The 143,122-nt window shown below is 49.3% G+C and overlaps 3 protein-coding genes and 1 long non-coding RNA gene across 8 annotated transcripts; 3 read left to right on the top strand and 1 right to left on the bottom strand.

Annotated features, from left to right (window-relative positions):
- Positions 1-41,833: 41,833 nt before the first annotated feature.
- Lnx2 (ligand of numb-protein X 2) lies at positions 41,834-108,414 on the bottom strand. 3 transcript variants are annotated; one of them, XM_006979633.4, is made up of 10 exons: positions 108,240-108,414; positions 71,554-72,019; positions 61,990-62,231; positions 60,998-61,197; positions 56,712-57,080; positions 55,133-55,279; positions 54,244-54,421; positions 47,166-47,397; positions 44,461-44,619; positions 41,834-43,639 (listed from the first exon to the last, which is right to left on the bottom strand). In XM_006979633.4, exons 2-10 carry the CDS (start codon positions 71,961-71,963, stop codon positions 43,504-43,506), a joined length of 2,073 nt encoding a protein of 690 aa, XP_006979695.1. In that variant the 5' UTR covers positions 71,964-72,019; positions 108,240-108,414; the 3' UTR covers positions 41,834-43,503. The 3 variants fall into 3 exon arrangements, with proteins under 3 accessions (XP_006979695.1, XP_015853761.1, XP_042124308.1); XM_015998275.3 differs by having other exon boundaries at positions 108,221-108,398; XM_042268374.2 differs by lacking the exon at positions 108,240-108,414 and adding an exon at positions 83,136-83,579.
- Positions 62,300-70,810, top strand: LOC143270378 (uncharacterized). Its single transcript, XR_013047549.1, has 3 exons — positions 62,300-65,476; positions 68,396-68,494; positions 70,297-70,810. It is a non-coding gene; the product is annotated as an uncharacterized LOC143270378 (long non-coding RNA).
- Positions 108,415-108,557: 143 nt separating the features above from the next.
- On the top strand, positions 108,558-110,870 carry LOC102925264 (RNA polymerase I and III subunit D). 3 transcript variants are annotated; one of them, XM_076560198.1, is made up of 3 exons: positions 108,558-108,719; positions 109,057-109,507; positions 110,318-110,870. In XM_076560198.1, exons 2-3 carry the CDS (start codon positions 109,482-109,484, stop codon positions 110,691-110,693), a joined length of 402 nt encoding a protein of 133 aa, XP_076416313.1. In that variant the 5' UTR covers positions 108,558-108,719; positions 109,057-109,481; the 3' UTR covers positions 110,694-110,870. The 3 variants fall into 3 exon arrangements, with proteins under 3 accessions (XP_076416313.1, XP_076416312.1, XP_006979694.1); XM_076560197.1 differs by having other exon boundaries at positions 108,972-109,507; XM_006979632.4 differs by lacking the exon at positions 108,558-108,719 and having other exon boundaries at positions 108,827-109,507.
- Positions 110,871-131,863: 20,993 nt separating this feature from the next.
- On the top strand, positions 131,864-142,116 carry Polr1d (RNA polymerase I and III subunit D). Its single transcript, XM_076560199.1, has 3 exons — positions 131,864-132,086; positions 133,614-133,688; positions 141,518-142,116. Exons 2-3 carry the CDS (start codon positions 133,672-133,674, stop codon positions 141,786-141,788), a joined length of 288 nt encoding a protein of 95 aa, XP_076416314.1. The 5' UTR covers positions 131,864-132,086; positions 133,614-133,671; the 3' UTR covers positions 141,789-142,116.
- Positions 142,117-143,122: the final 1,006 nt, after the last annotated feature.

Here is a 143,122-nt window from a genome sequence, read left to right as displayed (position 1 = left end):
TTGTTTTATGTTTTCCAAGACAGGGTTTCTCTGCATAGCCCTGTCTGTCCTGGAACTCGATCTGTAGGCCAGGCTGGCCTCGAACTCAGAGATCTGCCTGCCTCTCTGAACAAGCCTTATTGCAGCAGTTCACCCCTAACCATGGGGCCTGCACCCCACACCACACGGTGAACGTCTGCAACAAGAGCTGGTATTGACTGCGCCCTCCACCCAACACACAGCGCTGGCCCCTACACACACACACACACACACACACACACACACACACACACACACACACACCTCTGACTGAGTTTAACTGATAAGCTAGGCATGGTAAGAGATTAGTAACAAGAATAACAAAGGAGAACAATTCTAATACACTGTCATAAGTGTTGTTTATAGCTTGAAATTTGTAATTTTTTTATTTCTAGGATTTTCCATGTGGCCTTTGCAGACCACTGTTGACCACACGTGACTGAAGTAGTGGCTAAGGGGGCAGGGGGATCACTGTATGTTAAGGCCACTCCCACGGTCACCATCGCAGGCCCGCCGTGGAGACCCCGAGGAAACACTACCCTGGCAGGCCTTTCATCGCGATCCACAAAGTCCCAAACCCAGGAGGACAGGGCATGAGGCCTGTGGAGGGAGCTTTCCTCTTGGGATGGAGTTCTAAGAGCAGAGGGTTCTCAACCTGTGGATCGTGGCCCCCCTGGTGGGGGAGGGGTCAATTGACCTTTCACAAGGGTCACAGCCTTGGGAAGGTTGAGAGCCACTGTCCTGGGCCGTCACCCCTCCCACAGCTCTGTTGTGCAACTGGGTACCTGGCCACGACTAGACCCACCGGGCCATTCTTACATCAAATAACCAAAGCCTGAAACAGTGGCCAGCGCTGCTCCCGGGGAGGGGGGGAGCGCTCTGGGACACTGCTGAGCTGATGATGACAGGAAGCATCATGTCCCCGCAGTGCTCAGACCTGGCGGGGACTCACCCCGCTGACAGATTCCCATCTCAGTGGGACAAAGAGCGAGCAAGCCAGTGCTGGAAGGCAGAACTTCCCCAGGAGGTTCAAACTGGAGGCGAGACCAAATGAATAAGGCACTCGTCCCTCGAGTGGGGCAGGGAAGGCAGACAGTGTATCCATTTATTTGTCAATGGTTCCTTGGAGTGTTTTAGGATGTCCTTTTCAAATACGACCGCAGACAGACACACAGACACACAGATGGAGCAAGGCCCAGATCTTTACCCTGCTGGCCAGCACGCTCCTTGTGTGGGACTGTCTTCCTGCTTTTCCTCTGCTCCTTACGGCCGCAGCCCCTGGCAATCCCCTCCTCTCTCCACAGCCCGGCCTGGCAGTTATTCTCCTCACTCTACCTGCCTGACTCACCCTACAGGTCCAACCCAGATGGGGCCACCCAGGTCAGGAATGCGGTGTCTCTCTTGGGTACCCTTGTGTGTCCGTACAGTTAGCTCACCGTTGTTACCACACATCTGGACAGCTGTGAAGCTTCGCCGAGGGTTTGGTCTTTCCACAGTCCCAGCCTCTCAGGGAGGGCTACGGGAGCGCAGCTGCCCCACAGACAGGAGTGAGGTGAAGGATGGATGTTGGGGGTGGGTGTAGCTAGAGCTGAGCTGGTCCAGAGCCAGGCTGACTCTGTGTGAGGCCGTCAGATGCCCTAACCCCTGTCCTCCTCTGCATGAGCGAGCCATCGGTCCATCATGCAGGTACAGGGACTTACGGAGTCATCACCAGCAGACTGCTGGGCACCTAGCAGACTCCGAGAGGCCTCTGCTCTTCTCTCCTCCCACCCCAGATCTAGACAAAAATCTTGCTGTGGCTCAGAACGCATCTGCGCCCCCAGAGCACTCCAAAGAGTGCTGTCTCACAGACGAGGCCGCCGTTTCCCTTTGAGAGAGGGTGGCAGGGACTTCTGGGTCCCTGGTGCCTTCAAACGTTCAGACACTTCTTTGCATGGCACAAACACTCCCTGTCTCCACCCGCAAAACCAGTAAGTGAGTGAATCATCCTCCGAGAGAGAAGTTGAGAATAGGCCTGCTCCCACCAGAAGGAAGGCTCAGCATGATAACCAAGTCACCAGTGACCGGGGCCACTCTTTTCTCTGCAGGTGAGCTTTGAGCCAGCAACTGGCCACAACCCTGGTCTCCCAGGGGCACAGGTCTGGGCAGTCCCCCTCCCCACAGCAGAGAGGGGTAGACTCACACACTGATCATGCAATGAGAAACACTGAGGCAGAGCTCCAGGACTTCCAGGAAGACAGCAGAGCTGGGGACCCAGGGTGACGAAGGACGGGTATGTGGCCTGACATCTCCCTAGGGACTTCCTCTCTAGCTGGTTCCATCTATGCAAATCACCATCTGCATTTATCCCCTTTTCATTCTCTCTCCTGGGCCATCACGCGGCCAGCCGTCTACTTCCCAGAGCCGAACGCTCAGCAAAGAGAGGAAGAGCTGTATCCGCATCTCCTCTGTCCGCATCTCTTCTGCCCCCAACATCCACACCAAAAACACTCTGTGCTTCCAACAGAGACTAAACTGCTCTGGCATGGTGTCTCATACCTGCAATCCCCCGCCCTTAGGAGGCTGAGGCTGGAGCATCATGAGCTTGAAGCCAGCCTGGGCTACATAGTAAGACCCTGTTTCAAAGAAGAGGGACAATGATGATGATGATGATGATGATTCACAAGCTCCAGGGGTTCAGGGGCATCCTGTGCTCTGTGTATACCCACTGAACAGTGTACTGCTTTCCTGTGGGGGGCCAGAAGCTGGCAGCTCACAGGCCTTGCAGAAGGCGCGCTCACTACAGAAGACTCTTCTTCAGAATGGACAGCGCTGGAGGAGATGGGAAAGAAGCCAAGTGTAGACAGTAAGCCACCTTCATCCTGCACCCAGAGAGCAGCTCTCCGCAGCCTTGGGTTCATCGCTATTTCTGGTTCCTCACACGGACCTCTTTTTGATTAAATAGGACCCAATGGGTTGCCTCTACATACACTTTTATATCCTGCTTTTAAAGTTGACGTTACATTTTGAGCAGTTTCAGTATTTGTAATGTTCATAGGTTTTTAAACAACCCATCTGATTTTACAAGCACGGCGTGAGACGATGGTTAGGCCTCTTTCGTCAGATTCTTTCTTTACATGAATTGACAGAGCACTCGGAACTGTGGGTCCAATATGTCTCTCTCAGAATGGCCTTCCAGCCCTGCTCCAGACAGAATTGCTCAAGAAGTCTTGCTTCCCCCCTGGACACCACCTGCTGAGAGATTCAAGTCCCCAGGTGCCTGCCCTGCAGTTTCCTAGGGCGGCCACAAGGTGTCACTGTTGAAGAGTCGGCCTGAAGCCTGCAGTGACCACCCACCCAACACCTTTGACTTCGCCGTGCTTGGCGGTTCACGTTCACGGCGGTTCACGTTCACGCAGCTGCAGACACCCGACAGGGCTTGACTCCTGAGGCTTTGCAAAGATGATCCATACACTCTTTGAAGTCCGTTCCTCCACTAATTCTTAGGCCTTGGGAAATGAGTGTGTGTGTGTGTGTGTGTGTGTGTGTGTGTGTGTGTGTGTGTGTGTGTGTGTGTCCCGCTTCTTTCCAGGGACTTCTCTGCTACTGGATTTGAGTAACGTTTCTACTTCCAAATGATGTCGATCCATCAGCGCACCCTGGGCTTCATAGGCAGACCATCACCTCCACCCTGGCTGGCTGCTCCACAAGGCGGGAGTGTGGCACACTTAGCTAAATGCGCCATCCTTGATTTGAGAAAAACAGCTGCCTTCCTGCCATGTGCCAGACTGAGGAAGATCGTCCCACACCTGTCCCAAGGTTCCGTTTGAAATAGAAATTCCACCCTGATACCATGCATGACCCAATTATTGTCCCAGACTATAGGGATTTTACTTGTTTTTGTTTGTTTGTTTGTTTGTTTGTTTGTTTGAGATGGGGTCTCACTCTATAGCCCTGGCTGATCTGGAACTCACAGAGATTCATCTGCCTCTGCTTTCTGGGAGTTGGGATTAAAGTTGTGAGTCACCACACCCAGCCACTGCTGTCTTTGGAAAACTGTAATTATGATGCTGGCCTTTGGCTTCAAGCTGGCAAATTGTCATATGTTTATGTATTAGAGGAACAGAACTTACAGAATACACACACACACACACACACACACACACACACACACACACGTGTGCATACACACACAGAAAGCAAGAGAGAAGGTTTATTAGAACGGCTTACAGGCTGTGGTCCAGCTAGTTTAGCAATGGCTGTCTACCAATGGAAGGTCCAAGACTCTAGGAGCTGTGCAGCCCGTGAGGCTGGATGTCTCGGCTGGTCTTCAGCACACACTGGAATCCGGAAGGAGTCGGTTCTAAGGCCCGTGAAGGAACGGACTTGCCAGCAAGGCGACAGCAAGCAGGCAGAGAGCAAAAGCTTCCCTCTGAAGGCTTCCAGTGGAGGGTGTGGCCCAGATTAAAGGTGGATCTTCCCACCTCAAAAGACGAAAATTAAAAGTGGGTCTTCCCACTGCCGATGACTTAATTAAGAAAAAAATTCCTCACCGATGTGCCCAGCCATTTGTGTTTGAGTTAATTCCAGATGTAGTCGATTTGACAGCCAAGGACAGCCATCAGAAGGTCGCCCCTTCTCTATGACCTCCTTACGTCAGTCATAGAGAAGGCACCTGAGCCACTCTGAGGCGAGAATTGCGATTATGCAGACTTGGGGTGCGCGTGCTGCTTCACGGAGCTGTGCAGGCTTGAACTGCCCCACAAACTTACGCTCCTTCTGTACCCACTGCCACACGGCGAGACCGGAAGCCAGCTCCGAGAGAGAACTAACGCAGGTCCCCACAAAAACAGTCTAAATCCCGCCTGAAGACGGTGCCCTCAGCGAACTCGCCTCCACCTCACCGGCTCCATCTCATCATCACCGACCTGGGGTCAAAGCTTCCAGCCCGGGAATCCTGGGGAAGACAAACCACAGAAAACATGGAAGCATGTAAAGGGAACCAGACTGATGGAGACCCCTCAAGGCACCCGAGCTCCCACTGCTCAGAGCACAGGACGTAGAGGACGCTCCTAAAGCCGGTCAAAGGCTCTTCATGATTTACTACGTGCCGAGCAGACAGCCAGTTGTAAGATGATACAAAACCCGACGTGAATGGATTCCCCTATTCAAAATAAGAAGAAAACATCACGGTTATGTAGCTGAAAACAAGTCAGTGAACAAAAATTAAAAAAAAAAAAAAAAAAGGAAACCATGATAAAATAAAAGCCCAAAGTAAACTGAGCATGGCACCAACCTCCTGTAATTGTAGCACTCAGAAGTCTGAGGCAGGGGGATTGCAGTGAGTCTGGGGCCAGCACAGTGACCCTGATCTCAACCAACAAACACACAATCAGCGAGAGCACCAGAGAAAATATGTTAGTTTTCAAGCAGAGAGAAAGGGACCTTTGAATGCCATGCAGGCCTGGGGAGATGAAGGCTCAGTGGTTAGAGCACTGGCCGCTCTTGCAAAGGACCAGGGCTCGGTTCCCAGCACCCACATGGCAGCTCACAACCGTCTGTGACTCCAGTCCCAGGGGACTCAGTGCCCTCTTCTGGCCTCTGTGGGCTCGTCATACATATGATGCGCATACATGCAGGCAAAACACACATACACATAAGAATAAATAAGCCCAGACATTTAGGTAACTTCAGCTTAATCACTCAGGTAAGGGAAAGAAAAGACATAACACAGCCATAAATCTAGCACTTTTTGAAGTGTTACTTTACAGTATTTTACTGTATTTATATAATTTACAATGAGCCTGTAGTACATGTGCGTGCGTGCGAGCGTGCGTGCGTGCGTGTGTGTGTTTCTGTTTCTATTGCAGCGAATTACCCTTTGTATGAGTTGTTGAGTGTTTACTTCTTAAGGCAGGAGGCAGAAGTCCTTTTAGGCAGCACACTCAAAATGCACACACACTGAAAACATTGTATAAAATCACCTTAGGGCCTCAGTTAATTTCATACCTAAACTCAGGTTTGATCCCCAAGAGGTCTCTTGTAGTTATCAGCTTGGGCTAGGCAGACTGTGGCTGGTACAGCGGATGTCATTCCTACAAGGATGGTCACGTGTGCGTGTGCGTGTGCGTGTGCGTGTGCGTGTGTGTGTGTGTGTGTGTGTGTGTGACGGTGAGACCGTCATCTACACGGACAGCATTCGCTGTGTGCAGGGTGATGCCCGTGACCTCATTTCACCCTTGTGCGTCACTCAGGAAGAATCAGGCACGTGCATCACTTTAAAGAGGGGGGAATAAGGCAAGCTAGAGAGTCAAAGCGGCAGAGCCTGTCTCCAGGTTCCAGGTCCCGCTGCTGCGGAAGGCAAACATTCGAATCTTACACTGTGTGGAAGGGCAACACACAGCTCCCTTCTACCCGATCCAGACAACCTAGTGGGTCCATTTGTGTCGTCCCCACAACAAAGGTGTACAACCGGAGCAGCTGTGACCCTCACACCCTTCTTTTCCTGCAGTTCTGGCGGCCGGAAGCTCGTTTGCCCGGAGACTCCAGGGGAGAGTCCGTTTCCTGCCGAGGACTGAAGTGGGCTCCAGAGTTTCTGTGACTATATCCACTTCCGGGTCAGTGTTCTGCCTTGCTTTTCTGACATGTGTGAAGGTCAAGGCCTCTTGGGTCTTTTAGAATGCATTCCCATCTCCAATCCTTGCTTTATCACATCTGCGAAGTCCTGGTTGTTGGATGAGGCAACGTTTGAAGCTCCAGGAACTGGAGTATAGATGATGGGTGGGGTTTCACGATTTATCCCACTAAGATTAGCATCTTCCGAGGATCCAGTGTGGGGGGACGCAGTGCAACATGCCAAGTGAGTAATGTGCTTAGGAATATGAACCTTCGCGATGTGTAAGAGATAAGACCTGTCTTGATCCTGCCTAACCAACCAGCATCTATAGTTCTGATTTTTGTTGATGCCAGGACTTGAACCTGGGGCCTTGGGCCTAGTAGAGTAAATTAAGATTTTCTTTGAAGTGCTGAGGACTAAGGCTAGCAGGAAGGCACGGGGCGGGCTTGTACCACAGTTCTCACCCCAGTGGAAGACGCCCTCCCCATGACTTCCTCCCGCATGGCTTATGCCTTCCACGGATAGAAATTCAGCCAAGCCCTTTGATCTGTTTGAGTCCGTTTCTTCTCTGCTCATTGAAAAGGATGTGAGAGCCACCACACTGGATGATGGGAGGAGAAGAGGAGATGAAGTGTAAGGCAGAACTCACGAAAGGGGACTTGGAACTCCTCCCAAAATTGGTCTCCTAACCATCCAAGGCCAGCGTCTGAGAGACGGACAGACTGCAGAGCTGGCCGGCTGCTTCTCTCTGCTGGAAGGATCTCTTGTTGCAGTAACAGCTGTCGGTCCCTCACACGGAGGGAAAGGACTCGGAAAGTTGACTCAGTTCCTGCTTCCAAAGGTTATTCTCATACCGCCATAGCTCTTTGCAAATCACACAAAGGGCAAATCGGGGCAGATTTTACTGCAATAGGAAAAAAAAGGCACAAAAACCCACCACCAACCCCTGGGCCTGCAGTTTCAGCAATTAGCTCAATGTGCTAATGAGAGTCTTCAGGGAGAACGGCATTAATTAATGGGTGAATTTCACTTTAATAAATGTATAGGCAATTTTCTAAATGCAGATGGCAGAGTCCGCCCTGATGGCTGTACCTAGAGCCACTCAATACGGTAAGTGTTGGCGGAAAGTGGTTAATTTGAAAAACGCCTCATGATACTGATTAGAAAAGAAATAATGCCCGTTTTCCCTGCTCTGTGCTGTTCTCCACAGGCGGAGAACTCTAACCTCTCCGCTTCCACAGCAGCCTGAGCAGTCTGTCCTTCCCAGTGTCCTGACATGAGAGGAACCCTCCTTCAGGACTGGGGGACAGCTCCTTTATCGTAGCTTCCTGTCTCAGTTTTCCACCCCAAGCCAAACCCTGACGCCTGCATATTCCGTCTCTCTGGAACAAGCAGAAACAGCTGCCACACGCCCCACAAGCTCAGGCGCATCGGCAAGGGGACGTGTGACACCCACAGTCATCGTTACTGTGGGATACAGTTAGCTGAACCTTGGTGACAGCTATTTAAGCACACCGGTGATGACCAGGAGCTAAGGGACAAAGGGAGTCTCTCCTGCGTCAGCTTTTCATTTCTAGTCCATAGGCAAGTGAGCAGAGGGTAAGCCAGCAGATGGGCAGTGTGAGCGCGCGCGCGCGTTCCCAGGCCTTCCCACATTCCCCCTTGAGATGCATGAAGTGCCGCAGACTCCCATGGTAGGTCGTAATTGTAACAGAATTCAGCTACTCTGGATCATAGCCTTTAAAAATTACAGTAAGTCACAATTTGTCGCAACCATTAGTTTGATAATAAAATCCCAATTTGTCAGATAAGCTGGACCCCAAACAACAGGAGAATCCCAAGTAAATAGAAATGGCTTGGCCTATGACTTGACATTCTTCCATCAGGAATGGGGACAGTTCCAAGGAAGAGATGAGGACAAGATGGCCCGTATGCACCGACTCCTGCTTCGCTGGGTGTCTGCTCCGTGTGCTGCTCACCAGCACGCTCACTGTAAATGTGTGTTGGTGTTCGGAGGAACTGAGGGATTACAAACAGACCCGCCCCCCTCTTCTGTGGGTGGCCTCTCTGGAGGGGGGAACCCATCTGCCATCTTACCTATAATGATTAGAATCAATGCTAGTCAGATGTCGCTTACGATAAATAGATTTGGGACCCAACACAAAACTCCAGTGTATCCCTTTTACGATTTGGAGTGAAATTTGGGATTATTAGGTGTTCTTGGTCCCAGTGAGAAAAGCCAGGCCTAGAGGGGTTCGGGAACTTGTTCCAAGTCAGGTGGGTGCCGCAGACTGCTGCCCAGACCCAGCTCCTAACCTGCATGGGGAAGCACCCGGTCAGTGTGAAGCATAGTGCTCGTCTGCTGGCTTTTGGCCTTGGTGTCCCCCTGGTACACTCACTTGTGATTCCCTGGCATCACTGCTTCTGGCCTGGGTGAATTCTGCTGACTTGGCCTGTTTTCTGTTGCTATGGCAAAATGCCATTGCATGACTTATCAAGGAAAATGAGATTGAATGACTTATAAAGGAACGGGCTTTGCTCACAATGCTGGAGATTGGGAAGCCCGACAGTCTGGTGTTAGTATGGTCTTAATATCTCTGAAAAGTGGAAGGGCAAATGAATGCCCACAGAAGACAGAGAACACAAGGTCCAGCCTTGATCTAGAACAATACAGAGTAAAAACCACGCCCCTCAAAGAGCAAGGACCACTTGCCACAACCCACATCTCCCACATTCCACTTGAGTTTTGATGGGGCCAAACCACAATTAAACCATACTACTGGTCTTTGGAGTTACAGATGTTTGTGATGTACAGATCCACGTGGATGCTGGTACCGAACCCAGCTCCCTCTGCAAGGGCAGCCAGTGCTCCTAACCTCTGAGCCATCTCTCCAGCCCCAAACCACACATTGTTTGTTTATTTATTTATTTATTTATTTATTTATTTATTTATTTATTTATTTATTTATTTATTTAATGTATGAGTGCTCTATCTGCATGTATGCCTTTATGCCAGAAGAGGGCATCAGACCCCACTAGAGATGGTTGTGAGCTACTGTGTGGTTGCTGGGAATTGAGCTCAGAACCTCTGGAAGAGCAGTCAGTGTTCTTACCCTTGGAGCCATCTTTCCAGCCCCAAACCATACATTATTTACTATAAATGAACTAAGGGAGAAATACGTGCTTCACCTCATTCCATGAAGTTGGTTGGGTGTCATTGCGGTTGAGAAAGTCTCCCTTAAAGCTTCATGCATCAAAGGCTAGGACCCAACCCCTGTGATTCGGGGCTGGGGATGGAACTTTTAATAGTAGACTGAGGTCTGGGTAAGTTAGTTAGGTAGTTGTCTGTATGCCCATGAAGTGGTTATAACCACTCTCCTGTGTGCAGTGCTTGAGGAGGCCAGAAGAGGGCGCTGAATCCCCTGGAACCGAAGTTACAGATGGTTGTGAGACACCATGTTGGTGCTGGGAACCAAACCTGAGTCCTCTGCAAGAGCAACAAGTGCTCTTAATCACCCAGCCTTCTCTCCAGCCCTTCTCTCTTCTCTTTATTTCCTGGCTATGAGGTGAATGGGTTTTCTCCTCTGGGTGAAAAATTCAAATTCCTTCCTTACAATACTCAGGTCTTTGCTACAGTAACAGAAACCCGACTCTGTTTCTGTCACAAACAGGAGCCGGGCAACCTCAAAAGTATAGATTTAGAAAATTACTATTAATTTAGAAGTGGCCTTTGAAGGGCCAGGGCCATTGCTGTCCACCCTGCTTCCAGCTGGAGCCAGTTCAGAGGCTCCGACAGGAGCCAAGTGTGCTCCCTTGAACACTTTTTGGGGACAGTAAGCCCCACAGATAACTGGTCTCAAGTGTGGCGAGGTCTATTCTGGAAAGTTCTGCTGGCCACAGGAGCACTGGGAGATCAATTGTGGACCCATCCTCAAGGCAACACTCAAAAATCCCAGGCAAGGGGCTGGAGAGAGGGCTAGGATTAAGGGAGCTGAGCTGGCTGCTCTTGCAGAGGACCCAGGTTCAATTCCTGGCACCTGCATGGCAACTCACAACCGTCTGTAACTCCAATTCCAGGGGAGCTGACTCCTCTTCTGACTTATGCACACATGGTGCACATATATATACATGCAGGCAAAACAGTCTTACATATAAAATAAATATTTAAAAAAAAAACACCAGGGGAAGGTTCCCAAACCCTGTCAATGGGTCTAGGTGAGGCCCACCAGGGGCTTTTACCTTGTCAACAATTCATCAATTTTTAAAAAGTTATTTATTTATCTATTTATATTTTATATATTTATGTGTGCTCTGTCTGCATGTTCATCTGCAGGCCAGAAGAGGGCACCAGATCTCATTACAGAGGGTTGAGAGCCACCATGTGGTTGCTGGGAATTGAACTCAGGACCTCTGGGAGAGCAGCCAGTGCTCCAGACCAGCGATTCATTCCTTTACTGTGCACAGTTTTCACTGATCACTCTCTTGTGCCAGGAACTCATGCTGTGGAGAAAATAATGAGGAGAGTCGATATTTTCCGTGTCCCTGTGGAGTTCTTCCTGTCTCCGTGGAGACTGCAGCCCGGTGTCAGAGAGCAGATTTCCATTACTGTAACAAGATAGCTGTGATAATCAACTTATAAAGAGGAAAGTTTGGGGGCCGGAGAGATGGCTCGGCAACCGGTCACGAGGACTGGAGTTTGGACCCTGGCACCCACATTAGGTGACTCACAACCCGGTATAACTCCCGCTCCAGGCGATCCAAAGCCCTCTCCTGGTCTCTACAGGCACCTGCACACAGAGGTGCACATACTTCACACGGACACATCCATGCAGTCACACACACACACACACACACACACACACACACCACACACACACGCGCGCGCGCAAATCTAAAAATAATCGCTTTTAAGAGGAAAGTCTTATTTTAGCCTGCTGAGGACCTCCATCCCCACGGTGAATGTCTTAATCATCTAGTCACAGTATCACTCTTGCCCTGTGCACCAGCACACCAGTGCTTCGTCACAGTGGGTCGTGGGTGCTCACAGGGCAGGGCAGGGTAGCTAAAGGAAGGACCGGAATCCAGCTAAAGTTGAAGTGACTTAGCTGCTGTCTTGTCCTGTCAATCAGCAATGATGTGGGTGTGGCAGATAACCGACAAAGCCCAAGTCTAGCCCTTCAGTTCCAGCACAGTGTCTATCTTACAGGACTCTACAGGTCTCCAGGGAAAGGTCACCACACACAGCGCTGGGCCATGCAAGGTGTTACTAGTTCTTGGCTAGAAGGTATTTATTAAAGATAAGGTTGACTCGCAAGAATCTAAGCCCCACAGAGGGCCTGGGTAGAAATGGGGGAGCAACATTCAGAGGTGAGGCCCCCATAGGTATGGAGGTAATGCAGGTCAGTGGCTTGCAACCACCAGAGTTGTGACCCCTGACCTGTGACCTTGATCTTTGGCCTCTGACCCTTGGGGAGACTCGAAGTCTGTCTTGCCCTTCTCAAGATTGCAGGGGAAGAGGGTCACAGAGAGATCAATCCGTGCTGGAAGCTACAGCCCATTCTGACATCAGAAGGGTCTCCTAAAATGCCCCTGTCACTCACCTTTAGGAGAAGCTCAGTGGAGGTCGCCATCACCCCGCAATTTGGAGGCAGGAGAAGGCCAGATGTTTTCCTCAGCTTTCATTTTCTCTGAAAACATAAGACGTGAGGACACCGCCCGTGTGCGTGTCTGCGGGAGGGTTTAAGTTCATGGTTTAGGTTTTAAAACTGCAATTTGAGCCCATTAGAGAGAGCCTGGGCACCAGCGCGCACGGGGAAACAGTACATTAGCCTATTTCCTTCCTGTAAAGATCTGTAAAAGCCTGCGTGATTTTTGCAGAACGAGGTTGTCACAGTCAGTAATCGGCAAGCGCAGCACTAGAAGCCTTGAAATCAACCAGAGAGGGTCAAAGAGGCCCTGGGAGTGGAAATATCTTAACATTCGTAATGACCAGATGGGGCTAACACTCACTCCCATTTCATGGATGGGGAAGCTGAGGCTCAGGGATTTATAAAACATGGCCAAGGTGAAGGGCAGGAGGTGATGGAGCCAGGATTCTGCAAACTTGAACTTGCTGGTGGAAGCGCCTCAGGGAGGAGGTGCCTCCCCGGAGCACAGCACAGAGCCCGTCAGGGCCCTGAATGCTGACGCATCTCTGTATCCATCAGCCCTGCCGGGCACGGCATGGTTACCGACTGGTTTAAGCTTCATTTTCTCTGGCAAGGAAACCTGCCTCACAGGGAAAGCGTGAAACAGAAAATACGCCTGCCATCTGGTCTCACAAAAAGGGGCAGAGAGTCTCAGCACAGCACAAGGCTAGGCAACCACAGGCTTGCCGGATGGCCGGGAGGTCCAGTGAGGCCTCTGACGCTGCAGGATGCACAATGTTCCTTGGACTGTTCCTTTGGGTCACATGGCTTCCTTGTAGGGACGCTGATACAATAACGTGGCCACCCCTCGGGGGAGCTGAGAACACATCATGTGGAGTGCTTTGAACCTGGAGTCTGGTGATGATGAACGCCATCATTCAGCGGGTGCCCATAATTACTGCGCTGTCTAACTTGCTCAGAAACAATGTCTTTGAAGACCACTAGTAATAAGTAAATTTACTAACTGGATAACACCGTCTGAATGGGCACGTGGCCAGGATACTTGGATGTGGGACGGACCCTGCATTCCAAGTCCCTGAGCACCCAAGCATCCCAGTGTACGGAGGAAGCAGAAGCAGTGTGTCTCCCTTAGGGATCTTAGCTGGAGCAGAGTGGCTGAGACCCCAAAGTCTCAGGATCCCTTGGCAAATAGCTCGTTCTCAGAAGCCCCTCCCCCCTGCTTCCCTTGTCTACTCCGTGGCCCCTGGCTATTGCCAGTTACTCTTCACGTCACTGCTATCAGAAAGCCAGCACCCTAAACCAGTATGGGGCTCCCCCAGAAAACTAAAAATAGAACCATCATATGGCCCAGATAGGCTGCTCTTGGGTACATACCTGAAGAAATCCAAGCCTGCGTATCAGAGACACCTGAGTCTCCGTCCATGTTTATTCACAGCAGCCAAGGTAAGGAACCAGCCCAGGAATCCATCAAGAGGTCACCGTAGAAAGAAAATGTGACATACATACACAGTGGTGTTTTTTTCTGGTCATAAAGAATGAGATGATGTCATTTGCAGGAAAATGGATGAAACTGGGGATCAGCGTGTTAAGCAAATTAGACTAGACAGAAAAACATGTGTTCTCTTATATGTAAAATATAGATCAAGTACAATAAAGACACTCCCTTGTTAGCTTCAGCTGTCAACTGGACTGGTCAGAGCCCAGGGTTATCTGAGGACGTCCAGTTGGAAGACTTCCTCAGTCAGGTTGCCCTGTGGGCATAACCATGGGGCATTTCCTTTTCTTCTCTCTCTCTCCTCTCTTTCTTTTCTTTGTTTGTTTGTTTTGAGACAGACACTGGAACTTGCATTATAGACCAGACTGGCCTCAAACTCACAGAGATCCACCTGCCTCTGCCTCCCGAGTGCTGGGATTGAAGGCGTGTGCCACAATGCCCAGCTGGTCTTTTCTTAATTGCTAATTAATTTAGGAGGGCCCGGTCCACTGCGGGCAGTACCATCCCTAGGCTAGTGTGCCTGAGCTATGTAAGAAAGCAGGCTGGGGAAGCCCATAAGCAGCCTTCCTCCATGGCCTCGGTTTCAGTCCCTGACGTCCCTCCATGATGGACTGCGACTTGTAAGTCACATCTATCCTTTACTCCCCAAGTTGTTTTCGGCCAGGGTCACAGAAAGCCAAGTAGGACAGGCATGAAGGTAGAATTGGGATGACTTGGGGAGAAGAAAGAGGTCAGCTGGGGGTCAAGGGCAAGAGCATCGGGAGCTGGAGTATTATTAAAGAACATGATGTTCATATGTAAAAATGTTACAAAGCGACCCATCGTTTTACGTAAGTATGTGCTCGTAGGAGAGGAGAAGGAAGGAGAAAGCCCATCGCCCCGACCTGCCCCGGGGCCGGAACAGAGGAAGGGAAGTAAACAGCCTGCCTCACCTTCAAAGTAGGTGCGGCTGTAGTCCTGTAGTCGCGGTAGAGCTAGTGGACCAGGGGCGGGGCCTTTAAGGCAGGGAGTGGGAGGTGATGGGCTGGGAAAGACTGACACTGTGATGTAAACTTAAGGGAATACTGATAACCATCTACCCACTTCTTCTGGCCCACAGTGGCGGCAGGGGCATGCTTTTCTTAGAAGAAACCTGGTTTTGCGATTCCAGTTGTGAATGGGTCTATCCATGAAGTGAGTTAGCAGGTATTTTAGCCAGGCACAGGCACACACACACACACACACACACACACACACACACACACACACACACACACACACACACACCTGTGTGGAGGAGTCAGGTGAACGAGTCCAGCCCCCTACAACCTGGTCCTTGGTTTTGGGCTCCTCGGCCATCTGCAGACAGAGCTGATCTCTAAGGTCCCCTGGGCTGGTGTATTTTTCAAGCCCTGGCAGACATCGCATGATAAAGTAAGTAGCTGCCACTCCAAGGTCCCACGTGATGTGGCTTTCCAAGATGTCTGCTAGGCACGCTGTGCCCTGGTGTACTGGCTCCCATTTGCTTTGTTTTCTTCCTCTTAGTGGTAGTCCCTTTGTGCTGACTCCTTTGCACAGAGATCTTTGGGTTCTTATCTGTGTGCCAGGCTTCCTGTCTCCTCAGATCCACAGGCTTTTTAAAGCAGGGCACACCACCAGCACCGTTGGTTCAGCTGCCCGAGAGCAAGCGGGGGAAGAGATGGGCTGGAAAGGGCCGCTGCTCACATACCCTGGGCTGGCAGCTGCACACCTCCCCCCGTGAGGGGTCTCGTGAGTCCCACCCCATATATCAGTATGGCACCTGCAGTCCCAGGGTGCACTATGACGTGACACACATTGGCAACTCACGATTGTGCCTAAGGACTGTGATGCTGTGACCGTCTTTGCTCAGCCAGCCTCTCATCGGGTGGCCAGGGACAATTCCTTCCCACTGATCTCTGGGAACAGGCCCTGGGTGCTCTCACAGTAATTTGTCCCTAAGGCAGTGATCAGAGACCATGGTGACACAGCCCTGCTGCAGCCCTGGGCTCTTCCTAGCAAAACTTCAAGTGACTCAGCGTCATCCCGACTGGTAGGACAGCCAGGTCCAGCTCTCAAAAGGAATTCTTGGCACCTCTGGGTGGCTCTGTTCCAGCCCACAGTGCTGCTGCTGGGTCATCCATCCAGGGGTGACAGCTTCCCGGGAGGAGGGTAGAGCAAGGGACCTCACGGTGGAGTTTGTGAGCATCAGTGGAGTTCGGGGAAATCTATGCAGAGCCCTTCACCTGTCCGATGGATTATCCTGTTTGTATCTTCTTTAAATTAGGATGATCCACGCCATTGTCCCTCTGCTCTGTTTACTCCCAGCTCCCTTTAGGAAGGAAAAGGCTGGAAACTGCATCCTAATGGCCCAATTAGTTCTAATGCCGCGTGGTGTTGACTGTTTAGTTACCACCATATTGTGTACAGAACTAATTGTGGGGAAAGCAAATGAATGGTCAGGAAACAAACAGGCTACTAGAATATAATTACTTGGAGTGTCTGTCTTTAGTACCTGTGCGGTGGGTTTCATTATACTCAACAGCCCCTAAGTTGCTCCAGATAGTGGTATTTGTCATTTTCATAGAAACTTGATAATGACATTAATTTATCTTAATGGCCTGTTCTATTGTTATAAATAGTAAAATTAGCTTAAATTGTCTTGCTTTTGCTGGTTTTGGATGGCTGTAGAGGGCCCGCAGCAGCCGACGAGTAGATAATTTGGTGTGCTTGACAGATTTCCAATAATCTGCTATGTGGGAACACGAGTAATGTTAGTGCCATTAATGTTCATTTTCCTCTAAATTCATTACTGCCCTTTTCGCTTTTATCTCTTTTAATGTCTGGGCCATTTTTCTATATTTCAAGTGGAGCCACAGAGCTATTCATGCCCAGCCGGCTATTAACATTCTGCACATAGCGAGCATCCTGGGGAAAAACAAGTCTTTCTCGGGTGAGGAGCCTGCCGCTTCCATCCACCGGGAAAGCGGGCCGCATGCGGGCTCGAGGTATCAGGGCCTGGGTGTAATTAAGTCAAATGTAATTTTAAAGAAATTTAAATGTTTTCATTTGCGGCAAAGGCAAAACACTCTCGGGAGAGCCTAGGAAGATGCAGGCCTGGGCTGAGGGCTGCTTCTTCCCTCCCCACAGACTCCGGTCCCCGCGTCCACGGCATTTTGTCAGTTATTTAATGTTCTCTGCAGATTCGGCTCTAATTGGTCACTAAAGGTATTATGGTTAATTTCATTTCTGTAAGTGGACATGTTGGCATAGCATCTCAGACCAGCAAGGCTTAGTTCTCATTGAAAACAAAACAAGACAAAAGCCCTTTAGAATCCGGTGTATTCATTTTGGGCTCCAAACCTTTATTTCCTCACAGATCCCGTTGAGCCCCAAACTGGCCGCCTCGGCCTTTAACCATGCTCTAGGTGCATCTGCTCTGGATGGCGAAGCTTCCGGACAGCAAAAGGCTGGAAGAGGTGTTTGTTCGGATAATGCAATGACCCACAACCGTGAGAAAGCACTGTCTGTGGCACGCGCGCGCCAACGGCCATCGCACGTCACAGCACGGTTTTCTTGGCCGTGAGAGCAGGAGACATGGGAAGTTCTGTGCTGAAACACATGGGTGCCTCTATCTGTCCCAATCCTACCACCACCGCCACAGCCACCACCGCCACCGCCGCCGCCGCCGCCGCCGCCGCCGCCGCCACCGCCGCTGCCACTGCCACTCACCGCCACCGCCACCGCCGCCACCACCACCCACTGTCACCACCGCCACCACCACCACCGCCACCACCCACCGTCACCACCGCCACCGCCACCGCCACCGCCACCCACCGCCACCGCCACTCACCGCCACTGCCACCCACCGCCACCCACTGCCACCGCCGCCACCGCCACCACCCACCGCCACCACCACCCACCGCCACCACCACCCACTGACACCACCACCCACTGACACCACACACTGCCACTACCCACTGCCACCACCCACCGCCACCACCACAAGTTAAAATACCCACAGGGTGGGTGGGTTGAGACACCGCATATTTAGTTTTTAAAAATAAGGCTTGCATAGTTCAATCCACATCCTTTAAAAATATGAACTCAGAAAGAAAGACGGAGCTGGGCATGGTATGTGCCTAGAATTTCAGCACTAGAGACATTGAGGCAGGGGGGTTTTAAGCTCAGGACCACCTGGGCTAAGAAATCGAGACCATGTGAGGGAAGAGAGAGTCTTTCAGGAAAATAATGCCTGGTTCTGACAGTGAGAAAGTCTCCTTCCCGACTCTGCCAGACTTCCCCGTGGGCTCTGTTGTGTGGATCTTTGACTCCAGGAAGAAGTATCCAGTCATCCAATGTCTTTTTCAAAAAGTAGGACCTTCCACTCTGGCCCGACAAAAAGTCTCTGTTGACAACTTTCACAGTGAAATGACCAAACAGCATTTTAAGAACTTTTCCTTTTCATAAGACAAAATTATTTTCCCCCACAGATATAAACAGATTTTAAAAGCAGAGTATTCAATAATATCACCCAAATGTACTCCCGAGTGTGTGTGTTGCTCTTCTCGGCTCGGGAGGAAAGAAGGATAATGTACTGATAATGTAATGTATCAGAGGGGCAATTCATAAAATATTTATCTTAAAGCAGAAAATGTGTCTGCCTTGTTCATTTATAAAATTATAGTTGAGGAGAATTAGGTGCCAGCCAAGTCCCTGTGTCCATGTGGCGGCTGTCACCCAGAGTGCATTAGAGTAGCCTGTGTACCTGCTGAGGAAGACAGAGCCTGTCGGGGGCACATAATGGACCACGAAAGATAAATGGAATTAGGCCGTGGAATAATTACAGTGGTACCCACCGGAGAGGCTCTAAGTAAAGGGCTCAGGGTTTCCATTAGAAACCTCCACTTCAGTGGCCGGGGCTGGAAGTTAGTGCCAGTCGGCGCTAAGGGGGGGATCTCCAGGAGGTGCCTTGGGAAGCAAGGTGGGTCATGATTCAGAGGGACTTGAGCCCACCCAAGTCCTGGGCACATAAACCCAGAACCTCCTGGGGTAGGAGTGACATCTGACTGCAGTTTGGTCCTCAGGCGTGGGGCACTCAGACATGTCTCAGGAGGTGCTGTGAATGGTGTGTCCCGGGGGCCCGCAGTGCCGTTTATGAAACAATGCTGGGCCCCCATTCAAGCATCACATCCTCAATGCCCACATGCCAGTCTTCTCTAAAAAACGTCTTCACAGACACGGCCACAACCAATTCTCTGTCCGTTCTTTAGCGTCCCTCAACTCAATCTGACTCAAAAAAAAAAAAAAAAAAAAAAAAAGAAAAAATCACTCTGTAACAGTTTTGCAGTGTCTGGTAAATGGCTCCACGGTTCCCGAGACCAGGCCTTGACTAGTCTACCTTAAGCCTTTGTGTTAGCTTCAAGATAAGCTTGGGGTTGTGGGTAGTGGGAAGGCTGAAGAGATGGCTCAGTGGTTAAGAGCACTGGCTGCTCCTGCAGAGGATCCGGGTCAGTTCCCAGCACCCACAGTAAGGCTCACAACGGCCTCAGTTCCAACGCCCTCTTCTGGCCTCTATGGGTACTGCAAGCATGTAGTGCACATCCATCATCCATCCATCCATCCATCCATCCATCCATCCATCCATCCATCCATCCTACATACATGCATACATATATGCCAGCAAAACGCTCACACACACAAAACAGAAATAAATAAATCTTGAAAGAAAGATAGATATGCTTAGTTGGACTGTGAGATGATTCAGCGTTTAAAGACACTTGCCACCAACCAAGCCGGAATAGTTCAATCCCCAGAATTAATGATATGCTCAGTCCTACTGGCTTAAAAATGATCTTTCAACCATCCTGATACCCCAACCTGCTGCCTGGACTTTGCTATCTCTTAAGAGAACTTGTTTTTCTGTGAGTGGTCAGATGTTCCGCACACCCCCCGCAGGGCAGGGATGCACCTGTTGACATGACCGGTTACCCTGCCCCCAACCTGTCTCCAGTGCCCACTGGGTCCTAAACCGTCCCCCCCCCCCCCGCTCAGTGTCCCCACGGCATCCCTGTCCACCTCACTTTTACCCATTTCTCCTCTTTCCCTGCCCTTAGAATATGCCCCCACCCCAGCTACTCTGGCTTCATGAACAGCTTCGCTCACCGCAACCAGAGCCTACACGGTGACTCCCAAGCTGACGGTGTTGGGAGGCCCAGGGGATCGATCCCAACAAGCCTCACAAGACCCTTCGAGTCTCTCATCAGACACCACCGCCCACCCCGAGGACACCTAGCTTGTTGCTAGTTCTTTAGGCTAGTGTAAACAATTTTTTTCTTTTCTTTTCTTTTTTTTTTTTTTGGTTTTTCGAGACAGGGTTTCTCTGTGTAGCTTTGCGCCTTTCCTGGAGCTCACTTGGTAACCCAGGCTGGCCTCGAACTCACAGAGATCCTCCTGGCTCTGCCTCCCGAGTGCTGGGATTAAAGGTGTGCGCCACCACCGTCCGGCTTATAAACAATTTTTAAAATAATATTTTAAATGTATTCTTTGATAACTTCATACATGTATGCAGCGTATCTCGATCATCCTATCAACCTCAAATCTTGCCTGCTACTTCCCCCAGTTCCTCAAACCCCACCTCCGGCTTTCATGACCTCCTTTTTAATAACCCACTGAGTACGGTTAGCGCTGCCATGAGTATATGGGGGTCATTCACTGGAGCGTGAGAAACGTACAGCGGCCACCCTCCTGAAGAAAAACGATGCCCCTGCCTCAGCATCCACTGGGTGCCAGTGACTCCCTGGCTGTTGAGAGCTCCCCCTATCCGCGCTGCAGTGCAGGCTGGCTTGACCTGCTGCAGGTCCTTTTAGGTGCGGTGAGCTCATGAGCGCCACAGTCCTGTCACAGCGAGGACCCTTCACTCTTTCCGGTCTCCCGGCTCTTACACTCTGTCTGCCTCTTACTCCTTAGTGTCCCTCGAGCCTCGAGGAGGTTGATACACACGTATCATTTGGGTTCCATGTTAAATGCTCACTTATTCTCAGCGCTTTGATCCATTATAAGTCTCTGCATTAACCACTTCTCCGACCAAGGCTGAGAGCAACAATAATCTGTGAGTATAAACGTAAATATTTAGTTTACTTAAAAAAAAAAGATTTATTTATTTATCATGTACACAGTGTTCTGCCTGCATGTATCCCTGCAGGCCAGAAGAGGGCACCAGATCTCATCACAGATGGTTGTGAGCCACCATGTGGTTGCTGGGAATTGAACTCAGGATCTCTGGAAGAACAGCTAGCACTCTTAACCTCTGAGCCATCTCTCCAGCCTTAAATGTAAATATTTAGAAGGCAGTTTGACAGCATGTCCATTTAGCAGACAAAACAAGTTCCCCCCCAAAACATACCAAAACAAAACAAAACAAAAAACCCCCACAGTGGTAGGTTTCCCTCCCTAGGACCTTTGACTTCCCCGGCCATGGGCTTTTTTTGATCAGGTTTACAGTACCAGGCACAGATTCCTTCCTGGGGGCAGGCCTCCAATCCAAACAGAAAGCAGTTGGTTACCCCATTAGCAATCACACCACTATGAGGTAGGCAGGCTTTGCCTGGTGAGTCAGAGCTGCAGCATGCAAAGCTCACCACTGGGTAAACCCACTGGTGTCCCCGTCCCCCACCCCCTCGCAGTCTACACGGCCCCTCCCAGCACTATGGGAACTAGTCAGAAGGGAGAAAACTTCCAGATCAGTTCCAGCTGGATTTCTTTAAGTCCTGCAGCCATAGTGTGTTTGTGCATGCATGCGCGCGCGCGTGTGTCTTTAGCAATACGGTCTGACCATCTATTACAGTGGCAGCCAAGGAGTTCAATGCTTTCATTATCTCTTACCTTGTTTCAATTTATTCCTCGTAGCAAAAAATTTTAATTTTTTAATGGCTTTTCACATACCACTTGTCAGGCTGGCAGGCTGGATGTGGCTGTACACACCCATTGTCCCAGGAGGCTGTAGCAGGAAAATCATGTCATTGATAATTTCCTACTTTTTAGAAATAGACATTTTAACGCCATTTTCTTAATTTTTTTTACTAGATCTTTAAAAATATTTGCATTTACTGGGTGGTGGTGGTGGTGGCGGCGGCGGCGGCGGCGGCGGCGGCGGCGGCGGCGGCGGCGGCACACGCCTTTAATCCCAGCACTCGGGTGGCAGAGCCAGGCAGATCTCTGTGAGTTCAAGGCCAGCCTGGTCTACAGAGCAAGTTCCAGGACAGGCACCAAAGCTACACAGAGAAACCCTGTCTTGAAAAATCAAACAAAAACAAAAACATTTGCATTTAAACAATTGGGTCAAATTCTCCTTTTTTTTTTTTTTTGTATTAAAAAAAAAGATTATTTGATGTGTATGATGTTTTGCTTGCATGGATATATGTACAGTGCCTGTAGAGGCCAGTAGTGGGTGTTGGATCCCCTGGAGCTGGAGTTACAGATGGCTGTGAGCCACCATGTGGGTGCTGGGAACCAAACCCAGATCCTTTGCTCTTAGCCATCTCTCCAGCCCAGGAGTCCCCTTCCTAGAGAATAAGTGTATCCATAGCATGAAGGTGGGGTGTGGCCTGGGGACGGTTACCTTGCCCATGTGGCTTCTGGCAAGTTTGAACAAGCCTTCTTTTTTCTCCTATATAAAACTGGAGGACAACAGAGCTTGCCTCGCAGAGCTGTTATTAGGATTAGGTCACTGCATGTGCAGAGTCAATGTTCATTAACCTCCAGCCGACACTGTCATCCAGTCTCCTGGAAGATACTCCCGGGAAGCCATGTCTTTCCCGTTTCTCACATTACTGCTACCAATAGCCATCATACACCTTAGGCATATATTGGGGATCTATGCTTCATTCCATTGGTTAAGGTTTTCTATTTAAGCCACTACCACACAACTTCACATTTTTACTTCATTTGTAGGCGTGGTTTGCCTGCAAGTGTGTCTGTACAGCGTGTGCATACAGCGTCTGCAGAGGCCACGACAGAGCATCAGATCCCCTGGAACTGAAGTTACAGACGGTTGTGAGCCCGCATGTGGGTGCTGGGAATCAAACCTGGGTCCTCTGCAAGAGCCTTGCTCTCACTGCCGAGCTCTCTCTCCAGCCCATCGCACACTGATCATTTGGGAAATTGAATCCTTAGGTCCTGTTTTTTTTTTTTTTTCTTTTCTTAACACAATGATCTGATCACACCTTAAAAAAAAGTAAATTTTAAATATACTTCCCATGGAGATTTGGATTTTTTGATGTCTCTCAATAATGACCTTTACCATTTCAAATCTTCCTACTCACCAAAAGGGAGCCCCGGCCCAACTTTGAAATACCTCACTTCTCTTATAAAAACTTTATAATTTCCAGGCCACTGGCCTTCTCAGTGCAGGCAGCAGAGGCCGACCAAGCCACTCTGCCTTCTCTGGGAGAAACAGAAAGACAAAGTGTAGTGCGGGCTGTGTGTGCAGCAGCCTGGAGCTTATGAAGATGCTCCTCAATATCATGCCTGGCGGAAGCATCGCCCTGGCTCTGGGCCACGAAAACCCATGACGAGGAAAGTTTCGCTTTCTGTAGTAGACCTCCTGGAAGGATCACCCTGGTCCACGATGCCACTGGAGACCATGCTGGTGTCTGTGGTCCACGCTGCTGCCCCGGGCCCTGAGGAAGCATGAGATTCTGTGGATATATGTGGTCTGTGCTGCTGACTGATGCCTTGGTGATGTCCTCGGGCTTTGCTGCTGTAGACCCCGGAGGCCATGTTGAGACCCGTGGTTGGTGCAGTCACTGAGGGCCATGAGTGCATCAGTGGTCCTGATACAGCCAGGGGTCTTGTTGATGTCTGTGGCCAGCAGTACCACTGAAGGCCCTGCAGATATACGTGGTCTGGGCTGCCGACTAAAGCCATGCTGATGTCTGTGGGCCATCCTGAGCTGACCCTACCCTTTGGGAGAGCTGAGTCCACCCCTGGCCAGTAACTAGTCATTGCCAGCCCCTGCACGGGGGTGCCAGCGGTGGAGTAGGTACAGGAGAGCTGGCCCTGCCCATCCCCACCTGCCATATGGCTATCCACAGCAGATGGCTTCTGGCTGGTGGAGAAAGACACATCTTTCCTTGGGGAGGCTGTTCCCTAGGAGTTTGACCGTGCTCCAGTGAGTATATAGATAACACAAATGGACTTTAATTTTTTTTATCTTTCCATTCTTTCTTGGGGAGGGTTACAGGTGAGGGGGAGCAGACAGGGGTGCGTAATGTGAGATTCCCAAATAATCAGTAAAAAAACAAAAAAAACAAAACCCCTCGATAATGTTATGTTGGTGGATCTTGAAATTAATGTACCACATTAATTTCTAAACATCTTCCTTTGAGCCCTGTGAAGAAAACTTCTTCATTTGCTGTGTCTTCTTCATAGCCCTTGTGTCTTAGGAAGTGACGGCATTCAGGTGTCTATGCTACAGTGTGGAATTTGGATACCCGCTGATTGTCTCCATAATTTTCTGTTGTGGGCTGCTGGGATGCCTCAGAGGACAAAGGTGCTTGCCTCAAGCCCAGCGACCTGCATTTGATCCCTGGGTCCCACGTGGTGAAAAGAAAGAACGGATGCTGTGCTCTGACTTCCACACATGCTGTGCCATGTGCGCCCACATGCATATATGCACACCTAAAAATAAAATCTCAAAGAGAGAGAGAGAGCGAGCAAGCCGGGTTTCCTCTGGCTCACGGCTGTGAAGTCCAGGTTCTGGTACCCAGGGCAAAGTCACTCACCTCCCATTACAGAGAGGAGACAACGTTGGGGTCTTACAGTCCTCCCTGAAGCGACATCCACGATGATCTGGAGACCCCTTACTAAGCATTCACAAAGGTTCCATCATCTCCCAGTAGCACCATGTTGGGAAGCAAGCTACAGGGCGTTTAAGGGACATCCAGACCCGAACTGGAGCAATGGGACATGTGGGATCAGCCAGTTGAGAGAGGGAGAGGAACCAGCGTGGTGCTCACAGAGGAAGGGAGATGATGACTCACTTAAAAAAAAAAAAAAGTATAGAGGACCTTCCAGAAGTACAGTAATGATGACTGCACAGCTCGGAACTGTGGCCAGCCGAACTGAACTGCACCTCTTAAATGGTCAAGGAGGTAATTTAATGTTATATATTTTTAACAGAATTAAACAGAACAGCAATTAAAAAAACCCACATAAGCTAGAGTTGGCATTCTGCAAAGAGGTCCTTAGCTGGCAGAAGTTATCAGTGCAACAAAAAGGAAGCTGTGTAGGGGAAACTGTCAGACTTGATGGGTCAAGAGATGGTTCAGGGGTTAAGAACACTGGCTGCTTTGCCAGAGGACCCAGGTTTGAGTCCCAGCACCTACATGATGGTTTATGACCATGTGTAACTCCAGTTCCAGGGGACTCTGATGCCCCCTTCTAGTCTCTCTGGGTACTGCATGCATGTGGTGCCCATACACACTTGCAGGCAAATGCTGATACACGTAAAGGGGTGGTGCATTTCATTTACACTTCTTACAAGCTAGAGCTCAGTCCAATCCGTAACCAAGAGCAACTTACTAGTTCTGTTCAGTGACGAAACGCCAGTAGTTTGAATGGGCCACCACGCATATGAATGCCATGGGAAGCAGCAGACACCCCCCACAAGGACGTCTAGCCCCCAGGTCCTCACCAGAGACAGTTCAGCACATGTCACTGGCAAGCAAGTTCCATCCAAGGAGTCTACAGACAAGTAGAATGACCCACCCACCGCGGGCACAAAGCCACACCTGGGTCTATTGTTTAACAGGGTGTGGCCACATCCCATTCCTTGGTGTCTGCTTCAACGGGACAACAGAAGGCGCACTGTCACAGGAACTGTTTTACCAGTGGGGCCGGCACAGACTGCTCACCCAGAGCCCGAGGCTAAAGAGGAAGATGACATTTTTGGAGAGACAGCCAGAATGGACTCATCCAGCTCTCCGAGGTGACCTGGGAGCTCTGGTATGCCTGGAGTTGTGCGTAACCAATAGCCCAGCAGCTGCCCCCACCCACCAACCCCCACACAGGAACTCTTGCTACATCTTGCGATGGCTTGGTGTCTGTCCCTTAGGGAATTCACACAGCATTTACCCACCGATGTAACAGTTTGCAAGGTGGGGCATTTAAGACATGACGAGGCCAGGAGACCTCGGCTCTCCTGGATGGGACTGATGCATTATTGAAATTTGTTCTTTGTCCACCCCTTTGTTTTTTGTCCATTGTACCTCCATCCTGAAGAGGACTGAGTGTCTCGGTCTGTTGGAAGACACAGCATCCAAGGAGTCACCTTGAGCTGAGAATGCTTGGCCTTGTTGCTTCCCGGATCACGGACTCCCCGGCTTGCAGAACCGTTGGCTGGTGTTTTGCTCTCTATGTTACAGCCCGTGGTATTTTATTACAGCCCAAGAGAGAAAACTGACACACTCTGTTCCCTGCAGTCCTTGGCACATGGGGACTTCTCAAAAGGTCCCATTTGGGGCTGGAGAGATGGCTCAGTGGTTAAGAGCACTGGCTGCTCTTCCAGAGGTTCTGAGTTCAATTCCCAGCAACCACATGATGGCTCACAACCATCAGTAATGAGATCTGGTGTCCTCTTCTGGTCTGCAGGTATACATGCAGACAGAATACTGTATACATATTTTTTTTTAAAAGGTCCCATTTGCAGCCAGGGAAACTGAGGCCCAGAGTGCAGAGCTGGGTATGTCCCCTTGGACCTCTTCCTCCCACTCGCCCCAGCCCCCTCCAGCACCAAGCAGCACTGACTCTCACAGTATCACTAACTCCAGTTGTCCGAGGCAGGGCGCATGTGGGAAGGGGGTAAGGAGGAATGGTACCATCTCAGGGGAGCACACAGCGGTGTTATGTGGATACGCACCTGCCACCCTAGGACAGAGCTAGTGTCTCAAGCTCAGAGGAGCGGCTTGCCTAAGCTCATAAAGTACATCAGCTTTGTACCAGCTAGAAATAAAAAGTCACTCAGGGCAAGCCAAGAACATGGCTCTGCCCCAGGCCATCAGCTGATCTCTAATCCACTGACTGTTGATTCTCAACCATGTTCTGACATCTGTGAATGTAATACTGTCCATTCCACACTTTGCAAATTAATTTTTTTTTGAGACAGGGTTTCACTGTGTCTCCCCCTCCTGGAACTTAATATGTAGGCCAGGTTGGCCTTGAACTCACAGAGCTCTGCCTGCCTCTGCCTCCTGAGTGCTGGGATTAAAAGCATGCAGCACCACACCCAGCTTTTTTTTTTCCATTTTATGTGTATGAATGTTTGCCTGTATGTATGTGTGAGTACTGTGTGTGCAGTAACCAAAAAGGCCAGAAGAGGGCGTCAGATCCCCGGGAATTGGAGTTACAGACGGTTGTGAGCCTCCATGTTGGTGCTGGCAACTGAATCCAGGTCCTCTGCAAGAATGGCCAATGTTCTTAACCCCTGAGCCATCTCTCCAGCTCCAAATGAATCTTTTTTAAGCCCAGAAAGATGGGCCTTCAGATAACTTCATGCCCTGCTCAGTCAGGCCAGGGTGTCACCTGTGCTGAGGTGTCTGCACTTCATCGCATGCCAGCCTGGATCCATCACCGCCCGTCACAGGTTCCTCCAGCCGTCACTGTCTCCTGTGAGGCATACCCCTTCCCTCTCTTGTCTTCTTCCCTTCCTTTAACTTTTTCTTTCTCTCTCTCCTTTTGAGGTGGTGCCTCACTCGTAGTTCAGGATGACAGGACACACAGAAGCCGGAAGATCACTCCTAGGACCGGAGTAACAGAGACGGTGAGCTGCTGCCATGCGGGGGCTGGGAACCCAGCGTGGGTCTTTGAGAGGGCAAGTGCTCTTCACCTCTAAGCCATCTCCCTAGGAACCACCCCCTCCAATCTTTCTATTTTTGCAAGAAAAACAGTCACTGGGATTTTGGTGTGGGTTGCGTTGACACTACAGATGCCTTTGGCAGCACCGGCCTCCTGAGAGTGTTCCGTGTCCAGTCTGTGAACACAGGCAGGCTCCTCTCATGTCCGCCCGCCTTCAATAGTCTTTGTAGTTTTCAGCGATCCGTCTTTTGCCTCCTTGGTGACTTTATTATTAAACAGCTGTCTTCATCAGGGTGCTTATTCACCAAAGTATGGTCAGTCCTTCACTAACTAGCTCCATTTCCGCTACAGAGGACCGCACACCACACACTGACATGGGGTGCGGCTTTGCATTGCATGAATTATTTTCCCATTTGAAATCCGGACTTTCACTCAGGTGGCTTTCCAACCCACGCTGTACTGAAGTATCTGATTTGTTCCATTAACTATTCACAGAGTCAACTGGGGAGACGTTGTTATTAATTTCAACGGAAAGCTATAATGCAGTTCTTTCTCTGTAATTGCAGGCCCGCGGTCTAAAGAGCTGGTGAAAGCTTTTAATCTGGGGCTTTTTTAGAGGAGAATGATCAGAATTACATTGGGCATCTTTTGAAGGTGCATAATTATCGAAACCTCAATGACAGTGGCGTTCAGAGAGCCCTATACCATGGATGCTAAGCTCACATACAGGAATCGGGCAAATTGCAGTCGTAGCTACTCACGGGTGGAGAAATGGCCGTGGAGAAGAGGGCAGCGGTGTCTACACACCGTGCTTTCCAGTCTGGTTACAGATCCGAGGCTCCTTGTGCCACACAGGACAGGGCTATGCCCATCTCTTGGGGTTCGTATGGCTGTGGGGAACAACATGACCAAAAGCCACTTGGAGAGGGAAGGGTTTATTTGCCTTAGTTGTCTCAGTCACCGTCCATCGCTGGGGGAATCAGGGAAAGAACTCCAGGCAGGAACCTGGAGGCAGGAACTGATGCAGAAGCCATGGAGGAACCCTGATTACGGACTTGCCTGCTCAGCCTGCTTTCTTCTATACCCCAAGACACCTGCCTAGGGGTGGTACCACCTACAGTGGGCTGGACGCTCCCACATCAATCATGAATCAAGACAGTGTCCTACAGACCTGCCTACGGGCCAGTCCGACGGAGGCGTTTGCGGTTGCAATCCCCTCTTCCCAGACAACTCCAGCTTATGTCAAGTTGATCAAACAAACAGGCACAAAGGACAGCCCACTCTCCCAGCGTGGGGCCATAGCAGCCTCGAGATCTCACCCCTGACTCTACAGATTAGTGGTGCAGGTAGGGTCGGCCACTCCATTTGCCCCCAGAGGGGGCTAGAATGTAGCAGTTAATGAAGATGTCTCCAGGCTAGATCCCGGCCACTGGTGACCACCTCCAAACTCCTGGCTTTTGAAGATGCCTACCTACCCACGGCAGGAGAGTGGTGTAGGGAGGGAGAACCCAAGCCGACACCCCTCCCGTCTTCTTCAGACTCTGCTCACAGGCACCAACAGTATGGGCAGGGCCACTCAGTCACTGTCATCATTCCATGAGAGACAGAGCTCCACACCTCTTCCTCCCCCAAAGGAGGAAGGAGAGTGGCAGAGGAGTCCAGGGGAGAGACAGGGTATTGACAACGGGACACCTCATGCCAGGAACAGGTCATCACCGCCATGACTGGCAGGTAGCTGGGAAACTGAGAGAAACCCTGAATGGGGAAAAAGATGTCCACTTCCACCCCAGACTGAAGGGAGAAAAAAAAAAAAAAAAACAGCATGGGACCAGCTGCTTGGCAGAAGGAAGGCCTGGACAAAGGAGACAGGCCATGGGGCGGCCATGTTGACCCCGTCCTCATTCAGTGGAGGAAGTGTGGTGAGAGCGAGTAACTGCTGTGGATGCAGAGCAGAGAAAATACTTCATTCTAAGCCAGGGAAGTCGGAAAAGTTACAGGGTGAAGCGGGTACTTGAACCGGGACAGAGGAGTGACGTGTCTGGTGATGGGTGGATGGGACAGCAGCGGCAAGTGTGGGAGAGGCGGGGGCAGACCCAGGAAGAGAGGGAGGGTGGGGGTAAAGTCCAAAGGCAGACGTGGGGCGGGGCACAGGAGATGCATGGCCACGAAACATCCTTGATGGCTATTTCTAGACGGTGAGCGCTGGCCCTCACCATCATCCAACTGGCCATGAGGAGCCAGCAGTGATGTTAGGTAAGGGGGGGGTGGGATGTGACAGTCACATGTGTCACCTGCAAGTCCACCCAGGACATCGTTGTTCATACCTACAAACCCAGCACCGAGGAGACTGAGGCAGGAGGATCATCGTGAGTTCCAGGCTAGCCTGAGCTATTTTAGGGACCCTGTTGACGGCACCAACAACAAATGGGGCCAGAGGGTGGCTATGTGTCTTGAAAGCCTGATGACTGGTATTCTGTAACTGGAAGCCAGTTGGAGGCGGATGGAGAACATAACCCTCCCCCACTTAAAAAACAAAGTGAAACAGACAAATAAAATCAGGGACAAGGACCTCCCCAATGGGCGTGCTTGGTTGGCTGTAACACCTGGGGAGGGGACAGCATCCCCAGCAGGTAACCTTTGTTGTTGTTGTTCTGTTTTGGAGACAGGGTTTCTCTGTGTGGCTTTGGTGCCTGTCCTGGATCTCCCTCGGTAGCCCAGGCTGGACTCGAACTCACAGAGACCCGCCTGGCTCTGCCTCCCGAGTGCTGGGATTAAAGGCGTGCGCCGCCACCACCACCTGGCTTTTTGTTGTTGTTTCCAGGCAGTATCTTTGGAGAGTGAGAAAAATAGAAGCTATTTGATTTTTCCTGAATAACTACCAAGCAAATTAGCCACAACCCAGCTTGAAGCTGGCGCCCTGAATGTCAGAGGCTCACCTCTGCCCTAGGGGAGATGAATGACTCGCTGCGAAGGTGACCGGTAAGCAGGGGTGGCAGGGAACTCTCCTGTCCCCCTCTGATTTCAGGATGCCGTATTGCCTGTAGCTTGTTGTGCTCCTAGGTATGTGGACTTAGGGATTTCGTTTTTTGTTTACTATTAACTAAGGTAAGCTTAGGAAGAAATGGATAGGTGACTCAAAAGGACCGCAGCAAAGAAACTGGGGATGGAGAATCTTAGGAACGCCTGGGAAGTGGGCGGGGCCGCAGTGTTTCCGGTTCCCAGGAAGCGCTCTTCCTTAAACGTGTTAGGGTCTAGGTCGGTCTTAACTCATCCAAGGTATGTTTCAGAAAAGCCACAGATCTGCCCTTTCAGGAAAACACTTCGCTGCTGTTGTTTTGAGACGGGGCTCACTACTGAGCCTTGGCTGGGGTGGGACTCTAGGTAGACCAGGCTGGCCTCAAACTCACAGAGCTCTGCCTACCTCTGCCTCCTGAGTGCTGGGATTAAAGATTTGAACCACCATACCTGGAAAACATATATTTAACAGTGAATAAGAATAAAAGTTTCCTGTTCAGAGAAAATATACAGCACGAGGACAATCTGAAAAGAGGTTATTTGGAAATTGGTTATGGTAGTTTTGTTGGTAAAAAACAATTATATTTGCAGTCACAACACTTCCACAAACTCACAATGTTGACAGAATTTTTTCCGATTATGTGAAAGTCCATCACTTCTCTTTCTAGTGTTTTGTGCATGTCTTTAACAGTCCTCAGAAGGCAGAGGCAGGGGGATCTCTGTGAGTTCAAGACCAGCCTGGTTTGCACAGTGAGTTCCAGGCCAGCCAGGATTACACAGTAAGGTTCCACCTTTAAAAGGAAAAGACTACAATGATGTCCAGACCTTATGGCTAACATTCAAGGACCGAATGGATGGTGCTGCAAAGTTTAAACAGAACTTGATCAAATCAGCAGCCGGTATAGACGTGGGTAGGGCGGCTAAGTCTGGCCAGCGCGGCACTTCTTCAGGAGGACTGGCCATCTGCCCGATCTTACCCCGTAGTGCAGGCTGGTGCCAGGCTCACCGTGTGGCTCAGACGGGGCTGAATCATCGTGCTCGACTCTTCCAAGTGAGGGGAGACCCAAGTGTGCACAGACACACAACAAACCAATATGCTAACCTTTCTGCCCAGAGGGGAAGCACTCCTAATTCCTTCTGAAAAGGCAGTGCTTGATGAGGAGTGAGGAGCCCTGCTTTGGTGGGCCACATGGCTGGGCTCCTGGCTGTCCCTGGCTGTCCCTGGCTGTCCCTGGCTGTCCCTGCTGTCCCTGGCTGTGCACCTAACAGCGGAGAAGGCTGTGCTGGGCACCCACCAGGCCTGGGGGACCACAAGGTCCATGGGATATGGCTGCGTCCTGAAACCTGGATCTGGAGCCATTGCGGAAGCTGCCGCCACCAAGGATCTGGGACTTTCGTGTGGCCGGCAGCATGGAGGACCAAACAGCAAAGCCTGTGCCTGCCGGTGGATTCTCTTGCCATATGAGAAAGGACACAGCAATGATGGGAAGAGCAGCCTGCGTCCTGGGCTTCTCCTGTACTCTGAGCTGCACGGTGGAGGCTGGTGTCTCGGCTCAGGGTCACCCAGCTTGGATGATGGGGGCTTGAGGGGGGACACGGGGCCTGGTCAAGTATCCCGGTACAGGTTTCCCTGGGGAGAGGCCACGCAGAAGCCCTGGAAATCCATGCCAAAGCAACTTGAAAACCCTGCCAATTCCAGAAAAGCTGTGGCAAAGAGACCAGCAACTCTAGAAGGTGATGCTAAAAGCAATGTTCTCCAGACCAAAAGTAAACTAGAGAAAGAGCGGAAGGCAAGGGCCAAGTGAAGATGGAGGAAAGACGGGAGGGAGACGGAGCCAGAGAGGGACGTGTGCTGGAGAGCAGGGCAGCGAGGCAGCCTGGGCAAACCCTTCTGTGATCTAGTCACCGTTTGCTTCCTGCACACACACACTGAGGTGTCGTGTGTGTGTGTGTGTGTGTGTGTGTGTGTGTGTGTGTGTGTGTGCATGTGTGTGTGCGTGCATGTGCGTGTGCGTGTGCGTGTGTGTGTGTGTGTGTGTGGTGTGTGTGTGTGTGTGTGGTGTGTGTGGTGTGTGGTGTGTGTGTGTGTGGTGTGTGTGGTGTGTGTGTGTGTGGTGTGTGTATGTGTGGTGTGTGTGTGTGTGGTGTGGTGTGTGTGTGTGTGTGGTGTGGTGTGTGTGTGTGTGTGGTGTGGTGTGTGTGTGGTGTGTGTGTGTGTGTGTGTGTGTGTGTGTGGTGTGTGTGTGCGTGAGTGTGCGTGTGCATGCGTGCGCGCGCGCACGTTGCATAGATGAGACCTCCACAGCCAGTCAGCTTGTTTTACACTGTCCCGTGGAGTCCGACCATGGACGACTGCCTGCAGACTGGAGAACGGACACTTCTGTCAAGAACACAGCATTTCTAAGAAGCCCCGATGACATTTAGTCTTGGAAGTAGGAGCTCCGCCTACAGGTCAGGTGGAGGGAGTGGTGCCCTGAGCCGTTAGTGAGAAGCAGCAGGAGCAGATTCCAGCCTGGCAAGTTCTCTCTGAGGCGGGAACTTTGCAGGGAGGAGCTGCTTGAGCTGCGGTGCCCTCTCTCGAGGGCGCCGGGCACTGTTTCAACCTTCCCTCTGCCGCCTAGACAGGGCTAACGGTGACAGGAAGATCTTGGCAGATAAGGAGGTGCAGTGGGAAGGTTGGGGCGACGGCGGACTGTGACCGACCAGCTGACTGCAGACTCTGGGGGTGCTCACGCGAAGTCAAGCAAGGCCCCCCTGGAGTGTACGTTGCTGTGAACCTGGGATTGAATCTAGTATGCAGGGGGTTCCAAGCGCTGGACGCTGCAGGGGGTGGGGGTGGGGGTTGGTGGGGGCAAGCTGACTGGGCTAACCGCCCACTCTGACTTTGGGAGACTGCAGTGAGGGGCATTGACATTCCTGCACGTGAATGGCGTTTGGCACCTGGCCAGCTCTCACTGGTGGGCCATCAAAGCCGAAGAAACCTTGGCCAAGCTGGATTTAAGCAGTTGAGAATCCTGATGTACACTTGAGAATTGCCAAGGGGAGACAGAAGGCCCCTCCAAGGAAGCTCCCATTTAGATATTAAAATGGGGGCTGGAGAGATAGCTCAGTGGTTAAGGTCACTGGCTCTCTTGGAGAGGTCAAATAAATCCTTAAAAATTAGATAATGCAATGGAAAAATTGAAAGTTAACAGCCTGGACAAAAAGAACGGACGAAGACCAGGAGTGTTGATACAGGTCGTTGTCGATCACAGGACTTGAGAAGCAGGTGAATCTCTAGCAGTTTAGGATTAGCCTGGTTTACGTATGAATCACAGGCCCAGGCTAGTGGGCACACAGGGAGACACTGAAAAGAATTCTTTAAAAAGCTAAAACAAGCTGGCTTGACACCATGAATCAAGGACGCTCCATTTGTTCCAAGCCAGAGATGGAGTAAATTAGAAAGAGCCGTGCATGGTGGCACTCTCCTGACCTCAAAGCAGAGAGGAGGCTGATGTGGGGAAATTGAGATCTTCAAGGCCAGCTTGGACTACACAGTGAGACCCTATCTCAACAACAACAACAACAACAACAAAACCAAACCACAAATCAGAACACAGACTAGGTTCAGCACAGCTTACAAACTAGGGAAGTTCTTACTGGACGTGATTTTAACTCCACAGAGCACAATAACATGACTTCCTGTGTCTGTGAGTACCACACCCAGGATTCAACCAACCACAGAGAGAATATACTACAAAGAAAAATGTCTGTTTGGAACACATACAGACTCATTTTTTGGCCGTGATTTCCTAGACAACACAGCATAGCAACTGTCCCCACAGCATCCATACTAAATTCGGCGATTCTAAGTATCATGTAGACATTCCAAATCTGGGGAGGAAGCATATAGATCTTCTGCACATGCTCTGCCACCTGCTATAAGGGATTTGTGCATCCATGGGTTTCTGTATCAGGGAGGGGGTATTGGGGACAGACCCCTGAAGATGCCAAGTGACAACTATATGTACTTTGCTCTTACTTCACTTGGGGTAGTGTGAACTAGCAGGGCTAGCCTTGTACCGTTTCTCTTGAATGGTGTTGAGGGGAGGAAAGCACTCCCCATGGGGAGGGGGCTGTAAGAAGTGGGGTTAATTACTGCCCGTTTCCAGGGTATGCAGTGTGGGCAGGATGGGGATAAAGGCAGCAGGAAGGGACTTCTTGCTGCCCGTCTCGTTACTTGCTAGTTTTGTGCAGGTGAGTCACATGACCACATTTTCCATGTTCCTTGTGCATCAGATGAAAACCAGCTCCAGACATACCTTGCCAGGCTGCTCTGAGATCAGGTGAAGCATCTGTACAGAATGCCACATGTGTGGGCATCTTCAGAGCACTGGATGTGGTGAGCCCAAACGATGGCTTTTGTGTTAGCTACTGACCAGTTGCTCATTCTTTTTTTTTTTTTTTATTATTATTATTATTATTATTATTATTTTATAACACCATTCAGTTCAACATAATAGCCACAGAATCCCCTGTTCTCCCCCTCTCGCCCACCCCTCCCCCCAGCCCACCCAGTTGCTCATTCTTATTTTGAGGCGGAGTCCCACCATGTAGCCTTGGCTGATCTGAAACTTGCTATTTAGACCAGGCTGGTCTTGAACTCTGAGATCTGTTTGCCTTTGCCTCCCTCCCAAGTGCTGGAATTAGTCATACTCCAGGACACCTAGCTGTACTTCTAGAACGCAGTAGAAACTGCACATTTGTCTGGGGATTATGTCCGTGCGAGCAAACCGGAACCAAGGGCAGCCCTGTGTTTTCCTGGCAACTCATCCTGCCGGTCTGACTCCAGGGCTCTGTGCAGGTGACAGCCTTTTTCTCACTCCCAACACTTCTCTCCACGCTGCCATTGCAGTTTGTCACAGGGAAACTACAAACCTGTCCAGACCTGTCTCGTTCCTCAGTTTTCATTCTTTGCCAGAGAATTTGAAGGCAGGTTCCACACATCGCATGACTTTTCCCACAAATGCTTTACCCAATTCTAAAAGAGTGGCCTAAGCATTCTCTCTTTAACATTTGGTCTCCCTGAGCGGCCCTGCTGCAAATGGAAACCAGAGTCGGTCCTCACCCCAACGTTTGAGTTCCCGGTACTGCTAAAGTGGGCATCAGGAGACTGTGTGTGTGTGTGTGTGTGTGTGTGTGTGTGTGTGTGTGTGTGTGTGTGTGTGTGTTCCAACACCCAGACCTTAGACAGCTCTCAATGCTGGAGGTGCAGACCACAGAGACTTGGAGAGGTCAGGATGCGGTGTGCTCCTGGTGTCTTAGATGGCTGGCAGGCTGAAGCAGGAAGGCTTCAAGCTTGAAGTCTGCCTTGGTGTAGCCGGCACTTGACTACATTTAGGCTTAGCAGGGTTGGACAGGCTGGAGTCAGATCGAGGAATCAGAACAAGCTGCCCCTGGAAGACTGAGACAGTGTAGGCAGGAGTCTGGCCATGGGAAAGTCCAGGGCAGGGTGTGGGGAGAATGTGAATCCCTTGCGTTTCATTAAGGCACATGGGGGAATCCTGATGATCCTGATGAGTCCCGTTTAGGAACACATACACACAATATTGGGAGTGAACAAAACAGCCAGAGGGATTCTGAAAGCAGCTCTAAGTCGGGTGTGGTGGCTCAGACCTATAATCCCAGTTAATCCCAGTTTAGAGGTTCATAATCCCTAAAGTGGGAGGACTGTTCTGAGTTACAGTCCAGGTTACAGTGGGACTTGATATCAAAAAAATAAAAACAGGCCAGGTGTGGTGGGCACACCTTTAATCCCAGCACTCTAGAGACAGGCAGGCAGATCTCTGTGAGTTCAAGACCAGCCTGGTCAACATAGTGAATTTTGGCTCAGCCAGGGCTGTCTCGAGAAATAAAACTCCTATTTTTTTCCTTTTTTCCTTCCTTCCCTCCAGATCAGACAGCTCAGTGACTCTCCCTGGAAACTGATGGATTTAAAGGTCCTAGGTCAGTGCCTGGTACACAGTAGATGCTAAGAAATTACTGAGGAGCTGGAGAGATGATGACTCACACATTCCTGTTGTAAAGGATCCAGGTTCAGTTTCCAGCACCCATGCCAGGCAACTCACAATCATCTCCAGCTCCAGGGGATCTGACGCCTGTGGCCTCCAAGGGCACCTGTACTCATATGCACATATCCACACACAGACATGTACACCTAATTAAAAAATAATTTTTTTTCTTGGTTTTTCGAGACAGGGTTTCTCTGTGTAGCTTTGCGCCTTTCCTGGAACTCACTCTGTAGACCAGGCTGGCCTCAAACTCACAGAGATCCGCCTGCCTCTGCCTCTCGAGTGCTGGGATTAAAGGCGTGCGCCACCACTGCCTGGCTTTTTTTTGTTTTTTAACAAACGAAAATAATAAGTTAAGAAAGATAAATGCTTTGTGTCTTGTTCTTGTCTAAACCAGAGGGTGGTCTCCCCACAGCTTCTACATGCTAACCACAAAGAGAGAGAGGGGCAGATTATCACTATAAAGCAATTGCTTACAACTAGATAGGTCCACCAGACGAAAATCCTGGAATGAAGGGCCAGGTCCCTGTCATGAAACACTTGGAAGTTATATTGATTCTTAAAGCTCTGTGACTCTAGAGGGGATTGGATGCCACACCCTTCGGGATGACTTACCCAGTTTTCCTGACTTATGTCCACAGGGTCAGCAGGGCTGCAGTAAGCATGCCCACGGGCCTCGGGTGTCTACTTACCTCAATGGACGCCACACAGTCAGCCCAGGATACCAAACTCTCAGACCCAAGGTCCGAAGTCCCTCAGGCCTGACTGGAGGCAGAGGGGCGTGCGTCTAATATTGCTACTCCGTCATTTCCCGGGGCAGCAGCTCACAGCAAAAATGCATTTTCATGGTCTTGGACCATAATTCTTTATTTTGTTGTTTTTTGAGACAGGGTTTCTCTTTGTAGCCCTGGCTGTCCTGGAACGAACTCTGTAGACCAGGCTGGCCAGATCCGCCTGCCTCCTGAGTGCTGGGATTACAGGCGTGCACCACTACTGCCCAGCCCATAATAAAATTTTGATAAAATAAAAATTTTTAATTTTAGCCAGGCATAGAAGCATAAGCTTGCAAGCTCAGGTAGTCATGAGTCTGAGGCAGGAGGATGACAAGTTTAAGGTCAGCTTGGGCAACTTCTTGAGATCCTGTCCTGAAATGAAGACTGACCTTCCTCCAAGGGTCAGGGGTCATGAGGGGTGAGTGAACATGGAAGAGCTGGCGGGTGGGGTGAACTGCTGTGGAATGTGTTCTTCTGGATACAGTGTGCCAGCTACATCCATGAACCCACCGTGGTGGGGGCTGTCTGCACAAGATGGGACCCCCTAAGACTCCACCATGAGTAGGGGGGGAGGGCCACGCCTCCCCGAGGAGTGACAGTTAATGTTGCTGGGGCAGGAGTGGGCAGCCAGACTGCTCAGTGGTGCGGCCCTGGGTAAGGTGCCCCTGCCCAAGTAAGTGACTCATGACATCAATCCTAATTAATCACAACGGGGCACACTCCTCTCCTCCTAAAACCACCACAGGAGGATTTGCTGGGAAGTTTAGTGGGAGGGGGGAGAGAGACAAGAAGGAATAATGGGGGTTAATATAATCAAAATCAAAGTACACTGGGGTATATATATGGTGTATGTGTGTGTATGTGTGTATGCAATTGTTAAAGAAGTAATTAAAAAGTTTATTAATCAATAAAGGCTAAACATGGGGTTGGCAGTGTAGTTCAGTGGTAGGGCACTTGCCTAGCATGTGTGAGGCCCTCAGTTCAATCTCCAACAGTGCAAGGAAAAAAAAAAAAGGAAAGAAAAGAAAAACTATTAAACTCTATTAACAGGCACCATCTCCATCCTCCCAGTCTGGAAGTTGGAAACTGTTACCTCTACATCCGGAGCTGAAGCAATGGATGCTTCTAACTTTGGCACTCTTGGTCAGCCTTTGGGTAGCCCAAGAAAGTGGGCTGTGGTTGGATTCACTGACTTAAATAGGAAGCTCTTGAAGAAACAGAGTCCTGACTCAAGTCTGCAAGAGAGCCCGTGGGGGGGGGGGCTACAGAGATGGCTCAGAGGTTGAGAGCACTGGCTGCTCTTCCAGAGGTCCTGAGTTCAGTTCCCAGCAACCACATGGTGGCTCACAACCATCTGTAATGAGATCTGGTGCCCTCTTCTGGTGTGTAGGCAGAATACTGTATACATAATAAATAAATAAATCTTAAAAAAAAAAAAAAAAAAAAAAAAAAAAAAGAGAGCCCGTGGGAAACCTGGAGTCCCTTCCAGCGGGAGGGAGTCCCGCTCTGCCAACGCCACGTGGTGTCGGGTCTCCTGGCGTAGGTCTTTCTTGTCTGTGACCGACAGTTCAGCTTCTCTTAGGCACTTCGCAGCTCTTTCGCAGCTCTTAGGCTTAGATGCGTAACTTTACTTCTAAAGAGCGTCTCTGTTGCCATGGAAATTAATTGGTAGTATAGTCAAATGAAACAGATTTACGCTATAAAGTGTCAAAAGGGCTTTTAGATAAGAACCCCCAAGGGCTAAAACCATTCTCTCTGCAGGCAGAGAAGAGAGACCCAAGAGACAAGTTCAGTTATTGAATTCCTAAACTGACCACACCCTGGTGCAGTCTGTGTGGCTCCATCACCAAATGTGAGCAAATGGAAGAAAAGCTGAATTATAAAACCACTCCTTGTGAAGAAGTCACGACCTCTACGCCAGGCACACAGCAGATAAGTTGCTGAATGACATAAGGGGTTGACCACCTCGCTGCACACTTGAGGAACGTCACCATGCACTGGAAATACTCCACCTTTCATTTGTATGAGGCAGGGTTTCTCTGTGTAGTCCTGGCTGTCCTGGAACTTGCTACGTAGACGAGGCGGGCATCGAACTCATAGAGATCCACCCACCTCTGGCCACCTCTCATTTTCTAATATGTCTCTTTAAGACACGTACTGGCTGGAGACATGGCTCCCTGGTTAAGCGCATTTGTTGTTCTTGCAGAGGACTGGAGTTGAATTCCCAACACCCACATTGGGCAGCTCCCAACCACCTGGAACTCCAGCATCAGGGGGTCAGATGCCCTCTTCTGGCCCCTTTGGGTACCAGCACAATGTACATCTACACACACACAGAGACACAAATACAAACATACATAAAAACAGAAAAAAAAAAACTCTTAAAAACAAAAAGACACTCGTTGCTTCAGCTTGAGCTTTTCAAACCACAACCTAGCCCAATCTGAACGGGACGTTACTCAACTGTGACGTGGGCACAGGGTTTGGGGGAGGGAGAAACATCCCTGGAAGCTGAAACCCACGCGTGTAAAGTTCAGGCCGAATTCTAACCACCCATTTATCTGGCTAAAGCTTCAGACATCTGAGGAACTGTACTGTAGCCTGCTGTAAAGTACAAAGAACTAGAAATCAAATTCTGAAGTCCCAGAATTAGAAAAAAAAAAGATGAACAGCTGGGGCAGAGGGAGGATTTGGCCGTTTGAAAACCGAGTCACATTGCACAGGACTCAAGGAAAATTAAACCCTCTAAATCAACTGCTGTGGCCTGGGTAACTGTCCCCAGAGGCCCACGTGTCCTCCGACACTTGGTGCCTGGCATCTGGTGCCACCGGGAGGGAACAGGACCTTGGAGGAGTGGGGCGTGGGCGGGATGTTTTGTCAGTGGGGAGCATGCCCTGGACGGTGGGACTTTGGTCCCTGCCCTTTTCCTGTTCCCGTCCTGATGTCAGGTGAACAGCATCACACACCACATACTTCCTGCCAATATATGCCGCCTCAACCCAGGCTGTCTGAGGCTCTGGGCCCAAATCAGCCACTCCTCTGCTGGGGTGTTGGCTCTGGAATCTCGTTTTAGAGCAGTAAAAGGAAGCTGACTATCGCGGGCTGACTGCCCCCTTTCTCTGGGTGTCGACCGACATCTGAAAGCTGGTGCAGGTCCTCCCCGCCACACCGCCTGTTCCTGCTGGAGGAGAAGAAACAGCTTCAGGCCCCCTCTCCGCTCAGAAGCCGTGGCTGTGTCCTTCAGGCTGGGCCACAGTCCGCTCCACTGCACCCTTAGGGAGGTGCTGTGGGGACTCGCACTCAGGACTGCCATGGTTTGCAAACAGTCTCCTCCGACTGGGACTGAACAGCAGAACTGCGGCAGCTGAGCCAGAGAGGGGACAAGCAGGAACTGCCACAGTGCTGCTGAGGTGGCCAGGAGGGAAGCGAACGCAGGAGCCAAGCCAGGAGCCAGGCTGCGTCCTGGCCAGCTGAGCTAGCCTTCTTACATAGCCCAGGCCTGTCCGTCCAGGGACGGCACCGGAGGCCCGGGCTACTGTGTGCTCTTCCACTAATCAATGGATCCACTGTGCTGGGGCCTGTCAATCAATCAGGAAAACGCTCCACAGACACAGCCGGAGGCCACTGGAAACCCAGGCAGTTCCTCAGTTGAGGCTTCGTCTTCCCAGGGAACTCTCTAGTTTGTGCCAAGCTGATTGTTGAAGCTCATCAGGACAGTAAGCTAGAGTGGCGTGCTCGGAGTCAACCAGAAGCACTTAGATGGAAGGACAAACCCCACAGTCAAAGGACCCCGTGAGGACAACGCCTGCAGGTGTGGGTAGAAAGGATCCGGTCACATGTTGTTATGTCAGGGTTATGAGGAGGAGGAGCTTGATGATCATCGCATTTCAAAATGAGAGTAGGCAGTGGCGCACACCTTTAATCCCAACAACGCTTGAGGCCAGCCTGGGCTACCAAGTGAGTTCCAGGAAAGGCGCAAAGCTACACAGAGAAACCCTGTCTCGAAAAACCAAAAAAAAAAAAAAAAAAAAAAAACCAGTACAACCCAGTGCATCCAAGAGGTTGTCATTTCAGCATGCTGCATGGCCACGCTACAGGGATTCAACAGCCACACTCTGGACAGACAGGGCCAGAGGGGCTGTGCTGAGAAATGTGCAAGCCAGTGGGGCTCTAAGGGGTGTGCTCTGCCTGCAGGGGGTGCCCTCCCCCCCCCTCCCCCCAGGCAGTGAGGTTGGCAGCCGTGGACAAGAACACGGCGCTCGGATGAACGCCTGCGCTGCCCTGAAAAGGATGGCGTGCATTTCCACCCAGAATGACCACCACACTATTAAACGAATCTGAACAATTCTGGAATAATGTAAACTGAAGGCACAGAACAAACCAAAACATTCAACTGAAAGTATTTAAATGAAAAGGTGCAAATATTTCAACAGTAACAGACCAGGGACAAATTTCCATTATAGAGACCCTGACGGAAAGCCACGGTTTTCTTCTCTAAGATTTTCATGAGAAAAACAATATTTAAAAGCACTTTTTTTTTTTTTTTTGCAAAAATATTCACCAGACCACCAGGTTGGACATACTTTTATATATAACAAAGTGGCAGTTATGACATTGTTGGATGGCCACTCCCCAGAGAAATGACAGGTTTTACAAAGTCTTTAAAAAGTAGCAAGGTTGATTACAAAACTTGGGGAGCAGGAAGCATTTTTTCCCGTCAATTGCACTACAGCATCCAACTGCTCCCCAGGCGATTGTCCCACAGCAGTGCTCCCCGGGGCACCCCTCCCCGGTGGGCTGGCTGCACGGTGACCGCGGGCAGCTAAGAGGTGAACGAGGCAGTAGGAACTACTGGCGCCTCACCACAAAGAGCTTTTTAAACTATAAACTTCAGTGGACTCATCAGCGATGTGGACAGAAGGCCAGCGACGTACTGTGAAGGAAGTGTGCTCACTCCAGCACCATGCCGCAGTCCGTATTCTGATTATCAATGCCATTTATAAAGACATTTTCCTCTTATTTACTTTCTCATTATGCCTTCTAAGGGATGACTGTACTGAATAAAGGAAAACATAGTTTTCAAAACATTAAAAAAAAGAAAAGAAAAAGTAAGTTTAGTGACCAACAGCTAAAGATATTAACACCTAAAATCTACTATTTCAGATTAAAAAAAAAAAAACAAAAACAAACAGAGTTTTTTGGTCTCTTGGGGGAAACTAAGGACTTCTAAAACACACTGGAACAAAATCAAAGGCTCCCCTTCAACTTAGCTGTGATGTGTGTGTGTGTATCGAACACAGTAATGGTTTTTAATCACCTAGTTCAACTGCATAAATCACAAAACATCTCCAGACAAGATTGCTGATAAATATAAACTCTAGATATGACTTTTAGAAGAACATCTTCAAATTTTTCCTACCTAACAAAGCATTCCTTTGGAAAAGAATCTTCGTGCTCCTGGGCCATTCCAGCCAGCACAGCTTTGCCAGCCTGGGACAGTCACCTCCCAGGCCGCAATGTCCCTGAACAGCATTATTTTTGATTCTCTATTATTCTAACCACAGTACATTATTTAAAAAGAAATCTCGCTAGTGGTATTAGATTCATGTCTTCATTTAAGTACTGAAGATGGAAGTAGAAACAACCCAGAAGGTCACCTTATAAATGGTATAAAAAGTTTTGAAATGTTGGCACCAGTGGAGAATGAGTAAACCTGAAACGGAGTCACTCATAGCCGGGCTGACAGGACAGGGTGCTGCCAATGCTGCACTGGGCTGCCAGGGATGCAGGAAGTGCAGGTGTAAATCGTTTTATGACCGAGCTTCTGCAGGCGGGGAAGCCGCTTCCAGCCCGCTGGGTGACAGTCTTGACAGGCTCCTGGCACTGCCACGGAGGGAGGGCGGCCCCCGAGGAGTGCATCTGGAACACAGCTCCCGGCGGGACACAGAGGTGACTTTAGTGCTTCGGCCCCGTGTCTGTAGACGCGCAGAAGCGCCACGCCAGGGGGCTTCCTTCAGGAGGCTGCCGAGGAAGCAGGACTGGGAAGCGGCGTCCAGCTCTATACGAGGCTGCCGGGCCAGCAGATGACTGTCAGGGTGACCTTGTTCCTTTGTTCCTTCAACATGGGCACCAGAGCAGAGTGGCTCATGCCCACAGTCGACAGCCCATTGACGGCCACGATCATGTCTCCACATCTGCACAAAACACAAACAGGAGCGGGGGTCACTGTCTCAACGGCGTCACAGACACAGTCCCAGTGGGTTAGCATCAAAATCACAGTTCTGCCCTGGTTAGCGTCACCAGCCACGGGGATTACCAACTCTGGAGTCACGTCTAAACCTGCACTCTCTCCTTTACCAATCCAGACTAACCCGAGCCAACCTTCCCATACCTGCTGGGGACTACAGGACATGGAGAATAACTTATTTGGGGAGGCCATCTCTCTATAAAGTGCCAAATCCAGGCCGGGGAGAGGGCTCACAGCACGAGCACTCATGTGCACACAGCCCCAGCTCCCCCCACATTAAGATAAACACCCGGCTCTCAGTGTTGCATCTGATACCCTAGGTTAGGTAGGGTACCGCCCAGCCTCTGTCGAGAGCTCACTACATGGGCACTGCCATGGCTGCCCATTCACGGATCTCACGGGAACACAAAGTCAGCAGACATGAACCTCAGGGAAAATAAAGCGGCCTCCTCCCACGGCAGGACGAGACCTGCACAAGCTCTGCGGGAAGCGCTCGGGGGCCACTGCCGCCCTCCAGCACACTCGAATGGTGACCTGGGCTCACACCTGGTGTAGATAAATGCTCTGTGGCCCGTGTGTACAGCTTCCATACAGAACCACGTCGTAGCTCTGGGGGGGGAAGGAGCCACGGACGGTGAGAACACACACGAGCGTGGCTGTGGTGAAGTCACTCTATTTACCACACACACGGCAGGTATGAGCGCTGCACCTGAGCTGGACCGTGCCAGGATGAGAAGCACAACCACATCGTTAACGACCAAGACTCACTTCAGTCTCCCATCGTAGTAAGCAGGGGTTCCTAAGACGATGGTTTTAATGAAGAAGGGCTGATTGGTGTGGTTCTCTTCATAGCCGCCCACAATACTGAAGCCCCAGCTTCCCAAGTAGCTTCTTCGGAGGACTATGTCGTGGCAGCTGTGAAGGGCACTGTCAAAAACACAGAGAGAACTGACTCGCAGGCTTCTCCCTCTGCTCCTCTTCGTCACAGCACGTGAGGAAGTTCACGTCTCTTTGACCACATGGTGAGCGTTTCTTGTTTGCGTGCGCGTGCACCAGGGGTCACGCCCAGAGCCCCGCACGTGCTGGGCGCCTGCCCCGCCCTGCCTGCGCTATTATCTGACCTCATTCTCTGCACGATGCGCAGACAGGCTCACCTTCTCCAGCTGTTGTTGCGTCTCCCTTGCCACGGGAAGACGTGAGCACACAGACACGCTGATGGCAGCCGGCTGCCAACGGCACCGTCAACGGCTCCCTGGTTCTAGCACTGACCGCACTACTGCACTGAGCACAAAGAGGCACAAAAGAGGGGGAAGGGAAGGACAGGAAGAGATGTGGACACAGCTACACACACACACACACACACCACCAACACACTGACACACACAAATCCTTTCTTGCTCTGCCTAGTGTACCATAAAATGCTACAAACAAAAGTTAGACGAGGCGGCCCCTCCACACTCAGGCTGGCACAAAGACAATTTAAGGAAGCACCAGGACCACGGGATTTTTCAGGAGGCTGCTGCTCTGACTGCTCCATCACCTGAGGCAGGGCCCCGAGCCTGCATAATTTGGGCAAGCAGCTCCCAGCCTCTCTTCTTCTTTTTTGAGACAGGGTCCTACTATGTAGCCTTGGCTGGGTTCAAACTGACAGAGACCTACCTGCCTCTGCCTCCCAAGGGATGGGAGTAAAGGCGTGCGCCACCACGCCCAGCTCCCATCCTCTCTGGTCAAGCGCTCTAGAACAGAGGTTCTCAACCTGTGGGTCATGACCCTGTTGTGCCAAATGACGCTTTCACAGGGATCACCCAAGACCATTGGAAAATATAGATATTTACATTGTGATTCATAACAGTAGAAAAATTACAGCGATGGACTAGCAATGAAAATAATGTTATGTTTGGGGGTCACCACAATGTGAGGAACTAATAAAGGGTCGCAGCCTTAGGGAGGTTGAGAACCGCTGCTCAGCCTGCCATGGTGGTGCACACCTTTAATCTCTGTGAGTTCAAGGCCAGCCTGGTCTACAGAGTGAGTTCCAGGACAGCCAGGGCTATAGAGAAACCCTGTCTCAAAACCTGCTCCCCTGCCCCCCAAAAAAGATTCACTGCTCTAGAATGACTCTGATGACGCAGTTTAGACTGCAGCTCTGTAACAGTTTGACACCAACCATTTACATCTGTTTTTCAAAAAGGATTTACTTTTATTCTATGTGTATGGGTGTTTGCCTACATGTATGCATGTGCACCACATGTGTACAGTGCCAGGGGAGACCAGAAGAGGGTGTTGGATTCTCTGAAACTGGAGTTACAGATGGTTGTGAGCTGCCATGTGGGTGCCGGGAACTGGACCAGGGTCCTCTGCAAGAGCAGCAAGCGCTCTAACCACTGGGCTATCTCTGCAGCCCTGATCTCCAGTTTCTATGCATCGATAAACACGTATGACATCATCTTTGCTACCATCACTCCACAAGGTCCTGCTATGTCTATGAGACGTGAGTTCTAGGCCTTATAAGTAAAATAAAAAACAAAACAAAATGCATGGGAACAAGCCAGCAAACCGGGCTGTCAACAACTGAAACCCAATACCCATGGCGTTCTTGCTGTTCGTCATGTGACAGATCTGACGAAGTATACAGTGAGCGCAAATGCTCTGCACTGTACGCTACCCACACGAGTCGGATGACTCAGAAACTGGTGCATTTTCCTGGTTTATTTTTATTTAAGAACCAGCCGTCTCATTCTTGGCTAATAGTCAAACATGTTTTGTGATGCTTTTTATAGATAATGAGGATCTACACTATTTTAGATACAAATCACCATAGTTACACACACTCCCTCTATCTCAACACCAAACATCAACCGTCTGGAGAAGGCCAGCACCCTGGGGTGTCGCCGGAGGGTCCAATGTCTCCAGGACCCCGCCAGCCAGCCACAGAGCGTCTATCTCACTGGTCACACCTCCTGTGTTCAACACAGGCTGAGTTCTGCCTTCTTACAAAAGGATCATCCGTGCTTGGCTAGCTTGGGCTACAGAGTGAGATGCTTGCTGCCTCAAGAACCCCAAATTCTGCCTTTTCAAGGTAAGGCGGCTCCGTGGTAAGCGCCTGCCGTGCAAGCATGAGGATCTGAGTCTGGGTCCCCAGGACCCCAGAAAACAACAGCCAGGAGTGGTGTGGAGGGTGTGCCCGTCATCCCAGCAGGGGTACAAATGCATACTCTGTCCCCTTCAAAAAACAAGGCAAAACGAACCCTCCTCAATGGGAACCGCCAAAAGTGTCTTCTTTTTCACAAGTAGATACAAACCTTTTTAGCTTAGTTGTTATTAAATTTACCTAAAACTTGTTGTAATAATTTGATGCACTTTTACCTAATTAAAGCCCTGCCTCCCCACTGGGTGAGTTAACTGTGTAACATACTGATAAAGGTTAAGAAAATATGATCACTCTGTAAGATAACAAAAGACGCTCTTGGTACCTTGGCAGCCCGAGCCACATGATCCAGGACGGGGACCAGCTGGCATCGTACTCATTCTCACTGAAAGCACCTGGCTGCTCCTCTGAGGTCTGGGCGGTCTCCTCCACAATCTGGACTTCCAGGGCTTTGAGGACGACAGCCGGAGACGCAGCACTGGCTTTCAGCATGGCCACAGCCTCGCTATGACTTAGATTGGTCAGGTCAATGCCGTTGATATTCAGCAACACATCACCTGTGCCGTTGGGGAAGCCAGAAGAATGACATGAGCTCTGGTTTGCCAACCAATCAACGGGTCATTTTCAGGAACTCAGATGGGATGAAAGCTGTGGAATAATCCTTTGTACACTGTAGAGATCTGTCACTCAAATTGGTTTAATAAAACACTGATTGGCTAGTAGCCAGGCAGGAATTATAAGTGGGACAACCAAACTAGGAGACTGATGGGAAAAAGGGTGGAGTCAGAGAGACTCCAGTCACCCACCGAGCAAGCAGGATATGTAGAAAATAAGGTAACAAGCAATGAGTCATGTGGCAAAGCATAAAGAGAAATATGGGTCAATTTAAATGTAAGAGTTAGCTAGTAACAAGCCTGAGCTATTGGCCGAGCATTTGTAAATAATATTAAGTCTCTGTGTGATAATTTAGAAGCAGCTGCCAGGAAGGGGAGTGAATGGTCAGGACAGGAAAACTTCTGACTATATATGGCAGCTCAACATGGGGCAGGAATGTCCACATAAGACCTAAAAAAGCTTAAAAAAGGATTCTAAACAAACAAAAATAGAGTCAAGCACTGCTTCTTGGTAATTGTCTTTTATCTGTTAGGTTCTGTTTGCTGGCGGTGAGTAGAGTCATGGCTCCTTTAAGAGATGGCTTCCTGGGTCAGTACTAGCAGCAAAAACAGGGTGGCTCTTTTCAGAGGCCCTGCTGCCAAACACTAAAACATTGTTTACGAGCAGCGGATGGCATGCTACTTGGTGGCGGCATGGACCCAAAAACTTTCCAGAGTTGGGCCAGAAAACATGGGTCTCAGAGCTGGTGGTAAATGTACCTCAGCCATGAAGCTAGCCTTTCAGGGAACCAAGGGGGAGGAGCCAGCCACCAGCACACCATGATCTAAATTACACAGCAGTTTAAATTTTGCCCATGCAGACAAAAAAGGATTATAGACATGCAGTAAAGACAGATTCAGATGGAAGAAACCTCTAAACGGGTTACAGTGTGTTTAAAAATGTACGAAGGCTTGGGAGAGAAAAGAAAAAGAGGACAGACAGTCATAAAAAAGAAAAGTATAGTTTTAAAATAATAAAACAAAGTCCTTAAAAAGGGAGTAAAGTAATATAAAATAAAAAAAGCCACATAAAAATGGAAAATACACAGAGAAACTGAATCCTGTATGTTATTGTGTTGTCATTGAATTTTTTAGCTGCTAAGAAACACTGGCTTATGAAACTGCTAGATTAAAACAATATGTGTGTGTGTGTGTGTGTGTGTGTGTGTGTGTGTGTGTGTGTGTGTGGTTTTTTTGAGACAGTTTCTCTGTGTAACATTCCTGGCTGTCCTGGAACTTACTTTGTAGACCAGGCTGGCCTGGAACTCACTAAGATCCACCTGCCTCTGCCTCCTGAGTGCTGGGAGTAAAGGCCTGTACCACCACTGTCCGGACAACCTATATGTTTTCAAATCATCTTGATTTCAAAATTTAAGTCAAAAGAGATGTTGCTTTGGGAGAGATTATGCTTTTGTTTCCATGGGAAATGAGAGGCTATGGAGTCATTCTGGATTAAGGAAAATCAGGTTTGATTGAGGAAGATCCCCTGAAATCCTGGCTACAGACATAAAAAAAATCCACGAAAACTACAAAACAGGTAACATATATTTGATCTGCTCTAACACATAACAAAAAATAATCTTGCTGGGTGGTGGTGGTGGTGGTGGTGGTGGTGGTGGTGGCGGCGGCGGCGGCGGCACATGCCTTTAATCCCAGCACTCGGGAGGCAGAGCCAGGTGGATCTCTGTGAGTTCGAGGCCAGACTGGGCTACCAAATGAGTTCCAGGAAAGGTGCAAAGCTACACAGAGAAACCCTGTCTTAAAAAACAAAAACAGAAACCAACCAAACAAAAAATAATCTTTGGCTGACTTGTGTACAATGCACAGTCTATATTTGTATTAATACAGATATGTATGGTATCTTTAAAAGTTTGTGTATTTTCAGGGCAAGGAATCCTGGATAACCCAGGTGATCTAAATCCAACACAGCTTTAAGGCTGCTGACTGAGATGATTCAGCCTCATAGACTACTCCAGCCAGGACTTGACCATTATCCTGAATTTTCTTAACCCCATAGATTGGTTACCAGTGCCCCCAATCATCAGGAAGTAGTCAGGATAACTACATCCACATTTCCAAAAAATGGATTATAGATGCTTATCTTTGTTTAGGGGGGTTGGTTGCAAATTATTATTGGTCATAGAAAAACAAAACAAAACAAAACAAACCCCCCTACTAATCAAAGTACTGAGATTCAAAGATCTCTTTCTAAAGGAAAATAGGGGGATAGGATATAGAAATGATTAGATAAAAGAGTAGATTACTGAATCTACTTTAATTCTGTTATACTGTATGTATATTTCTAATCTTGTTTAGGGTATTATGTTTATTCAGCTCATTTAAAAATATAATACATAATTAAGAAATACAAATAAGCCGGGCGGTGGTGGCGCACGCCTTTAATCCCAGCACTCGGGAGGCAGAGGCAGGCGGATCTCTGTGAGTTCGAGGCCAGCCTGGGCTACCAAGTGAGCTCCAGGAAAGGCGCAAAGCTACGCAGAGAAACCCTGTCTTGAAAACCCAAAAAAAAAAAAAAAAAAAAAGAAATACAAATAAAAAAACATATTTCATCTATAATAGCAAACTTAGTCATATTAGGTTTTCAAGGTCATGCAGATATATAGTTCAGATAGACAAGCAATCTTCAAACACTTCAAAGACTTACAGAATGTGGCATTTAAAATGTTTTACGAACTTAGACTTTTCTCAACAGTGAGACATGTCTGCTCCTGGCAGCACCAATACTACAAACCGGATGATGGGTATTGAAGAAACTCCACATGGAGTTTGTTTTCTTTATGGCAAAAGCTAGCCATGTGGGCAAAGAAACTGCCCTTGCCTCAGTTGCTGACAGTTACTGTCCAAACTGGACCAGCAGGACCCAAGAAAGACGACTGCCAACTTTGCCAAGACAAGGTAGGACAGCCCTTCAGAATCCCCTGCTTCATAGGAAAGCCTGTCAGATATTCTAGGCCTGTGGGCCAGAGCTGGATGCCCCAATGTTACAGAGGAACTTTGGGTGACTGTCCAGGCAGCCTGAAGTCCCTGTCATTAGGTAACATTTCATCCTTCTGGAGTCTTTTATGGAGTTGAAGACTAGATAGTTATAGTTATCATTTTCCTTAGTTGTAACAGAAGGTAAATTAAGTACAAAACTTTAGACTCACAAAGATAAAATAGATAATATTTTCTCTAATTTTGTCATATACAAATAGACTAGATATTGTAACTGTAATTCTTACTTGATAACTGTTTTTGTTGGATATAATTTTACTATGCTAAAGTTAAAACCTTTCTTTTTAATTAGACAAAAAGGGGGAAATGCTGTGGAATAATCCCTTTATAACACTTGAAGATTTGTCACTGTGATTGGTTTAATAAACAAGTTGACTGGCTGATAGTTGAATAGAATAAGGTTTGTTGTTTTGAAAGCCAAATTGAGAACGCTGAGAAAGAGAAGGGCGGAGTCTGAGGAGTCGCCAGCAGACACAGAGGGACGAGATGAATGTTCAATGCCAATAAAGGTACCACCATGTGGCAGAGGGCAAATAAGAAATGTGGGTTAACTTAAGATGTTAAGAGCTAGTTAATAATAAATCTGAGCTATTGGCTGAGCATTCATAATTAATATAAGCCTCTGTGTGGTAATTTGGAAGTGGCTCTTGGGATGGGAAAACTCTGCCTACAGATGAAGATGGGTTTTTAATTATTTGTGATTTTCTGTACCACCAAGGGCAATTTTTCCAATTCACAGAGAACATTCCACAACAGTTCAAAACTCAAACTAATGCCAGACTACAGAGGGAAAACTGTCTGGAAGCACCGTGTAAGGTCTGTGTCTGAGTCATTACCCCTCATAGCTGTGCACAGGGGTGAGCACTGCTGCTCTCCACTGAGCTTCAGAGAGCTCTGCAGTGCTTTCTGATGCCCAAACTGTTCGATCCTTTGCTCTTAGAAATAACTTTAACAGATTCTATTTAATATTATACAGCTTTATATATAGAAATGGCCCCTTGCTTGAGGGGCAACAACAACATGTTTGGAATGAAAAAGAGCTACAGAGATTATTAAAAAATAAAAGGGGTTAGAAAAGGTTAGAAAAATTCTGAAAATAGACAATTGTGCTGCAATGGCTTCAGAAAATCTCCCCTTATTTATCATCTATCTTTCAGATTATTAAAGCAAAGTATTCTCATTATTGAAAACTTAGGAGAGGCCACTCTGGCCACCAGAACTCCAGATTGGTGCCTAGCCCAATCATCACCAGAGAGGCTTCTTCCAGCAGGTGATGGGAGCAGATGCAGAGACCCACAGCCAGACAGTAGGTGGAGAGACCCCAAATTGGAGATCATTAGGTCCCTTCCCTCGGAGCTTGGGGAATCCCATGGAAGACGGGGAGAAGGACTGAAGGAGTCAGAGGGTTGAGGACACCATGAGAACACGGCACACAGAATCAGCTATGTGGGGCCCACAGAGACTGATTGGGCTATCATGCAGCATGTATGTTATGGTTGTTAGCTTCGTGTTTTTGTGGGTCTCTTTAACAGTGGGAGAAGGGTTGTTTCTAACTCTTTTGCCTGTTCTTGGGACTTTCCCCTCCTACTGGGTTGCTTTACCCAGCCTTGATACATGGGTTGGTACCCAGTCTTACTGTACCTTGTTAACCGAGTTCAGGTGATGTCCCAGCAGGACACAAGAAAGGCCCCACCTCCTTTCTTGTGTCCTGCTGGGACTTCAGCCCCTCCACCTGGTGGGGCGTCAACTAGGAGGAGTGGAGGGAAGGGAAACTGAGGTCCGGGGTATTACATGAGAGAAGAATAAATAAATAAAAATAAAAAAGAAAGACCTCACACATCATTGTAAGTTACACACAGCCAAAGGAAAATAGTTATTATTAAGTCTTTTCTCACAGGCTCAGCAAAAAGCCCTCAGAGGAACTGCTTTATGTTTTTGACGATACTCGGAGAGTTGGACTTGTTGGTTTTACCTTCAGAGTAGAAGGAAGACAAGCTCTGTTCTTCCTCTCTGTTGCACTTCCTATATGAACGCTGTATTATGTAATGTGTGCTCATTTTCACTGTACTGTGGACCGTTTTGCTCAGAGCCCACCGCAGGCTAGGGTGCTGACATCCCTGTAACGCCTCCGTGTCTGCTACCTCGCTGGGTGGTGGCAGATGCCTCGGACCAGGAAGGGCATGCGGGGAGGCAAAGCACAGATCTGCGTGCAGAGCACACAGTGCGAACGTATCAGTCACATTAGTGACTCTGGAGCCACTGTTTGTGAAGGGTGTGGTTGTCATAAACAATCCTTCCGTATCTTCCTTGAGGAAAGGCGGGGTTTAGATTGTTATTCTGTGTAATTCAATTTTTGAGAGCATTACAAAGATAAACAAATGGCTATGGACTAAAAATAAAAAATAAAAAGGAAAACTCAGAAGTGCGTGGACACACAAAACAAAAAAAATAAAACAAAACCAAGAAGGAACTGAAATGTCACCAAATTCTACAAAAGTTACTAAACTTTTAAAAATAGTATCCTTATTGAAATATACTCTGCACTGTACTTGAACCCTCTTTTTAAAACACCCAGGTAGCAGGGCAATGATGGTGGATGCCTCTAGTCCCAGCACTTGGGAGGCAGAGGCAGGTGGATCTCTGAGTTTGAGGCTAGCCTGGGCTACAAAGGGAGTTCCAGGACAGCCAGGGCTGTTACACTGAATAACCCTGTCTCAAAAAACCAAAAACCAAACCAAACAAACAAACAAAGAAAAAACATCCCACCCAGCTCTGTGGTCTTATATGTGGACCAAAGAACACCACCACCACCACTGTGATTCTAGGACATCTTAGGACAGGTTGAGGGCTGTCTCTCTGATGACCGGTTATGTTGAGTAGTTTTGCATGTGACTGTCTCCTTGGGAGAAATGTCTATTTTTGTCTTTAAATTAGGTAACTTTCGGTTTTTACTGAGTTGGAAAAGTTGTTTACAATTTCTTGACAAGCCACGTACCCATACATAAGTGTGAGACTTGCAAACGTTTTCTCTCACTCTGAGGGTTACCTAAGAAACTGCTGCCTAGTTACAGGTCACAGGGCTGTTTTTACATGGGGGCTTTCCCATGGGGCCTTTGTGAAGGGAGAAGGTGGGCTTTGTTCAATTTTCTCCCCACATGAAGTACATCAGCAGTGACATCAGTTAGTCGACCATGGCAACAGTGTCCAGGCACATGTTCCCGTCTCTGCACACTGAGAGTTGTGAGGGACAGGAGTTAACCTCTAAAATCAAGTTTGTCCTCTGCCGCTCCTCTCATCTTCTGCCCACTCGCATGGCAGCTGCATGAGGTGAGAAGATGACTTCCTGAAGCCTTGTCTCCTTCTATCAAGGTCCAGGGATAGAGCTGGGGCATCAGGCTTGGGCAGCGGGCGCTCCTGCCGCTCAGCATCACCCGGGCCCCGGACACTCTACCATAATCTATGTTGTATTTCCGTGAGAAGGCCCTTCAGCATCATCTGCTATAAGCTGGATCTTTTCCAGGATCAAAATAAGCCAACAGTCTGAGAAACTGCAGGTCTCTAACCATCATCAGGGTTAATTTTCCTAACCTTATAGAAAAATATTTTGTTTTCTATACAAGGACAAATTAAAAGGTTTTTAAAAGTCACGTTTAATCCAAAACACAGTAATTACTCTTTAAAGTGTGACCTTAGTTCTGAGATGAACACGGCACGTCTTCCAAGACCCTGCCTTACCTCTCTTGATTCGGCCGTCTCGGGCGAGGCAGCCGTGGGGTGGCACGCTGGTCACGAAGATGGGCAGCTCACCACTCTTACTCCCTCTGCCACCAGCAACCGTCATCCCAAGGGACTCATGTGGCTCCTTCTTTACAGTGATATGCTTCTCCTGGCATGTGACACACTGAGTGAGGTCCTACAAGTAAAGAAGAAATTAGTGACATGCAGCCGAGGTAAAACCAGGCTAAACCAAGTTTCAGTGGTGGTTACAAAGGGACTGTGGACTTGACTCCTATGAGGACCGAAAAGCTGTTTTTGAGACAGTTGTCTGACTGCAGTCCTGACTGTCCTGGAACTCAGAGATCCGGCTGCTTCTGCCTCCTGAGTGCTGGGATTAAAAGCGTGCACCACCACACCTGGCCAATCGACAGGGATATTAATACCATGACCACAGATGCTATCCATGTGCCTGTCAAAGCTCAGAGTCCATCAGTGTTCACACAGCTAATCCTGTCACCGTAGGCAACATGCCCACCTGCTCACCATGGACTTAAGCATGTTTTCATGGTGCCTTTTTAGCTGTAGACCAGTGATCACATTTACACAAGCAAGCCGAGGAGACCGACTTAGGCGTAGCACTGAGCCGTGGAGTAGCCCTTCTTGTTAATCACCTGACAGAGGCAGCCTCCCTGACAAGAGGCTGACTGGGGAGGCCACTCTCAGGCTTCACACCCCAGACACCTGGGGGTTTCCAACAGAATGACAGCCTGCATTTCAGGCTTGAAAAACGAACCAAACATTATACTGTGTTCTGACGGGCATACGAAAAGCCTGTCCTTACATCTTCTCAGGCTTTAACAACGATCCTCAGAGGGTGATGTAAATTGAAGGCGCGGAGCGTCCTCACCTTGTGTGAGCTTGGCCGGCTGTGAGAGGGTGGCTGTGCATGCTGCTGGCTGACGCTGTGTGCTCCTGCTCCTGCTTCACGGGTGCCATTGCTAGGCTGGGACTTCCCCGGTCTGGCAATTGTCAAATTCACTCTCTCCCCACTGGCCTGGAGAAGACATTCATCACTGTCCATCATACAAGATGTTTGTGCCTTAGAGATCTTAGTGGAACTCTTTCTCTTCTCCTCTGCCCTCCCCTTCCCCTCCCCTCCCCTCTCTCCTCTCTTCTCCTCATTGAGGTAGGTTCTCATTAAGGAACACAGGCTAGAGGCTCCTGCCTCAGCCCCCTGGATACTTCAGGATACAATGCCTGGGGACACTGGAACTCCCTATGTACTTCTTAGTCACGGCACCAAAGCCTCATCTGGGCAGTCACTACCTGGTGGCAGAAGAAGGCTAATAATTTCCAAACTCTGACACTGACACACACACACACACACACACACACACACACACACACACACACACACACACACACCTTTAAGAGTTAAATTATTTGGAGGCTCGTAGACCGCTGTCTGTGTTTCAAACATCGAGGTTCACGCATTATCATACTTGAGGTCATGCTGTCCCGCTCTTTAAAGCACATCGGACTTACCCGATGGTTCTTCTCAGTCACCACCACAAACCTCCAACTTTACGGTTTCTCCTACAGAAACTCACAGCCTGCTTTAAGGAACTGTGATGGGAAGTAGAAACTTCACTGTGATTAAAATGACGGATGGTAAGAAATCCCTTTATGGGCTGGAAAGGTGGCTCAGAGGGTAAAGGCATTCATTGCCACACCCGATGATCTACACTCAATCCCCGAGGCCTCCGTAGTGGAAGAAGAGAGCTAGAAAACTGTCCTCTCATCTCTACACACCATGGTGGCACACCCAGACACACCCAGACACACACACACACACACACACACACACACACACACACACACACACACACACACCACTTAGTAAAATATAAAGATGGCTTCACTTCGGGTTCTCCGATTGGAGAGTAAGTGGGAGACAGCTCTATGCATTAATCATTCGCCACTTCAGCAGCGTCTCCAGGGTCCAACAGGTAATGCTGAGGTGACCTGAATCAGAGTCCTGACATTTATAGCCTGACCTGATGGCTCTGAGGACCACACCATTACCGTGGGGAGTGTCAATGGCTACCTGGGATTTTCTTACAATACACACCCACGGCCCTGCTGTAACACCTGAGAGCCCCACATCAGAATCACAACTTCCCTTGAAAAGGACTTCGACAAGCTTACTGGCTGAAGTAAACTCTTGCTCTCTGGAAAGCTGCAAAGCTGTGGAGCCTACACTGTAGGCTCCGCACAAGTCCCAAAGCACACGGGGACACAGGTTTCAGGAAAACAGTCAACAACAACAACAACAACCCCAAACTAACACAGCTCCATCTGGGGGCGTTCTAGGCAGGAGCGTGGAGTTTGCAGACTTTACAGAAACATGGATGGCCCTGGATTCCTAAGTGCCAGTGCAACAGGCAGCCCTGTGACTGACGCACAGGCTCGGGTCAGGCGTTTACCTGAATGATCTGGGCAGCGAGCTCTGGGGTCCCGTGCTTCAGGTCGTGTCCGTTGATGGCCAGGACCCGGTCATTGCTGTTGAGCCTGCCATCCTGCGCTGCCAGCCCCCCTTCCAGAAGGTCAAGAATGAAGACGCCCGGCTCATCGGTCCTGCGGACTAATTTAATGCCCAGCTGCTCCGCCGAGGCGCGCTTGTGAAGCATCACCTGGAAGACCTCGTCCCGAGGGGCGCTGCCGTCCGCGTGGCTGTTCGCTCGGCTGCCGAAGCGCCTCTCCCGCAGCACCGTGAGCTGCAGCGTGCTGCAGGGCTGGGAGAGCACGGCCCGGGCGTAGTTATGGGACACATTGCTGATGTCGTAGTTGTTGACCTGAAACAGCAGACGAACACACAAAACCCCTAGGACCAATGCACGGCAAAGTTTTATTTTCCTAACTTGCAGAAATGTCTAGATGACATCTCCAAAGGAAACCAATACGGAGAAAATGCCAGAGGATCCCTTACCTACAAAGAAAACCACCCTAAAGACTTACAGCATAGAATTTAAAAATGACAAACAGCACAGAGTTGAGGCGTGGTTAGAAACACCAGCTGACATTAGAGGCTTTGGTTCTAGTTACTGACAACCTCGGGAACAGGGAACTCATCTAGCGCCTGCTCCTCTGGCTCTGCCTCTACTTCACAGGACCAGGGTGGGAGGGAGCAGGCCGCGTCCCGCCAGGGCAAGCCTGAACCTCGCACAGCTCTCGAGGCTCGCGGGCTCAACTCCGCTGGATTTCAAAGTTGTGTTCCCTAATGAAACACATTTATGAGAGACAAAATAAATCGTTTTATTTCTTAAAAAGTTGCATATTCTGAGTGACTTTTAAAGTATGTAATTACAACTCCATCCTAATTATCAGCATACACATATAATACATATTTAATATGCTGAGTGTAATTCAACATTCATGTACTCATTACAATGTACAGCCTTGATACAATTACAATGACTGATCTTTGAATATGTAACATCACTTAGGAAAATAGTCCAGCTTCAATTATCCACCTAGGAGGTGAGCATAATTTTCCTACTTATCACAATTAGAGCTCTTTGAATCTATCCGAGATAAAACCAATGTTCGCCCAGCATCACTAATGAGACAGCTCTGGGTTAGGAATGTATGATCACCTGGAATCCTCAAGGCTCCCAAACATTAAACAAGGCCTTCCCCTTCTTACATATCTGACTGAGATCAACAGTCTATCAACAGTTCTATCTTTTTGAATTTGGGCTGCTTTCTTTCTTTTGCTTATTTTCTGGGTTTGATAGTTTTGAACAATACTACCTTGAATTTTTTTGGTTTGGGTCTATGGGTACCTTTTAAAATTCAGTCATCAAACTTGCAGGCATACATCCGAGTTTATATTCTCTCATGTTTTTAACATTTATGCGGGCTTTGACAGATAACTAACATTGGCCCGAGACTAGAACGCCAAAGAATCTTCTAGAAAAACGGGTTGACAGGACTCATGGGTCCATCATCATTTCAGTTGTCCAGCTGAGCGTGGATTATTACCACGTTCACATTTCCATCTTCAGACAGTCACAGAGGACACAATGTCTGGCCGAAGCACAGCTCTGCATTTCAGCAGTTTGCAGGCGCGCAGCCCACTTTCTCTGTAAAGCAGGATGGGGAAGACTCAGCTATGAAAAGCCTCATTCTCCATGAGCGCATGGTCACCAGCGAAAGTCAGAGGAAAGATCTCTTGGTTTTGTAAAAGGAGCACAGACAGTAAACTATCATGCATTTTGACTGTGGTTTTTGTTGTTCACCAACACGACGTAAATCACTGATGTTTCTGATCAAACTGAAAATATTTTATTTTTAATGTTCTAAAAAGCGGTATCACTTTTAATACTATGGACATAATTTATAGAGTGGCATTTTTTTCTTTAAAACTGCTCAAAAGGCTGCACGTGAATCTCTGAAGAGGTGCAGAAAGCCGTGAGAGCCCAGGCTCCCTTTGTAAAGATGGCTTCAGTGAATGTGTGCTGTGTGTGTGTGTCTTCCTATATGGACTTTGTTTAATGTGGGAAAATCTAGCTCTTCCTGTGGACTGCGTGTTTACTAAGAGAAAAAAAGCACAATGTGGTTCACTAGTCTGCAAATGAACCACCTTACTGCTTGGGGATTTTCAAACATGGCACACCATGTTTAAAAAAAAAAAAAGAAAGAAAAAAGACAAAAGTATATACTTAAATCACCGCTGGGAGGGCCAGATGGGGAGAGAGACAAGGAGTCAGATGCCCGGGAGGGTGGACCTGGGGAAAGAGCTGTGAGTCCCTCTAATACAGGGCACGAGCTAGGAACGGAGGCGTGCGTGCGTGCGTGCGTGCGTGCGTGCGTGCAGCAGCAGCGTGTCCTCACAGTGGGGCCAGCCTTGAGCAGCCAGCGCAGCAACACACACCGGCACCCGAGATCCAGCGCACAGAACGACAGGCCAGAAACTGACTTCCAAAACAATTTGAAAGTCAGTCTGTCTGTCTCAGCTATCCAGTGGCCACACATGGTCAAGCGGCTGGACACACCAACCCTGCTGCCCTGCCCTGCAGCCTGGCCCTCCCTGCTTTGTTCTGATCCAGGAGACGGCTAGTCTCAACAGGACGGCACAGCCAAGTGCATTCCTCTGCCGTCCACTAGGGTTGAACTTCGTCGGCACCTCACTATTTGTGGTGGATTCTGTGCGCCAAGCGTGATGGCAAAGCAAGAGAATGGTGGGGAGAATGGCTGAACAGTTCACAGGTGAGGGCAGGCTGAGGAGGGCTGGCTTCCCCGGGACCGAAGGACGCTCTCTGGGGCAGGACAGACTTTTACTTTTAAATGTGTCCCCAGCAGCTGACCTGGAGCGCCGCAGGAAAGGGACCAAACGTTAGCGGCAAGGCCGATGAGGCACCTGGGCCTGGACGGTGACCATGCGAGGCAAGTGCGGGTTACAGCGGCATTCCCCTCAAGTGACCAAGCTGGACTCCCGGGGGGAGCGCGGGAGACAGGCTGCTGCTGGATGGAGAGCGTGGCACCAAGCTGGGAATGAAGTGGTGCAGGCCTAACTAGAGAGGTAGCAGGGCACAGGGAGGAGGGAGGAGGGAGGAGTCCGCAGATCCCAGTGGAGGACCGAAGGAGGTCAAGAAAGACCCTTGTGCTTGGGCTCTGGGAAGGCGGTTTCCCCCTTGTTTGTATTTTTCTCCTAGAAACTATCCTTTTTTCTTCTCTTTTCTTTTCTTTTCTTTTCAACTCACAGTGACTCAAAGGCCCAGGGCAGTTTTCCCACCGACCCCGGTTCTGTGAGACAGGACACCGGCTGTCCCCACCCTTGCAGTGACGCTCTCTAATAAGGAGAGTATCTGGTCCTGTGCTGCTGCTTCCGGACCATTTCTTCCTGGAGGCAGCACTCGGGGAGGACACCACAGGGGAGTGACCGACAACCCGGAGCTGGACACTGGCAGGGCATCGTGGACTAAGAGATAGGAGTTGTACCTAACATTCTGTGCTACAAACTTGTTCACCTCGGGCTGAGGTGAGCTCAGTGGCAGAGTGCTTGCCTAGCGTCACACGGAATCCCCAGGATGATGAGAAAAAAGTGTCATCAGCAGTAGTGCTGTGCGGGTCTGTCTTCCCATTCCGGCCATCAATAAACGCAAGATCAGTCAGACATGCAGGGAGGGGATGGAGGGGAATGGTATGAAATAAAACCAACGGGAAAGAGACACCTAGCCTGGTCAATGGTGTCGCGGGAACGGCCATCAAGAGTGCAGGCCAGGAGTGTCCGTGTCAAACAAACCCAAGTGTCCAGCCACACAGGGGCTGAACATTCAAATCACACACAATCCCCGGCCTGTTCTGTACACACAACGAGCAAAACTGCAATCTCAGCACTTACAGAGAGGCTGAGGCCAGCCTGGGTAACAGAGAGTTTGAGGCTAGCCTGGGCTACATAAAACAGCCTGACTCAAAAAACAAAGCATAACAAAATTCCAATAAAGATAGCTGGGTATGGTGGCGCACACCTTTAACCTCAGCACTCAGGAGGCAGAGACAGGTAAATCTCTATGAGTTTGAGGCCAGCCTGATCTACTTATCAGGTTCTAGGCCAGTCAGAGCTACACAATCTCCAAAAAATAAAATAAAATCAATAAAGCCCCCCAGCAAAACCAACTTTGGTATAACCCGGGTTCTATAACACCACAGTTGTCTAAGCTGTAAAACCAAACGGCACATGCTGACAGAGCGGCAGAGCTGCTGTTACCTGAAGAATCTGGTCTCCGGCAAGGAGCCTTCCATCTCTGGCGATGACGCCATCCCGGTAGACTTCCTGGATGACGATGTTGATCAGTGGCGTCTCGTTGCCGCCCACGATGCTGATCCCTAACTGGATGTATGGGTTGGAGCGGAGGATCTCGATGGTGGTGATCTCCCCCTCTGGTAAACTGAGCGGCTGCTGTACAGCTGCCAAGAAAACAGCAACAGCGCATGCTCAGACTCTCTCCGGCGCAACGTGGGGTCTTGTAGGTGAGCAACGACCAACCAATAAGACACGGTTAAAACTAGCCCAACTCTTCTTCCACCCACGCTCGGTAACCATCGATAAATAATTACTATGCTCGCGGTCACCAGGGAGCACACATTCACAGAAGGAGCTGAGGAAGGCCACCGCTGCCTCGAGCCCTGAGGGGCATGTCAAGAACTATATGAACAGGGAGGGTGACTCCCGGTGTCTAAGAGAAAGGGCGTCTAGGAGTCAAGGGCCCACCGCCCCGGGCTCTGTGCCGAGAGCAGCGCTGTGGAGGAGCGGACTCAGAGGACGCATCTGCTGTCCCAGCGGGGCTCTCTGAGCTGCCATCTTTCAAGGCTCAGCTTCTTAACCTGGTTTTTTTTCTTTCTTTTTTTTTTTTTAAATGTCCTCATGTTACAAACATTTCCTAAATAAACACAGTGTTTAGGAACAGTGACTATCTGAGCTGCTTTTGTGGTTTGGCGGCTGTGGATGCTATTGATGCAAGCGTGCTTCTCATCACACACGAGACTAGCAGACCCCAGTGGGGAAGGATGGGAGGACGTCTTCCTCCAGTTAAGACTCTCTCCTGTTTCTGGACTGCAGCCAGCTCGGGCTGCTGGGGGCAGAGAGGATGGTGTGGCCGCAAAGCCTACTCCAGTGCAGCCGTCTGACCGGGGCGTCAGGCGGGCAGTGGAGGAAAGGGAGGGAGAGCGGCGAGCACAGGAAGGGGGGGCTGCACATACGGTCGGCCGCAGCGCTCTCCTCGAAGGCAGGGTTGTCCAGGCCGGGCTCCTCCGGCCACACAGGGAGAGGCGCAGGTGTCGGGTTCCGCTCGGCAGGCACGGTGCCCAAGCAGTCCGTTTCAGGGGGGGAGGTGCCAGGAGGATCCAGTCCAGTGGATCCGGTTTCACCTTCAATCTGTGTTTGAGTCTGACTAGTTCTCCTTCTCTCTAGATCAACTCTCCGGTAAGAGGCTCCAGGACACCTAGAAATAGCAGCAAGTGGTTTTCAGGTGGTTTGGAAAGGAAAAGTTGGGGGGGCGGGTGTCGAGGGTGTGGGTGGGTTTAATTAACAGTGCACACCTTAACAAACGCATGACAACTGTTGACGCACCAAAAGAGCCCAAAGAACCCACAATCAGCTCCTAACCTTTGTCTACACCAAGGTCTGACCACTCCACCTGACAGGCCAATTCAGGAAAGACATGAAGACAACTTCAGCCAAAACCTAACGCCCAGGTAGACATCAGTCACCCGGAAACATCCCCAGAGTCGCCGCTGTCTGGATAGAGAAGGAGTGTGAAATCTGCATCAAACGGCACTTTTTACAGGCCAGATGTCTTAGCCGGGGTAGCAATCTGCAGGCTTCTTCACGCAGGTGCGCCACGGTGCCTCTCCACACTCGGCGGGCGAGCAGACACAGGAAGCTTTACAACACGCAGCAAGGCCCAAGGAAGGCCCAGGCAATCTGCCTTTTGTTAAACACAGGAAACAAAATGTATTTCCCTATCTGTAAGATCAGACCCTCAAGACAGGCTATGCGAGCCGAGTAAGAACCGCCACCATGCTTTACTGAAGCAAACTGTGGGTAGAGGCTCATTTAAACTCAAAACCAATGAGCTCTTAGACAAAGCTTCTCTCGCTGGCCTTCTGGGAAGGGGCCAGAGCACAAGCACACTCTCTCACCTGAGGCTCTGGCTGGACAAAGTGACAGGTGGCATGCAGTGTAAAGGGCAGAAGACAGTGAGGAGCCAAGCCACCCAGACCACAGGCTGAGGGTCACAGGCTTTCGTCCAATGACAGCATTGAAAAATTCCAAAATTTGCACCATCACAAAGAACAGGGCAGGTGCAGTTAAACTAAAAGCTGTCCCAAGCCATAAAGCAGCACATCTGCCCCCGAAATGACGTCTTTTAGCTTTCAGGCCGTGTCCCTGTGATGGAGGGCACAGCCGAGCCTCCACTCTGCGCTGCTGTGCAGGACTCCAGGGACTGTCATCGAAAACACCCCGCAAATATCTGTGAAAATGAGATCAGGGAACACAAGGCCTTTGTCACAGATGTCGATTAATTAGAGACACATTTGAAAGCTACCTTGACGTGGTAGCAATAAAGTGTTGTGACTGGAAAGATGAGTTCAAATTCGAGTTCCATAAATCCAAGAACTAATGAGTGGGATCACACTGGATTAAAGAGCTTCTCCCTGGAGTGGAGACAGTGTGCGGAGGAGCCTACAAACGGGGGAGAAATCTTTATCAAGAACACATCAGCTAGGAATTTCATATTTAGAATACAAGAGTAACTGCAGAAATGAAACACCAAACTCTTAAATCATCGATGAATAAATGGGCCGATGAAAAGAATAGGTGGTTCCCACAAAACCAACACAAATGGCCGTTTTTACCCAGAAAAAGTGCTGAGCATCCTCACGGCCATGGATAGAAATGGCTCAGATTGCTTCTCATCTGACTAAGAATGGCTTCCTCCAAAAACAAGAGAAGGGTGTGGAGAGACAGGCGCTTTTGGTTTGTGCAGCCACAGTGGGGGTCAAACAAACAAACACCACAAACCACCCAAAGGAACAAGTGAAGAACCAAACCCAGGTACAGCACTCCTCATACACACCCAAACACCTGACATCAGCACAGTGCGGGGCGCCTGCACATCCATGATTATTGCTGCAGCAGTCACAGTAGCTATGAAACAGAACCAGCCTAGACATCCATCAACAATGAATCAAGGAAGTGGGATGTACACATAATGAAACCTTACTCAGCCATAAAAAATTGAGATCATGACATCCACAGAAAAATAGATGGAACTAAGATCATAATGGGAAATAAGCCAGATGCAGAAAGACATTTTCTCTCCCATGTAGAATCCTGTGTATATACAGGTCACGAGAGGGAGGCCAGAGATCTTAAGGGAGGGGAGAGGGGGCATGTAATCCAATCCACCAGCATGACAGCACAACTATTTGGCAGGAGGGGTACAACAAGAGCCAGGTAGGGACCAGGTAGGACAGTCCTGGAGGAACAGGAACAGGAACAAAACATAACAGACCATTGTATTTTGTCCTATTGGGTCTACACATGTATGAAAATGCCATGAGAAAACCTTACTCTGTATGATCACTTAAAACATTTTTTTAAAGCCAGGTATTATGATGGTACACGCCTTTAATCCCCGTGCATAGGAGACAGAGGCAGGAAGATCTCTGAATTCAAGGCCAGCTTTAATTTTCAAAATATATGTCACACACAAGCATCCACATGGTTAACAGCCAGCATTCAATGGCAGTGCATGCCTTTAATCCCAGTACTCAAGAGGTCATTGGTCTGCATGAACAGAGTTAGCTGACCTAAGAGCCCTAGGGTACACAGCACCTATCTTACAGCTATTAAATACAGTAGAAATGAACTGTAAAATGGAAAAGCTAAGCTTGCTAGAGGAAGAAGTAAGCATGCTCACATTCCCGACGGGACAGCAAACCCTTAACAACAGGAAGCCACCCACAGAACAGGAAAAGCCTAAAACGTATCCTCACATAAAAACGGGAAAATGACTTCGTTCCGCCAGCATCGGGGAGGAAGTCTATAGATAGAACCTTTGGGAACACCCATGCTTAAACAGGATGGGCCACGGCTCAGGAGACCACGACAGAGCCACCATGCAGGAGGCAGAGTGGAAGACAGCCAAGCCATCAAGGCAGAACAGAGGGCCCACAAAGTAGTCGGCCAGAGCCAAGGGCTACGACAGGACACACGATAAGACCCTGCGGCCTGGGTGCGGCCCAGAGCAGAGCTTTTGTCTGGCATGGCTGAGGTCCTAGTTCCAATCCAGGGACACAATCTTGCAAGACACAAGGACCAAAGAGCATCAGTCTGAAGGCTGGCAAGGCGGGGAGTCCACAGGAGGGGGACAGCGGCTCCGAAGTGCTTTGCTGACACAAGCCTCTCTTTCCGTCCTAGCTGGTTCTCTACTGCCGGAGAAGAGGGTTTATCTCATCTTAGTCTACAGTCCATCGCCGAGGGAAGGCAGGGACGGAAGCAGAACCTGCCCCGGGCTGGCGCTGCCCACATCAATCCTTAATCAAGAAAACGCCACACAGACTTGCCTACTGTGATGGAGGCTCCCTCTTCCCACCCAAGCTCAGCTTGGATGAGGCTGGTAAAACACTAACCAGCATAACCAACACATCCTACGAAAAAGAAACACTAGGGATTACGGATGTAAGTGAAAAACAAATTTAGGGCAGCGTGATCAAAACCTGGGCGTGTGAGAAAGAGGGGAGGCTGCGAGTGGGTTTTAGGCCCCTTTCCAGTTGTTGGAATGTTCTAGAATCTAGATGGCACACAGTGCCGGGGACACACAAAGGACAGGCGCTGAAGCACACACTTTCAAGAGGTGAATTCCACACGTGAAACGCACAGCATGGCTGTTAGAGGCCCAGGGAGCGAGCAGCTCAGAGCAGGCTCAGACAGAGAAACACTCACATGCTTCACAGCACTGAGCACAAGGGGGCCGTACTCTGCTGGTCCCCGGTGACACCCGCGACGCACACACGACTCCCGTATCCTTACAACTCTCTATTAGTCCACGGGACACTTGAAACTCAGCTAAGCCAACGTCACGAGGCAACTGAACTGCAGAGACCGAGTCCAAACACACTCCGATCAGATTTCAAAGGCCTGCAGCTTTTTCCTCAACAGCAATACTAAGTTTATTTGTGTGGATTTCTTTTTAAGTCCTATAAAAACAAATTGAATTTGTTCTATCAACAAGTACTTCAAAACACCATTATGGAATAGTAGGGCTAAACAGACCTACGGGATCATTAAAAAACAAAAAACCAAGATGGGTGTGGTGGCATGTGCTTGTAATTCCAGCATGCGAGAGGTGAAGGCAGGGGATCAGGAGTCCAAGACCTTCTCTACACACACACACACACACACACACACCCTAAATCATACAACAACAAAAACAAAAAGGAAGCGGGTATGGCGATGCCTTTAGACCCAGCATCGAGGAAGAGGCAGGCAGATCTGAGTTCAAGACCAGAGCCTCCCTGCAAAGAAACAAACCAAGTCAGGGCTAGGATAAGGCAGCTTCAGTGGAGTGTTTGCCTTAAAAGCAGATCTGCGCTAGATCCCAGAACCCACATGAAAACAAAGTGGGTGTGGTAGTGCATGTTCATAATCCCAGTGCTGGGATGACCAAAACAGGCAGCCAAGAGCTACCTGGAGCTCGCTGGGGAGTGAGAGACCCTGCCTAAAAAACGAGCAAACAAAATAAAACAAAAATCAGATGGACAGTGCCTAAGATTACCACGCAAGGCTGTCCTCTGGCTCTACATGCACATATGCACACCCACACACCTAAACAAAGGGACCCCAACCTCCAGGAGCTAGGTGTGGGAGAGGGTCACCCCAGCAGTCAGGGGTGGGAGAGGGTCACCCCAGCAGTCAGGGGTGGGAGAGGGTCACCCCAGCGGAGTCAGGGGTGGGAGAGGGTCACCCCAGCAGAGTCAGGGGTGGGAGAGGGTCACCCCAGTGGAGTGGGAGAGGGTCACCCCAGTGGAGTCAGGGGTGGGAGAGGGTCACCCCAGCACAGTCAGGGGTGGGAGAGGGTCACCCCAGTGGAGTCAGGTGTGGGACAGGGTCACCCCAGCAGTCAGGTGTGGGAGAGGGTCACCCCAGCGGAGTCAGGGGTGGGAGAGGGTCACCCCAACAGAGTCAGGGGTGGGAGAGGGTCACCCCAGCGGAGTCAGGGGTGGGAGAGGGTCACACCAGCAGTCAGGGGTGGGAGAGGGTCACCCCAGCAGTCAGGGGTGGGAGAGGGTCACCCCAGTGGAGTCAGGGGTGGGAGAGGGTCACCCCAGTGGAGTGGGAGAGGGTCACCCCAGCGGAGTCAGGGGTGGGAGAGGGTCACCCCAGTGGAGTCAGGGGTGGGAGAGGGTCACCCCAGTGGAGTCAGGGGTGGGAGAGGGTCACCCCAGTGGAGTCAGGGGTGGGAGAGGATCACCCCAACAGAGTCAGGGGTGGGAGAGGGTCACCCCAGCGGAGTCAGGGGTGGGAGAGGGTCACCCCAGCAGTCAGGGGTGGGAGAGGGTCACCCCAGCGGAGTCAGGGGTGGGAGAGGGTCACCCCAGCAGTCAGGGGTGGGAGAGGGTCACCCCAGCAGTCAGGTGTGGGAGAGGGTCACCCCAGTGGAGTCAGGTGTGGGAGAGGGTCACCCCAGCAGTCAGGTGTGGGAAACGGTCACCCCAGTGGAGTCAGGTGTGGGAGAGGGTCACCCCAGCAGTCAGGTGTGGGAGAGGGTCACCCCAGCAGTCAGGTGTGGGAAACGGTCACCCCAGCGGAGTCAGGGGTGGGAGAGGGTCACCCCAGCAGTCAGGGGTGGGAGAGGGTCACCCCAGTGGAGTCAGGTGTGGGAGAGGGTCACCCCAGTGGAGTCAGGGGTGGGAGAGGGTCACCCCAGCACAGTCAGGGGTGGGAGAGGGTCACCCCAGTGGAGTCAGGGGTGGGAGAGGGTCACCCCAGCACAGTCAGGTGTGGGAGAGGGTCACCCCAGTGGAGTCAGGGGTGGGAGAGGGTCACCCCAGCAGTCAGGGGTGGGAGAGGGTCACCCCAGCAGTCAGGGGTGGGAGAGGGTCACCCCAGTGGAGTCAGGTGTGGGAGAGGGTCACCCCAGTGGAGTCAGGTGTGGGAGAGGGTCACCCCAGTGGAGTCAGGGGTGGGAGAGGGTCACCCCAGTGGAGTCAGGTGTGGGAGAGGGTCACCCCAGTGGAGTCAGGGGTGGGAGAGGGTCACCCCAGCAGTCAGGGGTGAGAGAGGGTCACCCCAGGTATTCAGAAGTCGAGGCAAGAGCATCACTTGAGTCCAGGAGTCTGAAGCTGGTAATCTTGGGAAAACAAACAACAACCCCTCTTTGTATTGTTGGAGATGGAGCACTCAACAATCATGCAGACTCCAGCTGGCACTGGAAGGGGCAACCTAGTGCACGCAGGAAACTAGTATAAGCAGTAAGTAAAACCAATCGGCTAGAAATGCATGTGGTATTGAATTAGATCAGGAGACGCATGGTCTGTGTGCTGGGGATATGTGTTGCTGTGACTGATTGATAAATAAAGCTGCATTGGCCTATGGCAGGGCAAGATGGAGCCAGGCGGGAAAATCCTGATAGTGAGAGGAGAAAGGGGAGGAAGGAGACACCAGCTGCCGCCAGGAGAAGAAGATGTGAAAATACGGGTAAGCCATGGCCACGTGGCAATTAGATTAATAGAAGTGGGTTAAGTTATAAGAGCTAGTTAGCAAGAAGCCCGAGCCATTAGGCCATACAGTTTGTAAATAATATAAGCCTCTGTGTGTTTGCTTGTCCGAGCAGCTGCGGGATGGGCGGGACACAGGAAAACTTTGGACTACAGGCTGAGACACATAGATCTATAGCTAACTGGTAGAGTGTTCCTCTAGCAAATCAGGGCCTGGGTTTAATTCCCAGTACTTATAAACACACGAAATAAAGCTAGGCTTGGTGGCCCATGCCTATAATTCCAGCACCTGGAGACTGGGTCAGGACTGGGGGCTCCCTGCCAGCCTGGGGTACACAGTAGGAACCTGCTTCAAAATACCGGAAGCTCAGTGAGTTGACACATGACAATACATAAACCGTCCAGTGCTCGGAACACCATGAAGAGTCAGAGAAACAAGTGAGGCCCCGCACAGGAAAAGACACACTCCAGGGAAAGTGACCGAAGGAGGCCTCAGCACCGGACAAAAAGGCAATGACTGAAATGCCAAGGACTAAAGGAGACCATGTCTGAGCGACTGAAGGCAAACAGAGACTACATCTCGCTAGCAACCACTGAGGAAGAAACATAGAGCCTACAGAGAAACCCCCCGAGCTGAGGAGCATGGTGAATGAAACGGAAAACTCAGTGAACTCGACAGCAGAGCACAGACAGTGGTCGGCACACTCCAGAGACAGGCAGGCTGCTTGAGATTATTATTTCTTCCTAAGGGACTGAAGCAATGAAAACTGGTTCTGAATCTGGCCATAAACCAGCACACAAGCACACAACTTATTTGCCCCCAAATAAGCATCTGCACGACCCTTCGTTTGGATGTGAGGTGTGGGAGGTGGTAGGAGAGACTAGAAAGGAGATGTGCTCTGCAGATGGTGTTGCTTGGCAACACCTCACAATACGACTGCTGGATCATACATATTTAGTACAACACACAAGAATCCAACATTAGTTCTGAGACCAATAAGAAGCCTACTATGAAGGTGCCCGATTACAGTACTTTGTATGCTAACTTAAGAAGGAAATAAAACACATATGACTGAAAAAGAAGGAGAAGGAGGAGGGAAGGGAGGAAGGGAGGGAGAGGGGGAGTAGGAGTGGGAGAGAGAGAAGGGAAGAAAGAGGCCCAAACTACTATTCATAGTTAGGCCTGACCAAGATGAGCACACTGAAAGGTGGGGCGGGTGGCTGGGCCGCCTGCGGTGACGGAGACACAGGGTGGACAGCCGTGTTACACGCTTCTCCAGGCTCTGGCTGGCCCACTTCCTTGGCCCCTGTGTTAGAGGACATAGCTTGGCTTCAGGCAGCTTCTCAGCATCTCTCTACATCTCTCAAGGTTTAGAAACTTCCTTTCCCCTTCAGTGGGGAAATTCACCCCACAACCTTGCATATGCTGAGCCAGCCTGCTCCTGCTGGGCCTCACCCTCAGCTCTGGGTCAACAAAATGTGACGTTCTCAATCCCCAGACCTCAGTTTCTCGCTTTTCGATTATTCCTAACGAATAAATCGGATCCCTTTAGAACGTTGTTCTCTTGGGACAGAATCCACACGTCCAGTCACGTGCCTATGAAATGCTGACTGCTCCCTACCACAGGGCAGTGACCAGACTCCACGGTAGAGTGTGTGGCACACACAAGGCAGCAAAGCTGGAGCCTAACCACGCATTACTAACTAGCTCTAATCTTCATGCACTGTGGAAGGACCACGTCAGTCTCCTTTAGCTCCGTGATTTTATGTGTCACTCTCCAGGAGACCTGTGATGCACCTGAACCCGCATGGTGTGCAATGCACATGACCAATGCTGGCCAGAGTCAACATGACCACAAGTTGTTTCAACTGGTGTTGGAAACAAACACGTGTATTTCTGCTGCCTTCTGAGTCTGCAGACATGAGTTATTTACTTATCATGTGTGTGAGTGCATGTATCATATGTGGGTGCCCATGAGGAGGTCAGAGGACAACCTGCAGGGGTCAGTTCTCTCCTTCCACCCTGTGGGTTCCAGGGATCAGACTCAGGTCGTCAGGCTGAATGGTAAGTGCCTCTAATCAATGAACATGGCACCAGCTCAGGTTTATATATTTTATTTCAGAGGTCAAGTCTTACTAAAATCAAATTGTAAAACTCACCAACTAGTCATACAAATAAACTACTTAACATTTTAAACAAATGTTTATTAGAACAAAGATCACCCCGAACTATTTATTTTTCTAACTCATACTTCTTATTCAGCCAGGCTTCTCAACACAGAAACAGCCAGCTCGTTTCCACCCCTTCCCTGACAGAAGGACGGCGCTCACTGTCTGTGAGCTGCTGTTCTGTGGTGTAGTGGGCCTTCACCACTCTGTCTGTCTGTTCTGTTCCAAACAAGTGCTCACTGTCTGGACCAGGCTGGCCTGGATCTCAGAGATCTGCCCACCGAAAGCGTGTGCAACCTCAAACGGCTTCAGCACTCTTAGTTAGTTAGACCGACTCCAATGGACCAGCCATGCATGAGGTTGCAGTACGAACCTTCATGTACCAGTTTTCCTGGTATGGACTTTTTTCCTTAGGAAAATAAACTAGACAAAAGAATGTTTGCATTTAGTTTCTTTTTTTAATGCCAAACTCCCTTGTAAAAGGAATCTCATATTATTACCTGTCACCCATTTGAGTTTAAATTGCATGGTATGATGAAGAAAATATTACTAAGTGGTACTTGTACACTGTGGCTTTCACACTCATGCTTGAGATGTATTATTAAATACGGACCAATGCAACTTATTTATTGCATCTTTTACTTGATTGGTTTATGCATTTACTGATGCTTTATTTTTTACTGTTTTTAATTTTTGGAGACAAAGTCTCACCATGTAGCCCAGGGAGAACTCAAACTCTCAATCCCCCTGCCTCAGCATCTCATGTTGGGATTATAGGCACGAGGCACCCTCCTGACCCGAACGTTTGACTCTCTGTTGGAGTCACCGTTTCCACCATTTCCTCAGTTCCTGTGTCTGCTCTGTGCTTACCTGTTTTTAAGGTGTGCCTCTAGGTCACAGCGCTGCATCACATCTTGGCACACAGAAGAAAACGGACACAGAACCAGTAATTTGTCTAGGAGTTTATGGACCAGGATGCTGGATTTCTTACACAGCTTGAAATGAAGTCTCTTGTGGTCCAGGGGACAGAAGTCTTTGTCTTGCAGGAAGTTTCTGAGGCACTTGTGGCAGAACGTGTGTCCGCAGGGCGTGTCGAGCGGCTGCAGCAGGGGCTGAAGGCAGATGTGGCAGACGAGGTCGTCGTCCACTTCGCCCTGGTAGTTGTACAGGTGGTTTTCTTTTGCCCAGTGCTGCTGGCCACACTCAAAGCACAGGGGGTCCAGGGAGGAGGCCGCGGAGGCCTGCTCCACGGGCGCCATCTCATCACTGGCTGTCCCCATTGTGAGTCGGCGGTGCTCGCAGGCTCATGGGTCCAACGTCGGGAGCGCGCGTGTGACTAAAGCCAAGCACAGACAAACAGAAACAGTGCTGATCAGGACAGAGGAAAGGACCGGCAAAACATCAGACGAGTTTTCCGTAAAAACAAGTTTACTGGCAACAAAACAGTAATAAATAATAAAGGAAATTAATTTGACAGCTGAGTGACAATGATTCACTCTGCCGAGGTGTGAACAAGGAGAGACCTTGTGAGCCAAAGCAAAGGCACCGTGTGTCACCCAGAGCAACTTAAGAACAGCCGACTTCCTCCACTGATGGAGCCCTCCCCCCACATCCCACTGTCCACTGGGGATCTCAAGGCTAATTAATCAATTACGCTGCCTTGTTCTACTGAGTGGACCCCTCCTCCCCCACTGTCCACTGGGGATCTCAAGGCTAATTAATCAATTACGCTGCCTTGCTCCCCACCGCCACTGTCCACTGGGAATCTCAAGGCTAATCAATCCCCCAGAGCACCAACAGTGTGGCTTTCTCTTCTCACTTACACCACCTTGGTCTGCTTGAACTGAGTCCTCTACAGCCTCTAATAAAGGCAGTGTTTCTTAAATGCAGTCAAGGATAATTCTGTTTGTCAGTTAAAAATAAATCTTTGTTCCACACTATAGGAAAAATACATTTCAAAACATGTATGATTTGAATAATCATAATAATGCCAAATAAAGGGAAAGTCACATCCCACAGCATATACAAATAACATCTGTGCAAACTCTCTAAACACTTCTTACACCCAAGGAAATAATGCTGCAATTCAATGAAACAGATGAAAGGTTATAAATTAGACCTGTCTTGTTAGTCTACACTTAGTTACACACTTGGTCATGTGTAACAGAGCAGCTAGCTGGGTGTGCATGCCTTCGCTCACACCAGACTCTTTCCACACCCCCATCTGGAGGTGAGGCTCGAATGTAGGTGAGGATGCTATCCTGCGGAAGGTCTTCGCCCTTCCTGCTAAGGCACTGAGGGTTAAGAATGCACCTGCAAAGGCGGCGGCAGCAGCAGCGGCTCCCTGTCTCCCTACTACAGACACTAGCAGAGCCTCCAAAGATGCTGAACAGTGAACGCAGGCAGGAGGGCCAGAGAGGACAGCTACGGAAACCCTTCCTTAAAACTGCACCTGATGAACACCCTAAGGCCTCAAGTCAAGCACCAGATATGACAAGACTGCAGGAGAGAAGGAGAAATTGGCATTTAATTCTGTTCGGCTTGGTGGCTGGGAATATTTCAAAAGGGTAAAACAAAACGAACTAACGAACCAATCCGACACTTCTGAGTTGTGACAGGAAGCATCAGTCAGAAGAGGGATGCCGGTGTGGGAAAAGGGCATCTCAGGAGAGAAGCACACCACAGAAGGCAGGGTGCCCAGAGGGCACACAGCACAGCCAGGCAACAGGAAGTGGGTAAGACATCTCAGCTAAGAACACGCTTGGGCAATCTAAACCTGAGAGCCTTCCCCAAGAACAGAAAGAACGGCACCACATGGGCTCTACAGTGTCTGCGCCAGTGTTTGCTACCTGAAAAGACATTTATTTACTGTGCACAGAAATTCGTGCGCGTGTGCACGTGTGTACAAATCCACAAAAGGGTACATGTAGAGATCAAAGAACAACTTGTGGGAGTCAATTTTCTTTTTTCTTTTTCAAGACAGGGTTTCTCTGTGTAGTTTTGGAGCCTGTCCTGGATCTCGCTCTGTAGATCAGGCTGGCCTCGAACTCACCCGGCGGGAGTCAGTGTTCTTTAACCATGTGGACCCTGGAGACTAAACTCAGGTTTCCAAGCTTGAGGCAGATGCTTTCACCTGCTGAGCCATCCTGCTAGCCCCATAACTGATATTTTATTATGTACAGTATTCATTTTGAAAACAACATAAAGGTGGGCAGAGTGGCACACACTCATAATCCTACCACCTGGGAGACTGAGGCAAGTTCAAAGCCAGCCTGGACTACACGGGAAGGCCATATGTCAAACACACCTACATTAACAAATAAAAACCAACACCAGCATTCTAAGAGATTTAACAAGAACGGCCGTGGGCTGGGAGCAGGATTCAGGCAGGGCAGTTTGACCTGACCTCAGATAAATCATCCTCTGAAAACTAGTAAATAATAGTTGTCTCGACCCTCGCTCCTTCTGTACTGACACCCAACAGCAAAGACTTCCCGTGGTGGCTGTGAGTCTTGTTCTTCATCCTGACGGGGCAGCTCTTCTCTCAGTGTAGGGAGCATGGGACCAAGGAAAGTCTTCCTGACTCAGAACCCCCCAGTCTCTTGGTTCCCAGCTAGTCTGCAGGAACACTCGCACAGCTTTGCTCTTAGATGTGACAGTGCTTATTCTAAGTCTCTCCTCCTCACGAAACTGTATGGTACTGCTAGCCTCCCACACAATGACTAAGAAAACCCTTACGACCATTGTGTTTTAGCTGTTCCCTAAGCCTCTAAATACCTCCAGTTCCTTATTTTCATTTTCTCACAGCATTTTTTCATGAGGAAAATTAACTTAGTAACAACTGCATTGTCTCCACCCACCAAACGGGACTTTGCTGCCACGCTCACTCCAAACTGAACTTGGCACAAGCGGTCGGGAGCACAGAGCGGGCCTGGGGGGCGGGGTCAGGTCCCTGCTGGCCACTGACCAGACTCAGGACCTCACTCACTTCTCTGCCTGCCAGGTGCTGCTGGCAATGGCCGTCTGAAGAGCAGTGAGCACTGTAGGCCCTCCCGAGGCATCAGCTAGGAAGAACAAAGCTGCAGACCCAGCCTGTCGTTTGCTCTAACAACTTATACTAACAATTCACAATTACTAGGAAAAGAAAAGCCAAGTTCTTCCTCACTTCCAAAGGGTGGATGGTGAACCACGAGATTTCAGCAAGAGAAGCACTTCATGCGGTGAGTTCTGAGCAAAGGAAAGCGGCCTGGCCCCTCTTCCCAAATCCTACTGCTTCCAGTCTGCCAGCCTAGCAGGTGCCTGGCCTCCCCTTTGTGAGTGCACTAGGAGCCTTATCACCTTCTCAGGGCTCAGGCCACCTGTCTGCACGTCCCTTAAGGGCCCCTGCGCTGGGAGCCTGGTCCCAGCGTCATGGTGTGGGGAGTGCCTGGTGAATGCGGTCAGATCACTGAGGACACACCCCGGGAAGAGTTGGATACCACCCTCACAAGACCCTGGCTAGTTCCCACAGAAGTGAGTGGGTCCACGGACAAGCCTGTCTGGAAGTTCTCTGGTTTCCACCTCATCATGTCACCGACTTCCTGTCCTTTCTCTACTGTTCTGTAACCGGGGCCACACAGATAGGGCTATTTCTCTTGAACCTTTTCTGCCTTTATAAAGCAGTCAGTTTCAAGGATTTTGTTACAATCACAGAAAGCAGACTTAAGGGTTTTTTTTTTGTCTTACCTGCTAGGTCTACCACAGAGGAAACAGCCCAGTGCAGGCTGAAGAAGGGCTGGAGACAGGGCAATGGTTAAGAGTCTTCCTGCTCGGGCACAGTCCTGGCTCCGTCCCCACCACCCACCCACCCAGTGGCTCTGAGGCCCTCTTCTGGCCTCCGCAGAAACTGCACACACACAGGCAAACATCTGTAGGCCCTGTGACTACCAAGGCCCAGCACCTACGAAAACCCTCTCCTCTCCCCCGCCTGGCAGATCCTTTCTCAGCAGCCCCCTCTGTGAGCCTCCTCTGGGAATCCCGCCAGCTCTTGGTGGACCCTCTCCCCGCCAGCTCTTGGTGGACCCTCTCCCCGCCAGCTCTTGGTGGACCCTCTCCCCGCCAGCTCTTGCAGCCTCCTCACACACCTTCATCTTAACTTCTATATGGTGTGTTCACTTGTGTGTCTCACCTCTTTCTGGAGGGAAAGGCAGTGTCGTTTTTTTTAACTTTTTGGGTAATTTTTACTAAATTGGTGGACGGTTTCAGACATTCTGATTTCTCTCTCCCACCCTTTTTATCTCCCTCCCACTCTGTAATCCCCACCCCTCCCTACCAGTCCCCTTCCCACATCCCTGTTTTCGCCTCATTTTGTGACCCACTGAGTTTACCCAGGGTCATCTGTGTTTAGAACTGTCCACTGGCGCCTGGGTGGCTCACCAGTGACACACAGTTAAAGGCATCAGCTACACCTCCCCGGAATCCCTCAGGAGCCAACAGCTCTGCAGGGAGGGGTGGGCCCGTGAGCCCCCCCCTCCCCCTGCAGTCCAGGGCTGACTGCTGGCAGGCCCCATCCGCTGCAGGCCCACTGCAGGCAGCCACAGCGCCCGGAAATCCTGACTGCACGGAGGTGTGATGCAGAGAGAGCATTTCACAGCCGCCTTCTCCCTGTCTCCTGGCTCTTACAGGCTTTCCCCTTCCCCTTCCGCGATGTCCCCGGAGCCTTTAAGAAGGAAGGAACGTCCTGTTTAGGAATGAGCACTCAACTGTCCCTCTGGGCACCTTGAGCAGACCTGTGTGTGCATTCACTGGCTTTCACTGCCAAGCGAAGCCTCTCGGACTCAAGGTGGGAGTGGCTTGTAAATAAACATTTAGAAGGCAGCCTGGTGCCATATCAGCTTTGCTAAACACCAGCCATTAAGTTCCCATTTCCACTTCTTGGCACATACTGTGCACTAAGAGAAAACTTATGTGAGCCTCAAGTGTGTGACTATAGGGGAGGAAACTGTGGTTCCACAGAGCAATGAACATGCTCGAGCTGACCCTGCAATCCACAAACAAAGAACAAATAATAATGCTGCTCCTGTATGGCAAAGGCTAGGAAAAATGTTCCCCACGAGGCCAACGCTGAGCTCTCCTTACAGTTCACACTGCAGGTCAGCTTTGACAGCTGCCTTTCATGAAGCGGCGATTGTGAAACTGTCTGACCTCAAAATCCCCTTAGCCACTCTGCAAGTTCAGCAGCGTAAGAACACAAAACCAAACATCACAACTGCCACGGGCCGCAGCCCACACCCCTGTGCATCGCCGCAGAGAAGCCCCAACACTCGCTTCCCCAGAAACCTGCCCAGGAATGGTCAAGTGCCTCCACTTGTACCAAGAGCAGACAGGAACGACCCGCAGACCCTCCAACAGCTGGCCAGCTGAGCCAACCGTGACCCATTTGCACCATGCACTACTACTCGGCAATCAAAAGAACGGACACAACCCACTGCATCTCTAGACTAAGAGTGTCAGTGGGGTTGATACTGAAGTTACATTCGGCTGGGCGTTGGTGGCGCACGCCTTTAATCCCAGCACTCGGGAGGCAGAGCCAGGCGGATCTCTGTGAGTTCAAGGCCAGCCTGGTTACAGAGTGAGATCCAGGACAGGCACCAAAACTACACAGAGAAACCCTGTCTCAAGAAACCAAAACGTAAGGTGTTAGGAAAGGGTTTGATCTTAGGAAAGGGGGTGGATGGTGCTTGCAGAGCACTGGCAGCTTCTTTCAGAAGGGCCTGCCTCTTTTCAAAAGAATAAAAACTGAAAAGAGCAAAACATTGGGAGGAGCGCTGCCTGCTACGGGTCAGATCCTAGAATGTCCCTGAAAGGCCCGTGCTGCAGAGCTCAGCCCTCGGCGTGGCGCTGGTGGACGCCGCCGGCCCTTTACAAGGTGCTCTAGTGGCGTCCTGGCCCTTCATCCCCTGCTTCCTCACCACCACGCAAGCAAGCGCTTCGGCTCTGCCCAGAGTGACTCGCAGCCAGAAGTCCAGCTGTGAAAGGTTCAGACTGAAGTAACCACCTCAGGCGTTTGCATGGTGACAGTGAACTGAACGAGCCGCACTGGTGGAGGAGGCCTTCTCTCTCCATCTGAAGACGCTCTGGATCCTCGGCTGCAGACAATTAGTTAGCATGTTATATGGGGGCTCCCGATACTGTCTACCCCTTACCGCCCTCTATCCTACCACATGGTACTAAGAACTGGAAGCTATCAACTTTAAGTTCCGACAATTCCACACTTAGAGTTTTCTCACTTCTGTACACAAAACTTATCTCCTGTCCCTTTCAGCAATCATTTCAAGTATCTGAAAAATCATTTTAGACTTATTCTTAAGTTGCTACTTGTTATTAGATGTATCCCTATTTAATAATCTACAAAATTACTAAACTAAACAAAGATGCTAGACACTCTGAAACTGAAGGCAGCTCTGCCAGCTGGGTAACTAGGTCACTGCATAGCGAGTTTTTTCGCTCATCACATTTATCAAGCGTCCACTGAGTGATACTCTAGAGTCCAGGTACCCTGGAGCCCTGGCTTCCTGTCCTTAAACATCAGCTGTGCTCAGACAGTTCTGGATCATACTCACAAACGCGCTCCACAGCAATTTAAGCAGTTTTTATACTTATCACCACCATTAGTGTGTGTGCACATGCGCACGTGTAAGCATGCAGATGCACTTGTACCACAACAAACGTGTGGCGGTCCGAGGAAGTTTGAGAAGCAGTCTTCCCTTCCACCTTTGGATCTGGGTATTGCACTCAAGGCTTTCACTCAAGAGCTCCTGAACCAGCCATCTTACCCGCCCGCTCCACAGCAATTTAATTCAGAAATGCTTACCGTTTCATTCATTTTTAAAGAACTGTATTTACTTTTTATGTGACTGGTGCCCAGAGGCCAGAAGAGGGCTTTGGATCCCCTTGAGCTGGAGTTACAGGTGGCTGTAAGCTACCATGTTGGTGCTGGGAAGTGGATCTGTCTGTGTCCTCCAGAAAAGTAGCCAGTGCTCTTAACCACTGAAGGATCTCTCCAGCCTCATTTGTGTATCTTTACAAAGATTTATCTGGAGCTGAAGTTCAAACTCAGCTACATACTGAGTTTGAAGTTAGTCTTCTACACACTAGATCTTATCTTTGAAAAACAAAAATAAACACAAAGACTGTCTCTGTGGAAAGAACTCCACTGCAGAGAAGCCTACAGCACATAGCTCCTCCCCAGGGCATGCCTCGCCAGTCTGCTGAACAGTGGCATTCCTAACATCTCAGAGAACGCCACAGACTCACGAGCATCACATGATACACAAGCGACGGGGACGTGAGGGAGTTATGGCATCGGCACCTTGGTTTTATTGCTGTTATCAGCAGAGGAGGGACACAGGCATTTAAATGCTGCTTCAAATACACTCAAAGGTAAGGACTCAGATTTTAACAAATGAAAGCTTTCAAATGCTTTACTCTGAGAAGAAATCCTTTAAAAATTATCTTCAAGTGACTGATAAACTACTTTCAAAGATTTTCTCAATTTCTACTTTCTATAATTTTGGGTCAAAATTACCCAAGGCAAGAAAGGTCATCAAGAAAGCACTGATATGAGTTAGGGTCCTAGTTCAAGATTCAGCTGTCACTCACTAGCGACTGATGCCTGTAAACCTCAGCCTCTCCCAGTGAAGCAGAGACGGCATCCTAGGAGATCACTATGGAGTGCCTCGTCACCATCACAAAGCATCTAGAGATTAAGTTAACACCAAGTTCCTGATGGGGGGAGATGATGGAGTGCTGGGCAACCCTGCTGTCACACCAGACTGGTGACCAGGAGGCTCACATGGGGCTCCCCAGCTCCTTCACACCTTTACCTGCAGAGGAGCCACCAATCTAGAGGCACCGAGTCACTCACAGATTGAGCTCATGACTCGACTGTGCTTTGGGCACACACTGCTTCCTCTCTGTGGGCCCCAGAGGAGGGCACAGCTTTCTTTACCGCTACCCACGGTCGCGTTCACCAGAGGACTGAGCCAAGTCCAGTCTGCGTGGCTTCTCTTTCTTTCTTGTGCTTTTTCTATTGCCCCGAAACACCTGACCTGAAAATTCCTGTTTTCACAAGTAAGAGCCACACACTCCAAGAGAGGCGGGCACACTGCCTGGCACACTAGTGTTTCCACTACAGCAGTGAGATGCGCCAAGACTGCAAACAAAGACCATTTTCTCAGCCGGCCGTAGCAGCACACGCCTTTAATCCCAACACTCGGGAGGTGGAGGCAGGTGGATCTCCGTGAGTTCAAGGCCAATCTGGTCTACAGAATGATTTCCAGCCAAAGCTACATACAGTGAGACCTTGTCTTAAAAAAAAAAAAAAGTAATAGTAATGATAATGATAATAATAATGATGATGATGATAATAATACACAATTTTCTCTCCTGCTTCAGTTAAAGTGCTTGGTAGGAGATACAGCTGCAATGGTCTCAAAACACAATCTCGACACAGGTGATTGCAGCAGAATAAAGAGAAGGGTTTCCATGGCGGAATTTACCAGTCCGCCTCACATTTTCCATAAAAAGTACCAGAGGCACAGAAGAGCAAAGCTGCCCAGCACACACAGGAATCAGCAGGGCGCCACTTCTCTGCAATCAGAGCCTCACACGGAAACCCGTGAGGTGCAACTAAACCCGTCAGGACGGGCTGGGCTCACGGTGGCAATGTCGGTAACAAAGTTACATTCAGACTTCATTACCCTATGGGCAAGGCCTCACGTAAATGCCAGTTTTCAAGGCGAATCAAAGGCACTGAAAATTAAAAGAACAGACTTATGCTATTCAGTTTGTTCCAGTTAAAGCTTACTACAGATGGAGATTATTGGGTCAAAATGGCTTTGGGGCAGACTTCAAAGGCATCACCGTGATTCTCCACAGTAAAGAGCCAAGGGGCTCAGGTCAGGGACCCTGCAAGCCTGGTACTTACTCTGAACGATTCACATGTGCCACCAGAGGGCCTCTGGATGAGGGAAACGGGCGGCTGGAGCCACAGCTCTAAGGCTGGGACAGAAAACCCTCACACAGTTCAGCACCCATGCAGACACCCCACAGACACAACATCCTTTCAAAATACACTTGGCTGATGCTCCGTGATCGGAACAGGACATTCGCTGTCAGACCAGAAACACCAAGAGGATGTATGCACCCCCAATTATATTGATTTCTCAATTTCAGAACCCAATCAAAACCCGAGGGTTTGTGTTCTCATCCACAAATGACTACATCAATGTACTTTCCTGACAGTTCCACTAGGTAACTTGCACAACCAAACATATTCAAAGGCAAAATATTTGTCTCTCCCTCTTCTCCGCCCCCCCCCCCCAACTTCCCCGGGATTTACGAAGAATCCCTGGTCTGTTGTGGTGGTGACCACCAGAAGTACCGGGATTGGAAGGCTCAGAGGAAGGACTGTAAGTTCAAGGCTGGTTTAAGCTGGAAAGCAAGACCTGCCTCAAATGCCCCCTCCCCTAACAAACCAACCCAGACTCTCCTGGGGCCTCTGGTTCAGTACTCATAAAGACTTAAACAACCAGAAAACTCTCGTCTTTGTGAAGTCTACATCTGGGTAGATAAATGAAATACACATTTTGTCACTTTTTCACTGCTGGATTAGAGCGAGCAGGGCCTTGTACACACGTTCTTACCGTTGAACTCTACGCCTAGCTGCAAACTCGAGCATTTCAGAACACACGAAAGCAAGGAAAACAGAACCCTAGAAGGGCAGTGAGTTTTGAACAGGGTAGTCAGGCAGGCACTCAGTTAAATTTCTTTTGGACTGAAAAACAATAAACAAAACAAGCTGCCGGACATCCACAGGGGGCCGGCCACTATTAACTTGTCCGGGTGCTTTACCTGCAGTGTGTCTGTCTGTGCGCTGCGTGTGTTTGGTGTGTGGGTGGAGGCCAGAAGCGGGCACTGGGCTTCCTGGACCTGGAGTTACAAACTCTTGTGAGCTGCCTGCCATGTGAGTGCTGGAATCAAATCTGAGTCCTCTGCAAGGGCAACCAGTCTTAAGCCTTCTCTCTAGGCCCAGAAGAATACTTTTCAAGGATAAAATTTACAAGTATCAACACAAAAGCAACCAGGATTGAAACATTGTGGAAAAAGCACACACTGCTCACAGGAATCAAAGTTGTGCTTACTATCTAGAGCAGTGGTTCTCAACTGTCCTAACGCTGTGACCCTTTAAACATTCCCTCATGTTGTGGTGACCCCAACCATAAAATGATTTTTGTTGCTCCTTCATCACTGTAATTTTGCTACTGTTATGACCATAATGTAAAGATCTGATATGCAGGCTCTCTGACAGGTGACCCCTATGCAAAGGTCACCCCACTCTCCAAAGCGTCGCAACCCACAGCTGAGAACCACCGATTTAGAGGGCATTCTGTGTAATGTAAATTCTTTTTACTCTGGCCCGGTTCTTTGAGGTCTTTGTTTTGTTTTGGCATGCTGTGTTTTTAGTTTGTCCACAGAAAGGAACTGGATAGCACTCACAAAAGAGTGAGTAGGTAACTCAGGAACTGAAAGTGTGGTCTAATAAAGTCAGCAGAATTGAGGAGGGGGGGGCACAAGCGGCCATTCAACTTCTGTCCACATTATGACGTCCATGACCCCAATCATGTGGTGGCCGTGGAGAACCCTTTGGGAAGAATGGAGACTCTTACATGCAGGCCTAACATTCCAGGATTATTGGGATGAAGTGAAGGAGAGAGAGGGTAACCCTGAGGGAGAACATGGCCATTTTGAAGTTGTAATTTAGGTGACCAGAAAGAAGCCACCAAAGCAAGTTGGGATAAAGACAGCTAGCTAGGGAGATGGGGTATGAAACCAGGGCGGTGCGAGGAGGCCTGAGTCTATATAGAGACCTAAGAGCAAAGCTTTATTTGGGGGAGAAGCACGGTTAGTGTGGTGGGTGAGAGGCCATCATGTCTCATTCCCCCCAGTACGTGATTTCTCCTACACATGTGACTTCTCAGAGAACTGTCTCTGGCCCAGCTCCTCTGTGCGGAGTCTCCCGAGCTGACTCCAGGAGCGGCTGCTTTCACCACACCATCAAAACTCCGTGTCAAGGTCAGTGAATTCCACGTCGCTAAATCCACTGCTTAATTCTCAGTCCTAATCTTATTTAACTGGCCTTGCCTGCAAGATCTGACCCAACTGATTATGTCCTCCTGCAAGAAATGCCTGTGTCTGGTCGCTCCAAGTCACGTGCTCCTTTTCTCTCCAGCCACAGTGGCTGTTTTTCCTTGGCTTCCTCTTCATCTCCAACACTGGACACTAGACGGAAACTTACTTACACTCTCTTTCCGGGAACTTCCCTAGCCTAATCATCAGTTTGGGCAGCCCTCCTAAATCCCAGTCATCCCCCCCCCCCCCACTTCTCCTCTGCCCTGGACCGGCAGACTTACCTGTCCAGCCAGTGTCTCTGGAGTTGTATGGGAACTTCGATTCCCATATCTGAATCCGAGCCTCCCCCTTAAATATGCTCTCTTTCAAACTTCTGTCTGTCTCTCAATTTCTACCTTCCCAGTTGAGTAGGCCAAAGATCTTGGAGTCACCTTTGACCCTTCTGCCGTCAGCAGATCATATCACTGTCAGCAGGAGAAAAAAAAATCACGCTGAATTCGCCTTCAAAATATGTTTGAAATTGAGTCATTTCTCATTATTTCAGCTCTGTCCATTACGGCTCAGTCTGCTTCATCTCATGCTTGGAATCCTTCAGGAGGCTTCCAATTGCTTTTACCTTTACCCTTCAGTTTATTCTCAACACAGAGCGATCTGTTAAGAGTAAAAGCCAGTGTTGTCAATCCCTGCAAGGTCACCTTTGTTATAGAACATTAGTCTAAGGTGTGTTACTTTTGTTTATGTGACATTTGTTTAACTGTGTGAAGCTGTGGTACTGTGCCTGTCTAAAACACCCGATGGTCTAATAAAGAACTGAACGGCCAATAGCAAGGCAGGAGAAAGGATGGGCGGGGCTGGCAGGCAGACAGTATAAACAGAAGGAGAAATCTGGGAGGAAAAAGAAGTACTCAAAGAAGGAGGAGGACGTCAGGGGCCAGCCACACAGCCAGCCTCAGAGTGAAAGTAAGATTAAACAGAAGTAAGAGAAGGTAAAAGCCCAGAGGCAAGACAGGTTAAAGTTAAGAAAAGCTGGCTAGCAACAAGCCAAGCTAAAGCCAAACGTTTATAATTAAGAATAAGCCTCCATGTGTGATATATCTGGGAGCTGGGTGGTGGCCCCCTGAAAAAGAAAAGACACCAACAACACACCTTGAGGCCTCTCTAGATCCTGTTTCATTGCAAATGACAAATATATGTTCTCCAGCTAAGAGAATCAGCAGCCAGCATAAGAGCCCGTGTGCCCTCAAGACTAACAGGGACAAAGGAAACTGGGAAACCAAGTCACAAAAATGATCAATCTGCTATCAGCTCAGCATCACATAGTCTCCCAGACACAGCAGACAGTCACTAGCTTCGTCTACTCTCTGGCCACTCTGGGGCAGCCCCCTGAGTGCAGCATGTGGATGCTCGTGGGATAGACTTACGGGGATGCACTGTAGTGACCTTTGTCTTACCATAAAGATCACATCCCAAGGCAGAGGTGTAATGAGAAGTGTGATCCATGAAGAAGCTTGACATAGTGACACCGGGGGACAAGGTCCCCGCACACCTGGGGAGTCTCTCCAAGGAGTGGAGTTGGGGAGATAACATTTGCTGAGTGCTCCCTGAGTGCCCCTGACCATGCGGACTGAAGGTTCTGAAATCATGAGCTGAACGGTTCCTCTCTTAAGTCCTTTCTATCTGAAGCCTCAACTGGCTGCAGCAGGGCTGAGAGACTGGGAATGACTGAGACCATCCACCTGCCTCGTGGACCCCAAAGATGCGACACCAGATCAGGATCAACCTGATCAGTGCTGTTTGCAGTGTGGGTCAGAGAAGCCTTTTCAGTGGGCAACTGTTACTGCAGAGACAGAAAACGACCAGTGTGAATCCAGTGACCGGAGAAAGCTCGGGTCTACACAGGCCATCCCCAACCCCCCACGGCTCAGGAGGGGTGAGTGGTGTCCTCCTGAACTCACGACAGGTGGGATTACTTGTACAAGCCCACACAGTTGGGTCCCTCAGTCCTCCAGGATGGAGGGAAGGGCGGCTCCCAGGCTCTGCCCTCCCCCCTAAGGACCTATGGGCAGTTAATGGTTGATGGGAAAGGGTAAGCCTTTTTTTCAGGGCCTTGGATATTGGTGAGGCACTCACGCTCCTGTAAGTAATCCTGCACCCAGGCTGACGTAAGTCACCTTCCTGAGCTCACTGGTCACCAAATGAGCAGAAGTCATACATGCAAGTAGGTGGAAAGCTGACTAGGAAGGGAAGAGAACCAGTGTGGGTGGGCGGGGACAAGGGATGGGCATGAAGATTACCAAAATACATTAAACACATGCATCAAATATCACAACCAAACCAATTATCATGTACAATTAACATAAGCTAATAAAAATTAAAACAATGAAAATTATTTTAATAGAACTTAACAAATATAGGAGGAAAGTGAGTATTTAACAACTTTTTTCAAACTAAAATTTTATACTTTGGACTTCAAACTCAAGAAACATCTATCCAAATATTTAAACATCCACACTTTGGTTAACAATGGGAGAAAATAACATCTGAAGACTACTACAGAAATCCTGGCAATCTTTTGGTTACTGTTTCCACGGAAACACCAGGATGAAGAAAACATAACATGAAATGTGGTCTTAAGACCACTTCATCTTGTTTCATCCTATCAGTTAACTCGCACGGTACATGACAGGAACAGAAATTAAGTGCTAGAACATTCACAGCTCATTCAACAAATATTTGTTGATTATATGCTGCAGGCCAGGCACTAAGCTTGGAGATAGGGTTACCCTGGCTAAACAAAGAGTCCCTGCCCTCACAGACTAGTCTGGTACAGAGACTTTAATTAGTCAGTGATACACAGGAAGACAATGTGAGGCACATACAATTTAAATTTTTCAGTAGCCACGTTAAGAAACAGATGGTATCCATTACAATATGTAGCAGTGCTTTAATCCAATATATCCAAAAGTATCAGTTACCATGTAATCAACATGTAAAAAGAATACTGAACTACCTTAATACTCTCTTCATGCTAGGATTCTGGAATCCAATTTTTATTTAAAATTTTTATAGATTTTTTATTTTATTTTATGTGTGTTAATGTTTTGCCTGCCTGCATATATGTGCATCATGTGAGTGCCGGTTGGATACCCTGAAACTGGGGTTATGGATGCTTGAGAGCCACCATATGGGTGACTGGAATTGAACCTAGTCCTCTGCAAAAGCAACACATGCTCTTACCTGCCGAGACACCTCTCCAGCACCACATTGTTTATTTTATGCTTATGTCACAGTCCAGCTTGGACTAGCTACAGTTCAAATACTGGAAAATCCTCTGTGGCTCTGCTACTGTCCTGGACAGAGCACAGAATGAGAGACACCGTGCAGAGCAGGGAAAAGTCCTTCTTCCTCCAATAAATTCAAAATCGACCACTTAAGACAAGTGAAACCTATGGGCATAGAAACTTAGATGCACACTGTCGAATTGTAAGTAAAAGGAAGCCTCGAGCAGCGCCACAGATGACGGCAGACTGCCTGGTGGTTAATGTGTGCAGGATTCTTGTTCAGTCTCATCTGCCAGGAGACCTGAGTCAGACTGGACCTAAGGTAAGTGTGGCTGACTCAACCACTCTGCCTCCTCTGGGTTGGGTACGTGCATGGTAAGCGCAGTGTGGAGGCTGCTCCGGTGGTTTGGGAAATGCAGAGCCATGCCCTTGCTCGGCTTCCACTAACTCGCCAACACCCAGAATCATAGCTCCAACTCTACAGTTTGGCTTGGGTCATGGAGGCAACTTAAACCAACCTCTGAAGCTAGGTGCACGAGAAGCTTTAACGGGCCCGAGCCAGGTTACTTCCAAAGCAGGCCACCATGTCGCCTTTCCCGGAAGCACAAAGAACAGGGCAGACTACAAAAATGGAAATCAAGGACCGTGGCTGGAGGTTCTACTTAAATCTCTTCTCATGCCCAAACACACTCTACATACCAGGCACACCACATTGTACCATACGGGGCTTTTCTGAGCAGCCTACTAGTCAAAATCCTCAGAGAAGAATACAGAGTGAGTTCCCAGGTACTGGTCCAGGGACACAGACACAGACAGACACACAAACAACTCACTTCCATTTAAACATCGTCTTACTTCCTCTCCAACAACCCCAAAGTCTAAAGTTCATTTCCAAAGACTTAAGCATTCCCTCACTATTGGCACACTCGGACACCACACCAACTACTTCACCAGCGTCATTTTGTGCACTCACGCCTGTGAACAAGCCCTATGAAGTAGTACCATCATTTGACACACAAAGGTGAGGCTGCGAGGTGAGAGGCCAGGCTGAAAGTGACTAGACGAGACTCAAGCCCTGGCTGATCTGATTCCTAGTCCATGTTCACGGGAAACTTCCCATTGTTCTCTTCCTTGTCCCTGTCACTAAAGAAAAGCCGTGCCACAGCAAAGGGATGCAGCTGCAGAGAAGCCACATGGACGTAGGACACAGCTGGAGACCTTGGGAGGAAACTATGACAGTTCAAAGAGAGACATGCACTGATAAGCTGGGTGACACTGCTCTGTGATGTGCCTTCTCGGGCAGCTTATCATTTTATATAATCAGCAGTAGAAATAAGTTCTCAAAAATTCTCAGACAGGCGTAAGTTCACATACTCAGGATAAACATCACCAAGGCAAAGAGAAACAAAACTTATAAAATAACAAACCCTTCATGAGCAAACAGGCCCATTACTATTTTCCAAACCGCTTATGAGTAATGCCAACACACAAGGTATCTTGACTGGGGCCCTCAGGGAAGATGCCACAGGCTACCCACGTGTGGGCTAGGGAGTCAGTGTCTTGACTGGAGTCCTGAGACAGGCTGCCCCCGGTTTTCTGTTTGTCTGTCAGGCCAGGGAGTCAGTGGCACCCATGGCTTACTATCACTTAAGCACTGGTGTCGATTTTCGGCTTCACCGCCTTCTGCAGCAACCCACCAGTCCTGACCCTGTTCTCCATGGTGAGGTGTGGCCATTCTAATCTAATCCTAATCTAATCTCTTCATGAGCACAGACTATACACTCTCCCGAGGAAGGCTTCCTTTACTCAGCAAGGGCTTTTGCTCTTTGTTTTTGAGGTTTCTCTTTGAGTCAGGATTGTAGTCCTGGCTGACCTGGAACAGATTATGTAGACCAGGCAGAGCTTGAACTCACAGAGCTCGGGGATGAACAGCACACCCACAATTCCCCCGTTCAGCAAATGTTTGAGATCTGCTATTTCTATTTCTGACATTGGTGTCCCCCAGGTTGCTCAGGACTGCCCGTGACAACATGCTCCTTACAGACACATAGCTGGACGGTTTCCATTTTGGCGATTATGAACAGGAGCTTCCATGAGCCATCTTTTCCTTCTCCGGGGTGGCAGCTAAAGGTGGAAGAGTGGATCACAGGACACACACTTAGTTTCCTAAGCAGCCACGAGACCCGTCTCCAGAGTCTCTGTAATGTTATATTTCCATGAGGGACTAAGCTTTGGTTGCTTCCTGTTCTCGGCCAGCAATTGATGTTGTCAGTCTTTTCAATTTTAGCGCTGTGTAACAGGCGGGCAATAGATAGTGTGATTACTTCTGAGCTGAATATTTTTGTTAAGACCATATGACATAAGCATAATTATATAAAATATAAAGCAGAGAGAAATTGTAACTTTTTAAAAAATTCTTTAAAAACTTTAAGAATACAGCTCTCTTAGAATCGAAGCTAATAATTTTAACCAAGTTCTGGGGAAATGAGGCTAACACCTGATGCCAACCTTAAAATTAAAAAGCACCTTGGTGCACCCACATATCTGAACAAAGCAGCAGAGTGCCCTGAAACCAAGGGGGAGCCCCTGCTGACTACATTACGGCCATTCTCAATCGGGCCTTACATAAGCGATGTCATTACAGAACCCAGTGGGTGACTGTCCAAATTAATAAAGTGCCATCTGCCCGGCAGCAAAGGGACAGCGACACCAGAGGTTACACAAACCCCGACCTCTCTTTCCACACAGCCACCAACATTACCTGCCGAGGGGCAACGCACCCTCACTAGGTAAATTTAGTTTTTCTTCTACACAAACGTCAACGCCTGAACACACAGTTCTAAGAAATGCCTGCTGATTAGCCTAATGGCATTATTACCACAGAACAATAAACTCTAATTCAGTTAAAAAAAAAAAAACTATTGCAATTACTATACTCCCAACTTTATTAGTATCACTTTGTAAAAAGCCAATTTGTCTTTCCTAGGTTTTCTGAAATGTTTTATTTTTCTAAAAACAAACCAACAAAACCTCAGACACAATTACCACCTATTTTCTGAGCTATTTCAACACATCTCGCTGCATGGTGCAAACGCCCCTAGCTTAGGAACACACACAGGCCAATCCTACACACCACACGACTTCATGATCAGCAAGGCCAACTGTTTCTGCATGCTGGGACTCCCTGTTTCCTGTAACAGCTGGGTCAGTCTGACCCACATGCCACAGACGAAGGCTATGTAGACCAGCTCCAGAGCATAAGCTTCGGCAGCTTCTTTCAGGAAGTGGGACACAGTGAGGAAGCAGGCTGGCCGGGGCTGAGTGGAAGTCCTGACCCTAAAACCAGCCCAGAAATCTCAGTCATAACATCACTGCACACACTGAGAATGTTCAGGAACTAAGAGTGGGGTCCAGAACACAGTATGAGCAGCCAGGTTCTTCCTCTCCACTGCCTGTCTATAACGTGTCTCCAACACAACAAGCCTGCTGGGTTTCTTTTGAAAAATCACCCGTGAAGATCTGAAGATCCGTTACCCAGTGTTCTCTTGTTAGATTATTTCATGACAAAAAAAGTGAAATTTTCTGTTGCTCCACAAACCAACTGAGAAGGGAGGGAGGGATCCGGGAGAGGCGGGGGGGGGGGGGGGGGGGGGGGGGCTCGACAGAACCTCATCTAAGATGCTGGTGGTCTGCTGCACCTCTCCTGTGTGTGCTCCTATGCTGCCATTTGCTATGGAACTGGTGAGGGGGCCGTCATGTGAACACAGCACCCGCAGGTGAGGGGGCCGTCATGTGAACACAGCACCCGCAGGTGCACAGGTGAGGAGCCGTCATGTGAACACAGCACCCGCAGGTGCACAGGTGAGGGGCCGTCATGTGAACACAGCACCCGCAGGTGAGGGGGCCATCATGTGAACACAGCACCCGCAGGTGAGGAGCCGTCATGTGAACACAGCACCCGCAGGTGCACAGGTGAGGGGCCGTCATGTGAACACAGCACCCGCAGGTGCACAGGTGAGGGGCCGTCATGTGAACACAGCACCCGCAGGTGAGGGGCCGTCATGTGAACACAGCACCCGCAGGTGCACAGGTGAGGAGCCGTCATGTGAACACAGCACCCGCAGGTGCACAGGTGAGGGGCCGTCATGTGAACACAGCACCCGCAGGTGAGGGGGCCATCATGTGAACACAGCACCCGCAGGTGAGGAGCCGTCATGTGAACACAGCACCCGCAGGTGCACAGGTGAGGAGCCGTCATGTGAACACAGCACCCGCAGGTGCACAGGTGAGGGGCCGTCATGTGAACACAGCACCCGCAGGTGAGGGGCCGTCATGTAAACACAGCACCCGCAGGTGCACAGGTGAGGGGCCGTCATGTGAACACAGCACCCGCAGGTGAGGGGCCGTCATGTGAACACAGCACCCGCAGGTGAGGGGCCGTCATGTGAACACAGCACCCGCAGGTGAGGGGCCGTCATGTGAACACAGCACCCGCAGGTGCACAGGTGAGGGGCCGTCATGTGAACACAGCACCCGCAGGTGAGGGGGCCGTCATGTGAACACAGCACCCGCAGGTGAGGAGCCGTCATGTGAACACAGCACCCGCAGGTGCACAGGTGAGGAGCCGTCATGTGAACACAGCACCCGCAGGTGCACAGGTGAGGGGCCGTCATGTGAACACAGCACCCGCAGGTGCACAGGTGAGGGGCCGTCATGTGAACACAGCACCCGCAGGTGAGGGGGCCATCATGTGAACACAGCACCCGCAGGTGCACAGGTGAGGGGCCGTCATGTGAACACAGCACCCGCAGGTGAGGGGCCGTCATGTGAACACAGCACCCGCAGGTGAGGGGCCGTCATGTGAACACAGCACCCGCAGGTGAGGGGCCGTCATGTGAACACAGCACCCGCAGGTGAGGGGGCCGTCATGTGAACACAGCACCCGCAGGTGAGGAGCCGTCATGTGAACACAGCACCCGCAGGTGCACAGGTGAGGAGCCGTCATGTGAACACAGCACCCGCAGGTGCACAGGTGAGGGGCCGTCATGTGAACACAGCACCCGCAGGTGCACAGGTGAGGGGCCGTCATGTGAACACAGCACCCGCAGGTGAGGGGGCCATCATGTGAACACAGCACCCGCAGGTGCACAGGTGAGGGGCCGTCATGTGAACACAGCACCCGCAGGTGCACAGGTGAGGAGCCGTCATGTGAACACAGCACCCGCAGGTGAGGAGCCGTCATGTGAACACAGCACCCGCAGGTGAGGGGCCGTCATGTGAACACAGCACCCGCAGGTGCACAGGTGAGGAGCCGTCATGTGAACACAGCACCCGCAGGTGCACAGGTGAGGGGCCGTCATGTGAACACAGCACCCGCAGGTGCACAGGTGAGGGGCCGTCATGTGAACACAGCACCCGCAGGTGAGGGGCCGTCATGTAAACACAGCACCCGCAGGTGAGGGGCCGTCATGTGAACACAGCACCCGCAGGTGAGGAGCCGTCATGTAAACACAGCACCCGCAGGTGAGGGGCCGTCATGTAAACACAGCACCCGCAGGTGCACAGGTGAGGGGCCGTCATGTGAACACAGCACCCGCAGGTGCACAGGTGAGGGGCCGTCATGTGAACACAGCACCCGCAGGTGAGGGGCCGTCATGTGAACACAGCACCCGCAGGTGAGGGGCCGTCATGTGAACACAGCACCCGCAGGTGAGGGGCCGTCATGTGAACACAGCACCCGCAGGTGAGGGGCCGTCATGTGAACACAGCACCCGCAGGTGCACAGGTGAGGGGCCGTCATGTGAACACAGCACCCGCAGGTGAGGGGCCGTCATGTGAACACAGCACCCGCAGGTGCACAGGTGAGGAGCCGTCATGTGAACACAGCACCCGCAGGGGCACAGGTGAGGAGCCGTCATGTGAACACAGCACCCGCAGGTGAGGGGCCGTCATGTGAACACAGCACCCGCAGGTGAGGGGCCGTCATGTGAACACAGCACCCGCAGGTGCACAGGTGAGGAGCCGTCATGTGAACACAGCACCCGCAGGGGCACAGCTCGTCACAGTGTAGTGAGCAGGACTTAACAGCAGCCCTCGCTGACAGCCTCGGCCACAAAGCAGCAGCTGCGCTCCCTCTCCACTCACCCTCTGCAAGAATCCACTGCCCCACTGCGGAATCAGGCAAGGAGCTAGAGCAGAGCGTAAAGAAGGCAGCTAGTCCAGACACAGGAGACGAGAGAACCCACATTGCCTTGCCATTTTCTATGACTTGGACTTCTTCCTCCTCTCTCTTTTTAAAAATATGTTTTGATGTTGGGCAGTGGTGGCGCACGCCTTTAATCCCAGCACTCTGGAGGGAGAGGCAGGCAGATCTCTATGACTTTGAGGCCAGCCTGGTCTACAAAGTGAGTTCCAGGATAGCCAGGGCTACATTGAAAAACCCTACCTAGAAAAACCAAAAAGAAGAAAGGAGGGGGGAGGGAAGATAGGAAGATAGATAGATAGATAGATAGATAGATAGATAGATAGATAGATAGATAGATAGATAGATAGATAGATAGATAGATAGATAGATAAAGCAAGCAGGGCAGTGGTGGCGCACGCCTTTGATCCCAGCACTCAACCGGCAGAGGCAGGCGGATCTCTGAGTTCGAGGCCAGCATGGTCTATAGAATGAGTTCCAGGGCAGCCAGGGATATAGAGAAGCCCTGTCTCAGGGGTTAAAAAAAAAATGAGGTAGGGTCTCACGTAGCCCTGGTTGGCCTTAAACTCACTATGTAGCCAAGACTGGCCTTGAACTCCCGATCCTCCGGCCTCCACTTCTCCAATGCTGGGACTACAGGCATGTGCCAACATGGCCAGTCGGGCTACTGGATTTAAACTAAACAATCACTCTGAGTTTCTTCTGGGAAATCATCTTGTTCTGAGATGCAGATTTTACACGTGGACCCTACCTCTTCACTGGCTAGCAATGTCCTTTCCAGCAAGGAGGAAAGACAGAGTTGAGAGTGTCTGAACCCTTCACTTCTCACACGGCCAGGATGGTGCAGGGGAAGACGGCCCTGGTGCAGCAGCCCTGGTTTCTGAGCACAGGCAGCTGCTTCCCTGGTGTGGACTACAGACTGTGTCTAGCTTTCTCAACTCCAGTCCCCGTACAAAGCGCTGCCCTCCCAGGACGCCTCTGGCAGCTAGCTGGTGAGATGTACGGCTTCTAGCTGAGGGGCAGCAATAGAGAAATCACAGAAATGGCAATCACTATTGTGATTAGTACCAGCAGTCGGACAACACCATATCTATAGGACACTGACAATGCCCAAGCCTTCCAGAGTGATATGGATGCATTTCTGAAAATTCAAAAGTTTTCTGCCCCCTCCAGAGCTGACATATTCGGACTGAATTTGGTGGAAAGGCCTCCTCTGAACAGGTACAGTGGCGGCGGTCGACAGTGTGCCACCGAGAGCTACTCCGGGTGCCACGGCAGCACTGATGCCAAGGGGCCGGCGTGCAGACTTGGTGAGCTCTGCGCAGCACACCAACACTTCAGATGTGCGGGGCCAAACGCACGATTGGTACTGTAAGAATCTCCAATAATCCGGCTTTTCAGGAGAATTTAAAACATGCCCAGAGCAGGTATTTTCTCCCGTGACTGCACATATATAGTGTCCCATTTTCTTCTGAGTTATCATCCAGATGACTGAATTTTTATGTGTTGTGTTCAGCGTTCCTCAGCCCGCTCTAAGACAGTCTCACTACACAGTTCCGGCTGGCCTCAGCTGTGGCCTTGTGAGCCTCTTCCCTCGGGTTCCCTGAGTGCGCAGTACCACAAACAGTGCTGAGGTCACAGGCGTTGCCATCACCCCTGCCTTCAGCTCCCCTGAAAGAGAAGCGAGCACCTATGTGCGGTGGCCTGCACCTACACAGTCCCAGCACCCAGGAGGCTAAGGCAGAAGGACCACAAGTGGGAGGCTAGCCTGAGCTACACTGAGTCAAAGCAGTATGAGATATATTTGGTCTCAAAACCAAAAAGAGCTAGCATGCCCAAGACCACTGAGTTTAATTTCCAGTACTAACCCCCATACACCCCCAAAAGAGTTCAAGTAGTCATCCGTGTCTGTATCCACCAAAGAGAATCTCTACATGGTAGCACCTGCATGTTATAGAGAGAGAAACTCTGTTTTCAAAAGCAATGTAATTTAGTTGCGATCAGGAAACTAAAAGGTTTCCAAGTGAAATTTCAATAGGACATGCAATTAAAAAAAAGTTGAGCTAATTTAAATCAAGTTACAAGATAACACATTTTAAAACACCTACACATACAGAGATGTAGACGCAGGATGTCATGCAGCAGAACAAGCCTGCTGGGTACAAAGGACCGCCTACCCGTGGTCACTCTGTGGGAAGTAAGTGGCTGGCCCAGGAGGGAGAATGAGACTCTTACATACCTACCTATCTGTGCACACCGGCTTCTCATGTAATATACTGCAACAGGAGCAAAGGCGTGTGCACACAAAGAAATAAAACACAAACCGGCTGAAGTTGGCCCTTACGTGGTTAGAATTAAAGACAAAGCAGTCAGGGATATCCACATCAAAAGATTCCCCAGAACGATGAGAGTGTGGCGAGCCCTAGACCAGGCTACTTTATCACTGCTTCATCCCTTTGGGTCAACAATGAACATGTAAAACAAACCTAAATAGCAAGTGTCACATCCACTGGCAAAGTTACTTCATACTTAAAACTGGGAGACGTGCACTTTTCACCGGAGCTAAATTTTTACTGGGTCTATTCAGAATGACGGAGGCATCTATTCTAAGAATCATTCAACGCACAGCTCTGACCACGCGAGCACGCGTACAAAGTCATCTTTTGCTCGGATTTACTTCTGCCCCCGCTGCCTAGGGAAATCTACTATCACCTCCTCTGTTTCTAAACCTGTACCAGGACGTCAGCTGATGAGTCATGGATCACGCTTGAAAGCCTCGTTATCAAAGACAGCAGCGCACAAACGTTTTACACATCAGTCTTAAGACAGTCTAAGTTACATGTCACAGTTTCTACGCAGTGACATAGAGGAACTCTAAGAAGTGAGAAACTTCAAAACAAACTGCAAGTTCAAGGACTCACAACATCGTTTTCCTTGTTCCCCACTAACCGGTGGGGCTTTGTTTTTCTTCATTCGTAAGACAAGATGAAGTACAGACAGACACGAACAACTCCCACCTTTAAGAGAGAGCTAAATTATTCAAGATTGACTTCCCCAAATGCCTGGCTTCTTCTCATTTCTTCAACCACTTCTCTTGGGTGGGGAAACCTCCAGGAGAGGGTGTGCAAGGGGAAGATGGGATGGCCAGGGCGGTGGCTGGGACTCAGCGGTAGAGCACTTGCCTAGAACGCACAAGGTCCTATGCTGGCTTCCACACACCACTCTCTGTGGCAGAGCTGCCTCCAAGGTTCCCTGGGAAAAAGACAAACCAGCCAACAGGAAGTGTGGAGACCACTACAGACTTCAGCTTCCACTAGGAGCAGATGGCCCAGATCTAACACATGGCTTGCTCATCCATGTGACATTTGTCATGAACCTCCATAAATGTATTTACCTGCTATGTGTCTAATAAACAGCACATGGCTGCCCCCACCTCACTCCAGTGTGTGAGCTATATAAAAGGACCCTTGATCTCACTCTGCCACATCCTCACCACAGCCTGGAACATACTACATATTCAAATAAATGTCCAGTAACAGAATACAGTAGCAGGGAAAATATAACCAGATACACAGCTGCCTTAGGACTTGCATAATCGTGAACTTTATTTCCACTTAAGATTGCTCTTTACTCACAGTTTAAAAGCACTATAAGCTCCACAAGGCTGTCTGCGTTAAGGTCATCATCTACATCCCGAGTAAGTAAGAACTGAACTACCGATAGTCTGTTTGGCTTCCTCCTACACAGGTTTCACTCAGGATCAAACCACAGAAAAGCAACTTGAAGCACATTGTCAAGTTTGGAAGGCTAAAGTCATACGGAGGAACTCATCACAGGCACACATTTTATAAAGGGAGCATCATTTGATGTCAAACATCATTTGACAGTTGGCCGCGATGCTTAGGGTCCTCTGGTTTGGAACTGAAGGGCTTTCTTGACTGTGCAGCTCCCGCCCTCAACAGAGACATCTGTGTGCTGCAAATGGAGGTTATCACCAAGAACAACTGGTCAAAACGCAGAGAGTACATGGCTGTGGGTGGCCATCCCCAAATGGGGCCTATGTAACAACCTTCCATCCAGGGCTCAGGGAACATGGCAGGGGGGGAGGGGGCAGAAGGAGTCTAAGAGCCAGAGGGCCAGGAGGACCACTGGGAATCATGTCTTCTGGACATGACAGGAGTACCGTACCCTGGACTCTCCACAGCCACGGCTACTGCACAAGACCTGCAAAGACCTCACGGTCAACCTGCAGCAGGGTGGGTAAGGAGTCACAAGGCTCCACCCGACTAGAACAGCTGCAGACAGTCACAGCCACTGAGGGAGCGAGAGTCAGTTTTCTACAGGGATGAGCCCCTTGGAAGGCTGTGCATGCTTCAGGGGTCAACCCTGTACACGTGTGCATGTGGGCAACACTAACTGGACTCACACAGGTTATGTCATCATCATCATCACCATCGTCATCACCATCATCACCACCATCATCATCATCACATCACCACGATCATCATCACCATCGTCATCATCATCAGTTTGAGAAGAGATGTAGAGAAGCGGGTACAGGAGGAGTTATGGGAAGGGAACGGTTTATCTAACAACATTCTCAAAAACAATTCTTCCCCTGGGCTTAACCCCAGGAGCCCATAAGGCAGAAGGGAAACATCAGGTCCTGCAGGTTGTCCTGTAGCTTCCACAGGCACCACACACTCACACATTTAAAACCAGAGTGCTCTGATCTGACCATCTGCATTTACGACCCTTCTTACAGCTGTAACAAACCGCTTGAATGAGGCTCCTTTTTTTTTTTTTTTGGTTTTTCAAGACAGGGTTTCTCTGTGTAGCTTTGCGCCTTTCCTGGGACTCACTTGGTAGTCCAGGCTGGCCTCGAACTCACAGAGATCCGCCTGGCTCTGCCTCCCGAGTGCTGGGATTAAAGGCGTGTGCCACCACCGCCCGGCTGAGGCTCCTTTTTGATGAAGAGAAGAGGTCTGCCTAGTTCAGTCACAGTTCTGGAAAGTCAAGGCCATGACTCTAGTGAGGGTCTCACACACACACACACAAATGGCAGGAGCAACAGAGAGAGGGCAGGAGCAGCTCACACGGGAAGGCAGAGGTGCTCCTCAAGGACCAGGCTCGGGCTTTGATGACAACTTGATGCCGCAGAACAGCCACTCCAAAGCTGAGGAGACAGCTCAGTCTGTAAAGTGCTTGCCCTGCCAAGGACCCGAGTTTGATCCCCAGAACCCACACAATCATGCTGGGTATGATGGCATGCACCTGAATCCCAGCACTTTGGAAACAGGGACAGGATTCCTGCAGCTAGCTGGCCAGCTAGTCTAACCTGGTGAGCTACAGGCCAATGAAATACCTTGACTCAAAGGAGGTAGATGGTGTTCCTGAGAACGGCAACCGAGGTTGTCCTCTACCCTCCATGTGTGAGTTCCCACACACATAAGCATGCACACTCACACACATACACACACACACAAGCACTCATGGATGTGTAAGTATTCATACACACACACACACACACACACACACACACACACACGAGAGAGAGAGAGAGAGAGAGAGAGAGAGAGAGAGAGAGAGAAACTTACTCCAGAAGACCTTTGAAAATCCCTTTGAAAAGCTTATTTCCAACTGACCTCAAGAGGACCCATTGGGGCCCATCTCTTAAAAGCTTCACCACCTATGAGTACACCTAATTAGGTACTGAGCTCTAAACTCATGAACCTTTTGATGACACACAACACCATCCTTCTGCATTCTCCAAAATGTATTCATAGCCAAAAAAAAAAAAAAAACAAAAAAAAAAACCACTTTTCTATACGTCTCCATACCGTGGTGTTAACACTATCAGCACACGACAATGAGCTTCCAGCATAATCACAGACGAGCGGCTATCCAATGTCTGACTTACTTTTCTATTGCTGGGAGCAAACATCATGACCAAGGAACTCAGGAAACAAAGCATTTAATTAGGAGTTTGCTTACGGTTTCAGAGGGTCAGCCCATGATCATTATGGCAGGAAACACAGTGGCAGGCAGGCAGGTAGGCGCGGCGCCAGAGCAGCAGCTGAGAGCTCACATCTGATTCAAAAGTTGGAGGGGAAGAAGGGAAGAGGGCGAGATCGAGGGAGGGAGGGAGGGAGGGAGGGAGGAAGAGAGAGAGAGAGAGAGAGAGAGAGAGAGAGAGAGAGAGAGAGAGAGAGAGAGAGAGAGAGAGACTGAGAGCTACTGGGCCTGGCTTGGACTTCTAAAACTTCAAAGTCCGTCCTAGTGACCTTCCTCCTCCATCAAGGCCACACCCACTCCAACAAGACACACCTCCCAATCTGTCCCAAACAATTCCACTAACTAGTGACCAAGCATTTGAACACATGAGCCTACAGGGGCCATACTCAGTCAAACCACGTCTAGTTTAGGTTTTTCCTCTCCATGTGTCTGGGAGAATCTCTGCTTCCTGACTATGGATGCAGTATAAGCACCCACCTCAAGCTCCTGCTGCCATGACGGAATATCCCCTGGATTTCTGAGCCAAAACACACACGCCTGCCTGTCCTCCACTCCGCTGCTGTTGTCAGCGTGTTTTATCACAGTGGGGAAAGTAACGGAGACGCCTGTCATTCCTTTACATCATATTCGCAATCAACCTTGGAAGGTTTCTCATGCTATTATACATCCTCCAAGATCAAAGAGTCATTCAAACATGATACGATACCCGGAAAAACACCAAGCAGTGTTTCAGAAAAATTATACCTATTTTTAATAAAATCTGCAATCAGTCTATTTAAGTATATTAAATAGCCCATCTATAATGAAAGCACCAAGTCTAAAACTGGAGAAATGAATGGGGTCGAGACATACTTCACATGAGACCTCCTCAGGGTGCCTTGAAATCTACTAAGCAGTGCTCGTGGACGCAGATGCGGACCAAAGACAGTAAATGCCAGCAACAGGGACACAGCACACAGCACCGCTCTCCCACAACCAGCTGTCCTCACTGACTGTGCTGTAGCTTCTGGTAAACCTAGACATTTGTTTCCATGTGAAAAACAGAAAGGACAGAGAAGTCTCTAACGCGGTATGCTGCGATGCACGGTTCTGAAGCTGGGTCCCGGTCCAACCCCTGCCATCAGCCACCCCCATTCCAAGATAAATCGATGTTCTAATCTGTGTATTTTAGAGCTCCCCTTATTTCTACGGCCAAGGTCTAAGAGACACCAGTAAAACAGTTTGTTTGAAACTTAATCACATACAAAATTGACTCCAAATCCATTAAAGACTTCAGTGTAAGGACCTGACACCGTACAACTCTCAGAAGAAAATAAAAGCGTAGAAGCTTCATGAGAAATATGACCTCACCTCCCCCGTCAAATATACGACCTCAAAAGTACAAATACTGACTCACCAATGGGATAACACCAAGCTTAAAATCCTGCACACCCAAGGACAGCCAGTAGTGTGAAAAGGCGATCTATGGGATGGGAGACAGTATTTGTAAATCAGACCCGGCAAAGAGTCAACATCCAGAATGACTCAAAAGTGGATTAGGGACTGGAGAGCACTTTTCTACAATGACCTATCTACAGGTGGCCACCAAATATAGGGAGAAGTACAACGGCCCTTATTGTCACAGAAATGAGATCAAGACAGAAGATGCTACCGGCTACCCGTTCCAACGGCTGTCACCCGACAGACAGAAAGCAGCAAATGCAGTGGCGGCGGCAGCGGCGGAACTGGTGGGACTGTAAAGTGGTACAGCCCCTAGAAAACAGGAGGCTTTCAAATATTACAAACAGAACCGCACTTATTGAAAATTCAGCATCTGGATTGATATATGTTGTAAGTGCTAAATATTTCAATTTAGTGCTTATAATTACTAAATTATTCAAATAACGAAGGACAAACAGTGTGACCTCGCGGTAGTTTGTGATGGCACATTAATGCATTTTGTGATGCATTTATGCAAACTTCAGTCTACTAAAGACTTTCAGGACTTGTGCTGTTGAGATCAGTAATGGGGAACGAGGGGTCAGTGGAGCTCTCTGCTTTATGCTTAGAACTGGAGTACTTTTACAGACTAGTGTGGAGAAGAAACGAGGAAAAGGGCAGAATTAAACCATGGAGCACTCCCAAAGAGATGTAAAAGGATGGGACTGAGGAGCAGCTCAGAGCCAGCCTCCAGTAGACCTGAGATTTCAGCAGGAAGGTTGGGAAGCGGGGAAACAAACCTGAAAGAAAAAATAGCAGGTCACCTGAAATTCCTGCCAGCCTGCCTGTGGACCAGAGACCTAGGGAGCAGGCTGAAGAGTGTAAATGATGGTGTGGAATAATGCATGTGTGACAAAGAATAAAACCTCACTAAGACTAAACCAGGCACACAACAACAGGCCCTGTCTACCTCCCTGGCCCATCCCCTGCCTCTCCTCTTTTCCCTCAAACTAACACCCACTTCTAACTTATTTTTCTAAGGGCAACCCATCCACATATCCCTTCAAGTAAACTTATAAAGAAGGCTTCAGTGACATCCTATTCTGCATAAAACAAGGCTCGTTTCCCTCCTCACATCGCCAGATAGATAACACCTTACACCAGCACTGTCCCCCAGAAGTACGTGAGTCTGTTCTACCTAATACCAGCACTGTCCCCCAGAGGTACGTGAGTCTATTCTACCTTACATCAGCACTGTCCCCCAGAAGTACGTGAGTCTGTTCTACCTAATACCAGCACTGTCCCCCAGAAGTACGTGAGTCTGTTCTACCTAATACCAGCACTGTCCCCCAGAAGTACGTGAGTCTATTCTACCTTACACCAGCACTGTCCCCCAGAAGTACATGAGTCTATTCTACCTAATACCAGCACTGTCCCCCAGAAGTACGTGAGTCTATTCTACCTAATACCAGCACTGTCCCCCAGAAGTACGTGAGTCTATTCTACCTTACACCAGCACTGTCCCCCAGAAGTACATGAGTCTATTCTACCTAATACCAGCACTGTCCCCCAGAAGTACGTGAGTCTATTCTACCTAATACCAGCACTGTCCCCCAGAAGTACGTGAGTCTATTCTACTTAATACCAGCACTGTCCCCCAGAAGTACGTGAGTCTATTCTACCTAATACCAGCACTGTCCCCCAGAAGTACGTGAGTCTATTCTACTTAATACCAGCACTGTCCCCCAGAAGTACGTGAGTCTATTCTACCTTACACCAGCACTGTCCCCCAGAAGTACGTGAGTCTATTCTACCTAATACCAGCACTGTCCCCCAGAAGTACGTGAGTCTATTCTACTTAATACCAGCACTGTCCCCCAGAAGTACGTGAGTCTATTCTACCTTACACCAGCACTGTCCCCCAGAAGTACGTGAGCCTATTCTACCTTACACCAGCACTGTCCCCCAGAAGTACGTGAGTCTATTCTACCTTACACCAGCACTGTCCCCCAGAAGTACGTGAGTCTATTCTACCTTACACCAGCACTGTCCCCCAGAAGTACGTGAGTCTATTCTACCTTACACCAGCACTGTCCCCCAGAAGTACATGAGTCTATTCTACCTAATACCAGCACTGTCCCCCAGAAGTACGTGAGTCTATTCTACTTAATACCAGCACTGTCCCCCAGAAGTACGTGAGCCTATTCTACCTTACATCAGCACTGTCCCCCAGAAGTACATGAGTCTATTCTACCTAATACCAGCACTGTCCCCCAGAAGTACGTGAGTCTATTCTACTTAATACCAGCACTGTCCCCCAGAAGTACGTGAGTCTATTCTACCTTACACCAGCACTGTCCCCCAGAAGTACGTGAGCCTATTCTACCTTACATCAGCACTGTCCCCCAGAAGTACATGAGTCTATTCTACCTAATACCAGCACTGTCCCCCAGAAGTACGTGAGTCTATTCTACTTAATACCAGCACTGTCCCCCAGAAGTACGTGAGTCTATTCTACTTAATACCAGCACTGTCCCCCAGAAGTACGTGAGTCTATTCTACCTTACATCAGCACTGTCCCCCAGAAGTACGTGAGTCTATTCTACCTAATACCAGCACTGTCCCCCAGAAGTACATGAGTCTATTCTACCTAATACCAGCACTGTCCCCCAGAAGTACGTGAGTCTATTCTACTTAATACCAGCACTGTCCCCCAGAAATACGTGAGCCTATTCTACCTAATACCAGCACTGTCCCCCAGAAGTACGTGAGTCTATTCTATCAGTTCAAGTGCTCAAATACTCACATTTAAAAAACCAGGCAACTGCATATAATATTTTATCTCATCCAAAATATCCAAAATGCTACCATTTCAAGACGTAATTATTGAGACTTTTATGGGGTTTGTATTTTACACTGTTGTATTTCTCAGCACAGAGCAGCCACATTTCAAAGCTCCACAGCCAAATATGGCTCATTACTACAGGACTGAGAGCACAACCCTGCACCCGCTCCCCCTTACTAGCTTGGGACTGCGCGGTGACATCTCTGGTTTCTGATGAACTCTGTCCCAGGTCCCTGTCAGAACACTCTGCACACACAGAATGGACTAAGAGGGATGGAGGGCCAAGGGCAGCTGAGAGAATTCCCAGATCTGAGAAAGGGCAGTGCAGGGCCCAAGACAAGCTGAAGAGGGCAAAGGTGTCAGTGACAGCAGCGCCAGATGCTTAAGGCAGGGCTCAGATCGGACCACGAAGACAGGAAGCCTAGCGGATAAGACTGCCACGGGGAGGGGCCTATGGGAGTGGAGCCGATGGACAGGATGGACAGGCAGCCGTCTCTCCGAGCAGGGAGGGAGCCGCAGGTGGGCCTGAGAAAGGACAGGCGGGTGGTTATGGGCACAGGGGGACACCGGTTAAACGGGATGTGAGTCTCTAACACGGGAAACACCAAGGCACCAAATGAATGATAAACCGCAGTGGAGCTGAAGGCCGCTGGAGCTGAGGAGCTGAGGAGCCGAGGAACTAGGAGCCGAGGGTACCTCGTCGGCCCACTTTCAATGACTACCATCTCCTCCACTGAAGGTCTTCTCGGATCCTAATTTCTCCAAAGGTAGAAAGCACTTTTTGTGACTCACGGCTCAGCACCAACCACACGGCATACACTTAGAGATCTGGCAGACAGAATTAAATTGAACACTGAAGTTCAAATACTGAAATCACGCAGAAGGGAAAGGGCAGTGCTCAGAACACTTACAGATGACATCAGTGAAATGTGTCACGTAATCAGATCCATGATTACTTATATGGTTTAACTGATAAGGATTCCGACAAAGAATTAAATTTAAATTTAATTGAAATTAAATTAAAGCCAAAATCCTGATGGGAGGGTAAATATTTCTCAAATTTACTAATAGCACAAAATCTTTATTATAGTGAAGTACAGCTTTTTTGAACCTAAGATTATGGCCCTCAAAATCTGGTTTTAAACTTTTCACCACAGTCCATTTTAGGGAACCTTGTTATTTAAAAGAATTTCTCCCATCCCCCCTCAGGTATCATCTCTCTGTATAGCCCTGGCTGTCCTGGAACTCAGCATTTGTGTCTACTTCTCAGTGCTCCTACCCAGACCAACACTAAAAAACTCCAAAATGTCCACTAACAAATTTCCTCCACTGAAGGCAAGGGCCTGCCGAGGTAACACTTTCAAATGCCCAGGCTGGGGGAACAGACGCATGTAACACTTATCTGGGCACATTTCTGTCTAGACCCCCAATTACCCCACCAAGATGTCAGAGGCTCTGCCCCACAGCTCTCCTCATAACCAGGAAGCTGTGGTCAGTAACCTCTGAACAAAGTTATAGCCCTGTGTGTCATGCAGTCAGTACTGAACTATGACACACGGGTCATCTCTACCGCTGGAGAACTCACCCCACCCCACGGCTCCGGCAGTGAACTGTGAAAAGTGAGTAATTACAGCATCCCCAGGGACACAGCTGGCTCAGAACAGCCATCAAGTCTCACTCCTGTGGCTTCCTTGTGACACCACATTCTCTCTTGTTTTCCCCAAACATACGGAGGAAGACAGACCAAAGCTGGTGGACCCCTCCATTCACGTTCACATACCTTAACATTATGGTTTTGCTTTGTTTTTTACATACCTGGGAATTTACAGTGAACAACACAGATGAGACCTTTGCTCTGGAAAGCACACACTCTAACAGATAGAAACTATAATACCTAGCTTTTCTCAAGTCACACAAATCGGGTTGGGGTGTTACTCTGCAGCAGAGTATTAGAGAAAGTCCTCTGAATATCGCCTCATTCGGCTCACAGCTCTCATCTCCTGGATCCAACCCACCCACAAGTTTACTCGACCTCAGATCTTTCTGCTGTTTTTGTTTCCTAAGGAAAAGAAACCTGACAGGAAAGCTAAATAAAGGAGATTTGTTTTGTGAAACTTCTAGACCCCTTAACAGCCCAGTTTAGACCTGGAGAACTCTACAATTACAATCCCATGTATGAGGGGTGTGTGTAGGTGTGTGTGTGTGTGTGTGTGTGTGTGTGTGTGTGTATGTGCATGCATGAGTGAGCTTGTGTGTGTGTGTGTGTGTATGCATGAGTGAGCTTGTGTGTGTGTGTGTGTGTGTAATTTCTTCAGCCAGCATCACCGTTTAAGTGAACGTATGCAGTCAAACCTCGGCCCCTGCTCCCATCCTTCTCTACAGGAAGGCAGATCTAGAAGGAACTGCAGCTCAGGAAGCAGGGGGAAACCGTCACACAGTTCTGCAGAGTAAGAAGGATCTGGGTCATCAGATGGCAAATGGGACAGTGATGAGCAGAACGCAGAGAAAGAGAAGCAATCGGAGCCAACAGGCTGTAGGAACCTGGAATTCTCCTTTGATGACGACCAAGACTAATTTGGCGGGGTAGGAGTAGCAGGACAGAGTCTAGCCATGTAGCTCTGGCTGGCCTTAAAGTCTTAGAGATCAGCCTGGCCCTGCCTCCCAAATGCTGCTGGGGTTTGTTATTTTGTCTTTGTGATATTTAAAGACAGGATTTCACTTTGCACCCAATAGGCAGGCTTCAAATTCATGGCAATCTTCTTGAATCAGAGTCTCTGGAGTGATGAGATTACAGGGGTGCCTCCATGCCCAGCTCAAGTATGCAGTTCCGACACCTGCCATACCATGTTAACACCTCACTGCTCTACCCCACCTCCCCTTCTCCCCAAAATTTGCCTCCCCTGTCCCCAGATCTCACACAGAGCTTCCCACACACCCCAAAGGGCTTTTTGCAAGCTCTCTTCCGTTCTCCCTTCTTTCCAGGCTTCTCTTGGCAATGTCTATCCGACACGCACAGCTGACCTGTCAATCACCCACGTAGCAAGCACCTCACAAGTTCGATCCCAAGCGGACCTTCCTCTCACTGCTCCGTCAGGTGTTTTCAACTGTTCCCTCTCAAGCCTCCAACATTCCCTATCTCACTAATAGTGTTGTCATTAAAGGAACAACTAATATTTATTCAGTGCTTGGACTGCACCACACTGTGTCAAGGGCATTACATGCGCAATTTCATTTGATCTTCAAACCTTACTGAACAGGTACTGTGACTATTCCCTTCATGTTAGGGAATCAAAACTCGGATGGGATAGTAATTCTAAAGTCAACTGAAAGAAGCTGACCCCTCTTCTGGCTCCGTGAGCAGCTTGACTAGTCCACACCCGTGCCCCAAATTAAAAAAAAAAAAAAAAAAAAAAAAAAGCAGGAGTCAGGGCTTGGTGGCGCACACCTTTAATCCCAGCACTCGGGAGGCAGAGGCAGGAGGATCTCTGTGGGTTCTAGATCAGTCGGGTCTACATAGTGAGTTCCAGGGCAGTTAGAGCTACACATTAAAACCCTGTCTCACAAACAACAAAACAAAAAACAAAACAAACCAGGAATCACCTTTCATTAATGCTATCTAGTCACTCACCTGTGGGTATTAGCCCATACCTCCCGAATGCCACACCAGCTTTCTTCACAGACTGACAGCCAGCACTGGCTAAGCTCTTACTAAGCCCTTGTCTAAGCCGTAGCCATGTTTTCTTTTTTTCCGGTTTCCAAATCCTACCAGACAAAGATGCTGAAGAACCAAGAGGCTGCCCGTGTGTGTGTGTGTGTGTGTGTGTGTGTGTGTGTGTGTGTCCCAGAGCCCACACACAGGGGCCACACGGCAGGGCCCCCAGCCTCTCTCTCACCTCTCCTCTGGACCCCACCACCCTCCAGCCTGCCGCTTTATGGAATACAAATCTTACCATAGCATTAACCTGCTGAAATTAACGCCTCACTACCACGGACTGGATGAAGTCCAAATGTCTTCATGTGCTATACAAAATCCTCTCTTTTTATCATTTCAGCAAATATCTATGTGTCCACTTGTAGAAAGTGCCATGAACCCCAAGATGGTCAACAAACCAGCCCTGACCATTACTTCAACCCCAAACTTTATGCCCTTCAGATTAGCCATGTGCACAGCAGAAATGTCACATTCTCTACACATACGCATTTAGGATGTTCCTGGAGAAAGCCCATACCAATTTGCAGACTGCCTAGGATTTCTCAGACACATTCTAGGCAGAAGTACTTTTAAGTTCCCACATCACTTTGTTCAAAATACTCCGAGGTAGAACTAGTGGACCAAGAGACACATGGACCCTTAGCAAGGTTGGTCAAGAAATGATCTCTTCCAACCAACGCCCGGCATGCTGTAGACTCCGAGTGGCTAAATGTAGACACAATGAAAAGGTTCAGACTTGAAGAGGAGAGGAACAAAATACAGAATTAGAATTGAACAGTGGACTGAATTAAAAGCAATGTGATTTTAGTGCTGTTCCGACATGGCCTACATTTGACCCCTATGGGAAAACTCACGTGGAATTTGGACAGGCTAAAATGGCAAAACCTTGTTAGTTCTGGCTCAACAACGATCCAACTGCCAAATAGGACACTAGATTCCCCCACCTTCCTTCTTCACCTGCCAAAGTCCTTTTGTCCAAAGGTGTGGGGGAGGGTGTTCAGATCTATGGGAGCAAACAGAATTGACCTACTGAGATCCAACTTCGTCTGTGCTGTGTCACTGTACCGGCTAGAGAAAAAGCAAAATGTGTCCTGGGAAGGAGGCCAACCGCTAAGTACTGTGACTACAAGAATGTGACATTCTTAAAGTGAAGGCAGTTTGGATAAACTGGAGCTCACAGATTCCTCCAACTGTCCTTGCCATTGGTTTCTGTGTTGTTGTTTGTTTTTTGTTTTGTTTTGTTTTTAATTGGCGGGGAGTGGGGGCGCACGTCTATTCTAACCCCACAGCACTCAGGAGGCAGAGGGAGGCGGATCTCTCCGTGAGTTCCAGGCCAGCCAGGGCTACATAGTAAGAGAAGAAAAATCGATTCGATAAAGCCACGCGGAAGCGTCCTTAGGCTTCTGGCAAAGACACAATCTTAAATGTAAACAGGAATACTATAACACTCCATTTAAAAGTCCTTGCGTGAAACGTGGCAGAAAGCTTTGAAAAGCCAGCAAATGCTTCCAACCCGAGATGCATATTTTGGAAACGATCCTCCCCTTCCCCCCGAAACACGTCAAATCTGTCTCTAGCCTGAAGGGAAAGGTGAGAATTCTCCCGCAACAGGCTGGGGCGGGGAGGAGGCTCTCTCTCTGCTCATCCCTTCCAGGGAACAAAACCAGAGGGCAGCTAGCTAGCGCCGCTTCGGCTCCCGACAACGTGCAGACGCCAAGTGCGAGAACTCTTCCCCCGGAGCTCCCCGCCTTCAAAAGCAAGCGCCGCGCGGAACCGCACCGCGGCGCCCGGAACCGGCACCCGCGCCGGGCCGGACTCCACGCGGCCCCCAGCGGTTCCCCGGGGGGTGGGGGTCCCCCTATCCCGACGCCACACCCCGTCACCGCCCGCACCTGAGGCGAAGTAACTCACTCGGGGAAAGCGGCGGGCTCCCCGCGGGAGCGCTGACGCGGACGCCGCCCGGCTCCGCTCCGCCGGGACTCACCGCCGCCGATTTCCTGGCGAGGAGCAAAGTCCGGCCAAGACTTCTCAACCGCCCCTGCTGCCTTTCCCCTCGGGGGCGAGCGCACGGGCCCAACCCGACACGCACCTGAGCCAATCAACGGAGGAGGGAGGCGGGACCGAGGGCGGGCCCTGAGCAGCTCGGCCAATCAAGACGCTCGAGGGGCCGGGTCGGCCCTGCTCATCACGCCCGAGTTAGAGTGAGCGCGCTCCGCCCTCCGCCATCGCTCCCGGCCGGATTCTCCCTCCAGACTGACACCGAGGAGACGCTCGGGAAGTGTCTGCGTGCACCCTCGGAGCGCCACGCCGGGCGTGGGACAGCTGGAGGAGGGGAGGGCCGAGGGACCGGGCTGAGGGCGAACAGGTGGCGCGGGGCGCCTGGACGTATAGGTGTGCGCGAGCGGACAGCCGGGGTGGGGCGGGGACCCAGCCCGGCCGGGGTCAGGTGGGAGCTGGGAGGACGCACCTGAGGGGCAGGGAAGGGCGGTTCCGTGGGATCAAAGGGGAAAGGAACCGCAGGTCCACCACGGGTAGGCGTGAGCGCCTAAGGAAGGGGGGCGGTGCTCCAAAGTCACATTTCTCTCCCAAAAGAAAGACAGACGCCGCCCTTGCACCTGATGGAAATGTACATTTGCACCCCAGGGAGAAAAAAGAATGCCCGCCGCCGCCGTAAGCCACAGTATGGCCAGGAAAGTCATCTCCGCACACGAGTCTCTGCTTTTTCAAGGTTGCAAGGTGCCCTAGGAAAGAAAGGCTCCTGAGGACTCCAGCCCCGGGGCAGTCCCGTCCCTGGAGGGTCTAGCAGAGCAGGGGCCCAGCTCCGATCCTAAATAGCAGGCGTCCCGGGGCGACAGCGAGGGGCAGCGCTCCGGGCCAGCACACCGGGACAGCCGGTGCTCCGCGGCCGCCCAGCTTCCGCAGGTCCAGGTGAGCGGTCCGGCCCGCACAGGGGCGTGGCCTGGGGGGGCGGGCCCTGTCTTCGCTCCGCCCCTCAGGCCGGGCCCTGCCGCGCCGCTGCGGCTCCGCCCCCCTCCTTCCGTCCTCCGCTCCTTCCGTCGGTGGTTTCTTCCTTCCTGCTCCGCCGGCGTCTGTCGCGACATGGGGAAGAGGTCGTTTTTCGCCAGCACCACCTGAGGAGCCCCTGGAGCCGCGATGGAAGAGGATCAGGAGCTGGAGAGGTAAGGTGGGAGGGGAAAAGTGGAGCGGGGCGGCGGGACCGGCCAGCGAAGCGGGTAGCGGAAGGGCACGCGGCCGGCTGCGGCCCGGTGGGGCGGCTGGGCCCGACCCGAGGCGCTGGGGAAGGGGAGGATCGAGAGTCGAGCCGGGCCGGGGTGGGAAGAGGGAGGAGAAGCCGCGGGTCTGTTTATACAGAAGAGCTCAGAGGGACACTGGCCCCCCGGGAGGGGAGAGGAGTTGGGGATCCAGCTCTCAGTGCCAAACTGCCACCCCCATTAGAACTGCCTCGTGTAAGGTCGCGCACCGGGCGCTGCTGGCGTGTTGAGTCGGCTAGAGTTACTGCAACGCCGCTCTGTGCAGACTGCTCGCAAATTCTCTCTGTCCGCCAAATTCTCCCTCCTGTTAAACTCCTCACTTCCTCTCACTAGTTTCCTTGCCTCTTTCAAGTGGAAGCCGTAACAGCCTGCCTGCCACCTTGATAACTCGTGGTTGCCATTTTTATGCTAAAGTAATCGTGTTTTTTATGCCTGTCAACTCCCTTTTCATGTTCCAGCAGGGCCTACCCTTTTGTAACTCTGCCCCTTTCTTTTGCTCTATTCAAAGAAAGATTTTTACAAACATTTAACTTTGTGCTTTTTTTTTTTCCCCCGGAGATGACTCCCCTTGTGGGCAGTCAACTGGAGTAGAGAGAAACTGGAGTTAAATAAGGATAGAAACTGTGGAGGCAGGAAAATGAGGTAGTGAGTCTTAAAAAGATAATCACAAAACAATATTCCGTATGATCTCATTCTTACAAAACAATATGTGTGTAGAAAAATATCAGGACTGAAGACCTCAATGGCTGAAGGCGAGAGGAAGACAGCCTTGGAAATGGTCCAGGCAGCTGGAACAGATAGACAGTGTGTGACGTTTGTACTGCACGATGAGGACCATACCCTAGGAAATTCTCTGCGGTACATGATCATGAAGAACCCAGAAGTGGAATTTTGTGGTTACACTACGACCCATCCTTCAGAGAGCAAAATTAATTTGCGAATTCAGACCCGGGGTACACTTCCAGCTGTTGATCCGTTTCAGAAAGGCCTGAATGAGCTCATGAATGTCTGCCAGCATGTGCTTGACAAGTTTGAGGCCAGCATAAAGGATTATAAAGATCAAAAGGCAAGCAGAAATGAACCCACATTCTAGTCCCTCATGCAGGGTACAAGGAGGACCACCCTCATGATGGTGCAGAACCCAGGACTAGAGTCTGATTGCAGCCTGCTCTGACCTGTAGAAGGTGTGGTTCCAGCTGTTGACCCATTCCAGCTGTTGGAATCTCTGCAAGTATATTTGCCTAATAAATTCTCTCTTTTGTTTAAACTAGTTTGAGTGGTTTCTCTTCCTTGCACCTAGGTGATCCCCAAGGATGGTGCCACCCCTTAACTGAACCAACGCTGAAAGTGAACAAACAGATAATTGGGCCAAGTTGAGGGTTTTGATCATGGATATTAAAAGGGCCGTTCATTTCTGTATGGTTCAAAGACGGAGGAAAGGGGAGATGAAATAGAACATAATCCTGCAGACTGTAGTTAAAGAGGCCGGGAAGAAAGCTGGGCGGTGGTGGCGCACGCCTTTAATCCCAGCACTCGGGAGGCAGAGCCAGGCGGATCTCTTGTGAGTTCGAGGCCAGCCTGGGCTACCAAGTGAGTTCCAGGAAAGGCGCAAAGCTACACAGAGAAACCCTGTCTCGAAAAACCAAAAAAAAAAAAAAAGAGGCCGGGAAGAAGGTTGCCAGAGGGACTTGATGTTTTTACATTTGCCTTAGTGTGTGTGTGTGTGTGCACAAGCACGCCATGACACACAGATGGAAGTCGGAGGACAACTTGTGGGAGTCAATTCTCTTTCTCCCGCATGGGATCCACCCAGAGGTTGTCAGGTTTGACAGCAAGCGTCTTCACCCACTGAGCCATCTCGCCAGCCCTGGGTTTTTATTACTGTGAATGCATCCTTTCATGTGATTGGTAGACTGCGTAAGGGTGAGGATAATTTGAAGGACTTGAGAATTTTAATTTTTCACAAGAATTTGAATTGGTATCAAGCGCCATCTTTGTAACATTTGTAGGATAGATAGCAGTTTACTGTTTGAGTTCCAGAGTACTAATAAAATAGAGTTATGACGAGTAAACCAAACACTTTCTTGTTTTGTGTGGGCATGTTCTTGTGGATACATATGTGCATATAACTCGAACAGTTAGCCTTAAGGATGGTTCTTCAGAATTACCTATTTTTGTTTGTTTTGAAACAGTCTCACTAAATAGCTCTGGCTGACTCTGTACACTCAGAGATCCACTTGCCTCTGCCTTAATCTCCCACATGCTGGGATTAAGGGCATTTGCCATTACTCCAGCCCTACCTTAAGTGTGAGACAGAACCTCTCGTTGGCCTGTAGTTTGTTAGTTAGGCTAGGCTACCTCACTAGAAGGCCCCAGGGGCCCGCCTGTGTCTATCTCCTGAGCCCCGGGATTACAGGCCTACATTGCCCCTACCCATCCTCTTTATGTGGGTTCTAGAGATTGAACTCGGGTCCTCCTGCTTTCACAGCAAGTGTTTTACCAACTGAACTGTCTCCCCAGCCCCAATTTTAATTACTGGAAAACTGGAATTACCAGGTAACATTTTCAGTCCTTAGGCAGGTGTGTAACTAGAGCCCAGAAGAGATACTATATGATAATCAGAATTTGGAGGAGGAGAATTCTGTATGGAAGAAATGACATTTTGGAAACTTAAAATATTAGCAAAGCATATCACATCCAAGAGTTATTCTGTTTATCTCTTCAGTCCTGTCTTGTAAGTATCCTACCCGAGTGTGACTTCATTTGCCCTAAATATCTGTAGCCCTTGAGCCCAGTCACCTCATTCTCTAGTGCTTTGTGCTTTGGGGGTCTTCGTTGATGATTGTCTCTTCGGTCAAAACTTCCTTGTCTGCTGGGGATGATGGTGCATGCGTGTAATCTCAGCACTGAAGAGACGGAAGCAGGAGAATTACAAGTTGAAGACCAGACTAAATATACATAGAAGAACTTGCCTCAGAACCATCACTGATGTACTTAAGATATGGAAACTTGTAGCTAAATTTGACCTCTTCTACCCTGCCAAGAGCCTATATTTCCCACACTTGACCCGCTTTTTTGAAAGTTAGTTTTGTACTTACTGAGAGCCTGCGTTGTGCCAGGCCTTGAGAACAGATAGCAACAGTAGGAACTTTTCTGTTTTCCTCTGTGTAGCCCGGCTGTCCCGGCACTCACTCTGGCCTCCAACTCAGAGATCTGCCTGCCTCTGCCTCCCAAGTGCTGGGATTAAAGGCGTGCGCCGCCACACCTGGCTTACAGTAGGAATTGAAGATTTAATTCTGTAAGGAAGTTGAGAAGTACCTGCTTTGGGCACAAATCAGGGAAGGCCTTCCAGAGATAAAGAGAAGGAAGGAAGAAGCTCTGTAGTGTGGAGAGCAAATTGTACGCTGGGGAGTTAGGGGAACATGAACTGGTCCTGAAGTAGAAGCTAAAGGCTGGAGAACTAAAAGATTTGCATGTTTTAATAGCACAGGCAAGAAGAAGGGCCCATTCTCTGGATTCAGGGGAAGACGGGGGACAAGAGTGATATATTACTTTGATTACAGTGTGGGATGATGGAGTAGATGTAGCAAGGTCAGATTAGAAGCCCAGATAATTTGTAAGAGTCAAGGTGGCCCAGAGCAGCATTAATCTAACAATGGGGAGAAGGGTGAAATCCTCAGGAATGGGATGTAGAAGTCACAGAAACAGATGACTCCAGCTTCCATCTAGGGCTGGGTCCAGTTATTAATAGGAGCTTAAAAGAAGTCACACGTTCTGTTTAGAATATTGTAGTCATGAGTTGAGGGCCATGGAAGAAATCGAAGCTGAAAATAAGCTTTGTGACTCCTAATCATAAAGCTGTCAGTCAACAAAGACAACCCAAGCCTTGGGCAACCTCTGTGGTAAAGTGTGGCTAAAAGAATAGCTGATGAGATAGTAAATTCTTTGGGAAGTGGAGCTGTGGAAGCCAGGAAAAGTGATATTAAGTCAGCCGAGCAGTTGTGGGGAAAGGTATGTTGGAGTTAGCACAGAGGCCACTAGGCTGTGGCTAGCATTCACTTGGGGTCAAAGGAGAGGACCTTGCTGAGGAATGGCTTGCTTTGAGTGTCCCAGAGATAAAATGCGCTCAGCCATTAGAAGAGTACGTTAGGTGGCAGCAGGGTTGATGAGAGTTCAGAGTCACGGTCAAAGATAAAGGAAATCCTAGAGTGGTGAGGGTCTAGAAAAGCCATCTCCAAGTAAGGAATCCTGGACAATGTAAGAACACAGAAAGTGTGTCCCCTAGTGACTGCCACATCTCACAGTTGCATTGCAGTGAAGGATTAAGTGTCTCCAATCCTGTGACGTGCAGTCTGAATCTGTTTAGGGTGGCCACAAACAGGTTCCCACAAAACGTCTCTAGGAGGCAGGTTGGTGAAGGGAGAAACCAGGGTAACCAGGAGTCCCGTATGTGTAGAAGGAATTGTTGCATGGCGTCTGTAGGGTCTGAAGGAGGTTGAGGGCTGGGCGTGCTGGTGCACAGCTTTAGTGCCGTAGGCAGAGGCGGGTAGAGCTGACTGTGAGGGCAGCCTGGTCTACAGGGTGAGTTCCAGGCCAAGGCCGTGAAAGAAAGGAAGAAGAAGAATTTGGGAGACAGACTTGGACTTGGATCATTTTTATTCATATAAACTGGGGGAAAGACTTCACTATCAGACTTACTCTCTAATAACATTGCATTCAAACCACTGCAGTGTTAATGATTCAGATCAGAAGTTCTGTTCAGCCGTAAAATCCTGTGCCCTCTAAAGAGCCAGTCATTAAATAATATACCTACATACCAAAGGCTTTGAATATCTAATAATTCTGAGTATTTGGCTTAGCACTTGCCATTTTCAAAGCACTTTACAAACTAGTTCTAAATTACATATAGCAGTAACATCTAAGTGCCCTAATTGATGTAATACAGGTTTGTGCAGTATCTCTGTAGAGAAGAAAAAGTGTCTACATAAAAAGTGATCCATTTAGTTGTGACCCAGAGCATCCTGCATTTTAAGAGATAGGAAAGTACATCGGATTCTTTGGCCCATGATTGACCTCCCCTTTTCAGCTCATTTATTAAGATGATAGTCTCCAGGGGGAAGGAAAAGAGTATGATCAAAATATATTGAAAAAAAATTAGTTAAAGAAATACTTGGTGGCGGGTATTGAGACAAGGTCTCTGTGTAGCCCTGGTTGTCCTGGAACTCACTATGTAGACCAGGATGTCCTCAGATTCACAGAAATCCACCTGCCTCTGCCTCCTGAGTGCTGGGATTAAAGGTTGTGTGCTACCATACTCAGCTAATAGAAATACTATATTTCTTTTAAAAAAGATTATGGTCTTCCATGTCTTAGACAAAGGTCTTTTTTTTTTTTTTTTTTTTTTTTTGTTAACTTCTTTTATAAATTCAGGTGATCTCTGGAACATCCTTCCAATGGAGCCCCCAAGAGCTGCTCCAGATCCATCAGCTTGCTTTCAAAGACCTGTAATAACTCCAGATCTACCTCTTTTCAGGTCAAATTCTTACTACTGTGTTTTCTTTTGCTGCTGTAGATTTCATAAGGTTGTGACCCAGCTGCTGTGTGGGTCCATTTATTTCAAGGATGAAATGCTTATCACACCCAGCCCACACTGGACCTCACTGTCTACACAGCAAGTTTTCACCTAATAGCACCATCCTGGAAAACGATGGAAACAAGAGTCTAATGAGTCATTCCCGGGAGCCTTCTGTGGCTTGGGGCAGGGCAAATGAGGTGTTCATGTGAACGAGAAGACCGCTAGTGTTGCGTAGGTAAGTTCGGAGCAGAACGGAACAGAGGAGACAGGCTTGAGCTAACCGCTCTTTCCACGCACCCACCTCCTCTGGCAGCTGCTGTCTGTCCTGGGTGCTGAGGACAGCAGGCAGGTGTCGTCTGCTTTCCAGAACTCTTTGAATACTGAAGCTAGTGGCCTGTGAAAGAAGTATCAATGCTCCAAGGTGTATGGCTTTCCTCTTTCCAGTACAAAGGAGCCATTCGCTGGCCCCACTCTCGTACCTGCCACCCCTGCTGCTTGGGAGTAGGTTTGAAGTAGGAGGGCCTCAAGTTCACCGACAGCCTGGGCCACTGGTTGAGACCATGCTCAACACACAAAAAGGAGATACTTCACTTGTAGCTCTGTGGTAGAGTTCTTGCCCTAGTGTGTATAGGCCCAAGGTTTGATCACCGCTGAAGCCTGATCCTAATTAATTTAATCTTATCAATAAAAACCAGGAGTAAAAGCTCAGATCAGAGAAGCAGAGCAGCAGTCACCAGAGACTTCTTACCTCTCTGAATCCTTGGACCAACAGGGCTGAGATCCTGTCTGCCTGGCTTTATCACTTCCTGCCTCCCATCTGTACAGACCTCTATGGTTAACTAGCGGCTAACTCCACCCTCTGTTCTCCAGGCAATGTTTATTGGTCAGAACACAGACAAAATATCACACCACACCCCCACCAAAGGCAAGGGGGCAGTAATGAGTCTTGAGTATGCCATAAATGGTGGTTTTGCATTTCATATCTGTGTGCAGAATGGGTGAGTGGCAGAGAACAGTCGAGACAGCTGTGAGTTCAGACCATTTAATAGTGCAGCATAGATGTAGGACTGGAGACTTGAGAACAATGGATACAAGAAACTTGTAGAAAAGAAAGAGATTCTGTATCCTGGTAAAGATACAGACTTCTCTGGGGCCTGTATCCGTGTTCACTTACTCTGAGGCTCCCCAGCCACTCCCTGACACCCAAAAACCAGTAAGGCAAGATTTACCTCTACCCTGATCTATCCTACTAGCAGGAGTTAAAAGAGTCAACTGCTCTAAATCCATCTCCCTGACAACCATGTCAGAATAATTGGCGTCTTTTTAAAGAGGATGCGATCCAGGGCTTCCAGGTGTAAAAACTGGGGCCAGGAAGAGAGAGGGTCAGGAAAGTGAGCTGACTGCTGTTGCCTCTTGGCACCATGCTGCTTTCTTCAAAAGAAACAGTTGAGCTGGGCATGGTGGCACACAAAGCTAATCCCAGCCCTTGCAAAGCTGAGGCAGAAAGATGGAGAGTTTGAGGCCAGCCTGCCTCATACAGCAAGACCTTGTCTTCAAAATATAAAGAACATTTTATTCACTTGTTAAATAACTATTGAGCACAGGGCTATAGCAGGAAACGAGTTGGCCTGCGTGCAGTTTAGTTTCTAATGCACAGAGAGGCAGGCAATAAATGCATCCTGTCTATCAATATTAGTGTGATTATTGTGACTATTATAATATGAATGAACTGCTTGGTTTATGTGTCTTCATGAGTGAAAATTTTGGAACAAACAGAAACTCAGTGGTTTCTGTGAGTCCTTTAGCCCCAGAGAGCACTGTAAAGAAGTATGGTCGGTTCCCAGTTTGTTAAAACTTTTTTAAAAAGCCATTCTGAAATAGCATCTCTATTAATAGAATATACATAACAATCAAAAATAGGTGGGTTGGATTTCTCCTCTCTTCAAAAAGAAATGAAGACTCTGCTGGAACATTCAAAATCTTCCCCACACTTAAAAATGAGAAAGGAGTGAAAAATCTGTAGCAGATGGGTACCTGGTACGGTGCCAGGTATCTGGAATGTTGGTTGGAAGCCAGACCTCAATCTAGGCCAGTGAGCATAAATTGCATAAAATAGACCATATGTATGCCTTAGTCAATAACTCCTATTGCTAGTAAATAACCTTTTCTACCTGCATGAGAGGAAAGCCCCAGCTGGGCATGCTGGCACATACCTTTAACCCCAGCTCTCTCAGGAGGCAGAGGCAGGAAGGGATCTGTGAGTTTGAGCCCAGCCTGGTCTACAGAGCGAGTTCTAGACCAACTAGGGCTACATAGAAAGACCCTGTCTCAAAAAGAGGAAAGGAAGAAAGGAGAGAGAGAGAGAGAAGTAAGAGGGGAAAAATGAAGTGGTTTTTTTTTTTTTCTTTTTTTACTCTTTGGGGGCCTGCCACCCAGCTCCAAATAATCACACACATGGAGACTTATTCTTACTTCTGAATGTTTGACTTTAGCTTGGCTTGTTTCTAGCCAGCTTTTCTTAAGTTAAATTATCCCATTTACCTTTTGACTCTGGGCTTTTATCTTTCTCTATTCTATATACCTTTCTTTACTTCTTACTCTGTGGCTTGCTGAGTAGCTGGGTGGCTGACCCCTGATGTCCTCTCTCTCTCTTTTTTTTTCTCTCTCCTTTCTACTCTTCTCTTCTATTTATTCTCTGCCTGCCAGCCCCGCCTGTCCTTTCTCTTGCCTAGTTTTTGGCCATTCAGTTCTTTATTAGACCATCAGGTGTTTTAGACAGGCAAAGTATCACAGCTTCACAGAGCTAAAGAAATGCAACATAAAAGAATGCAACACATCTTTGCATCATTAAACAAATGTTCCATGGCATAAACAAATGAAACACATCTTCAACTAATATTCCACAACAAAGAAAGGAAAAAAGAAAGGATCTACATAAAGAGCTCATGAGAAAATCAAAGTGCCCTAGAATATCTAAGGAGGACGAGACAGCCAGTTTGCTTAGCTTATGTGAGCTTGGGTTTCTTTCCCTTTTCAGGGCAGTATTATAGCAGGGCAAAGAGTAAGAACTCTAAGGAGAAAAGGCCTGGTGGCTCTGCTACTTCCTAGCTTGTGAATATGGGTTAATGACTAGGCTCTTCTGAATCTCTGGCTTCTTTATCTGTAAACTGGGTAAATAATAACACTCACTTGGTAGGATTATTATAAAGAATAAATGAATTAAAACACTTAGCACAGTTCCTAGTGGGTACACACTCTCAGATGGCATATCTTGTATTGGTCGTTGGTCAAGCCAGTTAATGGTGGTTGCACTAATGGTGTCCACAGGCTGTGTCTTCTTCTCTATGGGCTGGTCACCCTGTCCTTCCATAATGTCACTGTAACTGTCTACCATTGGTCATTGTCCTGGCTGGTTTTATGTCAACTTGACACAACCTATAGTCATCTGAGATGAGGGAACCTCAATTGAGAAATTGCCTTCATAAGATCAGGCTGTGAAGTATTTTCTCAATTATTGGTGTGGGAGGGCCCAGCCAATAGTGGGTGGTGCCACTCCTGGCCTGGTGGTTCTGGGTACTATAAGAAAGCTGGCTAGCTGAATGGTGGTGATGCACACCTTTAATCCCAGCACTCAGGAGGTGGAAGCAGGAGGATCTTTGAGTTCAATACCAACCTGGTCTACATAGTGAGACTCTGTTTCCAAAAAAAACCAAAAGAAGAAGAAGAAAAAAAGGCTGAGCAAGTCATGAAGAGCAAGCAGCCAGTAAGCAGCATTCCTCCATGGTCTCTGCATCAGCTCCTGCCTGCAGGTTCCTGCCCCATTTTTCATGATGAACTGTGATAGGAAAGTGTGAGTAAAATAAAATAATCCTTTTCTCCCCAAGTTGCTTTTGGCCACGATGTTTCATCACAGCGGTAGAAACCTCTGTCTACCCTAATCTCAGAAAGGACATCTCACCAGTCCTGCTGTTAAACGTGAATCAGTATGTCCAGGCCATAGTCCAGAAGTGGTTGTTCCAGGATTACCTGGAACATCGGGAACTGGAAGCCTCAGGACCACCTTGGAGGCTGCCTACAGTAGTCCCCTCTAAAACAGCATCTTATACCCTCAAAACCCTCTCCTTCCTCTGTTCCTTCAGAGCACTCGGTCACTGAGTGGATGGACTTGTTTATTGACTAACTCTTTTTAACTGTGAACTCAATATGAAGGCAGAGAGTGTCTTTGTTTTCGGTGAATGACTGAAGGATGCATGATGATTGTCAATTCTGCACAGAGAGGACAAGAACGAAGTCCAGAGAACTGATAGCTCATAATGACGTGATTTGGCATCCTCACCAGCTGACACTGAACTCAGGAAGACAAAACATGAGTTTGTCAATGGATCGAACCCGTGTGCAGGAGGTGACGATAGCTACCATTTCTTCTAACTCTTGACTGCAGGCTCTTCCCCCACCCCCCACCCCCGCTGTTTCCTTCTGTAGTACTTACGCCTTCACACTGAAATGTATGTGTGTGTCCATCTATACAGACATGTGTAAGTATATACATAATTTACACATTTTACATTGTCTGCTTCCTCTCTACCACCACCCCCCGACACACACACACTCATACACAACCTGGTGCATGTTGTTTGAATGCACACTGATGTATCTGCAGCCTCTGGAACAGTACTTGGTCCATCGTGGATGCTTGATAGATGGACTTTTTTTTCCCCTATTAAATGCCTCAAGAGCTGAACTCGGATTTCAAATGTTAGAATAGCTATTGGATCAGTTTGTGGCCACATGTCCATAGCTGTGGCATGTCCAGAAGCAGCATTTCACTACACTGCTCCCCACGCTCTGGCTCTTCTTCTTTCTGCCTCTTTTTCAAAATAGTCCTTGAGCCTAGGCTGGGAGCTGCGGGTGGCGATGATAAAGATTTCCCATTTAGGACTGAGCACTCAGCCTCTTCTCAGCGCTTTGATCAATCAGTGTCTGCATTGCCGCTGCCCACTACACGTAAGAAGCTTCTTGACTGAGACTGCGAGTGGCCCAGGTCTGTAGCTGGAAACGTAAATGTTAAGAAAGCAGTTTGACAGCATTACCATTTAGTGAAGTAATAAGAGCAGGTTCTGCCCTCGGGCCTGTGACCTCCCCAGCTATGGGCTTTTGACCAGGATTATAGTACCGGGCACGGAATTTCCTCCTGTGGAACAGGCCTCAAATTCACTCCGAAAATGACAGGACCCTCTCACGGTGCTGCAACCATTGCCCCAGTAGGCACGTCTTGCCTAGGGAGGTTGGCATTGTGGCGTGCAGGGTCCAGTGCTGGGAAAGGTCCCTGACGTCTTTTCCTTCCCGGCAGCCTGCATAGCACCTTCTGACACTTCCGTCTAGCAGGAAGCTTTCTTGGCTGGGTTGAGGTTGATTTTTCTAGCCCTGCAGTCAAATGGGGTCTTAGCATGTAGTTATTATGGAGGGTAGCCACAATGGTAATAGCCTGTGTTGTTTTGGAGACCTCTGGAGCCTGCCTCACCAGTAACTCACAGGGAGGTATTCCATGTCTTGCACTGCAATTTTCATTTAATAACCCGTGTCTTCTGAGAGCAGCATTGCATAAGTATTAGTTTCTAACCAACTGGGATCCCAGAATAAGTTGTAATTGGAACTCAGAGTTCAAGGATCACGCATCATTGAGATTCCTCATTTAAAGTGGTTTCAGATCTTGGCTTGCTTGCTTAGTCTCTTCTGCATAGTTAAGCATAAATCTTGATGCTAAGAATGCTTAGCAGAATTTTTCTTCAAAAATGATTAATCTATGAAATTGGAGACATAAGTTTCAATTAGTACTGCATCCAAAGATGAGGTATGGAGGGAGTGCGGCCATCATTTTCTTTGTCAGAGTGAATGAGTTGGATTTATGTTCTGTATCAGATTCTGTGATCTAAGCTTTCAGGCTTGGTGTTACAATTTTACTCCTGTCTGCATGGGAAGGTTATACTTTGTCCTTGAATGGACAGTGAAAATGGGGGCTTTCAAGACTTAGGATTAGGAACCCTGATTTAAAAAGTCTGTGTGTAGACCTGTCAGCCTATGGGTGTGTCACTGTCTGCTGCCCAGACTTGAGGCAGGCGAAAGCAGAAGGTTTGCTTCCTGATGGGTGGTTCTAATGGGTCCACCTTATCTGAGCTGTGTGCTTCCCAGCAAGCCAAGACTTGAGGACGCCAACGAGGCTTCTTGGTAGCCAAAAGCAGATGGCCTACCACCACGCAGCTCTGACTGTAAAGTGAGACCAACAGACTCCAGTGGGAAACCAGCTTAACCCTCCTTTCAGAGTTGGTAGCTTCCCACCCACAGGAAAGGAAACTGGGGCGTGTAAACGTTAAGGAGGCTGACTTAAGTTACAGCTAGCAAGTGTTAACTGTGCAAAGGGCAGCAGCGGCTTAGAGTCTGCTCGGAGCTGAGAAAGGTGTGCAGACGCAAGAGCAGAGACTTGAGTCGCCTTTCCCCTTACTGTATTCTTAGGGCATATCAGCACCACCACCCCAAAGCCTTAGTTGACTCGTCACTAAAAGGGGGGACAACATAGCCGGTAGTAGTGGCCCCCGCCTTTAATCCCAACACTCGGGAGGCAGAGCTAGGAGGATCTCTGTGAGTTCAAGGCCAGCCTGGGCTACAGAGCGAATTCCAGGACAGCCAGGACTGTTTCACAGAGAAACCGTCTCAAAGAGAGAGAGAGAGAGAGAGAGAGAGAGAGAGAGAGAGAGAGAGAGAAGAAGAAGAGGAGGAGGAGGAGGAGGAGGAGGAGGAGGAGGAGGAGGAGGAGGAGGAGAAGAAAGAAAAAGGAAGAGAGAGAGAGAGAGAAAGGAAGGAAGAAAGGAAGAAAGAAAGAAAGGGGTGGTGGGGACAAGGTCAAGGGTTCTTTTGGGAGTCTGTGAAGTGACATGCTATAATCACTGTGTATGTGATGGGTATTAGGGGATATTTGTGTGCTTTTCTGTTTTTTTTTTTATTGTTGTTGTGTTTTTTTTTTCTTTTTTTTCTTTTTTTTTTGAGCTGAGGACCGAACCCAGGGCCTTGCGTTTGCTAGGCAAGCGTTCTACCACTGAGCTAAATCCCCAACCCCTGTGTGCTTTTCTTAACAAATGTACAGACATCGATTTTGAAAATCTTAAAATAGCACTTTATATTTATTCAGTGCCTCATTGTTGCATAACTCTATGATTATATTTAGTCCCCATGGACGCTCTGAAGGCTTGTAGGAATGTCTCATTTAACAGACCCTGTAGCTCTGTGCTCTGGACTGCCACAAAAGCTATCAGATTTCCAAACTGGACAACGCATTGGCTCACAGTGTTGTTGTGGCTGCTGTCTCCTTCTCAGGCGATTCCAGTATGTTCTCAGTTCAAGACTAATAGAAACTGTGGTCCCTCGTCTCAGAGTGTCGGGAAGTGTGTTAATTCTGCTCAGTAAAGGATCTTTCAGACAAGAAATTGGGCCGTGCAGGTTGTGAGTTTCCCATGATGGACATGGCACAGCACTGTGGCTGTGAATGCCGGTTCTTGTGCCGTCCTCAGGGACCACGTGCTGAATGTCACAAGTCAGCCTTTGTGTCTTCTCCCTAGAGTGACTGGCAGGCCATCCTTGCTTAGTGGTGGGAGGGATACTATTGATAATTTGGATTAAATACCACCCCAAGTCAAATAATTAGTCTTGGGAAAGTTACCGTCTCTAAACTATAAGTTCCTTGGCTTTGTATGACAGAGTTAAGCTAGCTGACTTCTAAGGCCGACGTGTGTAATTTTCACCTTGAATTTTTTAAAAATGCATAATATTTTGTTTAATGGGTCTTTACCAAAGCATTTTCGTTCATTTGGGGCTTTTTCTTTGTAAATTACATTAAACGGAGAACTATAAATACTTAGATTTAGGGCCTTGAAACACAGTGTGGGAAGGGACAAACAGAAGTTTGACACATGGCCCAGCATCTGCAGTGAAAATGTCAGCAGCCTGATATTGGAGAAATTATTTTGGCCACTCCACGTAGTTAAAAGGATATTTATTTAATGGCGTAACTCACAAATTAAGTAATGGGTAGGTCGCAGGGTCTGGGGAAGGTGTAATGCAGCCCAGCGGTGTTCTCCGGAGCTCTGCACAGTCAATCTGCACCGCTCAGCGTTCCGGCACCGAGAGAGCGTCCAGAGCGAGCGCTGGCCCATCCAGCTCTCGGGTCCCCAGGCGCCTCCCCTCACCCCGCCTCGTAGGCGTGACAGTTGCCAGAGTCTCAATGGGGGTTGGAACTTCCAGAACCAAGCTGGAATGGCTACGCACTACAGCCTGAGAGTGTGTGACTGGGTGGAAGACACATCTCCGTTGGAGTAGACAGTGTGATCTTCCACTTAGAAGTTCCCCGTGGTCTCGGTTGTGCACCTGCTCTATTTTTAATTCCATCCTGGACTCTTTGCTAGCGTGGCTCCATCCAGTTAACTACAGCCGCTGTCCTCTTAAGGACGGCTTGTGTTTCAGTAGTCAAGAAGGTGGTTGGTTCTAGGATGGACAGCTATTTAAAGCTGGGCATCGATGAAGGGCGGGCTAGAAGATTGTGCTGCAGTATTTCGATGCCCTGTGAGACGGTGTCTCTGAATAACACAGTCCTGCCTTAGTGTATGCTGGGTCTTGGTTGTCACACTGCTGGCTTCTGATGGCCCAGACACTGAGTGCATTGCTCTGACAGTCTCTTCCATTCAGCAGCTCATGTGTGGTGGGACACAAGCAAAAAGTTGACAGTCTCTAATGGAATCTTCTGCCTTGCCTTGCTGGCTTTAGCCGGCTCCTTTCTGTTCTGTATCTCTGTGTCCTTCCTAGTGGTTAGGCTTTTATGTCAAGAAAGGTCTCACTGTGGAGCCCTGACCGGCCTAACACTCACTCTGTCCCCCAGGTTGGCTTCAGACTTGAAGCTACCCTTCGTCCTCAGCTTCTCGGGTGCTGTGATTGTGGGTGTGAACCACCACACCAGCCCTGCCATTGAACTAAGTTTGTTTGCATCGCATCAGGGCTCCACAGCATCCCTCGGCTTTGAAGGTAAACGTTTACATCACTTTACTTTCTACTCAGATGCCCTGGCCTACTTGCTCAGTGAACCACCTAAATTCAGTACTTTGAGCTTTTTTAAAAACATCTCCTTCAGAGGACCCAAGTTAGACACCCCCTCCCTGTGTGTGTGTTCACTTTCTGGATTCTATTAAGCTACTATTAGAGGTTTTTCCCCAAGACATGGTATGTGTATTAAATAGGATGTTTTCTTAATTGTGAACAGGGATTTGGAATTGCATTTCCTACTTAAGTTCATTCTGTATGAGTTAGTACCTGAATAACAACTTGAAGCTTGACAGGGCAGAACTCAAGGAGTCAAGAATTTGCTGACTTGTTTTAGTAAATTATCTGTAGAGTAGATGTCTGTACTTAATTCTTGGTGTAAAGATGGCCGCAAATGTGTTCATGTTGTTAACCCACTGCTTTTGCCGAGGAGATTAACTTATCTTTCAAGCAGGGTTTGACACCTAAAATCTGGAAATTAGAAGTGTCTGGTGGTCAGGAGGCGGCCAGTGTTGGCAATCCAGGTTGCAGAACCAGGCACCCTTGCTCTGGTGTGGGCTCTGTGCCCGGTTTCTGTAGCTCTTTGTCATCTCTTTCCTCCTGAGCCACACTCTGCTCAGTGCTCTTAGGCCCAGCCCCAGATACTTAGTCCTGGGGAAGGGGTGTAGAGGATGGGCTTCTCTTCTCTTCTCTTCTCTTCTCTTCTCTTCTCTTCTCTTCTCTTCTCTTCTCTTCTCTTCTCTTCTCTTCTCTTCTCTTCTCTTCTCTTCTCTTCTCTTCTCTTCTCATGGTGTATTGTTAGGCTTGTTTTTAAAGATCAATTTGTTAGGCTTGTTTTTAAAGGTCAATTTGTTGTTCACTGTGTTTATGAGTGTTTGCCAGCATATATATAAGTATACCTGTGGAGGCCAGAAGAGGGTGTTAGATCCCCAGTAACTGCAGTCACAGGTGGGTGTGAGCTGCCATGTGGGTGCTGGGAACCAAACCCAGGTCTTCTATAAGAGCAGCCAGTGCTCTGACCACTGAGCAATCTCTTCAGCCCAAACTTTAATTCTTCATTTTTATTTCATGTGCATTTGTGTTTTTGCCTGTATGTGTGTCCTTATGAGGGTGTCAGGTCCCTGGAACTGGAGTTAACAGACAGTTGGGAGCTGCCATGTGGGTGCTGGCAACGGAACCCGGGTCCTCTGAAAGAGCAGCCAGTGCTCTTCACCACTGAGCCTTCTCCTTAGCCCTCAGCCCAAACTTTAGATGTACAAGTGTTTTATATCTTAGTTTTAAAAAAAAAAACAAAACTCTCAGTTCAGTTAATGATAGGTATACTATTTACCTTAAAAACAGCAGACTCAAGGCACTAGTTTCTACATGTGTTAACACATGAAAACACTTTTTAAGGAGCCTGTAGTTCTGGATATTTCTCTTCATTGTTTTCCATTCCTGGACTTTCAGCTCTGGGTATAATTTGTACTCACCCGGTGAGTCAGTGGCTGAGATCTGTAGGGTGGACAGCTTGCTTTCTAGTGTGTGCCAGCCTCAGCCTGGACACACTGAGGAGGCCACCTCTTCGGGCTGACCAGACCTGCACTGACTGCAGTCCTAAGGCCGAGAGCCGAGAGCTCTGCGGCAGGGTTAGGACAGTCTGCAGGGCCTCTCTGTATCTGGGATGTTTATCAGAGGAATATGCCAAACTTGTGCCCAATCTCGGGGAGCTGTGGTAGCCAACCCAAGAAACTGTTCCCTGTGGTGTTTTCTTTGGCACAGTCTCTGTACCTTTCTCCTGCTTGTAGTTTGTGCTGCTGTTTGGTAAGAGTTGGGATTTTATTCTGTGTCTCTGCTTTTCAGTCATTAGTCACATTTCCTGTCTTTTGCTCGGTTCAAGCAGCTGCCGTATTAGCTATTAGCTTTTGGGGAGGGAGGCTAGGATATTGGCTTCCTTCCATACCCATTTTTCAAGACAAAAATCATTTTTCCACCTGTACTATTTTTTCATGTGTCTTCTCGAAGAGCAAACAAATGTTTTTATTGAGTAAAAAAAGCTTACTAATTATTTTGACCTTATTCTCTCTTTGTTTTTAATTCTCCCAACTAGTATTTCAATAGGGCCTATACGTAGACTTTTCAACCTAACAATTGGCCTATCAAACAGGTGTGCTGCCCTTGGGATTTCATAATCCATGGGCTTTTCTCCTTTGAGTTTATTGTTTCCCAAGTAGCCCCACACTACCACCTCACACTTTCAGTAGATTTTTTCTTCACATATGTGTGTACACCATGGCATGTTTGCTCAGGTCTTGTAATATGAGGTAAAAATGAATGACTTTTCTGTATCAAGATTTAGGAATAAATATTTGTAAGAATACTTGTGCTTTGAAAATGAGGTCAGTGTATCTGTGGTGAAGCAGGTGGCCTATAAACTGAGAGATGTTTCTTCTAAGAGCTGAGTCGTAAGAATCAACCCACACGAACTGTGAACTGCAGGAGTCGTCTCTGTGGTAATAGCCTACTCGGAGCCGGCACCTGCAGATGACTAACTGCAGCGGTGGGAACAGAAGTCCAGGTGAAGGGTCGGGGGCCGTTCTCCCCTGAGCAGCTCCTGTCATAAGTAAAGCCCTCCCGTGTCACCGTGTGTCACTCTAGGCGTTTAAGTTACACACTTATGCGCACACACAAGCATCCCTGTATGTGGCTCACTAGACTGAGTTCTAGAGGTTTTCCACACCTTGCAGAGGAGCTGTGATAAAAGCGTTAAGACCCTGGTCCGAGAGTTGGCCCGCCTGGACTGACATCCCAGCACCATTGCTTACTGGTCATTGTGACACTGGGCAAGTTTTGCGATCTCCTCGGTTTCTTGCTTCCTTCTCTATGGATTGGCACCGAGGCGCTGAGGGTTAGTTAGGCATGGGTACTTGGTAGGTACATAGGTACTGTTGCCGTTGGTTTGTATCACATCCCCAGCAGTGTGTATTATGTCAGTAGCCAAATAAAAGTTACCTGAGACCAAGTGGATACCCTCATATGTCACATGTAATGTTACTGTCACGGTCCTGTACTCAGTGCAGTTGATAACATAGCAAACACCGTCACTGTGTTTTGACTTGTATCCTTGAATGAAAAGAGCTTTATATTAAGAAAACATGCCAGGCGGTGGTGGCGCATGCCTTTAATCCCAACACTCGGGAGGCAGAGCCAGGTGGATCTCTGTGAGTTTGAGGCCAGCCTGGGCTACCAAGTGAGTTCCAGGAAAGGCGCAAAGCTACACAGAGAAACCCTGTCTCGAAAAACCAAAAAAAAAAAAAAAAAACATTACTGGCCAGGCACAGTGGTGCACGCTTTGATCCTAGCACTTGGGGAGAGTTGAACTCTGTAAGTTCAAGATCAGCCTGGTCTACATAGTGAGGTCCAGGACAGCTGGAGCTACATAATGAGACCTTGTATTGGGTGGGGAGAAGGAAAGGAGAAATTAACAGTAGTACCAGCCTTCCCTCTCTTGTCATTGTAGTTCGTGGTCCTAGAGTGTACGTGACTTCACACACACCATGGTTTGCTCTTAGATGCCCCCCAAAGGTCCACCTGCTGAAGGGTCGATTCCCAGCGTGGTGCTTTGTGAGGTGGAGAAACCTTGAAGAAATGGAGCTTGGTGGAAGGTGTGGTGTGGTGTCCCCGCGGGGGATGCTGGCACCTGAGTGCCTTTCTTTTCCTGTTTCTGTGTCATGGTCACTGACCAGCCAGGCTTTACTCCATGCCATCTCTATCTGTGCCACGTCCCGTGGATCTAGAGCAGCGGACCTGCTGTGACAGCAGATCCGGTGCTGCGGTTAGCCATGCAGTGGAGCAGGAGATCCAGTGCTGCAGTCAGCCATGCAGTGGAGCAGGAGATCCAGTGCTGCAGTCAGCCATGCAGCGGAGCAGCAGATCCAGTGCTGCAGTCAATCAGTCAGCCATGCAGCGGAGCAGGAGATACAGTGCTGCAGTCAGCCATGCAGCAGAGCAGGAGATACAGTGCTGCAGTCAGCCATGCAGCGGAGCAGGAGATACAGTGCTGCAGTCAGCCATGCAGCAGATCTACGCCAGGCGTCGGGACTGTCCAAAGTTAGCTGACGCGTTATGCTTCCATTTCATTATCAACTTCTCCAGGAAATGGAATTTGGGGGTTTCTGCTTGTGTAAAGGAGGCTTCTCCTTCTGTGCAATGAAGTGAAACCAAAGCAGAGGCCCGTCCCCTCCGGTGGGTCTCTCACTCACCAGGAAAAGGGTGTTTTCCAGATAGGTGTGCTTGCTGAGACTTCTGCACAGCCCGAGTCAAAATCCTTAACCGTGAAGGAAGAACTCTAGCTTGGCCTCTTTCTGCATCTGTAGTGAGGACTGCAGTCTCCTAGTGACCAGGGGCAGTGGTGCATGTGTGTGTGTGTGCACGGTCACTACAGTCAGTTGTGAGGACTGCAGTCTCCTAGTGACCAGGGGCAGTGGTGCATGTGTGTGTGTGTGTGTGTGTGTGTGTGTGTGTGTGTGTGTGTGTACGGTCACTACAGTCAGTTGCTCACCAGGCCGTGCTTGTCCGTCTCTGGCCTTGTTCTCACCGTGTCTGCGTTGCCTCCACCTCCCTGTCCCTGTTGTCTACTCTTCCGCTGCAGATACAGTATTCACTTAAAGGAATAAATAAACATATAAAATAATAAATGGTGCACATTCGTTTTGTACGCCATGCTTTAAAGCCCTGCTTCTCAAGCTGGGGGTGTGACTCTTGGGGGCCAAACAACCCTTTCACAGGGGTCGCCTCAGACCGTCAAGCACAGATATTTACATTATGGCCGTAACAGTAGCACGTTAGTTATGAAGAAGCAATGAAATAATTCTAAGTTGGGGTCACCACGGCATGAGGAACTGTTGTAAAGGGCCGCAGCACCAGGGGAGCTGAGAACCACCGCTCCACAGTCCGCCAGACACCATGGAATGGGGCCGTCAAGCTAATTAACTTCCTGTTACATCACGTGATTCTTCCTTCCTGTGAGGAGAACTTGAGATCCTCACGGCTTCGGTGCTTGCTGCTGCACAGTGGCTCCCTTCATCCCCAGACCCCCCCCAAGTCCCCCCCCTCCCCCCTCCCGGCCCCCGGCCCTGGTTAGCACCGCTGTGCTTCTGAACTTGAGCTCTCCTAGCTTCCAGTGTAAGTAAGATGACAGGACGTCTGCTCCTTGATGCCCTGTCCATCCCCTGGTCAGCGTCTTGTCTGTCACCATAAGTAGCAGAACTTCCTTCTTTTTTAAGGCCGAGAAGAATTCCTGTGTGTGTGTGACAAGATGACAGATTCCTTCTCAGTCACACACAGAAAGCAGAGAGATCGAGAAAGTGAGGAGAGAGGCAAGGCTGCAGCCCTCACAGCTCTCCTCAGTGATCTGCTTCCTCACAGCTCTCCTCGGTGATCTGCTTCCTCACAGCTCTCCTCAGTGATCTGCTTCCTCACAGCTCTCCTCGGTGATCTGCTTCCTCACAGCTCTCCTCGGTGATCTGCTTCCCCACAGCTCTCCTCAGTGATCTGCTTCCCCACAGCTCTCCTCGGTGATCTGCTTCCCCACAGCTCTCCTCGGTGATCTGCTTCCTCACAGCTCTCCTCGGTGATCTGCTTCCCCTCACAGCTCTCCTCAGTGATCTGCTTCCCCACAGCTCTCCTCAGTGATCTGCTTCCTCACAGCTCTCCTCGGTGATCTGCTTCCCCACAGCTCTCCTCAGTGATCTGCTTCCTCACAGCTCTCCTCGGTGATCTGCTTCCTCACAGCTCTCCTCGGTGATCTGCTTCCTCACAGCTCTCCTCGGTGGCCTGCTCCCCGGCAAGGCTGCAGCCCTAAGGTTGTGTGTCCTGCCCACACAGCCGCACCAGCCTGGCTGTTGACATGGGTGCTGGGGCCCAGACTCCCGTCCCGAGGCTTGCCTGGCAAGTGCTCCACCAACTGAACTGTCCTCCTATCTCTTTCTTAGGGAAGTGTCTCTTTGGGTCCGTCACACTGAGGTGTTTTAGTTCTTGTGAATTTGGTATTTTACCACATCCCAATTCAAATCGCCCATATCAAACTGAGAATCCAGTGTGTGTGTGTACCAGGCTCAGGGAGAGCTCCGCTGTAAGAGATGAGTCCCCTGACCTGAAGAAGGTGAAAACTGGACTTCATATTTATTGTGAAATCCAGAGCAGTTGGATCCAAATGAAATACCCACCTCTTAACAACCTTGTGAGGCAGCTGAGACCGTCACCATCACTACGAAAAGCAGCCCTCTGTATCTCTGTTAATCAACGTTTGTCGTTGATTAAATGCTACTTTTCTTCTTTCTCTTTGGTCCGTGTGGACAGGAAATGGAAGGGTTTCAATAGTACTTCACTCAAGTTCATGGCACAAGTATTTTCTAAAACCAAGCCTGACACAGTTTCATACATGCCTGTTATCCCAGCTTGGGAGTCAGAGGCAGGCAGATCTTGGTGAGTTTGAGGCCAGCCTGGTCTACATAAGGCGTTCAGGCCAGCCAGAGCCACAGAGAGCCTGCAAAGTGTGCTCCTGATCTCTTGCCTCCTTTAACACGTGCACGCTACCTTCAGCTGTGGAGTTCACGTCGTCTCCCTTTGCAATGCGCACTAACAGCCTTTGCAGGGAAGGCCTGGCTCACCTCGGGGTCTGGGGATTTACCAACTGATGACTAGATGTAATACAACTACAGACGTTATTTTGTGCCTCCATTTTTGTTGTTTTAGGGGCTTACGAGTGGGGTCTCATATGCCCTCATAGCTGAGAATGGCCTTGAACTCCTGATCCTCCTGTCTCTACCTCTCAACTTCTGAGATTACAGGTGTGGGATTTGTTCATTTGTTCATGTGGGGTTTTGGTTGGTTGGTTTTGTTTTTTGGGGACAGAGTTTCTCTGTGTAGCCCTGGCTGTCCTGGAACTCTCTGTAGACCAGGCTGGCCTCTGCCTCCCTGATACTGGAATTAAAGGTGTTTTTTAAGGTGTAGTTTTTTTGTGTATCCGAGGCTGGCTTCACGCTCACTGGAATGGAACTTCCTTTCTCAGCCTCCTGAATGCTGGGGCCTCAGGCACACATCACCACGCCCAGACCTTCCATCTTGTGTCTATGAGTAATTCTTTTCACTTTGCAATTACCTCGATGTTCCAGTTGGGTTTTTCCTTGTCTCCCAAAGCTCTGCAAGGTAAACTTTCCTCCTTGGCTGCTAACAGGTGACCCCAGATAATCAAATGGTTTTCTGAAGTTAAGTCCAGATATCCCAGATTTCTTCATCTATGATTTTAGGCAGTAAATCATAAAGACCCTATCCGCTGTCTTGTTTCTACAGATCCACACAACTAAACTACTTGTCACTGCTGGCTGGGCAGGAGCTATGGGCAGCTGTTTGCAGCTGTCCTCTGGAAATCCAGTCATCTGCTATTGTATTTTGTTTGTTCAAGACAGGACCTCTCTCTGTAGCCCAGGCTGTCCTAGTACTCACCTTAAAATTACGGGGATTTTCTTGTCTCAGGTTCTCGTGCTGGGTTCCAGGCTCTAGCCACCACAGCCAGCTCCCCTCACACTCTCCAGCCTCACACATCTCACGGAAGATCTAGCGGGTTGTCCACTTCCCCTCCGGGTCTTATCACTGCCCTGTGGAGAAAGTCCGATGGCCACGGCGAGACTCCTCACATCCTGCACAGTTGGTGTGGATGGTGCAGGCTCCGCCACGTCCCTGAGAGGCTGCGCTTTGTCACAGTCGTGCTTGTTTGAACACGTCCTTTTCTGAACCTGGTTTCCGTCCGCCCTGGGACATAGCCTGTACTCTCCAGTTAGCTGATCAAAGGTGACTGGGCTTGGGAGGGCACGAGCAGGGCAGTGCTGTGTGAGGCGGCCGGTGTTCCTGCTGTCCCTGAGCTCTGGCCGTCTGCAGGTCACCTGACTCATACAGCTGCTCTCAGTCCTTGTACATTCTCTCTCCCTTGTTCTGTGTTGCTCTTTATTTCAGTTCTTCCTGTAGTTGCCTTCAATACTTACTGCCCCATAGACGGACATCATTCTCACTCCCGAAATGGGGATGAGGCAGGCGAGGTGACTCAGTGAGGAAGGCCTCCCAACTCTGCCCTGAGTTGGCTCCCCAGAACCCACATATGGGAGGAGAGAGCAGCTCACACAGGCTGTGCTCCGATCTTCACTGCTGTGCACACACACAGATTAACGTCACATTTCCTGAAAGACAGACGCAGACTGAGTTATCACTTCGGGTGTTAGGAGAGTCTCACGGGCACACAGCAGTCCCCTCTTCAGTGAGGAAGCCTAGCTCCCGTCATAGCGGACTGTGCAGCCTCCTTCCTGTGCTGCAGATGAGTGCAGGCCAGTGTCTGGGGCTGGGGTGAAAGGGTTAATATAGAACTCCCTATTCCGGAGCCCAAGCGGTGCTGAGATCCCAGGTGTGCGCCACCATATCCAGCCCCTCTCAACGTTTTTCTTCCTGCGTGGAGAAGAGAGTACGCCCTCACCAATGCGCACAGAAGTGGTTACCACTGTTGGCTTCACTGACATGTCAGGCTTGTTTAGTTTCTTGGTCTCTGTTGTCGTTTTGGTTTTCTGAGGCAGAGTCTCATAGTAGCTGGGCTGCCCCCAGACTCACAGCAAACCTTCCACCACACCAGGCTTGGCAGGGGTGTGTGTGTGTGTGTGTGTGTGTGTGTGTGTGAGAGAGAGAGAGAGAGAGAGAGAGAGAGAGAGAGAGAGAGAGAGAGAGAGAATGGGGGGTGTGGATATGTGGGTGGGGGTGGGGAGGTTGTGTGTGTGTGTGTGTGTGTGTGTGTGTGTGTGTGTGTGTGTGTGTGTGAAGGACGGTGCTAGGGATCCAACCTAGCACTTGGCACCTCATACATATTAGGCAGCTGCTCTGGCCCTGAGCTCTAGCCTCAGACTGGCATTTCTTCACTATTATGAAAATTGTAAATGCACACACACACACATTCATCTGCCAGCTCATGTCTTTTGGTTATTTTTCAAATTAAGATGAGACCGATGTCTTACATTAAGGATATATGGTTTAATAATTTATATTGCAGTTTCCAGTTTGTTTCCTCCCTACCCCAACCCCACAAACCACTTCTTCCTCAGGGCTGGGGATGTAGCTCTGTAGCAGAGTGCTTGCCTAGCATGTGAGGCCCTAGGTTTGGTCGATAGCAACACACAGGGAGAGGGAGGGGAGGGGAGGGGAGAGTTTCTGTCTCGGTTTTGTATTGAAAACCATTCACCATTTTTAGATAGCTGTCCCAGCAGGGTTCTAGTCATGCAATAATGATTTCCAGAAATCCATTTGTGGCTGCTTTTCAGACATCTTCCCTTTTCCCCACAGGAAAGCCATAGAAGAATTGCTGAAGGAGGCAAAGCGTGGGAAAACCAGAGCAGAGACAATGGGACCGATGGGCTGGTAAGTTCTTAAGTAAGCCTCCTTAAAACTTAAAAAACAAGCAACAACAAAACCAGGAGGCTGAGGCAGGAGGATGTCACAAGGGTGAGGCCAGCCTGTAAGTCTTAGCTGGAGAGAGCAGAATGTGAATAGAGGCTGCAAAGCCTTGGGTGCTGTGGGAATCGCCCAGAGGCTAGTGTAGGGTAAGACCGTGGAGAGCTGAGCTCGAGCGAGCACGGTGGGCAGCGGGCGTTCAGAGAACATGCCGTGGGTTTCTGCTGAGTTAGCTCACAAGGCAGCCGGGACTTGGCGATACCTCTGGGCCCGAAGAGCAGTATTGAACCTGTGACCATCACTGCTTTAGCAGTAGGACCAGCATTTACCCTGGAGTTTCTGTGCAGACTAGAAATGGGTTCAAAGTTGGAAATACGGGAGCAGGTGGGGGGCTCGGTGGGTAAAGGCGATTCTTGCCTGGCAACCTGAGTTTGATCTCAGCGCCGCACACAGTGGAAGGAGAGAACTGACTTCCTCAAGTCATCTTCTGCCCTCCACAGCACACAGAATAAATAAATAGACTGTAAAATCATATGCGCAGAGGACGAACTTAACTGTAAGACCTAGTTCCGGTCTGTAGGCATGCCTTTAGTAACAGCATCCAGAAGCTACTCTCTGCAAATGTGCTGATGCCAGGTCTTCTCTACGGTTAGCATTGGCCACAGTGGAACACAAGGGTAAACAAAAGCTTGAGCTCCCTCTGTGTCTTGTGTAGTGTTTTGTTTCCCACACCCTTTATATCACTTCTTCTTTTGAGATTTTCATACACGTATACAACGAAATATGATCATATCTGTCTCCAGTTTTCCCCTCCCAACTCCCCCCATATCCCACCCCATGTCCCCCCTCCCAACCTCTTATCTTCTTTTTTAAACAACCCACTAAGTCTAGTTAGTGCTGCCCATATGTGTATGGGCCTGTGGCCATCCCCTGGAACACGGGAAGCCTGACACCCTTCCTTCCCCCGGCCAGCCTGTCGGCCTCCCGGAGCTGCTCAGTGAGGCCTGGGGCCCAGAGGTTGCCTACCCGACCTGTGCGAGAACACAGCTGCTCTGGGGTCATGAGTGCGGTGCCACGTCATGGCCGGAAGACAGCTTTCACTCGCTCCTCTCCGTTTCTCAACGGTTTCCTTTCTGCCCGTTTTTATTTTATAGGTGTGGGTGTTTTGCCTTCATGTATGTCTGTGCACCACATGTAAATGCCTGATGCCCAGGGAGGCCAGAAGAGGGCGTCAGATCCCCTGGCACTGGGGTTATGGGCAGTTGTGTGGGTGCTGGGAATAGAACTCCAGTTCTCCTGCAAGAGCAGCCAGTGGCCCTAACCACTGAGCCATCTCTCCACCCTTTGTTTTGTTTTTGAGACAGGGTCTCTTGTATCTCAGGCTACCTGTAAGCTCCCCAAGGAGCCGAGAATGACTTTGAATGTTTTTAAGACTTACTGTTTTCAGTTGTGTGTATGATGCACATGTGTGCAGGTGCCCTCTGGCCAACCCTTGGGGCTGCAGTTAGAGGCTGCTCTAAGCGGCCTTGTGTGGGTGCTGGCAATCAAACCGTGGTCTTCTCTACAAGCACAGTGTGTGCTCTTAACCCCTGAGCTGTCCCTCCACCACCTTGATTTTAAAATTCTGACCCTACTGCCTCCACCTCCTAAGTGTTAACATTACAGGCATGGGTTTCTGGGGCTCTAACCCAGGGCTTTCTATAAGCCAGCTAGGCAAGTGCTCTGCCAACTGAGCTACATTCCGGCCCTTTGTTTTGTAACTTTTAGAAACATGCACATATTTTTCATAAAATATAGGCTAAATTAAATCAAAATAAAGAAAAAATTCCTAACTCCTCAAAATCAAGCAAATAGCCCTGAATAAGCCATTGAGTGGGTATCTTAGCCCAGAGGCACAAAGGAAGGAAGTATTTCAAATGATCTAAAATCTGACTGTATTTCTAGCACCTGATACCTGAGCACCCTGGGGTCAGTGGCTCCACGTCTATCCATTGAGAGTGGTGGGGCGCTGCCCTACTCTGAGCTCAGGTGAGAATGTGGGTGTCCTGAAAACATGGTGCAGTAAGGTACAGTTCAAGGTCAGAGCCAGAGAAGCAGCAACTTTATCTCCCATCCTAAATTAGCATTGAAACTATTCACAGGAAGTTGTATTGCGTTATTTTTCAGATAACACTTGTTTAGTTCTGAGACCCCTAGAAATGCTGACTGCCCAGCCTTTAGCAGTGAGCTCTGGTGCCAGCCTGTTATCAAAGTACTGTTTCTCACTAAAAGGAGACAGGGTTCCTAAGGACCCATTGCTTGCACATCTGCAGCCTTGCTCAGGATAAGCCAGTCTGTAGGGTCGGAGGCCACAGCCGGCAAGATAGCCTTCGTTTCTCATACCAAGATTCCCAAAGTGCCCTCAGGCTTCGGCGGTTCACTAGAACTTACAGAGTTGCTAGAATCTGGTACACTTGTGGCTTCAGGTTGTTACAGGAAGGGATACAGATTAAATTAAGGCAGGATAAGAGGCCCGAAGCAGGGGATCTGGGAGGGTTCAAAACCAGAAGCCTCTCTGCCCCTCCTCTACGGAGTCAGAACATGCTGCCTACCCCAGGGCTGCGAGGACTGGAATGATGCCAGTCAAGGAAGAGCCGTGAATCCTAGTGTGCAGAGTGTTTATTGTGGCCCCTTGTGGAGGTGTGATTGATTGATTGATTACATGGTTGACTGAGTGTTTACATGGTTGACTGGTTGAGTACGTGGTTGATTTTAGTTTCCAGGTTGACCTGTATCACATGACCTAAAGCTCTCGCCTTATGTCAACATAGTTGATCTTTCTTGTGTGACCAGCCCTGCTCTAAGACTGGAAGGTGCAGCCAGCTCCACCCTCAACAAAGACATTTCTATCACGTATGATGTAGATTAGTTTCCAGAAGCTGAAGGCAAAGGCCGCCCTCCCTTTAGGTCAAGCCAAACTCCTACTCCACGGGAACAAACGCTGTAAGGTCTGGAAAATCCTGTCATGCCAGAAAGCAAAGAAACTGTCAGAGACTAATATCAGGTTGGAAATCTCTGGAACCAGTTTGAAGTCAAAGATGGAATAATTTGATCAAAAATATGAAATAACAATGATTGAATCACCCAAGACATGTTGAAACTCTTAAGGCTGTGTGCTGGCTGGTTTTATGTCAACTTGACACAAGCTAGAATCATCAGAGCAGAGGGAGGGAGCCTCAATTGGGAAAATGCCTCTAGAGGAATAGGCTGTAGGCAAGCCTGTAAGGCATTTTCTTAATTAATGATCAACAGAGGAAGGCCCAGCCCATTGTGGGTGGTGCCATCCCTGGGCTGCTGGTCCTGGGTTCCATAAGAAAGCAGGCTGAGCAAGCCATGAAAAACAAGCCAGTAAGCAGCACCCCTCCATAGCCTCTGTATCAACTACTGCCTCCAGGTTCCTGTCCTGACATCCTTTGATGATGAACTGTCATGTGGAAGTGTAAGCCAAAATAACCCTTCCCTCTCCAACTTACATTTGCTTATAGTGTTTAATCATACCAATAATAACCCTAAGGCAGGTTGTAAGAAATATCACAGGTTCAGTCCATTATCATTATGGTGGGGAGCATGGTGGTATGCAGGCAGACGTGGTGCTGGAGAAATAGCCGAATATCCTACATCTTGCAGGCAACAGGAAGTTGACTGTCACACTGAGGAAATCATGAGCAAAAGAGACCTCAAAGCCTCCTGCCACAGTGACACTCTTCCTCCAGCAAGGCCACACCTCTTAATAGTGCCACTCCCCTTGGAGGCCATTTTCTTTCAAACCGTCCCAAGCCCCAAACTGGAAAGAGTCCAAATGGCCATCACCTCACACATGGATAAGCAAGTTGTGGTTGTACCCTTAAACCCACACTGCCCAACGGTGTGGAGAAACAGCATGGTTGAGATAAACTGCCCGGATGAATCTCAGGAGTGTTAAGAATCCAGACACAGAACATGATAGTGTATGGTTCCATTTATTTGGCTTTATAGAGATCCCAAACTAGGAACATCACCAGTTGTTGGGAGATAGAGGGTTAGAGAAGAACTCACAGAATGTTCTGTATCTTGACTGTGTCTTTGTCAAAGCCCAGAAAACTGGTCACTTTAGTAGATAAACGTGAGGACTGGAGAGAAGGATTAGTGGTTAGGAGCACTGTTGTTCTTCCAGACCTGGGTTCCCAGCACCCACGTGGTGGCTCACAACCACCTGAAATGCCATTTATGGGAGGAGGGGGCGTCTTGGCCCCCTCTTCTGGTCTAATAGGCACCAGGCTTGGTCATGGTGCACATACACATATGCAGGCAGACACTGGTACACATAAAATCCATCTTTTAAAAAGAGGTAAGCTGTGTGCAGATGACGCCATCATGCACATCTTTAAAAAGGGGGCTGGGGACTTGGCTCGGTTGTTAAGCACTTGCCTAGTGTACACAAAGTTCTGTGTCTGATTTCCCAGGATGGCAAAAACGTGCAAACTCCAGGATTTGATTGAGTCCATTCAGAGACCCTCAATGGCTGCTGAATCCGTCACGTGAAAAGTGATGGAACACTAGCTTTGGTTTCTAATACTGTGATAAAACATCATGATCAAAAGCAACTTGGGGAGAAAAAGGTTTATTTCATCTTACAACTCTCAGGTCACAATCCTATCCCTGTGGGAAAACAGGGCAGGAGCAGATGCAGAAGTCATGGAGGTGTGCTGCTTACTGGCATGCTCAGCCTGCTTTTTTTTTTTTTGTTTGTTTGTTTTTTGTTTTTTGAGACAGGATTTCTCTATGTAGTTTTGGAGCCTGTCCTGGATCTCGCTCTATAGACCAGGCTGGCCTCGAACTCATAGAGACTCACCTGGCTCTGCCTCCAAGTGCTGGAATTAAAGGCTCGCACCGCCACCATCCACCTAGCCTACTTTCTTATAGAACCCAGGACCACCAGCCCAGGAGTGGCCCAGTGCACTGGGCCCTCCCACATCAGTCATCTGTCAAGAAAATGTCCTACAGGCCAGTCTTGCCTGTGGAGGGAGGCCTTTTCTCTATTGCAGTTCCCTCTTGGATAACTCTAGCTTGTGTCAAGTTGATGGGGAGAAGGGTCACTTCTGCTGCATGTTGGGTTGTGACATATCCAACTGTATTAGTGATTTTTTTTAAAGATTTATTTATTTATTATGTATACAGTGTTCTGCCTGCCTGCATCCCTGCAGGCCAGAAGAGGGCACCAGATCTCATTACAGATGGTTGTGAGCCACCATGTGGGTGCTGGGAATTGAACTCAGGATCTCTGGAAGAGCAGCCAGTGCTCTTAACCTCTGAGCCATCTCTCCAGCCCATGATTATATTTTAGGGTGCTGGGGATAGAGCCTGTTTGGCCTTACACACTGGTAGGCAAGCTCTCTTCTACACAGTCACAGCGATAGCCCTCACATGGGCGATTCTTCACAAAAACTATAATAAAAAGAACATACACACACACATAAGACACCCTGGTCAAGATGCTGAGCCAGGGTCTGGTCCATTTCTAAAGGTTGTAATCACAGCATCCAAGATGTAGGATTTTACAGGTCAAGGAAGCGGTGCCTTTAACAAATGGATTACAAGAAAAAGAAAGATCCTGTGAATTAATAGACTTGAGGAACATTAAATAAGATGCTTTGTTAGGATCTGACGCATTTATCTAATTATTCTTTATCAATAAAAACTTCGGAGTCTGCCGGGCGGTGGTGGTGCACTCCTTTAATCCCAGCACTCGGGAGGCAGAGCCAGGCGGATCTCTGTGAGTTTGAGGCCAGCCTGGTCTACAAAGCGAGTTTCAGGAAAGGCGCAAAGCTACACAGAGAAACCCTGTCGTGAAAAAACCAAAAGGAAAAAAAAACTCGGAAGTCAGATATTGGGGTAAGAACCTAAGTGATTAGAGAAGCAGCAGAGAAGCGACCAGTGATCTCCTCTTTCTCTCATTTTTCAATCCCCAAAGACCAATTCTCTCTAAGCCCCGCCCTACTACTACTTCCTGTGTTTCTGTCCTCAGTCCTCCAAAACCTCTATGGCTAATTTTGGTCAGCTGGTAACTCTGGCCCTCCACCCTCTGATCCAAAGCAAACTTTACTGGCAGTCTCAGAGCGTCCGAATGCAGTCAAAGTATCAATCACACAACAAGGATCCTTGTTCTACTGGAGGGTTGGAGATGGCTCGGTGGTTAGAGCATGGCTGCTCTCCCAGGGGACCTGGGTTCGGTTCCCAGCACCTACACAGCAGCTAATTCACAACTCTAACTCCAGTTCAGGGGATCTGATGCCCACCTCTGGCCTCTCAGGCCCCAAGCACACATGGTGCACAGACGTACAAGCAGACAGAATACACGTGAAAATAAATCTTTAAAACTTTTACAAATAAAGTAACTATTAAAAGATGCTTCAGGGCTGGGGGATGGACAAACTCAGATGGACAAGCTCCTTGACTTGCAAGCATGAGGACCTGAGTTCGAGCCCCAGAACCCATGAAAAAATGCTGAGTTTGGAAATGGGTGCTTGTGATCGCAGGGGAGGTCGAGACGGCTTTCCTGGCCAGCCAGCTTAGCCTAACTGGCGAGGTGCAGCCAGTGAGAGACTTGTCTGAGAGGAGGTGAACAGCATTTAACTAAGCTACTCACTTGTAAACTGTGGTTTGTTTGTCGAAGTTCACAGAAAGGCTTTATTTACTCAGAATGGTTTTTAAATTTTTAAATAGAACTTGGGTGGGATTGTTCAATTTTGACATTCCATAAGAACAATCATAGGAACTTGAGCAGGGCCCAGACAGAGGCTGCTGAGCTAGAGAAGTGTGAGCAGGACGCCATTTTATTTTGTACAGAAAGGGAGCATTTGGTGCTAGGCACGGCCTTGGGTGCGTTTCAGCAAACACACATTTGTGCTTGCCTAGCTTCCTGGCCTGCAAAGCCATCTTGTTCTGGCCACATGCACGTCAGCTTCTCTGCAGCCCAGTGTCCTCCATTCTGACGCTGGAGGGAAGGACCAACGGTTGAAGGGTCCCTGGAGCGGCAGCCTGTAGTCTCGAAACATGGTTGTTCTACGGTAAATGCTGGGTGCTTTTCTGAAGGGGCTGGCGTCGTCTGGAGACGGAGGAAAGCATTTACGTTACGATGCTGCCTTTTATGCAAACATCAGCTTTTTACTTTCTGTGCTGGGAGTTGAGCCCGGGGCCTCGTACACACTGCTCAGCTACATCCCCAGCACTCCTGGGAATGGTTGATTACTGCAAGGCAAAGCTTCTCTTGCCCAGTCTCCATGCAGACATGCAGTTTTCCAGATCCGTTTGGACTTGCTGCTTGTAGGTAGTCCAGGCGGCTGGCATGCCAGTGGATAGACAAGAGGAAGTGATCCCAGTTCAGTTCAGCCAGGAGGCTGGGAGGGTGTGCTTCCCTGGCTGCTGGTCACTAGCCACCTAGACTGTGGTGGGTTTTCCCCGATTCTGCCGTAGCCAGGCTGTGGTGGTGTCTGTAGTCTCCCGAGGTGACACTGTAACGTTCAGACACATGACCATTGCACCATCTTTCCAGGGTCCTGCTGTACCATCCCGACCAACCTGTACTTGAATTGTTGCATGCCGCGGGCTGGCCTCAGACTCACGGCAGTCCTCCAGGCCCATGCATGGCCGGGAAAGCTGGACCAGCTCTGGAGCTTGCTTCTGTGCGAGCTGAGTTCTTTTGTGCTGATCTGGATAGTGGGTCAGCTTGGGAGGGAATTAACGCTTGTTTATGATGTTTCCTCTCTCTTCTTCCACAGGATGAAGTGTCCTCTTGCTGGTACAAATAAAAGATTCCTAATTAACACAATTAAGAACACATTGCCCTCCCATAAAGAGCAAGACCATGAACAAAAGGAGGGCAGCAAGGAACCCGGCCACAGCCAAGACCAGCAGGAGACCAGCTCCAAGAAGCACAGAAGCCACTCCTCCAAGCGCGGCCTGCACTCGGCCCGGGGCTCCGTGGGCCACTCGCCCCCCAGGAAGCGCTCCTCCCGGGACAAGTGCGACTCCCGAGCCAGCAGGCGATGAGTGGAGCCCAGGGCAGCCCAGTGCTGTGCCTGCACTGGGTCAGTGAGGACAGGGCGGTGGCAGGGCTCTGACACCCGAGAATGACTCTCCAGGGGGTCCTTTGCCATCATCATAAGGTGGCTGCTGTTGTGTTGTTTTTGTTGTTAACAGGAAAAAACAAAAAACCTTTACCAAACAAACCTTCCCTCCCTTGTCCTGAAGGTGTCATGGCGAGAGTCAGTGGACATAGCATCGCCATGCACATCCGTGTTGTTTTTATCCCGTCTTGTTTGCAAGTTAGCTTCAGAACAAGCCGTGCTAGGAATTAAAGTTTTCAGGTTGTTGAAAACCAGTCCCAGTTCTTTGATGTGCTGCACCTCTGGGGCCATTTCCCAGGTGTGCTGCACCTCTGGGGCCATTTCCCAGGTGTGCTGTACTTTTGTGGCCATTTCCCAGGTGTGCTGCACCTCTGGGGCCATTTCCCAGGTGTGCTGCACCTCTGTGGCCATTTCCCAGGTGTGCTGCACCTCTGGGGCCATTTCCCAGGTGTGCTGCACCTCTGTGGCCATTTCCCAGGTGTGCTGCACTTTTGTGGCCATTTCCCAGATGTGCTGCACCTTTGTGGTCATTTCCCAGATGTGCTGCACTTTTGTGGCCATTTCCCAGAATTTCTCAAAACAAAATAAAATACTTAGAAACGCTCTGCTTCCTCGTTTAGATGTCAGAGGCTAAGGTCGCAGTCTGACCAGTGTCATCCTGACAAAACTGGCCACACCGTGTGTTTTCTAGTGACTGACGGGGTGAGGAGCCCTCACACAGCTTTGACTTGATGCTGCGGGTCAGCTTTGCCTAGGGTGAGAGAATTTCTCTGTACTTACATTTAGATATTTATGGTTTGGATGGTTCTTTTCAAAGAACCCTCAATAGTTAAAAATACAGTTATTTTACCAGTAGATAGCAAGCCTGCCTGTGCTGATCTCAGGCACAGCTGAACTCCTGAAGGTGGCGGCCACTGGGTCTGGACTATACAAGACCAATGTACAAGGAAAAGCGGCAAGACCCTGGCCTGCCTCTAGCACGTGCAGTGCAGTCTACTTGTCTTCATCGGTCAGTCAGCCAGGGCTCACTCGGAGAACCAGGCATGAAAGAGCAAGTACCTGTTAGTGCTGCACGAACTAGTTCACCACCGCCCAGAGGTCAGGCTGTGAGTCTGCCGTATTTAAAGTATGTGCTTCTTGTTCAGGACAACATTTGCTTCCTCCTGAATGTTTGGGGTACCCCCCCCCCCACTGCCAGGATTCCCGCCTTCCATATTAGTGAACTGTCCAGTAAATGGCTATGGAGTCTCTCATTTT

This window comes from Peromyscus maniculatus, chromosome 23, assembly GCF_049852395.1.
Source record: "Peromyscus maniculatus bairdii isolate BWxNUB_F1_BW_parent chromosome 23, HU_Pman_BW_mat_3.1, whole genome shotgun sequence".
Lineage (NCBI taxonomy): Eukaryota > Metazoa > Chordata > Mammalia > Rodentia > Cricetidae > Peromyscus > Peromyscus maniculatus.
Note: the sequence above shows the minus strand (reverse complement) of the source record. Positions and strands in the feature narration are given on the sequence as shown.

Coding starts and splice junctions, on each gene's coding strand:
- Lnx2 (XM_006979633.4), bottom strand. CDS start 71,963: ATGGGGACAGCCAGTGATGAGATGGCGCCCGTGGAGCAGGCCTCCGCG. Junction 62,232..71,553: donor GAGGCACACCTTAAAAACAG/GTAAGCACAGAG, acceptor TGCTATTTCTAG/GTGTCCTGGAGCCTCTTACC. Junction 61,198..61,989: donor GGAGAGCGCTGCGGCCGACC/GTATGTGCAGCC, acceptor TTTTCTTGGCAG/CTGTACAGCAGCCGCTCAGT.
- LOC102925264 (XM_076560198.1), top strand. CDS start 109,482: ATGGAAGAGGATCAGGAGCTGGAGAG. Junction 109,508..110,317: donor GAGGATCAGGAGCTGGAGAG/GTAAGGTGGGAG, acceptor ATATGTGTGTAG/AAAAATATCAGGACTGAAGA.